At 38.5% G+C, this 144,179-nt stretch overlaps 4 protein-coding genes, 1 long non-coding RNA gene and 3 other non-coding genes across 10 annotated transcripts in view; 3 read left to right on the forward strand and 5 right to left on the reverse strand.

Annotated features, from left to right (window-relative positions):
* Window positions 1-6,208: 6,208 nt before the first annotated feature.
* Window positions 6,209-76,414, reverse strand: limk1a (LIM domain kinase 1a). 2 transcript variants are annotated; one of them, XM_059331009.1, is made up of 16 exons: window positions 76,057-76,414; window positions 71,021-71,120; window positions 39,307-39,445; window positions 20,351-20,460; window positions 18,881-19,096; window positions 18,454-18,559; window positions 18,122-18,333; window positions 17,311-17,497; window positions 16,569-16,655; window positions 13,807-13,938; window positions 12,880-12,939; window positions 12,428-12,493; window positions 11,611-11,779; window positions 11,422-11,477; window positions 10,368-10,525; window positions 6,209-10,233 (listed from the first exon to the last, which is right to left on the reverse strand). In XM_059331009.1, exons 1-16 carry the CDS (start codon window positions 76,112-76,114, stop codon window positions 10,065-10,067), a joined length of 2,025 nt encoding a protein of 674 aa, XP_059186992.1. In that variant the 5' UTR covers window positions 76,115-76,414; the 3' UTR covers window positions 6,209-10,064. The 2 variants fall into 2 exon arrangements, with proteins under 2 accessions (XP_059186992.1, XP_059186993.1); XM_059331010.1 differs by lacking the exons at window positions 39,307-39,445; window positions 71,021-71,120; window positions 76,057-76,414 and adding an exon at window positions 27,070-27,257.
* On the forward strand, window positions 35,425-35,495 carry trnag-ccc (transfer RNA glycine (anticodon CCC)). The gene has a single exon. It is a non-coding gene; the product is annotated as a tRNA-Gly (tRNA).
* Window positions 40,818-40,888, forward strand: trnag-ccc (transfer RNA glycine (anticodon CCC)). Its single transcript has one exon. It is a non-coding gene; the product is annotated as a tRNA-Gly (tRNA).
* trnag-ccc (transfer RNA glycine (anticodon CCC)) lies at window positions 41,482-41,552 on the forward strand. The gene has a single exon. It is a non-coding gene; the product is annotated as a tRNA-Gly (tRNA).
* Window positions 76,415-79,013: 2,599 nt separating the features above from the next.
* On the reverse strand, window positions 79,014-93,601 carry LOC131970562 (elastin-like). Of its 2 annotated transcripts, XM_059331990.1 has the most exons (11): window positions 93,114-93,601; window positions 92,882-92,929; window positions 91,544-91,612; window positions 91,373-91,459; window positions 90,337-90,390; window positions 89,593-89,676; window positions 87,062-87,100; window positions 86,473-86,529; window positions 82,221-82,256; window positions 80,656-80,745; window positions 79,014-80,569 (listed from the first exon to the last, which is right to left on the reverse strand). In XM_059331990.1, the coding sequence occupies exons 1-11, from the start codon at window positions 93,178-93,180 to the stop codon at window positions 80,523-80,525; spliced, it is 678 nt and encodes a 225-aa protein (XP_059187973.1). In that variant the 5' UTR covers window positions 93,181-93,601; the 3' UTR covers window positions 79,014-80,522. The 2 variants fall into 2 exon arrangements, with proteins under 2 accessions (XP_059187973.1, XP_059187972.1); XM_059331989.1 differs by having other exon boundaries at window positions 92,882-93,601.
* Window positions 93,602-93,700: 99 nt separating this feature from the next.
* Window positions 93,701-102,673, reverse strand: LOC131970738 (elastin-like). Its single transcript, XM_059332158.1, has 18 exons — window positions 102,667-102,673; window positions 102,118-102,273; window positions 100,245-100,373; window positions 100,035-100,121; window positions 99,682-99,714; window positions 99,325-99,405; window positions 99,160-99,198; window positions 98,909-99,034; window positions 98,644-98,769; window positions 98,405-98,512; window positions 98,269-98,301; window positions 97,723-97,815; window positions 97,595-97,630; window positions 96,397-96,447; window positions 94,573-94,599; window positions 94,469-94,483; window positions 94,309-94,338; window positions 93,701-94,118 (listed from the first exon to the last, which is right to left on the reverse strand). The coding sequence occupies exons 1-18, from the start codon at window positions 102,671-102,673 to the stop codon at window positions 94,078-94,080; spliced, it is 1,218 nt and encodes a 405-aa protein (XP_059188141.1). The 3' UTR covers window positions 93,701-94,077.
* A 127-nt stretch (window positions 102,674-102,800) lies between these two features.
* On the reverse strand, window positions 102,801-104,040 carry LOC131969612 (uncharacterized). The gene is made up of 4 exons (XR_009394138.1): window positions 103,907-104,040; window positions 103,727-103,762; window positions 103,435-103,584; window positions 102,801-102,931 (listed from the first exon to the last, which is right to left on the reverse strand). It is a non-coding gene; the product is annotated as an uncharacterized LOC131969612 (long non-coding RNA).
* Window positions 104,041-104,118: 78 nt separating this feature from the next.
* LOC131970739 (elastin-like) overlaps window positions 104,119-144,179 on the reverse strand; it is a 48,433-nt gene continuing 8,372 nt past the window's right edge. The window contains exons 2-18 of the mRNA XM_059332159.1: window positions 136,839-136,907; window positions 135,688-135,735; window positions 132,428-132,586; window positions 131,612-131,638; window positions 115,045-115,095; window positions 114,371-114,445; window positions 110,243-110,314; window positions 109,752-109,835; window positions 108,307-108,354; window positions 108,134-108,196; window positions 107,401-107,433; window positions 107,227-107,301; window positions 105,250-105,291; window positions 105,066-105,149; window positions 104,922-104,972; window positions 104,694-104,801; window positions 104,119-104,237 (exon numbers count right to left, since the gene is read on the reverse strand). Coding sequence (XP_059188142.1) covers window positions 104,119-104,237; window positions 104,694-104,801; window positions 104,922-104,972; window positions 105,066-105,149; window positions 105,250-105,291; window positions 107,227-107,301; window positions 107,401-107,433; window positions 108,134-108,196; window positions 108,307-108,354; window positions 109,752-109,835; window positions 110,243-110,314; window positions 114,371-114,445; window positions 115,045-115,095; window positions 131,612-131,638; window positions 132,428-132,586; window positions 135,688-135,735; window positions 136,839-136,907 — 1,208 coding nt within the window. The remainder of the gene's footprint in view (window positions 104,238-104,693; window positions 104,802-104,921; window positions 104,973-105,065; window positions 105,150-105,249; window positions 105,292-107,226; window positions 107,302-107,400; window positions 107,434-108,133; window positions 108,197-108,306; window positions 108,355-109,751; window positions 109,836-110,242; window positions 110,315-114,370; window positions 114,446-115,044; window positions 115,096-131,611; window positions 131,639-132,427; window positions 132,587-135,687; window positions 135,736-136,838; window positions 136,908-144,179) is intronic.

Here is a 144,179-nt window from a genome sequence, read left to right on the forward strand (position 1 = left end):
CTGACCACCATCGACTGTATAACAGACTGACTATGGATAAGTACCTCATGTAACCTGCTTTAAAAAATCTGAACTCATCCTTTTAATGGGTGATGGGCTTTCAATAGAGCACAACTAGATCCTAAATCCACTGACATCTCAAGGGTCAGTTCAGTTAAAAATTGGGTTTAATTGATAAATTAAATATTATAATGTCTTTCTTAAAATGTTTTCAGTTCTCTGACTGATTTGTGTGAACCTTTCTGTAAAGAAGTATCGCTAAAAACGTTCATAAGATTTCCAGAGGAGCTGAAACAGGCAGAAGTAGCACATGAAAGTCAGACATGGAAAAACTAACATTTGAACTTATCACCAAGATGTCAAATCTGAAGTGGACGCACAAAAACATGAATTGACAGAGATGCTAAAGGTGAAACTCGGGGCGTGAAATTTCATTTTCTGGTTAAGAAACGATAGGACAACCAGCCACATAGAAAAGAAACATGCGACATGGATTTAAAATAGGTCATGGTACTTTCATGGTTTCTGGTTTAACCAATGCAGTAATATATGCTGCTATATTTAGATCTATTCATATATGTATGAATGCAGGATTGGTGTGTAAGTAAAAGGGAGGAACTGGACACATAAATGGACAAATAAAGAAAAACACATGTAGGTTCATCACTATCTTAGTTCACTATCTGCACACTATCATCACCTCCCACTTTCTCCTCTGTGTCTTTGTCTCTAACACAGTAGCAGTTTGTTTTTTACAGAGCAACAGCCAGATGTTTCAGTGTGACTGCAGCCTCCAGTGCTCCATATCATGAGACTGATGTGCATGAAGATAAACTCAACTTTCTTTGAACCAACTGGGAGCTCATGACATGGGGACAGAATTGAGCTAACAAAGTTTTCAAACTTGATAAGATACAGGTGATCTGTGTTTGATACACCGTGAAACAGGAAACTAGATCTCTTTGATGCCACCCGACAGGAAGCATATTATTTTATGGTCATGATTCAATTACATCATTTCTCAGCTCTGGGGGCTATGCCATGGCAAGACTCAAGATGTTTTTATGCCCTGAAAACTGTTGTTGACATTTTTAAATTGTTCTCTAAAAAGCTATCAAGTGTGATATGACTGTCATATATTTTAAATATACCAAAGTAAGGACAAATGTTTAAATTTAAATATTGCTGATCCTGCTTTTGAATTAGATCACTGAAATTAAAAGCTCAATTTTCAATTTAAATTTCAAATTTTGACGTCCTTAGTAAATTAAGAATTATCCTGATAAATATGCTAGTCAAATATATCAGCTTATATTATCTTATTACAGGCATATTATAGTCTAGAGGTGTACTGTATAGCGGTTGATACGGAAGAAATATGCAACATTTTCCACCAGAAAGCAGCAGAATATTTTTCGCATATAAAATCCCCCCTTAAGTGCATATTGTGTTCACAAGAAAAAAGTGTCATTTGTGTCATTTTAAACTTAAACTGAAACAGTTTTTGAAGAGCGATCAGTCATGTCATCAGTGTAGTAGAAAGATTTGGTGCTTCTTGTTTTTTGGGCTTTTAGTGTCTTGTATTGTTGTGTCTGTATTTTCATTTTGAGTTCTGAGTTTTGTGTTTTCAATGCATGTAACTATTGCTGAGTATGTGTTTTGTGAGGTCTCTTGTGTATTTGTTGTTGAGTTTTATGTATTGTTAAGGGGCCTATAGGGACTGGCATTGCAACTTAGCTAAGGATATAAATGCTTTGCTGTGTGGCTTTGGTTTATGTCACATCCCTGTTAAATTACCAATAGCTGTTTTAACTCTTAAATATTGATATTGACATCTGCCAAACCCCAGCATTGGTTATATGTTATGGTTTAGCATAGTCTTTAACCCTTATGCCCTCCTCAAATTTACGACCCTCTGGTGACCCTCGTGGCCAAAAAAGGTCACACACACAGATTTTTTTTCATAAATCTCTTAAACAACTTCAGACTTGTTGAAAACTACATTAAATCATTTTCAACATTTTAACCCTTTATATGCCAGTTTAAATATTTGAATTTTTCCATAATTTCTTCCAAAAAACACAAAAGATGATTTTTTTCCCCCCATATAATAAATATTATGTCAAATATTGGCAACAAAAACTGCTTTGAATGCATTAGTATTTTTAGGTAGTGCCAGATTAACCCTCTGGTGACCCTTGTGGCCAAAAAAAGGCCATACACACTAAAACTGCTATTAAATCACCGTACATCAATATTTTTCTTTCAGTTTTTCCCCCCATAAGTCTCTTAAAAAAAGTCAGATGTGTTGAAAGATACCAAACATTAAATCATTTTCAAAATGTTAACCTTAAAATCCCAGCTCCCTACAATTTATTTTATGGGGGGAAAAAAATCCTCTTTTGTGTTTTTTTGGAAGAAATTTTGGAAAACTTGAAATACATAAACTGGCATATAAAGGGTTCAAATTCTGAACAAGTTATTTAAGAGATTTATGGAAAAAAATCTGAAAAAAAATATTGATGTATGGTTATTTTATAGCAGTTTTAGTGTGCGTGGCCTCTTTTGGCCAGAGGGTCACCAGAGGGTCGTAAATGCACTAATGGAGTATAAAAGACATGTGAGGGTTAATGATGATGGATTTCAAAACTAAAAAGAAAAGTTCCTACAAAAAAATCATGCCTCAAGCTGTAACACAGCCAAAATAATCAACAAATGAAAAAAAAAAAAAAGAAGAGAAAAATGTACAAAAATTCCCGAGGAGGGCACAAGGGTTAAACAGTATGGTAGTGAGGCAGTGAACATATCTGATGCAGGTTGAGGTGTAACGCTTCCTGACACAACTAACTGAGCCAGAACTGCTTGTTTTACTGCAGGGCAAATAAACAAACCGTGTGGTGATTGGGCGAGTCTTTCATGCAGCCCTTATAGTTTGTCAGTGTGCCATGCAGCTAACACTATATCTTCGCGGTCCAGAAATAGTTTATTGTGGCGAGTCTTGGTACCACTCTTGCATAACTGTAGAATTACAGTGTGCTGCTGCTGCTGCTGTGTCCCGAGTGGAGTCAAACTGCCAGGCTTTTCAGGGATTTTCTTTGAGCAGAACGAAGTGTACCCTCCAGTCCTGTGAGAGTGTAATTTATTTTTTTCACACATGTAAAAAATAAATAAATCTACTCTTGTCATCGGCTTACAAACAGGGATAAAATGTGACTTGTAGGCTCGGTAACAGGACTGTGACGAGTGTTTTTTTTTTAACGGCTGCAGCTCCGTGTGTGTTTAATTCATGAATAAAAAACACGATTTAAAGGGAAGGTGTCGACTTCATTTGGGGCCAGTCCAATGCACGACGCCAGACGAGCATCAACTGAGTCACAAAACATCCCACATGAAGTGTCAGACGGGAGGATATACTCACCATGGTTGAAGATTGCGGAGCGAAACCGGTTGTTGCTGGAAGAATGGTCCATCTTTAAAGTTTCAGTTAGCGCCAACGGCTGCCTGCGACCTTCTTCTTCTTCTTCTTCTTCTTTTTTCTTTTCCTTCTTCTTTGGTATTTCCTTAATTTCCTCTCTCAATCCCAACACAACTGCAGTGAAATGACAGCCCGTGTGTTTGACCGGACAAACCCGTCCCCCTGCGTGTGTGTGTGTGTGTGTGTGTGTGTGTGAGAGAGAGTGTTGGTAGCACACACAAAAAACACACTCGCAGCCGTTCAGGCCGGTGACGTCACGAGCCGTTGCAGCAGCAGCAGCAGCGTCAGAATGAAAACAATCACACGTGGATGAGATGGGAGAAGGGTCACGTGCACCTGCAAGGGAAAAAAATGCATCTTTTTTTTCCCTCGCGAATTTATTAACAATGATGATGAGATTTTGTATATATCCTTTATTTAACCAGGTAAACGTCTCGTTGAATTAAAAAAATCTGTTTTCCAAGAGAGACCTGGCCAAGAAAGCAGCATAAAAAGTGACACGTTACAACATTTAAACACAGTTAACATAAACAATTAAATGCAAATACAGCCATCACAACAACACTGAAGGAGCCTCAGTAGAGACTTATAAGGAGCAGTCACACTGACCAAGAGAAATTATTTCTTTGTCCTTTAGAATCGATTTAAATTCACCGATTGTGATCAACTCAGACAATTTCAATTCATTTTGCAGATTCTTCCATGATAAAGGGGCAGAGTAACTAAAAGCTGTGCAATATTTTGTGAGCGTTGACCATGTTTATTTTGGTTTCGACACATGTATGCACACAGGTAAGAAAAAGAAAAACTAACCAATGAGAGCCTGCGAACATACAAAGACGGAAACACAGTCCAGTTTCTTAAGGCTCTGATTAGTTGCATTCTTGAAAAGCAGATCACCGTAATCCAGTAGAGGCAAAAACGTTGCAGATATCAAATATTTCCTTGACCAATAGGAGAAACAAGATTTGTTTCTAAAAAAGAACCCTAATTTTAGTTTCAGTTTTGTTGCAAGGCTTTCAATATGGGGTTTAAAAGACAGCTTCTTATCAATAGTGATCCTTAAATATTTGTAAGGATTATTGTTAGCTATGGCAGCACAGTACACAAAAAGGTGCAAAATAAAAACACAGACCAAAACATGAATACTATCACTGCCATACAGTCTAAAATGGTTACTGCTGGAATATTGCTATGATTTATTATTAAGGCTATAAAAACACTGGTGAAAGAAGTACTCTTTATTACTTAAATGTAGAAACACCATAGTCTAAAAATGCCACATTACAAGTATAATTACAGTATACAGATATATCTTCTATTATATATTTTTATTTACAAACCAGCAGCCATGTAAGTATTTATGTCATGTAAGTATTTTATGTATATAATGAATTTATGTTTATGTTTGTATATAATGTCTTGTTTTTTATTTGTATATCTTTGTGGCATTTGTAACTGAAGCTGCTGTGATGATAAATCAAGTCTTATCTTATCAAAATGTCCTTTGAAAGTATATTATTATAGAATACTTTATATTAAATTGACTTATCCAGAGAGGAATAGAAGTATGTCATCTTCTTTTTCTTTGATATGGTTCTGTTTTTTATCACTAATGAATATTTGTAGGAGCATTATCATGTAGCTCATCAATGTGGAATCACTTATAAATACCGTGTATACTATCGGGTAGATGAATGAATGAATGAATGAATGAATGAGTGTAATTATTCAGTAGCATAAAATGGAAATCCTCAAATTAAGTATTAAGTATGTCAAAATTGTACTGGGGTAGAGTACTTAGTTACTTTCCACCTCATTATAATACCAGCATTATTTCTGGCATTATGAAAACTTGCTGACAATACATCTGTACTTTTCAAATGTAAAAACTTACATGTTGAGTGAAATACTTACAGAGATATCGAGCCTTTTAATAAAGTGAAATATCTGAATACTTTTTCCACCTCTGGTATTATGCAGCATTTGTAGCTGTAGAATGGCACTAGAATGTATACATACACTGTCCACAAAGTAGCGAGATGAGCATCTGTATTTTGTGTTTTTAGATTTCTACTCTTTAATTTCAGCATAGAAATCAACAGTAGAGGTAAACAGTGACACCTGGTGGTCAGTTTGTTAATAGAGTTCTAATTCATTCAGCTTTTCTATTCAAAACAAATGCAAGCAGCACTTGTATCACTTTAATGTAGCCCACACGTTTTCTTTGCCAATTATAAAGTGCTCTTCTAGTGGGATTTTTTTCTCAGATTTTACACAAATTATTGGAGCTATCATACTTTGTTCCCTGTATGTGTGTGCATGTGTGCTTCAGTAGTAAAATAGTAAATGGACTGCATTCATATTAGGGCTTTGTATTGGTAAGAATCAGGTGATACAATACATAACATGATACAGGGGTTATAACTCAATATATTGTGACATGTTGTGACACTATAAGCAAGTTGATGCTTTTTAAAATCTAATTTAAGGAAAACTGCCATCGTATATAAAGAACACCTTATCATATGCATTGAATATGAGTTAATGACTGACTTTATGCAGTAAGAACACTGTGATCTGCATATACAGCATACAAAAATTTTGAGTCGTTATTTTGTTTTAGAAGCAACAGTTTTATTTTTAGCTGTGACAAAAGGAAAAAAAACAGTCGCCTCCTCAGAGTCTAAATGTTCACGTTCAAGATTAAAGTGCAGGAATTTTTTTCACAGCTTGTGTAAAAAAATTAAATAAGACAAAAAAAAAGAAATATTAAAATATCAAAACTAACAATGGAAATCTGGAAAATATAAATATGATACAGAACAAGATGAAATCTCATACAACACAGTATCAGCAATGATATTCAATCCACTTGAATCAGACTTGCAGTTATGATACATTAAAAAAAAAAAGGAAATCAGTTCATGTTTTCGAGTCGTTGGCAAGGCTAGCTTACAACAAAGGCACAGCATTGTTCAGAGGTAACGATCCTTTGCAAAGAAGTGCTGCGGCGACATTCTCATTGATCCTCAACACGTCCTCACAGACACACCTGACATGGCTCAGACAGGAATGGAGACAGAAACATGGCAAAGCCGCTCATGTACACTACATGCCCTCGGACGAACACACCAACCAGGAGGGTCTAGTTTTTACAGTTAAGTGTATTTTGTGTTATCAGCCTACACATGGACAGCAGGTTACATGCTTGTTGAGTCTCACTGGCAACTGTTGAAAGCTGCTTTCATATCAAGTTGCTGAATTAACTGAATTGTGAAGAAAGCTCCAGAAAAAGTTACGGCCCTGAGCCAAAAGAGTGCGATGAGGAGGTGAGACAGGCTAGTTTAAGTGCTCTATTATCAGAAAGACTAGCAGTGGGTGCAGCCTCTGTGGGCATCACAAGCAGTCAGGAACAACACAGGACATCATTCACAAAGGACCAGTCTGTAGGCAGCAGGCAGAGCTGGGACACCTCATCCTCTTGGTAGCAAAGACCTCTGCCAAAGCTTAAAAAGTAAAATATAATCCTTTTTTCTATAAAAGGATCCATCAGGCTCTGGCCAAAACTGTATTTAAAAGTTGAACCATGCACAAAAATGCATCTAAATGATCAGAAACTGTTTGCTATCAAGAGGAAGAATTTCCCAGATCCCATTTTTACAGTTGAAAGGCTCTATCAGTGTCTTGCATTCATTTATCAACCTGAACCGACATAATTTATTTCCTTATCACAAGTAGCCCAAGAGAGGAAATTAACAAACATGGCTTCAAACAGCCGTTTGGTAATATAGTGCAACTTAAAGTACTCAAATCTATACAAAAAGATTTCAGTGGTTTTATATATATAAAAAGCAACAGATGCTATGTTTTTTTTTCTCATTTCCTTTTTCGCTTGACTTTCTCTGCTGACTTTTTTTGTCTTTCATTCTTTGTTTTCTTATTTAAAATTACATCATTTAGAGACAAAATATAGCACAGTTTAGAAGCTGAGCAGACCTAGCTAGTACATCATGCAGCTCGTGAAAACAACAGCAGGAAAATTGAAAAAACAAACAACAAACAAACAGAAAAAAAAATAGATTAGGGACAGAAAATTGATTGTTAGAAGGTGCAAGAGAGAAATCTGACAGTGGAAGAGATTATTTCTGAGGAGTGCGCATATTTATGCAATGCACGCAGACAGATGCAAGACAGACGTATATATACAGTGATATTTACAGATAGTATTTACATGTAAACAAACAGTGGGTCATCCACAGGAGGAGAGACACGTGTGGACAGATAGCTGACATGATGAGGCAGTACCTGGTGATATTATCCCCACACCTGAACTACAGTACAGTACAGTACAGTACAGTACAGTACAGGAGACCAGAGTGAATAATTAACAGCAGACTGATTGCCCTCAAAACTCTCAAATCACTTATAATTAGAGTTGATCATAATATGTAGATTAAGTTTGATGTATTTAGACAATCCAGTATTACAATTAAGTTTACTCCAGCACATGAAAACTCCAACAAGGCCAATAAAATGTTGAGAAACGTGTTTTTGGATGACGGGAAACGACAGAATGGAACATTTACTGAGCTTGAACTGACGGTAGGAGATATTTTGCCGTAATAAGACTCCTCTTATCTCAATGTCAGAAGCCCCCAAACCTGCCACAGTGGTGAAAATGTAAAAAACAAAAACAACAAAACTTTCAGCTGTGCCCTATTGACTGCCGTCAAACTTTAACTCTCCTTAATTTCAACTGGTCGGCCAATAAAAATATGGCAATGTAGCGTACGTATATAAAATATGTCTGTACATTTACAATATTTAAAACATTTACAATGTCGCCAGCTATGTACACTGGTGTGTGTTTGAATGTAGAAGATGCCACATCGATATGAATGAGATACGCTAACAGCTCTTAAAACCGGGAGACATCGTACCAGATTTATGCAAAAAATGTGTACCTCAATGTGCTACACCATAAATGCGGGAGAGGGGCCACACACACACACACACACACACAGAGCTCGTAGTTTAGTACTAATGAGGACACGATGAACCAGGATCTGACCTGACAGCATTATTTACACTCATGCGCTCTTCAGTGAACTATTTAAAGCTTGAAAGGGTTTGTTTGACTTGTACAAGTGGAAAGCAAGTTGATCTCAACCATTGTGTCTTAAAAGGGAACCTCAGCATTTTTTTCAGTCCAAGTGAATAATGGGGACAGCAGTTTTTGAGATTGGTTCCCTATTGAGAGAGAGAGCTGCGGAAAAAGGGTGCAGTGTAATTGCACATGGCAATATACAGCCTCTAAAAGTGTTTGTTTTTGCCACTGACAGGCTCAGATTGTTTTCTGACAACATTATTGAAAATCTTGTTCTACAATCTCACAAGAGCTGACCTGTTGCTGGATGACAACAGTGGAAATGTGAGCGAGAGGAGAAGAGAGAGGAAGAGAGAGAGGCCATGAAGAGTTTGTTGTGTTTGAGTACAGAAAGCAGCAACCTGTGCTAACAAACACACTTTCGGCAGCTTCATAGATGTTTTTTGGATAGAGACAGGCTAAAGTTGTGGCTATAAATGTATCTATAATGGTTGGTACACTGCACCACCATGCAGACAGTCGGGGCTGCAGTGACTATTTTGATTAGAATGACTACTGTCAGCCAAGAGAAGAAAGAAATCCTGCACCAAAGCACATTTTCCTAAAGAAAAATGCTGATCCAAGAGTTTAGAGACGTGCTGCAGACAGATCAGAGGAAGGATAATGTTATTAGCTAAAGTTGACCTGGCCTCAGTACAGACATAAGTATGGCAGGATGAAGATAACTTCTCCATCTTTCCATAACATTGTCAGACTGTCCCATTAAAGCGCTCTCGCTCAATACCAAAGCAATGTCAAAAGCTGTTGTCCCCATTAGTCACTTAAAAAGAAAAGCATGGAAAAATAGGATCAGGTTTGAAAAATACAGAAGTTCCCCTTTAAGCAACATGCGGGCCCCTCTCTCCTTTGCATTTTTCATAAGTTTAGTTTCAATAATCAAACCAAAAGCAAAATCAAACCAAACTCTCACAGAAACACCTGCAAACACAAACTGCACAATGTGCTCTGTAGAGGCCCAACGTGAGGAGGCTGAAGGGTTGCCTCAAGCTTTGTTTTTTGGACTACATTATCCACATGAATATACACACTACAGTAAGTACAGTAAGTATTCTTGAATGGCCTGACCACTAACGTTAAATCGACATGATTCAAGAGCTGAGTCATGATTTGAAAGTTGGGTCTGATTGCATATGATGTTCCACTTCAGCTCCGGGAGCAGCAGAATCACAATATCGTAGTTAATGTCTCTTGATTTGACTTTGAATGTGTTTTTGTGTGTGCGTCTCGCACATGTGGCTTTTCAGATCCATGTTTTCCCCCTGAGTCTACTCAATAAGCCTCAGCCAGCCTCCGCCCGCAGCTTCAAACACGGAGGAGAATTAACACGACTCCTCCAGCCACTGCAACGCCCACGAGGCAGGCGATCGCTGCCCGTGTCGGGTCATCTCTAACTTCACACTCCTCCAGTCGTGTTGAGCCTTACTCCGGCTGCTCGGGGTGGGTGTGCAGGCCGTTTTCAGGGCGCGTGACTCTGTGGTTCTCCCAGAAGGCCTTGTGCATTTGGTCCACTTCAGACACCAGTGGTAGACCAATGTCCAAGTGCATCTTCAGGTTCTCAAGCCACTCCTCCAGTTTGGAGAAAGCAGGCCTAAAGGTAAAGAAGGCAGAAAGGGATCTAAGTTTAACATATTATTTTATTTCTTTATTCATAGAGGATTTAACCAAGCCTAGGAAGGCTACTGATGTGTGGATTTCAATGTGAATCTATGGTAGATGTCTCACCGTTTGTCTGCATCAAGGTCACAGCACACAGCAGCCATGGGGAAGAAGGCAGGGGGACAATCAGGGGGACAGAAGTGCTCAAGGAAGCCGGACACATTCAGTCCGAAGTCCATCGCCCTGGGGAGGTAGTCTGGGTCTGCGTTCACCCTGCCAATGACCTTCAGAGGGCAAGAAAAACAAATAGAGAGAAAGAGTTAAAGAGTTAATCATGGATCCTCATGTGCTGATCTGCTGAAAAGCAGTAAACACTCCAAACTGAAGCTGATAGTTTCCAGCAGACCACAACTACCGTTTGTGTGTCTGTCAGAAGCCACATGAAGACAACTTTACTTTCCTGCTCTCTCTAATCCCTGAAATATTCTCTGGCTAATGGTGTCCATCTGGGGAAGTCATATTCTGGCGCTTCTAAGTGACTGAACTAAACTGTTGAGCCCAAAACTAACCACATTTGAGACAGATTTTCATTTGGAAAGCAAATGTCTGGAATTTTGGAAAAGCAGGACTTTTTCCACATAAAATAAAATGGATTTACAAATAAAGGAGGGACCTGACATTTTGACAGATCACTGAATTTTTCCATATTTTACAGAAAACTTGTCAAAATACAAAGCTCAGAGCGAACAAAATGGAGTGCAGAACAGTTGTGCAACAATGAAAATCAGTCTTGTAGCTGAACCATGCTGGGAAAAGACATTAAAAACAGTTTTAGGTGGTCAACTTTGGAAAAATTCAATTAATATTAAAACTGCTAAATTATCTAAGTCCAGAGGGTTTAAAGGGGTTTAAAGGATTACATTTTTAAAGGAAAGCAATTTTACAAATGACAGGTAAGCAGAATTTTAAGCTTTATGGAAAAATGTATGAAGCAATTTTAGTTTTCCGAATCAAACAACAAACTCTGAAGTCCTAGTTGAGTTTTTAGAATATTTTGATGTTCCAACAAAAACCACATGTCCTTCAACTATCACTTTATATATGTCATTCTGCTCCTTTACAAGACTTTTGCTGCTGCTTTTGAAACTTGAATTAGTAATAAAACTGGAAGATCACTCACCTCGCAGAGCATGATACCAAAGGAAAAGATGTCTACTCTCTCATCGTAGCTCTTGCCTGGGAAGGAAAGAGGCAAAATCAGGCTGTTGTTCATTTTTAGGAGGAATACAACATATAGCTCTGCAGTTTTCATCTTAGGAAGGTGTGAATGAGTTTAAATAAATATTAATTGTGTCCCTGTAGATCTTACCATGGATCATCTCAGGAGCCATCCAGTAGGGGTTTCCCACCACAGTGTACCTCTTCCTGCGGTCAGGCTTCTTCAGGCCGGGCAGTTTACCCTGTGACAACCTCTCCTCGTGCTTATCGTCCACCATGAGCCGAGCGAGCCCGAAGTCTGCCACCACCACCGTGTTATTCTACACAAAGAAAATCAACCATGGCATTAAATGTTATTGTTATGCTGCAAGCATACATGAATGAATGAAACTTTCGAAATGCACAATATGGGGGAATTTTCACCTATCGACATACCAAAATGAAAAAGCTTTTAACAAAAGAACTTTCAGAAATACAAATACATGTATGAGGCTTCATTTACAGATAACATGTGGCTAAAACAGAACATAAACTGCAAAACTTCAAACATGGCTTAAAAAAAGTGGTGGTGGTGGTGGGGGTCTTCTAAATAAGTGATATTTGTATAACAATAACTAGGATATGCTTTATGCAAGAACACCTTATTGGTATGGGGTTTTTAGTTTGTGGTGTTACTGGCTGGACACTATTATAACTATAATAATTTGTAAAAATAGATGTGGGGTAACTATATGTCTCTGTTTGAGTCAAATAAACTGGAAGTTTTGGCTTTAAGTTACTTGTGTGGAGCTTGTTTTAAGAACGCTCAGTCTGTTACAGCTACTGCTAACAAAGCTCTCCTTTCTTTTTGTTTCAGAAGTGCCCCATCCAGTGACAGGTGAGCTGTGGTAAATCCTCAAAGAAAACATACTATATATACATAGGTATGACAGACACAGGAACATGTACAGGAATACACAGGTTCTTACCTCCCGGACTAGACAGTTGTGTGAGTTCAGGTCACGGTGGATTATGTTCATGGAATGCAGATACGTCTGAATGACAGATAGATGGACAGATAGTAGAGGACAGGAAGGCAGGAAAAAATAAACAGAAAAAACAGAAGCTTTTAGTGGTAATCTTAAACCCGTGCCAAGAGGAACAATCCTGCCTTGTTTCCTCGCTGGTGATTGAATACAATAATCCAGTCATGCATAGCATTCATCATTGTACTCGAATCAAGGGAAAATAGCAAGAGCCAATGGTCTAATCCTGCAGGAATTCATGCTGTAATCTCCATAGAGTGGGATGGAAAAGATTGTGCACGTTTTGTGTTGTAGTTCACAAACATGACCACTAGATGGAGACAGCAGTGAAGATAACATATCCTGCCTGTAAACATTTCAGTAAAATACATGCACTTTTCAGTCATTGAACTCACCATCCCAGCAGCTATGTCCTTGGCAAAACTGACCCGCTGGTTCCAGGGATAGTTGCTGTCCTGTGAGCACAAATCACAAGTTAATGTCTTCAGTGGCAGAAACTGTTGATGAATCATGACCTATAACGAAAACTTTGCACCTGCAAAACACAAAGACTCCATCTGAGGCGATACAAGACCAAACACTTTCCTTAATTACTAATAGGTCTACTGAATACATTTTACACACATTCTTGTACTTCTATCTTTGTGAGTTAATTGGGTTGTGATTTTTTGTTTTCAAATTCAGTTAGTTTAAATTAGTTTTTAGTGTGTGTTTGCTAGTTTTAATTAGTTTTTACTATTTTGAAATGCTTTAGTTTTAGTTTAGTTTTTATTAGTTTTAGTTTATTGTAATGGGCTATTTGTTGGGTGGGAGATTAAAAGAGGTCAGTGTAAATTTTGCCTTTATTTCCTTTGTCTGATCCATTTTCATTATGTATGAAAAAAGTTGACAAAGATGAAAACGAAGGACATTTTCTTTATAATTTAAGTTAGTTTTAGTTAGTTTTGTAACCTCACAATACAGTTTCAGTTAATTATCTTTTTTTTAAACGTTTTTATTTTTATTCCTATTTCTGTTAACGAAAATGTTTTCTCCAATTCTAGTTTTCGTTATTTCGTTAGTTTTTCGTTAACTATAATACACTTGTTCCCATGCCCCTTACCCTAACCATAACATAAACCTAATTGTAACCTTAACCTTAAAACAAAGTCTGAACTTTCAAACAAGCCTTTAAAGAAGGACCGGCCGAAATGTCCTCACTTCTCCAAAAAGTCCTCACTCTGTTGGTTAAAAACATGTTCCGGTCCTCACTATGTACGAAGTACAAGAATACACACACACACACACACACACACACACACACCCACACACACCCCTCTCACCATTTTCTTGATGATTTCTCTCAAGGTGCCTCCCTTTATGTACTCTGCGATGAAGTTGAGTCTCTTGTCCTTGTAGAGGACTCCGATGAACTTCAGCACGTTGGGGTGATCCAGGCAACGCATCACCTTCACCTGATGAAACAACCACACAAATGTTTACACACTCACACTGAATGCTGCTTGAGGATCTTGCCACTGAGCTGACTATCAGCAAGTTGATATGACAAAATAGTTTGACATTTTGGGAAATACACGTTCATGCTTTTCACATCATTGGATGAGGACATTGATACCACTTTATCACACAAATAAATATGAAGCGAATGCCAGGACTTGGTTAGCTTAGCTTAGCATAAAGACTGAAAAACAGCCTGGTTCTGTCTTTAGGTAACACAGTGCACCTCTAAAGCTCACAAATCTACATATTGTATCCTGTTCGTTGAATCTGCACAACAACTGAAGTGCAAAAATAAAATAAACTAAGGTCAAAAGATGCATATTCAGTCAGTCTTTTAAATGTGCAGACTGAATTTAATCAGGCGGACTAAGGACACAGTCACTTTCATTCTACGCGAGCAAAGTGGCGAATAAAACATTCGCTTTTGGTGACAAAGAAAATTTTAATCTTGGAATAAGACGGAGTTCAACTTTGGTGACGAACAAAAGTGTCAGCCTCAACCCTTAGCTGACAAGTGTGTGTGGTTGACTTGGCTGTCATTGGCTGTAGTTTTCTTAGTGAGCCGAGATGAAGACATTAACTGTTGCTGTGTCTGACCAGCTGGTGATATATTGCATGATATTGGCCGTGAAAAGTAAACACTGCCATTCTCCTTCTCCTCACCAATAACAACACCAGAATATTTATTTTTTGCTCTTCAGTTTATGTATTTCTGTTGTGAAACCTGATTTTGGTGTGAGTCACATGCTGCATTGACCACAATCATCATGAATATCGAAATGAATCACCTACTTGACAAACTGATATCTTTAATATCAGCTTTAGTTGGTTATGATTTTTGCACCAAAACAAATTCTGTCCCAAATTCTGCTCTATTTGTTTTAATTTGAAAGGCAGAATAGAAACCTAGTTGAAAATTGCTAAATAAAGTGCCAAACAAAGGCAAAGCTACCCAGTATTAGTGGTGTAAGAGGTTACACCACGGTGTTCACAGCACTTCTTCAGTATGACAGTAAAACATTTCCCTCCCTGAGGGGTCGGGCTGTGAGGGAGGAGGAGTCAGGTCACTATTACACACACATAAACATGAAATATTACCCTTTAAGTGTCTTGGTCTGAAATTTGTGGTGCATTCCTTTCTCAAACAAGATCACAGGAGACTCGGTAATGTGAGACTTGGGCCACCTACCAACAAACAGCCAGCGGGAGTAATAATCAAGCTTCGTTGTGGTCGAGGTTTGTTTTATAGCCGCTCGTTCTACTCTGTCACTGTTTACACCAATTACAAAGCAAAGACTCAGTGTTATCATGACTTAAAAATAAATCTAATAACCCACACATATGGGAACAATTTTCCTAAAATTAGAAAGTTGTGAACTGGATGAGTGATTCTACGATACTGAACATCAAACAGGAACATCAGCAGCAATTCAGATCACTTCAAGGGTAAAAATAACTCACAAAGTCTTACAGAAGTTTAAACTTCTGCGAATGATTCACTCTCTGTTATCTCCTCGGATTAATGGAAGGACAGGAGGAGACGGAGCTTTTTGTGTGAGGTAAAATAAGTTCTGTCATCCATCATTTTTTTAGAGAAAGGACTGTGTTCATACTTTCTTTCGTCCTATTTCAGAGGTAATTTCATGAATTTTACTTTCATTTATCTAGGCGAGAGAACTCCTTTTTTATTCAGTCATGCCCTACATTCACACAGAGGAGCTGCTAATTTTAACTACAACGTTCAGCTTCTGGTCTTGTACAAAAAACATTTTCTTTTCCCTACTCAGCACAGATTTTCCCAACTGGACTAGAAACTCAAAAGAAACTTGCTTCACGAACTTCAGTGTACTGATTGCCCTCATTTTGAACTCAACTGACTAAAATTATGTTTGTGGTCAAGTAAATGATTTATGAACATAGTGGTAAAGTATTTTTTTAGGTCAACATTTACTGATTTAATTTTCTCTTTAGGATGAACCCTTGATTCAGCTTCTAAACAGGTCGCTGTGTACAGCCAATACTCTTTAAAAGTAAGTGTAACTTTCCTGCATTAAAATGTCTAATAATTATATATTTTTTGATGCATCATGTTTTGATTTTGTTATATATTATGTTTGTATTGCTTTGTTACATACATTATCCCAAATGTTTGCAAAATTTTTCAAACCTGGATATATCTATAATTTTAATCAAGGACATGCTTTCTGTCCATTGTCTGTCAATAGAGTCTGATCCCCTCCAAGATTGTAATTGTCGTGAATTGACTTCTCAACCAGTTTTAAGCCACATTTTTTCAATACACTTTTTAAATCTTGGTTGTTTTTAACAAAATATTTTAACCGGATAAAGGATTTTAGTCATAGAAATGCCTCAAGTTACCAGAGAAAAAACCTGAACAAACATTAGTGGCAGCTCATGAAACTCATTATTTGATATTTTTACCAGTTTCAACCACTGAGTCTGTTTGTTCTGGAGAGAGGAGACCACTGCAGATAATTCGGCTCCTGGTAAAAACCTCCCGAAGAATGAACAATGAAGGAACCCTAACTGGGAGAAACTGACTGTATGGTCTATTTCCACTTACCTCTTTCAGGAATGTTCTCTGTGTCTCGTCATCAAAGCGAATCAACTCCTTCATCACCATCACCTCCCCTGTCTCTTTGTGTGTCACCTATAACAATTATGCACAAAAGCAACAACAAGATGAGCTACAAGCTAGGAGCCTGAAACAGGGAGTTAGTTGTTCATTCCACTTTTTGTGTGTCAGAAAGGGAAACAGACATTTTTAAAACTGTGTGATGTGTTACTAACACCAACAAATACATACTCCTTCTTTAGAAACTTTATTTTTTATTGTATTTTTATATTTTATTGCTTGAAGTATGCCTAGGTTGTTCTTTTTATTTAATTGTGTTGTCATTGTCTATGTGTGTAATGCTGCTGCTACACTGTAATTTCCCAGCTTGGGATAAATAAAGTATATCTATCTATCTATCTATCTATCTATCTATCTATCTATCTATCTATCTATCTATCTATCTGTCTGTCTGTCTGTCTGTCTGTCTGTCTGTCTGTCTGTCTGTCTGTCTATCTATCTATCTATCTATCTATCTATCTATATATCTATCTTGCTCTCTCTCTCTCTCTCTCTCTCTCTCTCTCTCTATCTATCTATCTATCTATCTATCTATTTTAACCTTCTGCTTCCCCACAGTCGTCTTACTTATCTCAATGCTGCCCCCTTCTGGGCATTATGAGTATGACTTGCTGCACATATACATCCATACTTTACATACAGCTAGCAGTGTCTCTGCCCTCAAATCTACCTTGATGGCTTGGCCAAAGCAGCCCTTTCCTAGCACCTCTCCATGGATGAGGTCAGATGGGCGGAAGATGCGGTGCGTCCGGTTGGACACAACACGGAGCGACTCTGATCGATTGATGTCCTTCCTCTGGGAGATGGGGGACGCTGCGTTGCTGGAGCCTGGTGACTTATCAATACTGTAGCTCCTCCTGGAGGGTGAGAGGAGAGACAGGAAGAGTGGCAGGAAGAGATATAAGAGAAGGGAAGGGGTGAGGAAGAGGGGAGCAGAATATTTAATTACAGTTGCTGCTGCTAGGATCTGACTGGTAATTACAGAAGTTTTCATCTAAGTGTTATAATTATCAAGGAACAGTGCATTATATGTGGGCAGAAAGAAGCTCATACACTCAACTGTTCTATTATGTTGCCAGTGGTGGAAGAAGAACTACTCTAGTAAAAGTATTATCAGCAAATTTAGTTAAAGTACATAAAAGTAAAAGTAGTTATTGCACAGTAAAAACCTTTCCTGTCAGTGTTTGACTATTATATATTATTTTTTGGATATTACCAGTAATAGTATTTTATTGTTGCTATAGGTGTAAAAAGTTGTGCTTATTTTAACTTCTTTATATACTTTAGGGTAGTTTAACCTACGTTAGTGCATCATATTGTATAATATGTAGCCTACAAACATATGATGATTTTTTTTGGCAATTAAATATTTAATCTATACATTTAGCTGTAGGGGTGGCTTTGGCTGAGGAGGCAGAGCAAACGGTCAAAATTTCTCACTAACAAAATCTGCTACAAGCACCACTAAATCTGTTTCTTACGTGATGATGCGGGATCTTAGGCTGTTGATGTCAGGATTGGGGGGTTGCGTGATGGGCAGGATGGGGCTGGGGCCCTCTGACAGAGGGGTGGACAGGGGACCGTCCCTTTGCTCTTCAGCCTCTGAGGAGCCTCCCTCCTGGCCCAGACTGTGAGGGTCGTGTTCGATGGTGAGCTGCAGCAGCCGGCTGGTCTCCTGGATCAGCAGGTCGATCTGGAGAGGGAGAGTTCAGATGGGTTAGTCGGCAGCAGAGAGTGTTCCTATAGGCAGGAGTTAAAAGCTTTACAGTGCTGCAGTGAGTAAAGAATGAGATTTCCATTGTGTGCTCAATACCTCATCCAGTGGGACATTGTGAATGGGCGTCCCATTGATTTCGAGGATCCTATCTCCAACATGAATGGAGTTTTTCACATCTGGACTGATGCAGTCTGCGTCCACCCTGAATAAAGAAGAATTAGCAGAAAAAATTAAGAAATAACTCTTCGACTCTTTCTGCACACAGTGACACATTTTAATTTGGACACAGACCTGAGATCTGATAAAGTGTTAGCTCATTTGAATAACAGTGACTTAGATTTCTGCCCATTTCCTTTTTCCTTCCACTCAGTTATGGATTTTAATCTCACTGTCTACCCTTCTTCATCCTTTGTCCTTTGACCATATTGACGTCTTCTGGAGTCATAGTCTCTTCACACAATGACAAGGCAAACACACACACACACACACACACACACACAGAAACATGGGCCAACAGACTCACTGGGAGACTCTGACAGTGTGTCCGTGATCAGGGCTGTAGCCGTTGGTTGGGCTGAGCGGCTGGTCAATGGCCACAGAGAAGCCCCGCCCTCTGCGCCCGTTATTGCCCTCTGCGGAGGCTGGGATGGACACGAGTGTGACGGTGTGAGGGATCCGTGAGCATGGCGAGTCCGGCAGGGACACCGGGGTGACGATGGTCTGGTAGTAACAGTGACCGCTGGAGCCAGAGAGGAAGAGGAGGGAAGGAAGAGGAAGAGTGATGTTATCAGTGTTATTATTATTGAGAAATGGGAACCGGAGTGTCCGTCTCTAAAGCTGTCCATGTAATCATAAGGAGGACATCAGGTCATTACAGAGAGTTTTATAGCATCACATGTTGTTTACAAGATGTTGCTTTCACTGTGTTGGAAAACACTGACTGACTATTATTACCCCGAAACACGAAGAATGCTCAGAATGTACGGAGGACTCATGAAACAGTTATGAAATGATTCAAAACTAACACACCAGAGCTGAAATAATTTGATTTGAATGACCTTCTTTTTTCAGAACACTTTCACCCAATCTGGTAAACCTCTTAATAAATTTGATGATCTGAGACAATCACACTGTCATCATCCACTTCCACTCAGAGACGAGGACAAAGGCTGCTCTGTCTGTATGTTTCTCTGTGTAGTGCGGCTTGTTCCACATTGAATCTTCTGTTTTTGAAGCTTTAGGGTATGACAGTCACACAAACACAAAGTACACTAGTCAAGAAAAGCTTTAACCTCAAACAGACACGAAAAAAGTTCTGAGAGAGAAATTATTTTCTTAATGGACTTGATTTGAATTTGCAGGTTTGAGCCATTGGAGCCATCTGTTAGAGCTGTTAATATGTTAATACAAATAATCTTCTCTGACTGCATCTTGAGTGATTCACCACAGTGCATCTGTCACCAACTTAAAAATGCCTGTACTTTGAGCAGCTTCTTGTGCTCATCTTCATGTGTATTTGGTACAAAATAACAAAAAAGAAGCACCAGGTTTTAAAGCTCAGAAGTGTGGTAAAAAAAAAGTGTGGTTGCTGTTAAATTTCACCATGCATTGAATCAGTTGTCACCACAGTTGGTTTTAATGTCGACATAAAGTCCTTTGAAGCCCAAAATAAGCTGCATAAATTTAAGATTTTGTCAAGCAACTGCAGCTTTGGCTTTTGATTCGTGCCTTTTATTGAGCTTCAAAGGGATTTCAAGTTGGATTAGTTTATTGCAGAAGAGAGAATTTGGAAAACTAACTAAAAAAAGAAAATAATTGTTTGGTAAATTAGGGGGAGAATACAGTTACCATACCACAAACTGCACAAGCTTTGATGTGCCAGAGTGAAAACATGAGGCCCATTAAAGATGAATGTAACAAGGTTTATCTCACAGTATTATTTGATTTGGACAGACTTTGATATTTGGGTGCCTCTCTTATAATATTGGCTTACCAGTAGAGTTTGGATCTCTCCACCAGAGCGTATGTGTCTCCATCACCGATGAACGCCCTGCAGTTCAGACAGGTGAAGCATTCTGGGTGATATTTCTGTTCTCCTGCAACCTGTTAAAAGAGAAACCAAAGACAGTTAAGAGAGTTAAAAGGACATTCTGCCTTCTACGTTTTGTGATGATTCGATGAACAGGGATGTCAAATTGATTGTTTCCTGATTTTACTAGTGGAAACACTGCAGGGCAGGCATTCACAACAGTGGTTTTGCCGTGACCAGAGCAACGTGCAACATGAGGCTTTAATAACTGGTGGGAGAAGTAGGGCGAGGTCTGGACGCTGAGGGTAATACTGAGAGCCGGGAGATTGAATTTGCTGCTGCCAGATCCCCCTCTGAGAGCTTAGGGCAGTTTTGCAAACAAGAGAGGGAATTGAGTTATGGCCAAAAAGCAGAACAGGCAATGAGCAGATTAATCACAGTGGCAGATCCGAGGACGAAGCTGCTGCTGGATGTTTCAGCTCTGGGTCTTCTTCAGTTCAACAGGAAGAAACCAAATACTGTTAAAATGATCAGATAGAGCTTAAAAATAATGAAAAGATCTACTCCATCCTGTAAAAACCTTCCCACTTTTATGGCTGCTCATTAAATCTGTTTGTCCCTGCTTGTTGTGACTGATCGACTCAGAAATCGATTACTTGGCCTCCACATATATCAACATCGACCCCTTTTAACTCCTTCAGGTAATTTCTCGCCCATCAATGCAAATGATCCACCCACTCAGATACCTGACGACTTCTATGATTAAACATGAGCTACCGACGATGTTAAGCACGAAAGGTCAAGTCCACATGAGCTGTTTGCTCCCCGGAGACTGTGCTTGTGGTTTCATTTTGTGCTTTAAGTGGCAAAAAATTTTGGATGGGAGGGAGTGGGCCGTCTGACAGCACATCTCAACTGCAATGATCTGCAATGCTAATTCAGTATACTGAGAGTAAGGAGGGGCATTTAATGGAGGGGTGCTGAACAAAGACCAATCAATTAAACAAGAAGGAAAAACACAGACATTTTGTATTGTCTCATTAATTAAAAAGAAAACAGAGAATCGCTTAACATTTAGAATATACTAATAAATAACTCCGATCATAAACACTTTTTACGAATTTATATTTTTCAACACCAGATGACCAAATTCATTGCCACGATTCTGAGATCCGGCCTCAAAAACGGACTTAAAGACGACAGCAGAACTTTCAATGGCCCAAAGAAAGAAATGCTACCCTCTAAATGATCCATAAAGGTGGAAAAAAAACTGAAAACTGAGACAAAACGGAAGAAAATGTGAAGATCAAAGAATCAATAAAATCATTGAGAACAGCCATATGTCTGGTGCCCCACCCTCCTCAGGGAGCAGCAGTGAGGCCACGAGCACACACACCGACAGATAAACACATGCTGATGGCCCTCAGGCTGCAGGGAGGAAGACGCTGTACAAGCATATTAATTAACAGCTTTTTAACTAATTAATCTGAGCAGAACCTTCCAGCAAAATACCAGAAACAACATGTCAACACTTGGTTTACATACAAAGAGCCACATAACACCCTGACTTTACTCTGTTCTCGGAGGAAATGGTTTGTTATTATTAATTTTCTTTCTTTTGTAGTGAGAACGATAAAGACTGACCTTGCAACGAATAAATGACACAGAATAGGCAACATGCAGATTCAGAGGTTGTTTTATCCTTTCAATGTTGTTTCATGGTCAAGCTGATAACGCAACATTACAGCAGAGAGAGAGAGAGAGAGAGAGAGAGAGAGAGAGAGAGTGAGAGGAGAAAACAGATGTAATGACTTTGTAATGGACGAGGGAAGAAAGCAGCTGCAGGGCGTATTGACCAACTTAATTTCTTTATTTGTCCTTCAAGCAGCCTCATAAAGAGGAGCAATAAACAATTACTGTCTGCTATTGCCAGGGAGTGTAAACACAACGCATCAGAAGATCGAAGGTATCAAAGAGAGATGGGTAAAGAGCACCTAAAGACGTAACCACAGTGGAGTGATCATTTTGAAGCTGTAAGCTATTTTATCATGATTTTTAGCATTAGAGTAGTTTGTGGATAGCTGTGATTTTTCTCTCTTAGTCAATGTGTATAAATGCGTGTGTGTGTGTGTAGCTGGGTGTGTGTATGTGTGTGTCACTTAGGTGCAGCCCTACAAATGGGAAAGACAGGAAGAGAGGACAGCTGGACGGAGATGAAAAGGGTGTGTGGCTCTGCACAACCTGACACTGAGTGTGGCTGCCATTTGCTTGCCAGGCAAGCATGACACACACACCCAGCTACACACACACACACACACACACACACACACACACACACACACCCATTTGACAGGCGACAGCTGCTGTGTTCACATTTAGGACATGCTTCCTCCCCAAAGAGTGGATATAAAGACAGAGAGACAGAGAGAGAGAGAGAGAGAGAGAGAGAGAGAGAGAGAGAAGAGAGAGAGAGATTTCAAAATGAATTGTCAGTCTATGTGATAAAATCAAACAATGTGACTGCTTGATGGATTTCAAAAGACATCACATGCATTAACAGTCCACGGTTCCACCATCTTCGCTCCACACAGGCGCTGTGTGAACAAAGTGCCTTCAAGCCTCACAGAGAATATTTCAGTATTTTTGTATTAGCTCATCATGCTCACGAGTGTTTGGCCGCGTGTTATCCGGTCATGTAGGCTCGTGGCCTTTTCTAGTGACTATAAACCAAACCGTGTACACATGTTTCCCCAGGGGAAGGGTGCACGAGTCGATGGGATCCAGGAGTAACTGGTTCAAACTGCAGCACAGTGTTCAGTTGCTGGGATAACTGATAGAATCATGTTTTTGTAGTCATGCTCAAGTTATTATACTTGACTTGTTAGTCCAGTATTTCCCAAGCTTTTCTCCTTCTGACCCCCAAATACAAAGTGTACTACTTCATTATTTGATTTGGTAACACTCAAGAGAGTTTTTTCCTCCTCAGATGTTTAATTTGAACTTTTAGAGGCCTGTACTGGGTTGGAGCAGCCATTCATCAAATTAGAAATTTGCTTAATTGGGCTGTATTATTAAAACTCTTCTTAGTTAGTACTGATGGAAGACTAGCTATGTGCAAATCGGTTGCTGTAGCATTGTCAAAAAACTATGGGAACAGAAAGACAGTGTACCATCACGCAATAATAATATTATTCTCAAAAATCACAGTTTTAAGGACCAAACGACAAGGGGTGCAAGAAAATACTGATACATTATCTTATATTATGTTTTGTGATTCTGTATTTTTTTTCTCAAAAACAGCATTGATTTTAAATAAACACTTAAATGCAAAGATTTGTAACAGGCAGATGCACAAAAAGTTAGGATGTTTCAGGGACTGTGAAGTTTTTATTAGCTCAGAGTTAATGCATATGAAGGTGCATACCTAATACTACAGTTTTCCAAAAAATTAGACTAAAATAAAAAACTGCAATATATCGCTTGCTTACCATTTCTCGTTTCTTACCCCAGTAACGAACCCGTTTATGGGTTCCCCACTACTTAGTTAAGAAGCCCAATTTTTTTATTTGGAGTGTGACGATGCTAACTGCACTGCAAAAAAACTACAGACAATGGCCATCCATAGAGACTGCCAGCTTTGCATGTCAGGGTCTTTGAGCTTTATTTGTTTTTTTACTGATTTATTTGTGTGACCTCAAGGTAACTGTGGAATGTGAAAGAACCATTTCAAGTCATTTGGAGGAATTTATGGCGGTCTAATGCTCTCAGCGACACTAAACAGCTAAGAAACATGTTGGTAGTATTTCAGGGAAGCTTGACAACTCATTCAGGCCATCAGTCACCCATGTTTACATTTCCTGAGTGGAGTTCTGGGTAATCACTTCTCTGGAGATTATGACTAGTTTGCAGCTAATGTTAAATGTTTAGATTTGATTTGAAAAACTAAAAAGTCAAAATGACTCACAGGCTACCAAAATGACTCAAAGGTCACTGAAGATTTTAAATAATGATATAGAGGAAAATAATTTAAATAAACCTTTTTGTAACCCCAAACAGTTGATAAAACATCTCGCAATCTCTCACTTCTGCTTTTAAGTTGCTGTTTTTATTTGTCAAGTTTCAAACTGAATCGAATGGTTTCTATTTGGCCCTTATGACATTTTCATCACATTTCAGATTTTCCCTGTGACATTTTCAAATTTCCTCACATCATTTCACATTTCCCTTGTTTTTATATTTGGTAATGAAAGAGGCGTGATGTGTGTGTCATGAGTGTTTGACTGCCAAGTGTCTGTAGTAAAAACCACAGATGAAGTGAACAGTTCAATCACAAATCAAGGAAAATACTTGAAAATTCAGGGAAAGGTGGTTTTCAGAGTGATGGAGATGAGTATTAACTCATCACTTTCCAGGCATTTTAGGCTCATTATCATGACAGTAACTTTAAAAGGAGGAAATGTTGCATGGGGACTATAAAAAAAACGAAAGTTTTTTTAAAGTTCACTACACATTTAACATTTGACTCATCAGACAGCCTGTTGCATCTGATGCTGCAGAAAAGATTAGAAAAGATAACGTATGTCTGGTGTACACTACATGACTTGTAGTTAGATCACTCTACTGTTCACATTACACAAGTTTATGTCTTTTAATTTTGAGTCGTTGTGATCACACTACACAACTGACTGGTGACAGGGGGTCACACACTACAAGATCTTTCACCAGGAGGAATCACTGATGAGTATGTCTGGTCTCCAACAGACGCAAGAAGTGAGACGAGAAGTGAGACGATAAATGTACGACCATGCATCTCTGAAGAACTATCCTTTAGACATGTTTGTTGATGTTGTTGTTGTTCGTCCACGTTCTCAAAAAATGTTTCCACACATCTTTACTATTTATAGCATTTTAGGTGCTAAAACAACTTTTGCAAATACAACACATACTGTAGTATCCCCATCACTACAGGTGACCCCCTGCCAAGTTTCCTCATCCAACTGTGTCCTGTGCTCTCATTGGCTGTAGCTCCCAGATTGACTCCCAGACAAGTCCAGATAATCAAACTGTGTGTATCGGTGAGCCTTAAAAGCACTGATTTTGCCCCACTGATCTGGGGCTTTTGTTGGGGAGTTCAGAAAAGTGAATAGAACAGGGAGTGAAAATTCATGGTTAAACTCATATAGTGAGAACTTCAGTTACTTATGATATTTGATAAATCCTTAAAATAAACTGAAACTCACTGCTTCCAGCCTCTTCAATGTGAATGTTTACTGGATTTGATTTATTTGTGTGATACTTTACAGAGCAAACAATTAATTTAAAACTAGTACAGCATCAGGTTGTGCATATTCAAAGGTTGGAAGTGATAAGTCATGACTTAAGATCTTCAGTACATGTGTGTTAGTGCATGTGTTTACACACACAGCAGCAGGACCTCATCAGGAACCTCTGCATGCCTTCTGGTCTCTTTACCTCAGCAAGTCCCACATAAACACCAGTTGGACCCTCTGACTTCACTCCGCTCCAGCTAAATGTGGAACGATGAGGTCATAACAACAGTGCTGAAGGTGCTTCTGAATGGCCTTGCTAGATTATGGGAGATCTGGCTCTGCTTAACCTCACGTTTGATGTAATGAAGTTGGCTTAAAAAGCCTCGTTCATTGGCTAAACTCAGAAACACAGTCCATATGTGACTGGGCTCCCAGAATCAACACATAGCTTAAGAATTTTGTTTAAAAAAATTACCTCATGCGGATGTTTTGAAAAAGAAAAAAATAGCTAAAACAACACATGTATAAAGTACCTGATACTCTCCACAGAGAGAGATATAAGTGGGTCAGATTGCAAAAATGTGTCAAAGGGAATGCTAAAAGAGCAAGACAACATATTATCAAGATGTTTCTCCTTGCTACAATCAAGCCTGCTGGAGAAGGAATAAAGTCAAAGGGAGACATAATCCTGTTTCTCTTTTAGACTTTCTACATTAGACATCATTGAGGCAAATACAATTACACTGAGAGCCTGAGAGAGAAGACAGAAGGCCACATTGATGCTGTCTGAATGGAAACCCCCCTTCAGCTACAAACAGTACAGTATCACAGTATACACAGGCCTCAGCTTTAGAAATGCTGTTAATGTATTCAGCTTCTTCTTATTTCCCTGCAAGTCTCACAACCACTGTAGTTCACACAGTGTGGCGTGCATGTAGGTGGTAAATAAAAATAACATGATGCAGTGACACAGTTTTTAGACAAGACAACTGTTGTCCATCTTTGAATGTGCGCACTCACAGACTTTAAATCCTTCTTTTATCTGAGGGAGAATGCTCTCTATAAATAGCACGCATGCCGTGGCTCATCAGTTTTTCATGACATGAAAAAAAAAAGAAAAAAAGACTAGAGTGCCGCACAGAAAAAGAGGAACAGATCTGTAGTTACTAGGCAATACACTGACCCAGTTTAAAATGTCACACAAATACAGCAGCGTGCAGTATCATGCTTTAGCTTCAGTTTAAAAAGAAAAGAGATGAAGATGCAAAGAATCTCTGCAGGAGCAACCGGCAAACCATCTCAAGCAGACACTTGAGACAGTCAGCTTCCCTGCCTCCTCGCCGGCTCCCGTACGACTGTACATCACCCTTTGGAGACCCACTAACCCAGAGCAGCAGCAGTGAACAGGCTCACCTTCTTATCTCTTTTCCACAGTCTGAGACAGCAGAAGCTCCAGAAAAACAGGTCTCCCACCATGTCAGCGAGAGCTGGCGACTCTCCTTGCTGATCTAGTTCATTCTAGTGAGGCAGGCGATTCCCCCGCTGTCACAACAAAACACTGGCATCGGCTAAACCGGCCGGATAGACGGAGCTACAGGGGGAGGGAGTAGAGAGAGAGAGAGAGAGAGAGAGAGAGAGAGAGAGAGAGAGCAGCCCACGCCTTTGCAGCTGAGCTCATCTCTGAATCAGTGTCACTCCTCTCGGCTCCCCCCTCCCACCCTGCCTCTTCTCTTCTCTCTCGCTTTTGCTATGACCTCATCGTTTCCTGTTTGGCCACGCCCACTCTTGCACACGCGCCACCCGGCTGCTTCAACTACACACACACATACACACATACCCACCCCCACCTCCTGGTGTCTTCAGTAAATTCCTCACTCCTCCTCCTCTTCTCCCATGCTGCCCCCATTCCAGCAATCACATTTCCAAACCAGTGAAAACTAACAGAGTGACAGTTACAGGCTTTGACTGATGGGACATCATGTGGGGTAAAATGTTCCTCATTAGCTAATTTGCTTTTGTTATGGGTTGAACTTCATGCATTTTGCTGGTTTTTGTTACGTTATGAAAGTGAAACAAAGCCATAACAGCTTTGTTTAAAGCATATAGATGGTAAACAAATATAGTAATGTATGTGGTAGAAAACAGCTTAATTTAGAGTACAATGTACATGCTTGTCACTCTGTTCCTCTGATCACTATAATAATTAATTTATAATTATTAAATCTACAAAGTCAACAAAGTCCTTGTTTGACGTGTTGTAGCCTCCTTAAATAAATATTCAACAGTTCAACATTAATATTGTTAATATCAATCATATTAAACATTTAGAAAGGTAGATTACAGATAGATACAAACACACAGTTGCTCATAAAGTTGAAATAAAATATTTTTTAACCTCTTTCCATGAAATGGTTTGTATATGTTACTGATTCATTGAAATAGGAATAAACAGGAACATTGTGTCTGAAAACAAGATTATTCCAACTTTATGGGAAACACTGTAGATGAGTGTATTCTCTTGCCACACTCTAATCAGATGACTAATCAGGGACAAAAATGAAACTAAGAAACTCCCAAGAATCTCCACATTCAGCAGAGGTACATTCCTTAGTCAAAACTAAGTATAAGAGTTATTTTTAAATCTGTCACATCACAGTCACATAGCAATGAGTATTAGTTAAGACACCATATGCTCAAGTGATCTTTATTTATAGCATTCAGCTGACTTATTATCACTCATTCCTCTCTACATTTCTGTCCTCTCCTGGCTCATATAATCTCTCTCCCAAGGTTTATCTCTGCTGCTGCGTCACTCTTCCTCCCACCCTCCTCTTTTTAACTCTGTCACACTTGTCCTTGTTGTCTCACTTTGTCGATGTCCCCAACATGTTCTGCATGCCATGTGTCGATCCCTCACAGAGCCGTCTGAGTATGCAGATATTTATAGACTCTCTGCCAGTTGGTTCTTATGGTAAAGCAGTGGAGACAGACTGCCGAGAGAGAAGGCTGGTACAGAAAACCTGATTAAGTAACTGTGGGGGTTACTGTGTGAAAACTGCTCCAGAGAAATCCACACACATCCAGAGTGAAGGCCTGAACAGAAAATACAACAACAGTGGTGTTTACATTCAGTTTGAAGCATCAGATTGTTTACAGAACTTACTGTAATGTAACTGCAGCACTCAGCAGTTACAAATCAGTTGTGACTGTACTGATGCACAATTCAAACAAATAAATTGGACATCAGGTTTCAATGTCAGCCAATAAGGTGAGTTGCACTTATCACTGCATAATAAGCTCATTAAGCTTCTAAGCTTGCATTAAGTCATACACTTAATTGCTGTGGTTAGTAAGATATGCAATAAATACTTGGCACCTCTTCCCTCTGTCTGTAGGTCTTAATGTTAGAATGGAGTTCCTCTCTTCCTGCATTATTTAGTATGCTTTTTATGTGCTAAAAAATATAGTTAATGTGTAGGTTAAGAGTAGAGCAAGTTTTCTTGCATCACAAAATTGAGAAAAAGCTTAAGATGTGCCATAAAATGGGGTGAGTCCGACTGGTATCAATTTGAAATTCTAATTCAGAGTCTATCTCTAGGCAGCTGATAAATCGTCTCCCATCACCATGGTGCTGTAGATTCTATTATAAATATCTCACAATCATCTACATTTCTAAAAAAAACTATTTATTGAATCGAACAAAAATAATCCCTCTTAGTCATCATTTATGACCCACTAGAAGTGTGTTGCAGTGTCTTTTCTTGTTATTTTTCTGTGTTTTGGAGTCTCTGGGCGTCAACAACAAGCCCCCACATGGGTGTGTAACCCCCAGCAACAACATCAAATATAGGCCTGGGCCAATAATCAATAAATCAATTAATCGCACGATAAATTAAATGAACTCAATAATTTTGCCGGCCTCGATATATCGCCATGCGCATGCGTGTTTGTTTTCCTCGTCTGTTGCCTCCAAGCAGGCTGGATGACAAGAGGGTTCACTCTGTGCTCGATCTCAGCACCTGGGCGCTTTTGTTCCATAGCAGAATGAGCGGAGTGAACCCTCCTGTCAGTCATCCAGTCTCTTTGTCTCTGTGGGGAAGGCTGGGCCGCTAGCATTGGCTACACACAGAGTGCAGCAGGTGAGCCTCGTGCGGAGCAACGCCAGGAAAAAAGATGATTGCAAAGTCAAATGCCACAGCCCCGGTGTGGGAATATGTCGGCTTCAAACCGAATGAAAAAGGTGAGCCCATCAACACACGGACGAGCCTGTATGCCCAATTTGTTCAAAAGTGGTGGCAACAAAAAAAGCCACCACAACAAACTTGCATGCCCATCTAAAGCAGAACCACCCGACCAAGTTTTCCCAGCTGGGGAAAAAAACTGCACCTGGAGATGCAGAGCCTTCGTCCCGACAGTCAACACTGGTCGACAAAGTCAATATAAACGGTGTGCGCTCACAGAAAGTGCATTTGCTACATCGCAAAATAAATGCTGCCCTTTTAAAAAAAAAAAATGTTTGTTTTATTTATCTAGGATATTTAAACGTTCTTAAAATTACAATTACAATGGTAAAAAACACTGAGAAATAAAAGTGTATTGTATTTGAAAGGGTGTGCATTATTATGATATATTATCATGTTGACAATAATATCGTTTATCGGCAAGAATTTGTGGGACAATATATCGTCCAGCAAAATTTGTTATCGTCCCAGGCCTAATCAAATATCACCACTTTGTCACACTCCTCTGAGTCTGATACCAACACACTGCACACAAGGCGCCCTTTAATGTCTGAATGATACAAATCGTTGGTATTTGACAGCCTGGGATGAGAACGGGTTGTGACACGGCTGTGTTTTCATGTGCTTCGGGGTTTCCCCTGCAGAGTTTCTGTTTGACCAACATGGAGCAACAGGATGAAACTCGAATTCATACAAAATCCAACAACGCTGCACCTTTACCACTGGGTTGTTCGGAGGTATAGGTGTGTTTCTGCTTTAGAACGTAACTGCTGTGAAGCAATCAGATGACATTATATTCCTGTGAAATGATAAACAGCTTTGTTCCCGCTAACACCGCTCCCTGTCTTCATTCACTGTCTACTTCGCTCGGCCACAACTGCGCTTTCCCTCCTTCTGGTTAGTGGAGGCGGAGATGAGGAGCCAGCTTTGAATGCTGTGTATTCACAAACACCAACTGACAATGCTACTTATTATACTTACAAAGCAAGAATACGTAATGTCTGAAAGAAAAATATGACATCTTCCTTCATATATATTTACAAGCAATAAAATAAATTCATGCTGATATCATTACATTATGGGTTTTTACTGCTACAGCTTGATCTGTTCTAGTATGACTAGTATATTACGCTGGCTATGTCAGCTTATGGTAATGTAAAAAACAGATGGAGTCAGTATGTTGATTCAATGACTCTTTTCTACTTTAACTACTACGCTTGCACATTTAATCTGCAATAAATGAGTTTTGGCTACTTGGGGGCAGCTTTAAGCTGTGACCACACCAACAATGACATAATTACATTTGTTCCATGAAAGGCTGAAGCAGTGACTTCATGTTCAATAAGGTGCGGTGCAGTCTAATCTAGCTCAGAAGTGAAACCCAGCAGCCCACAGCCGTGGTGCCACTGGGGGGGTTTCAGCCCACAGAGGCTGATGCTTTCGTCAGAGTTTCCACTTTGGAAAGAGGAAATGCTAAACAACTTTCTAAAAACACTTTACTGAAGGACACTGGTCGGGTTATGATCTCTTTATAACAAAAAAAGAAGCTCCACATGTAGTCTGAAGGTCAGTCCTCCATCACAACAATGAGCCATCCAGCTGAAGTGTCCTTGAGCAAGGCACCGGCAGCTGCATGAGACACCTCTCTGTGTGGGAGCATGACCTCCCTGATCATTTAATAAAAAGACAACTCTCCATATTCCGAAATATTATGCAAAACAAGTTCCTACACTGTGTTCAGACACCATCACTGATGAGATCATCAACAGCTGTTGCTAGGTAAACAATGTCACAACGTGAACAAAACAACAGCTTAACAAACATCATTTCCCAACACTTATTACATGTGTCTGTCTTCACTTAAAGGAATAAACAACCATTAGTCGTTTATAGAAACAACATGCAGATTACCACTCAACCACACAGCTACCTCACACCAGTGGGGGTTGAAAAAGTACACTCAAAGTTTGGGACTTTCCATTTGTGTGGCAGCCAACCCCCCCCAAATATTCCCATTTCTCAATATTTAACCACATACGTTGTTTGTGTAATACTCATAAATTCAAGGCACTGAACCAAAATCTCTCACTGTTGGACTTCTCTGGTTTCATCTTTTAAACTGTAAAAACAGAACAACTACACGACAAAGTGTGAATGTAAACATTATGTAATGAGTAAAATCATAATTTACCACATTTTTAAATCAAACCACCATCACAAAAACACTCAAACTTAATCTCACTCATGAATTCATACCAGGTCAAGTCTGGTAATTGAGACAAGATGTTCATGTTTTACTTGTTTTTTTCCTTTGTTGCTTTGCTTTATGTTCTCCATTTATTATATGGAAATTTGTTAACCATGCATAAGAAAACTATCCAACTGTATCTATCAGATTAAAGGATGAGGGGAGAAGTACAGCGCATGACGTAACATTCAGAACACATGATCTGAATTTGAGTACAAACTGTATGATTCCAAAAAGCCCCAAAGACTCATAAGCACTTGTGATTTCAGGGAAACGTCTAAGATTTCAGTATTTCTTGACATCTCAGAAACAAAGAAAGAGAAACAAGAAACAAAGAAAGTCCCAATAATTTAACATAACACCAGAAAGGCCAAAATCACAGCCAACCGATGATGAAAATACACACAACCAAAAGAGACTGCTTTTAGCTCACCTTTGAGTGTGGTCGTCTAAAGCAGCTATTAGCATTTCAACCTTTCAAGGTGGTTGGACAACTAGTTCTTTTCTAATATAAACAGGCCTTTACATGGGTCAAACATGTCGTTTTTTAGTTTCTTGTGCTTCCACACGAGTCAATAATCTACTTTTCCATCTATTGTTACTCATGAATCATCTACAAAACCAATCATAACTTTATCTTAAATATATGCAGCAGAAGCTATATCTTTAGCATTCATATTAATCTTTCTGTAGGGCCTTGACTGTTTTGTCTCAGATCTTACCCCCCATGTGAAAGTGTGTCTCCACCATTAAATCGAAGAAGTTTTGACCCAAGGTGATGATTTTTAATGCTCAAAACACAGGAGTGTGGAGAGCAGGCTGATGACAGAAGGCTGTGGCAAAGATAAGGAAGTGAGGGGGAGAAATCATGAAACTGGAATCTTTTCTCAAACACTTGGACATCTTACAAGCCCAGGTCGATGTCTGGCTCTGCTCCCGTTAGCTGGCTCTGAGCCCTGAACTGTTTGCAGAAGGGCTGACTGACTCCAAACTGAATGTGGAGATCGCTGCACACTCATCTATCGGTAACAGGTGTGATGGACGTACTGAGTGAGAAGGGAGAGCAGGTAGAGTGGAAATTCAATTATATCAGTTAACTAGTATTCAGCACATAAATCAGTCTCAGCAAGGGCAGTAAATAACTGAGTCACATCCTCTGGTTGAATTACTACCAGTTTACTCAAGGCTGAAGGTGCTGACAGGAACAGAAGCGGCAGATAAAGTTGCACACACACACACACACACACAGACACACACACGTGCACACACACATATGAGGGGCATTTTATGCCAGCACACTATACTAAAACGCGTGTACAGCGCCTATGCGATGACATCAAACGTCTAACGTGCGCGTGTAAATTCCATTCACTTTCAATGGACAGACAGGCGTCACGTAGGCGTCACGCAGACGCTGTACACGCGTTGTTGCACATACGCCTACGTGACGGCTGCGTGACGGGTGAACTACGCCTCAAATACGTGACATGAAGACCCGCGTGACTGTTAAGTACAATTCTACATAGGCGTACAGACACGCGTATTGCGAGTACACCAGATAACATGGGTGACGGGTGAAAAGTGCCACTAGCGAACGTAGTGGACGCCTGTGTGTGTGTGTAACGCGTGTACGCCTATAACAGTTCAGCTGTTACACAGAGTCTCAGCTTCATATGGTATTGTTTATAAGAAAGCACAACTTATAGATGAAGAGAAAGACTATCTCGTACTTACCAGATAAACTTAACGTTTTTCCGGCCAAAACCGGAGGCTTAATTAGCCTGTTTTAGGAGTGAAAGTCAGCAAAATGCAGCTTAAACAAAATGTTTTACCTCATTAGTTAACTACGAATGTCTGTAAAACATAATGGGACTGTGCATAAGTGCCGAATTGGGTTAAACAGTGTAGATATAAGGTCCGATGGAATCATATTGTGAACGGACTGCTGTCCACATGGCTACTGAATATTCATTAGATAGGTCCGCATGGCTACTTAATATTCAGGGGTGACAGCGATTACGGCTTCTGCAGGCAGGTAAACCTACCTAATTACAGCTGGTGCGTAATGAACTGTGTGTCCGCGCGCGAAGCTGGGAACTGGCTGTGAGCGTTGCACTTTACTATTAGCCTACTATTTTTAAGTAGCTGAAATTATTTTAATTATCCCTTTCACCCTTGCTATCATTAAATATCAATTCGATATCATTCAAACCTAGAGAGAGAGAGAGAGAGAGAGAGAGAGAGAGAGAGAGAGAGAGAGAGAGAGAGAGAGAGAGAGAGAGAGAGAGAGAGAGAGACTTCGTTAACAAGAAAATAAAAACTGGCCTGAAAATAATAGAAATATCCTGACAGCTCTGTGGGGGCTTGGAGTTCATCTGTAAGTTGTGCTTTCTTATAAACAATACCATATGAAGCTGAGACTCTGTGTAACAGCTGAACTGTTACACAGAGTAACACACTGTTAACGTACACGCGTTACACACACACACAGGCGTCCACTACGTTCGCTCGTGGCACTTTTCACCCGTCACCCATGTCATCTGGTGTACTCGCAATGCGCGTGTCTGTAAGCACGCCTATTAATCAGACTTTATGCTGGCACAGGCGACGCATTCTAGGCGTTTAAGTATAGTGTGCTGGCATAAAATACCCCTCATAACCACACACACATGCATGCACACTAAAACACACACACATCACCAAGCTCCTAATGTAATATTGTAGTCTCAGATGTCATTATCAATAAGGAAAATGGCCCCATCCACAGGGCAGCAGTGGTTACTGACAAAACCATTTAAAAGCTAGTCAATCACTTTCAAAGAGACATTGACAAGGTATTCTTAGCTTGACAGCTCTTCATTAAACTTGTTCAGCTGCCAACAGAAGTATATACACTAAAAGTCCACTTACTCGCTTGTTCTGGAGCGGCTCCCATTTGAACAAATATGGGTAAAAAGTTCTAGAAGTTGGGATTGTTGGTTGCAGAAAATTTACAAAAGTTGTCAAAAACTTCCTGATGTCACTTCTTAAACGAGAGAATGTGATGGTTTTCTATTCACATATGATAACTAACTAATAGCTTTGGATTTTTGGACTGTTGATCAGATAAAACAAACCATTTGGAGAGCATGGGATATTAGAAAGAGACTGTTTAATGGGCAAACAGGAATTATCATTCAACTGTTGGCATTGGAAACTCACCCCAAAAATGGAGGCTTAGATGCTGTTTCTGTCCCCAATATGATTGAATAAAATGAAGAATTCCCTGGTATATGTGTAGCACCGCTGGTGTAGTGGTATCATGTAAGATTCCCATTCTTACGACCTGGGTTCGATTCCCGGGCGGTGCATGTGTCTTACCACATTTCATTGTATCTGCACAAATCTCCTGGGTGACATGAGCCTGATAGATTTGCTCAATTAATTTGATTCAATCAGATTAAAAAACAGTTAACCTGAATCTAATCTAATTTATGTAAGAAAATACTTTATTTATCCCAAAGTGGGACAATTCAGTTGTCACAGCATCTAACCTTAAGATACAGGTTGGATGCTGTTTCTGGCCCAAAACCAATTTGGTTCTCTTATAAAACTGTGAAAAATGTTGCCAAAAACCCAGCATTTGTTTTCCACATTCACATAGCACTGCTGGTGTAATGGTATCATGCAAAATTCCCATTCTTGCGACCTGGGTACGATTCCCGGGCGGTGCACATTTTTCCTTATTTCGATGTCTCTGTTGCTGTTAAAGTCTGCCTGATAGATTTGTTCAAGTGCTGTACTGCTGTACAATCCAAAGACAGTAAAGCTGAATCTAATCTAATCTGATTACCGTACACAAAGAGTGCTCCACACATATTCAAATCACAGTATAAATCAATCAGGCTGCTGTCACACATGCACCATGGGAAATTAGAAAGGGAATGTTTCACTATGACATTTTATTGACAAAGTTGATTCATTGACAAAATAATATGTAATTGGTAACCAAAATACTGTTAGTTGCAAGAGGTTAGCTTATATGGTGCACGTCACTGTGCTACAAGTGATGAAATGCCACACCTTACTCATATATTGTTTCTGTCTGTCTGACCATCAGTTCAATGTTGCTGCCTGCAGACTCTGACTCATCTTTGCATCATGAAGCTTCAAGTGTCACTGACTGTGACATCAGCCATTTTTTCATGTGCTGTGGCATCAGTGAATTTTAAAAATAGGACTGTGTTTGCGTGCTAATCTGCACAGATATCAGAGTGAGTGTGCAGGACTGGAGGAGACTTCTTCTTTCTGGGTGTGGCACAGACATAGGGAACTGACCTTCATGTCTACACGGTAATACAATTGGTCTGGAAATCTTGGCAACTTAAGGCTGACTGGCTGACTGATCTCAAATTTACTAAACTGCAGAGACAGTCAATCAGTGACTTTGCACTGTAAGAGGAGCAATAAACAAGAGAAGGGGAAGCAAGAAGAGAGGTGATGCTGCAATATCTCCACCTAATTCACTTTAGAGTCTCCAACATGTTTCATTACTGAGATTGCACTGCAAAGGGTAAGCTGTCTCGAGGCAGAGCAGATGATAAAATACACACACACACACACACACACACACACACACACACACACACACACACACACACAAGCAGAGCCATGAATGATTTCTGTTCATCGTGACCATGACACATGACCTGCCAGAAGCTGCTGGCTGCTGTACCTGACCGGGAGGCAAATGTGTCAAACAAGATGCTTTATGTGCAATGAATAAAATCAGTTTTTTATTTCAGCCAGCCTTCTCCTTATTGTTTCATAGCACCAACATTTTTATACTGTATATTCATATTTATTCTGCACTGGAATTCTACTCCTTCTTTAGACACTTTATATTTTAGTGTATTTTTATTGTATTTTTATATTTTATTGCTTGAAGTATGCCTAGGTTGTTCTTTTTATTTAATTGTGTTGTCATTGTCTCTGTGTGTAATGCTGCTGCTACACTGCAATTTCCCAGCTTGGGATGAATAAAGTCTGTCTGTCTGTCTGTCTGTCTGTCTGTCTATCTATCTATCTATCTATCTATCTATCTATCTATCTATCTATCTATCTATCTATCTATCTATCTATCTATCTATCAGAGACAACGGGTATTTAGAGGTAGCTTATCACCTCAACTAACCTTGAAACACATTGAAACAGACATATTTTTTTCATTAAAATGATCAAAAAGGGAAATTAAGATAACAGGTTACACGATTCAATATTTTTTTTTTTTTAAATAAACAGAAGTAAGACACTCTAAATGTTGTACAACTTAAACACAAATGCGAGGTTTAAGTTAAATACCAGTACAAAAAGCACTATTTACTGAGTGCTACTAATGAAACCTTCTAAAATGCAATGCAAGTGTTTTCTGTGGATAATTGCTCTGCCACATTAGTTTCATGCTAAGTCGACAGGCGGTAGTTTTACAAAATATGAGTCTCACATTTTTCAACACACAGCTGACATAGTTTTCATACTATCTGCTGCCATGGATGATACTTCTAATTTTACCTAACTGGGTGGTGTGAACACAACAGGGATTACAAAAACCAACTCTGCAAAGTTTCGCAGAATTGAATGAGCAGGGAGGAATATGTTTTTCATTAATCCTGCTGTTGCTGAACATTAATAAACTGTACACACTGAAACCTTCTCTAAATATACACACACCAATTTATCCAAAAAGCTTCCTTTCAGGCAGTGAAACTGTGCAGCTGCTCTGTCACTTTTCAAACAAACTTAAAAACTGGCAAAACACCTGAACACATGTGACTCAAGTTACATTAAGTGCCTGGGTTACGTGCATTACATTTAGAGATTCAGAGAAAGCACTGCAACTTATATTCATTATCAATTGATCTGTTGATTATTCTCTGAATTAATCAATCAATTGTTTCATCTTTAAAACAGAAAAATGGCCACCACAAATAACTAAAGCCCAAGTTGACATATTCAATCATCTTTTTTTGTGTAACACTACAAAACATTTACATTTAGTAATTTAGCAGACGCTAAAATATATTAGACATATATACAAACATATTCTGTTTATTATCACATAAGACAAAGAAAAGATGCAAATCCTCACATTTGAGAAGGTGAAACCCAACGAATCATTATCTTTACTCAAAATATAACTTTAACGATTCATTAATTAACAAGATAGTTGCAATTAAGATTTTGTTGATTGACTAATTAACTAACAAACTAATCCTTTCAGTTCAATTGCTAAGACCTGACTTAATTGCATTACAGTAGAACAATAAATGTGTAGCAAAAGCATGTAAAAGCATATATTATAGATGTTTGAAGTGTGTATGATTTTGGAGAGGTCTGTGTGGGTTTGCCTCTGTAAAATAAAGCCCTGAAAATGCCCTTGCATTTGTACTAAGAGGTGGTCTGTGTTTGAGGCTGAAAACAGCACCAAAATTGCAGTGTGTCACCTAATCAGCATTAACGCAGCCTCAGCTGCTCCTCTCCAACCACCTCAGCAGGGGTGAGCTCATTTGGAGCCAGGAGATTGCCAAACAGGCACAAAAAATACACTTCTGCCTGGGGAAAATTGCATTGCACCTGCATTCGTGCTGCTGCTGGCTTTGTGCAGGCAGGAAAAAATAGCCCTGTGACAAGATATTCTTTTACAGCCACATTCAGTATTGATAAGTTTCTTCAAGCTTTGAATGTGTGTGATTCCATCACTAATCAACAAATAGACACAACTCCCCTTTGATGCTGTTATCTTGTCTTTTCTATAATGCAGCAGCACTTATCAGCAGAGGCCCACTCTATTGTTTATCTGCTTTCCGGCGCTGTGACCACATCTATTCTGCACATGAACCTCTCTGCCCTCCTGTGTCAAAACAACAGCTCAGACTTTCACTGGTGGTCTGTAAGACAATCTGTAAGACAATCTGACAAAGCCGCCAAAGGCAGCAGGGTCAGTTACAGGTCTGGCACAGATCCTACGTCTGTGTATGTATGTTGGCACACACAGACTGTAAATGTATAGACTCAGGTGTGTGTGATGCGTGTCACAGCTGCAAGCTGTAACTCGAGGTTTATCAGCAAACAAAGAGACAGGGAGTTGATGAGAGATGAGAGTCAGTGGATGTATCCTCTTACCATGATGAGGCCGGTGGTGATCGGGTCGTTGCAGCCATGGCACAACTCCCCGAATTTGGCCCAGTAGTCCTTCTTGCAGAACAGCCGTCCATCTTTTTCATAATACCAGTGGGACAGTGAGGCGCTGCACTCACAACACCTGACAGAAGAGACAGAAAGACATACATGAGCAGCTTATCAAGTTAAGGTCTCAGAGCCTGGAGGGATGTATTGATATAGCACAACTAACAGTCCAAAAGTTACTGAATTAACAATAATTTAAAAAGTGAAAACAATCTCCATGTGCTTACTTTTGAAAAGCTGGAACCATAACATATTTTGTATTATTGCTTTATAAATGACTGACACATTTAATTTGATAGTAGTTGTCTATCAACTATTATATTCAGCACTAATTGTACCATACTTCTACATTTGATGAGCAGTAAAAGTGGAAAACACAGTGTACAACACCATCAGTAAATAGGAACTTCAAAAAGTGCACACCAAGTGAAGTTGTTATTGTGTCCACAGATCATTATGTGGCACTTAACTCTCTAAACCATACTTTAGCCCTGCTAATGGCAACTTACAGAGCCCCAAATTATAGTTTTCATGGTGATAATAAGTCCCTTTGAGGATCCATCACACACCACAACAACCGAGGTGGAACAGACAAATGAGATCACACCAAACACACAGCTGTGACTGGGCCTTAGAAAAACATTAATGGCAAAAAGGAAAAAGGGAAAAACACAAAAACTAAAGAAAGTCATTGCAGACAACAACATGCGCATCAGTGCAAACTGCGTCATAAACATTTAAACAACACCAGTCAGAATATCAGAAGTTAAACGTGATTTAAATTATTATTATTATTATTATTATTATTATTATTATCATCACGATATCAGTTTGTCCTTAGTGTTTGTTTTGACCATGATTAGACTTCACACTGAAACGTAAACAAGGCGGAGCTGACGGGACTTGCGTTTAATGCGTTAACGTTACCTGTTGCTGGACCGACGAAAGAGAGCGAGCTACAGTTTGGTAGCCATCCTCTTTAAAATACCGTGGGGCAGCAGCACTGTGTGTGCAAATGATGTAAATGGCTCAAAAAAAGCATAAAGCAAAGTCTGACGCTAACTAGTGCTACGTGCTAGTGGTATCCGTACACTATAACGTTAGCAAGCTACGCTAACTCGCTTAAGCTTTCCTAATATGGACCTTGACTTGCTAGCTTCCTTTTCACGGATGAAAACAAACTTTACAGCACGGTAAGTTTTACCAGATGTGAATGGGCTGGTTGTTGTAACTAAAAATGAATAACCAACGCGTCTTTTTTGTCAGATATAAGATACTAATATGGCTTTGAAGTTCGTCCCGTCAGTTTACGTTAGTACGTACGACGAACGTTGTTAGCCAGCGTTGCTAGGAGACGTGCTAAGAGATATCAGAAACATACCAGAAACATCAACTGCTAGCATGGGAAACGCACCACCTAGTTTGATTAGCTTTTATATGATAGAACAGCGCCGCTGGTGTAGTGGTATCATGCAAGATTCCCATTCTTGCGACCCGGGTTCGATTCCCGGGCGGCGCACGTGTTTTGCCGCATTTCGTTGTCTGCACGAAAGCTGCTGTAAAAGTCTAGTGAGGTCGAACTGATATAATTATTCAAGAACTGTAGTGCAGTACGATTTAATTCAAAGACAGTAAAGGTGAATCCGATCTAATTTCCAAACACAAAAAGTGCTCTTCACATATACAAATTTCTTAAAGAGGCAAACATAACATTTGCTTGCGATGCTGAAGCAAATTTAAATCTTTGCATAGTGTGGAGTTCAACCATGGTGAACTTTAGCTGACTTTTAACTGACTAACAGCTGCTGGTTGCCACTTAAAATGTGGAAATTAGTGACAGTATTATTGCAGTTCAAGTAGTGCCATTGGTGTAGTGGTATCATTCATGCCTACTATTCTTGCGATCTGGGTTCAATTCAGAGGTGGCGCACGTTAAATGCATATTTTAGTCTCCCTACCTCCACTCTGTGTAATTCCAGTTATAGTGGAATTAATTGAGTTTCCATAAGCATTAAGGAAGCTGAGATGCTGTCACTGTCTCAAATGCAATTTTATTCTCTTTTGAAACATGGAAAATTATGTGGACAATAGCTGCAGTGTAAGTATTACAATGGGCTGCTGGTGTAGTGGTATCATGCAAGATTCCCATTCTTGTGACCTGGGTTAGATTCCCGGGCAGTGCATTGCCTGCTGATGACAGTAGAAATGTTGAATCTAATTTCATTACACATTTAAAGTTATTCATGTATTCAACTTCCAGTGTATCTTGATAAAAAGAGGTAATGAAGTCTATAGTTTTTTAAGAGCAGACAGCCGCATGATGTATATTGCATTTCTGTTATGTTGAGACTGTGTGTTATTTCTACTTTTTTGTACAGACAGTCTGATACAGAGCAATCACACACATTCATCTGTAGAGCTCTGTCTGGTCCGACCGTCTGTCACCAGTTCAGTGGAAAGCTGCTGTAAAAGCCCATAGTGACGTCAGCCTGATAGACATCAGATGCTGACAGAGTGAGGGGTGGATGACAACCAGTCTGAGACAGACAGAGGGCAGTGCCATGGTGATAAACACACACACTTTTACTTCACTGACATGGCAAATAAGCAACAAAAAAAAAAGCTGGTTTGATAGTAAAAATAATGAAAACAAACAGGTGAGTAAAGGTTATTTCCCAGTGAGTGATGACAGAAAGAGGATGTTAACAATCTCATGTCAATCTTTGGGTGGAAAAAGCACTTTACTGATCTTCCTACTGATTAGAAAACATGTCTCCATCAGTTTATTTTCATCATTATATTTTGTTTGTAAACATGTCCTCATGTATTCATTGATGCGGCTAAGTATGCACATTTGCTCTGCATGTGGTCATAAATCACAACTTGTGCTAATCCCTCTGCTTACGGTAAAAGCATTTCTGTATGTGTGTGTTAGTGCACTTGCGTGTGCGTGCTTGCAGGCCCGTATGTGCATGTTTCTAATCTCTATAAATCTCTGTGTCTAACAGCCATGACTAAGTGAGTGTCTCTGCTCCTTCCCAGTGGAGCCTCCCTCCCATCAGCCAGTCGTCTGGCCTCGTCCCAGCTCAGGGCAGTTTAAAACCAGGTCTGTTTGCTCGGAAAATATTAAAGAGTGTGCAGAATAATTTACTTGTCTCTCGTCTCGTCCTAATATCCTGCTGTTAACATTTGCATATGAGCCACATTTCTCCTTTTTTAGTGACATTAATGTGTTCTTAGTGTCTTGCTCAGATGTGACTGTTATAATGGTGCTGGTTTCCTCATATTTCTTGCAAAAATACAACTGTACTGTCTTTTCCTTCTTTTATAATGTTCACTCCCCAAAACAGGCCAGCTTTAAACATCTTTCTTCTAAAGATCAAACCATCAATAATTGATGTGTTGTTTGTTTTTTGGTCTGATAGTCATAATTAGTTATCATTAAAAATTGATAACATACTGTCATTTGCTGACAGTGATATTCTATATCTTATGGACAGCTTGGATACATTTCAAATACTGTTAATCTTGTGATCGAAACAAAAATAAATTAATAAAAGGTGAAAACTTTGTGAAACATTAAACTTTCACAATGTATTCTTATGAATGTATTTGTATGATTTCTTTTGATATCCAAAAAATTTATTAAATATGACCCGTGTCCACTGATGTTGTAAAATATGTCAAGATTGCTGTTTTAAAAATGTTGCACCAAAACCACTTTCCTAAGGCTAAGAAAGAAAAAACAGGGTTTGGCTTTAAAAAAAAAACCTAGTGCTGTACACTACAATAAAACACAATTTATTTATATTATTTTAGTAATCAATTTATTGTTTACGTTTCAAGGAAAAGTATAAACATGCTTGTTCAGGCTTCTCGCTTTTGAGGATTTCCTGCTTTTCTTTGTCTTACTTGACTGTAAATTAAATATATTTTGGTTTGAGACCATTGAGTTGGTTGGAATATGTCACTTTTGGATTTTGGAAAGTGGCGATGTGCATTTTTTAACTACTTTCTGGCATTTAATGGACCAAACAATGATCCATTAATAGAAAATATAATCTCCAGATTAATCAGTGAAATAATCTTTAATTGCAGCCCTACACACACACCACTCTCTGCAGTAGCTTAAATATGACCTGAATCCTTGAATGTGCAATGTGTCTCCGTCTTTTCCTCTTTATCACACAGAGACAAGAAGACACTTTGCTGTCAAACACGTGTGGCTGGTTGGTGAAGTAACAACTAGTGAAGGTCTCATTAATGTATTCAGCAGAAGCAGCAACTCTCTGACTTTGCTCGAGGGGTTGCACGTATTGCACCTACTCACGCACACACACATAACCATGCAGCACATGCACACACACATACAATTTATTTATTAGACAGACAGACACACCCACCCACTCTACTCAGCATCTGCATGCAGAGCTTCACTGCAGCTCAGCAGATTGTTGCAGAGCAGCTTCAGTATGCAGCATGTCTGGGTGAACAGGGGGGGCTGGGGTGGCTGGAAGTGGGTCAAGGCTTTTAGAAGACGTCCGCAGCACCAGTCAGGAGCTACTCAGCTGTCTCTGCCGCTCAATAACTGCCTTTCATTGCATACATGCATCCTGCAAATCCCTCCTGGGGCAAAGTCACACCTGGGGAGGATACACACAGGTGCACAGATATGTGTTTGCACGCACACATGCACAGAGGGAGGAATGCTTTTAATGCTCTAAGGTTCAGTTCCTTCAGTGTAAAACCTCTTGGAGCAGAGCTGGGAGTGGCAGCAGAGTATTAAAGATATGAGTGAATACATTAGTGACTCCCAGATGGAGACACCAAATTTCTGCCTTCAGGACAAAAATCTTATCTCAGAGGCTGTGGAGACATGCAGCAGCAACGTTCAGTTACAACTCAAGACTTCTATGAATATAAAAAACCCTCCATCACAGTAAAAAAAAATCGAAAGCTTTTTCCAGTTAGTGTGTTTGTGCTCCCGTTTGTGTGTTTTTGTGTGACTGTGTTTGTGTGTGCATCGGCATGGACGTGTAAGAGGATTATCAGTGTGAAGACTCAGAGAGAGTCTTTGCACGCTGTGCTATGATGCCCCCAAAATCTAGCTGAATGAAAAGCTTAGCAGCCTCGATCACTGTCACACGCTCTGACACCTTACTGTGCAAAAATAAAAACCTAACTTAATATGACTCGCCTTTTAGCAAGGACAGAAAAATAAATGAGTTTGAGAAAATCTGTAAGAGAGAATGAGAAACGACTCATACTAGACAATAGAGACTGAATAACATGGACGTTTGGTTGTTTTAAGATGCAATGAGAGGACAAAAAAGTCAAACAAAAGGCAGGATGCTCTGACATAAATAACATTTAGCACAGCAGATTTCAGACACCAGGAAAACTGGCTGGATCCCCTGAGGGTCAACAAACAACCAATGACAGATAGGATGAGACCGGGGGAGTCAGTAAATCTGCAACTGTCCCCCCTTCTGCTCAAATCCCTGATGGAATTAGCTAAAAGTGTCTGGGAGAGTCATAAAATCCTTTTTTTCCAGGTCAAAGAGAGGCAGCATGTCCCCGGCCTCTCACCTTCCTGTCTGAGTTTGTTAACATCTGACTCCGGCTGTGTACAGTAGTAGAGTTAAGCACTGTCATTAATATCTAATCTGCAAAGGCAAATATTCATATACTTTTTTAGGTCAGTGGTCCCAAACCTGAGAGGCTGGGATCCCTCCAAGGGTTCACAAGATACTGTCTGTCACTGGAAAGCCCCTTTACACCTGCAGACCGTCTCTGAGGTTATTCAGGAACATTTCCTGCATGGAGTCGTGTGAATGGAAGCAGGAATTGATATTCTGGGAAATATGTATCACCAGTATTCCACCTCAAGACCTTTCAGGGAAATGAGTGTTGTGAATGATAGCAGTGACATTGCAGTGACAAGCATGTAAAGTGTCACGTCTGTCTGATGAATCACAAGACTCACTTACTCAGACTCACTCTAATGACGTATTTGAATGAGGAATTCTGTTTCCAGTTCAAGTAATGCTGGGTTTACACCAAACGATTTTCACAGACCCAGACTAAAAACTGAAAGTCTTTAGTAAATCTAGGAGTCTTACTGGAGTCACAGCGCGCTCCCGTCACCCCGATCGTTAAGTGTAAGGTAGTAATCGGCGCTGTTTCTTATCAGTCTTTTCCTAATCTTGGGTTTGCGATCATATCAAACGTGTTTGATATTATCGCAAGTCGCAGTGACGTAACACAATCAACAACCAATAGATGAGCGGGTCCAGACCGGCAGAAAAACCACTTCGACAGGAAAAAGTAACATCACAATAATGTCAGAAAACTCAATCCTAAATACAAATATAGAGATGTATTATATTTATGGCCACAAGCGGGATTTTGGGGGTGCTGTTTCTTAGTAAAAAGAACAGTAAGCAGACCCAGTTAAAATGTATAAATAAATGTATACATAAATAAGTAATAAATAATTGATGATGAATGTGTGATTAACTAAATGAAAGTTGATAGAGCTGATAAGTATAATTATTCAATTAAACAAATAATTAAATAGGACATAAATGTATATCATGAATTCTTTTCTACAGTTTCCTTTCCTTTATTCTTCCTTATATCTATTTTACTTTTTTAATTTTAACTTTTCATGTCAGAAAAACAGAAACCCCTTTTCAGCTTTGTGAGGGGCATTTTGTGGCGTCTTCTTTTCTTTTTCTTTTTTCAACACAAACCACTGCACACACAAATATTGCATGGTAAAAAAAAAAAAAGCTAAAGAAAATCTAGTTGTAGTCTTGTAAATAGTGATCCTGCAAGATTCACAGTCTTTGTAGAATCTCAGTCTGAGACTAGGCTGGGACTAAAAACTCTAAACACTTGTCTTTAGATGTGAGCAGGTGTGAGCTGATAGTCTTGCAGGAGTCTTTCCAAATCTTTTCAAAGTCTTCTGGTGTACAGGTAGCATTAATCAGTAAATATCATGACTTTTCTTGCAGACTTGCTGAATATTTTTTTTTAAAGATTATTTTTTTGGCATTTTGCTGCTTTATTGGATAGGGAAGACAAGGGAAGACATGCGGCAAAGGGGCCTCGGGCCGGATTTGAACCCAGGTCCGCCGCAGCAAGGACTTAGCCTTAATGGTTAGCGCTCGACCAGTGTGAGCCACCAGGACGCCCGACTTGCTGTATATTAAACACATTACAAGAACATAAACACATATATGCCATGCATATATGAAAAGACACAAGAGGGAAATGTTCCTGAATGTTGTGCATGTGTGAATAGTGAAAATCATTATCAGTGTTTTTAAAGGCTATGCCAGTCAAAGATATGTTCTGTTTGTGAATTAGAACTCAACATGTAAGCAAAAGACCAAATAATTCGAAAAATAAAAACTTTTCACCAGACGATGGCTAGGTGAAAAGTCAGCCAGAGTTCATACAAGTCGGTAAAAGATTTTTTTTGGCAATCCATCCAATAGTTGTTGAGATATTTTAGTCTGGACCATAGTGGTTGACTGATAAATACTGCACACTGCTAGTGTGGTTCAAACTTCCAAAACATATTTTTCAAAAAAGTTTGTTGTGAATCTCAATATGTTGACATGAAAATAATAATAAAAAATAGTCAAAGATCTGTATAAACAAAAAAAGTGAGGTGTATGTGTGTTTATGTGTGCCTGCAAGACTGAAATAAAATGTTGTAAATGACAGAATGCCAGATGAATTATCCATATGCTGCCTTTTATTAGTCTGCTATTACTCATATTTATTATTCCCACTGAGATGATCTGGTTGGACAGTTTCATTATGTAATATGTTTTTAAATGACTGTGCATCCTATTTATCATGCTGGCAGCCTGACCCAGGTCAATACCTAACATGATTAATTTGTCCCAGTTGATATGAACGAGCTGAAGTTGAATGAAAACAACATCAGGTCTGAGCGAATGAATGAAATTAATTTCCCTGAGGGACTGAACTGCTGACCTGCTGAAGGGGAAGGAAATGTAAATACAGTAAAGGAGAAGTGATGACTTACAGAGGCCTTAACAAATGAGAACGTCTCACGTGCATTAACATACTGTATGTCACCTTTCAGCAGATATACATATATACTATATATGTTTATGTTAATTAAAGCTAAAACAATAAAAGAAAATGAATCTGTAACTACTGATAGCAGGGTTACAGGGGTTGCAGTTAACTGCCCATCGACATTATTTAGATAAACAGAAACACACGCAGGCAGACATGCTGATAGACAATGAATTATTAATCACCGTTAAATGTTTCCATTATTTCAGCTGCCTGTTGGTGGAGCATGCAGACCTTTAACATGTCAGCTGCATCTAAAATATGAGTCTGCACTGCAGCTGCTCTGCTAAAACGGTCCGAAGATGATGCACTGTCTTTATTTTGCATCTACAGTAGAAAACATATCTGAACAAGGGCTGCAACCAACCATTACATTATTTAATTCATTGACGTGTTATTGGATAACCTTGAATTTATTTTTGTCCAATTCATTGAGTAAGTGTTATGGGGATGCTAACTTGGATTTCCTGACCAATAACCAACCTTCATTAATGATCATTAACTGTGGGGGGGCCCACTTGATAACCCCAATGACATGCTGCATAGAGCTGGTGGCTAGGAGAGCTAGCTGCTGATTGGTCCATCTGAGGAGTGACTCTGTAGACTTATGACGGTGTAGCCTTGTGTCTCCTATCGGGTTATATCTGATGATTGTAATATCACTTGGTTGGTTACTGGTTGTTAATCTGAATTGGACTACTAAATGTATTTCTACCTAGGATTATGGCACAAGCGATAGTAACATCTTGTCCTGTGTATTAGGCTGCGTTCAGACTGCAGGCGAATCTGATTCAAATCAGATTCCTACTCAAATCTGATTTTTAGGGCTGACTGTCCACACTATTTTTGGCAAGTGTCCAAATCGGATATGGCTCTGTTCAGACTGGGCCACATTATTGACTGATCTGACAGGTTGCCATAGTAACGGCGTCAGAGCGTCTGACGTCGTCACCGCGTCAGACGTCGTCACCGCGTCAGACGTCATATAATTGCGACAACAACAACAAACATGAGGGAGGCAGGTCACCTCAGTATATTGGCCTTATCACTGTCCAGTAGAGGTGCAGAACATCTCAGACGCACCAGGGGAGAAACCGGGCGGATGGACGCCCCCGTCGGGCCCGTATGAGTCGGGCGCGGCTGCCGGTGGACACCTCGTCTCTGCGCTGCCCGCGCTACGCGTGCGGCGTAGAGTGACGTCACGGACAGTCAAAACCGATCTGAGTGTTTGGAGGTTCAGACTGAGACGCATGTGTCCAAATGCGATCTGAAACTACCTCCCGAAGGTGGTTTCGATCCGGTTCGCAAAAATCGGATTTCATGTGATTTGTGACTGTTCAGACTTCAAAAAAGCCATCCAGTTCCAATCTGGATGGGCTAAAAATCGGATTTTGGCTGGCAGTCTGAACGCGGCCTTAATGTATGAAAACACAATATAAAAAGCATTCAGCTCTTGTATTTTATTTATTCTCTGATCTTAGTGTGACGCCTTTGAAGATAAGCTCTCAAATGTCTCGCAGTGAAATGAACCAAACCAAACCAGAGTTTAATCTGACTCCCACACAAACCTTGCCGACCATCCAGCTCCCGTCAGCATTTTAAGTTGTGTGTGTGTGTGTGTACATGTAGCCACAGGTCATTAAATGACGTGTGGGCTGATACTGCTACAGGAAGCAGGAGGGGTCAAAAGGAAACAGTGTGTGTGTTCTGGTGGAGGTGTGAGCAGGTTCATTACCAACTGACAGATGCAAAGCTGAAAGATTTACGAGGAGCCACACCTCTAAAAAACAAAAAAAGAAACCCACCCCAACACACACACACACACACACACACACACAGAGACAGACACGCACATGTGTGTATGTCCACATGAATTATTAAATCTTCATCTGTGCCAAGCCTAGAAGGACATCCATCTCCTCCTTTCTATCTGCAAAGACAGCAGAAACGCTTTTGAGTACTTGTGATCAATAAGCCAATACACCGGTCCGCTCGGCCTTCCAGTAAAAACAGGAAAATTAGACAATAAACGTCGAGCGGCAGAAACAAATGTGTCTGCTGCATGAAAAAGTGCTCTGCGGTTGTTTCTGTACTGTGCAGGCTAAGCTGAAATCCACACAGACAAAGAGAAAAATACAACCTCCGGGAAAAAGATGAGGGGGATGAGGGTTAGAGACACGGGAACACACACACACACACACACACAAAAACAAAAAAAAACACACACACACATACACACAAACACACACACACATACACACAGACGGGTGAAAGTCAAGCTGAGGAAATGGCAGACTGTCTGGGGGAGACCCCTCTTCCCCCTCAGAGGAGACATAAATAGATGGAGATTCCTGGTCCAGTGCCAAGATTTTCCCCACTCAAATTTTCTGGAAAAGAGAAGGATTCCCACATTGAGACGGGAATGAAGGTTTCAAAAAAGACAAATGGTTTCAAGAAAACCATGGAAAATGTCTAGATATCAGCTCTTAAATTAAACTCTTAGGAGCTATTTTTGTTGTTAGCATTATATTTGTCCAAACAAATGTACCTTTAGTTGTACCAGGCATTAAAATGAACAAGAAATTGAACAAAACAAGGGTGGTCTAATAATTTTTTCCATGACTGTACCGCTGTGTGTGTGTGTGTGTGTGTGTGTGTGTGTGTGTGTGTGTGTGTGCACTAACAAATAAATATACCTATAACATTGATTTGGTTGACTTTGTTTGGTTTGATTCTTTCAACGCTCACACATTAACACACATTCATGCCATTCCCACGCGCCCCCTTTTTTGTTCCCCTTATTTCATCCTCCCCCCTCCTTCTCCATGGCAACACAGAATGCCACAGCGATGATGTCACCCTCTCACATAAAAAAGAGGCATTACCTCATCACTTCATGCTAACCCCCTCACGTCTCTCTCTGTTGGGTGGTTTCACACTCTCCCAGGAAATCCCTCAGCCAATCAGGCTTCAGTCTGCTTCCTTGACCTTGTCAGACACAAGCTCAGCAGCATTTACACCGGCTTTAACCCCTCGAGAACTCGCTACAATTAAAAAAGCTAAAACACAGCAGAGGGGAGCAGGTTGTGCATTTTAAAGAGAAGCTATAAATGTAGCTCTGGCTCTGCTCTGACTGTGGGAGACAATCTCTTTATTTAGTCCATTCAGCTGGTAAACAGGAGCCCTGGCAGACTGTGAGTAAATGATGTGCAAGGCAGCAGTTTCCTTTGTGGCCGTTAAGCCGCCCTGACTGACTGACTGTCAGCACAGTCGGTCCGGGGTCGTCTCACTTGTTCCACTGGGAGGAAATGATAAAGGGTTCCGCGAGCTCTGGGAACCGTGATGAGTGTTGTTCAGCAGGAGAGACAGCACAGCTCCTGTTCATTATCAATAGTTTCTGTTTCTCCAACAGCTTAAACACAAACAGAGGAAAGTGATACGTGAAGGGAAGCTGGTGGGGGGTGAGATCAGCCCAGTGAGGCAGTTTAAGTGTCAAGTCCATGTAGGGCTAAAATAATTAAATAAAAATAATCATTAAAAGTAGGAATTTAGCTCCTTCCTGAAAGAAATATAAGACAGTTATGATTATGTCATGTCTGTCAGTTATTTAGACTGTTTTGGTAAGAACCATCACATCACACTTGCTAGGAAAAGTTTCATGTTAGTACTTCAAGAATTACAGGTGCATCTCAATAAATTAGAATATCATAGAAACGTTTATTTATGTCAGTAATTCAATTCAAAAAGTGGAAATAACACATTATATAGATCTAATACACACAGAATGAAACATTTCATGTCTTAATTTATTGGATTTCTTCTAATTATAATGATTACGATTTACATTTAATGAAGACCTACAATTCAGTGTATCAAAAAAAATATATATTACAAAAGACCAATTTTAAAAAGTATGTTTAATATGGAAATGTCGGCCTCTGAAAAGTTTGTCCATCTGTATGCACGCAATACTTGGTTGGGGTTATTTGACTTGAACTACTGGAAATTGACTTTTCTATGCAATATTAATGTATTGAGATGCACCTGAAACTGACAAATGTCACACTGTGCACTGGAACTATAATAGATTACAGGTCGTGTATAGCTCTGTTTCCATACTCTTATTTTTTTTGCACATTTCGAACAATAGCGAAGTTCAATAAAACTTCCTCAACTGCACAAAAACCTTTTATGCTCACTTGTGGTTTTTGCCTTTGTTTAAAGAGTTGATGCACTAAATGTAGGGAAGAGGATTAGGGCCAGGTAGGAGAAAAAAAAAGTTTGAGAAAATGTCGAAATACAATGTTGAGAATAAAGTTAAAATACAATGTTGAGAAAATGCGTTTATAATACATAATATAATACAATATAAAAAAATCTAAAAAAATCACATAAATTACATAAAAGCAGATTTTCCCCAAAACAATAGTTATGGTAGCCTACTACCAAGAATACCTCCTTTATGTGTAATACAGGGATTTTAGTCCTACCAGACCTTTAAATATTGTAGTTATTGCTCATGTTATGACATTGATGACTCTGATAACTTATTGACACAAATCTGTGAATATCTTTCCAACTTTACCGAAAACAAAACGTTTACTTTACTCTCGTCATTTCAACTTTTTTCTCAAACTGTATAATGAAAAAAAAATTATTGACATTTAGGGCAATAATGTAAGTTAGCACAACAAAGGAAGCCAGTTGTCTGCTCAAAAACAAGTTTGTGAGTTGTTGTTACTTATATCTTTAAGTTAACTCTTATTTCTTTGTTGTGAAATTCGCTCATTAGCGAAAGCTAGCGACTAACTGATGCTAGCGGCGCTGCTTGTTACAGCTACAAGAGTAGCCATTAGCGTATCAAAGCTAACTCAAAATTGTGGTCGCAACGTTAGCTGATATTTCATAGCGACGTTACAATCGTGCCAATTCAGCACATTGCAGAAGTTAGCAGAAGTAAGGATTAAAAGTTATTACAATGTAAAATTATAAGTTAGTACAACTTATAGTTGAGTTGACAAAAATCTGAATTCAAAGTTGAGCAAACTCAAAAACAAAACTTAAAATATTTAGTTTAATTGTCCAACTTAAAATTTTATCGAAGTTTGTTGCCTTGAAATTTTGAGTTCACCCATCTTTTCTTTTTTTGCAGTGTGGGACATGGAAACTGTACAACATTTAACATTTAACTCACATGTCTTCCCTTTTTATCATTCATCCTGACAATCGCAAAGTAAATGGTAGAAATACAGCATTCACTTATTCACGCAAAATAATCTACCAGGCTTGCATGTATTTGTTTGGCCAACACAGCACCTTGCCAGGAGACGACACTTGCACTGTCAGCAAAAGTTGAGTCAAGTGAAATTTATCCTCGTCTTAAAGGTGCCATCATTATTGATTTATCTTTATGACACATGAGAAACTCCACCTGCACCAGAAAAGCTCCTAAAGTGGACCTTGAGTTTGTGTAGCTTGAATCCACACCTGATCTTTGGTGACTAATTACAATTTGACCAGGCTTGCAAAATCAAGTTGAATCTGTTGTAAAATACCTTAATGAAAGAAGTGCATCCATATCTAATATTCAGTATTTCTTTAAAATCAGAGTGCATGTTTTGTTGTATGATAAAGTGTCTTAAAGTGTCTAAATGCTGACAAAGACTGTATGAAATGCTCAAGGTCAAATATAAAAGTGACAGGAGTAAAAAAAAAAAAAAAATAGAGCCAATGAGGGCATTAATCTCCCTTTCTTTAATCACATGCAGGGTTTAAGTCTGGAGTTTATCTTTGCCAAACGCGACAAAATTGAATTTTCAAAGAGTGATTAAAGTATTGAAGCGAGAGCCAAAGGTTAGCGTTTGGGAACAGGTGATTAATCAAAACGGTAACACATGGGATGACTCCTTTCTCCTCTCTGCAAATGTTATCAGCAGGTACTGTGAACCCCGGTGACGTAACGGCGAGGAGCACAAGGAGCTCCTGGTGCAGACACAAAGCAACGTGTCACTGGAAGAGCGTGAAAGGAGAATATTCATCCAGATGACAGCCGTCAATCACAACTCTGACAGCAATGGCAGGACACATGAGATAAGATATTATAGAATATATAACAAAGTCTAACTCTGTGTTCCAATACCCATACTTCCATGAGTACACTTAAACGCAGTACACTATCCGCACTTACTAAGTACGCAGATTTCAGCAGGTGAGTGTTGTTTCAAATCTAATACTCCGTGGTGCACTTACCGGAAATGATGCTCGCGACGGCCGCCACGGCTCGTCACCCGCGAAAAACTTCCCGCTTTAAACGGCGAAAAAAATGATCCTTTGTGTTGTTTAATCTTCACTTCTACAATCCGGCAATATGGCTCCATTAACGCAGCAAATGTGGAGAATGCGTCGGCGTTGTCGGCCGCCGTTACAAACATTTTTTTTGAGCTGAGCGGCTCCGCCTCTTCCGCTACGTAGACAAGATGGCGGCTGTTGAGTGCGTATAGTGTACATCGTTCCACACTCAGCGTTTTGACCGTTATGAGGGCAACATCCGGGTCCTTTAGGTACACTTCTTTTCGCCGCGATTGGAATCGGAACACCCTGCGTACTCAAACTAAGTATAGTAAGTACGGGAAGTATGGGGATTGGAACACAGCTTATGTGATGGGCTGGAGGTGACACAGCAGCACAGAACTCTCTCACTACGTTTACTATTTATGGATTCTCTTAACATACTTTTGATTTGGAAAAAAACAAAAAACAATTATATTAACGTAGCTCTAAAACCACATACTGTATGTAACGTCAAATTAAGTTTCATATTCTACTGAATTTTAGTACGTAGGAGCTCAAAGTTTGTAACAATGAGGCAACTTTTGGGAAAATATATTGATTCTAGTTCTTTACCTTAATGCAAGGTTAATGTTTTATGCTTCATTTAGACAAACACTCCATAAAATCAGACTATAAAACTGTTTAATATGATGTGCATCATCTCTGTCTGCAGTTAGATTATCAACTTGGTGATTGCACTAAAAATATAGAAACACTGCCTACGCCAACCAACCAAGTCACATGTAGCCATGACAGCAGACTTATCTTTAAATATATGTTGCTACAAAGAAGCCACAAATAAAAACTTGATGCTTCACACACATCTTCAACCCAGCAGCTCAGAAGAGCACTCTGTTGTTGAATAACGGCCAGAAAAGTGTTTTTATTGAACAGTTTGATGTCACAGTGAAGTTGACCTTTGACCTTTTGTATATAAAGCGTCATCACTTAACTGTTTTATCCTATAATCCCCATAATTTGCATATGAATTCTTAGGTGATGGCATTTTGAAGTCACAGTGACCTTTGACCTCCAAACTCTTCTCTCAAACTCATCCCAGAATTAAATATTTTCACCCTTTTATGAAATTAAATTATTGACAATGTGATTTATTCTTCACAGATAAAATAGAAAAATATTCTCAAAATGTTATTAATCAATCTATTCCAAACATACCACAATTAACAGAGGATTGTGTCTGAAAACAAAATGATTCCAACTTTATGGGCAACTGTGTATTTGTGCCAAATTAAAAGAGATTCCCTCAAGTTTTTTCTTAAATATGGCATTTGTGAGAATATGATGTGAAACTATATTGCCTCTGGACTCAGCTGTTGCCTGGGGGCATAAAAAGTCAGAATAACATGTAAAATATAATAAAATCTGACATGCAACAGTGCGATCTTAATAAATATGCATGAAGCTAAATATGTACGGCCACATTTCTATTAAACATACAAATTGGCACACTTATGAATACATTATAATCATATAAAATGTTTTTATTTCTAACTTTAGAGTAAAATTAAAACATCCATTGAGATGAACAAATTAGTTTCCCTCTTTGACAGCCTGGTTGTGCTGGATAACATGCTTATCTGCTCTGACACACACACACACACACACACACACACACACACACACACACACTCATTCTTTAGTATTTTGACTCACAGAAAAACACATGTGTACACACACACACACACACACACACACACACACTCTTCAGTATTTGGACTCAGAGAAAAACACACGCACACACACACACACACACACAAACACACACTCATTCTTCAGTATTTTGACTCACAGAAACACACACACACACGCACACATACTCATTCTTCAGTATTTTGACTCACAGAAACACACGCACACACACGCACACACACACACACACACACATATACAGAAACACTGCTGTATGATTGGTTAAAGCTGATTATACTGAATATTTCAAGGATGGAAATATTATGTGATAACAAATACTGACTAAATACTGTGATAATAAAGTTCACAACACACACACACACACACACACACACACACACACAATCCGTCACATGTAGGACAACAGGGTTTGATTCAATGTCCTGATGTGACAAAAGAGGGAAGTCATTAGAGGAATATGAGTCGTCGGATCCAGAACGAGAAGTGTGGCTGATGTGAGCTGCATCATCGGGGAAGTGAGAGACTTAAAGAGGAATGAGTTAATAATGTAAACCGACAGTTTCAGTATCTACATCCCTCTAACAGCCTGTACATTACCACATACTGTACATTTGAATAAACACACTGAATGCAATTAAACACTGGATGATGGGAGTTTTGGTGTTTTACACTTCAGTCAGTTTAAAAGCTTCAGTGTGGAAACAAGAGGGGAAGTGAAACAAACAGTCAGCTGATCCACCTGACTGATCACACAAACACACAGCACATCATCAGCGTTCATACCTAGGACTTTTTTAACAGTGTGTTAAAAGTAATCTCAAGTGATTGAATATTTAATATTTAGGTGTTATGGACATTACATAGACCAAATGATTCATTAATTAATTGGAAGATTAATCATAATGGTTTTTAGTTGCATTTTAATATTAGGAAATAAGAAAATAACTAAAACATTTAGTGTGTTTGAAAGAATTTTCTTGGTTTTCTTTATTTCGTTTTAGGGCTGGAACATATCCTTATATGTCTAAATAATCGCCAAATATTTTTAATTAATTGTTGTTTTTTTAAACAAGGCAGAAGGTCTGATGGCTCTCAAATTCTCACATGCTAATTTTGTATTTATCCTGGTCTCATATGTTAAAGTAAAGGCTGTACAGTAACACACATTAGTCATATAGTTGTTTTTGGACAAACAAGACATTAGATGTTGTCATCTCGTCCAACCAATACTTAACTATGAAAAAAAATCTAATCAGAATATTCCGTATCAAATAATAATAGATAACAGAATAAATAATAATACATTATAAAATGTATCTTTTTATTATTAAAAGTTTTGATTTTAAGCAAATATTATGCAAATGATTAACACAAAGTATGAATCCAGTTCCAAAATTGTTCCCTTTTTCTGCGTGTTCAGACAGCATTTATTAGGGTTTCTTTATTTTAACTCAGTTTAATGATACTGAGTTAATTGGATTGGGAAAGACTCACATAATTTGTGCGTGACCAACTGAGCTTATAATTTTAAATTAGTTCAGAATTTTCTTTTTTCAGTGACAGAAATAAACCACCACCCGTCTAATGCTCTCAGAAATATAAAAAGAAGAAATGCACATGCAAAAAAAAGGCAAAATAAAACTCACACACAAATTAAATAACCTGAAAATAAAATAAAATAAAATAAAATAGATAATAGGAAGGATACTGAAAGTGCTCACTTCAAAGAACGGATGCATTGAGAAACAGTTGTTGTCCAGAGTATTAACAAAAAAGAAAAGACTGCAAAACTGACAAAAAGTTAAGAAGAGACAAAAAAGTTCTTCAGAATGATGTAAAGTTTAAACATCAAGTTCAAACACTGAACTCCATCTAGTGAGAAAGACTTTTGGTCAACAAGCGAGCACAGTAAGTCGACCTTTAGTTCAGATTTTGTTTAAAGTTTCACTTTTTTAGGCCTGCGGAGCTTCATCCTCAAACTATAAACTCACTGAACATGCAGCCACACACTTCCACCGCTCCACTTACTTTGTGAGTGTCGTCCTGCTGCGTTGGTTCTTTGCTGACATGTTGCCCGTGGGAGCGCTGCTCTTGTTTTGACAGTCAGAAGACAGACTCATGTCAGCAGCTCCACCGGCCTCGCTGTCACAACCATCAGTGACTCTCTCTCTCTCTCTCTCCCTCTTTTTCTCTCTCTCTTCCTCCACTTCCTCTGTCAGAGCAGCTGCACAGCGGGGTCATGCTTCTTCCATCAACTATTTCCTGTCCTCCGCCCCGCCCACCTCACCGCTGTCTATTTATTCCGTTTAGCATCAGTAGAGCTGCCCCCTGTAACGTGAACTCCCCATTTCCTGCACCATTCAATACACTCAGAAGATTCTGGTGCCACAAATCAAATTTACCCATCGTGCATCATCTATTAAACCCTTCCACCGCCTCTCAACTCATTTCATTTACAGACCTCCTGGCAGGAGCCTCGAGCTGCTTTGTTTTCCGAAAACGAGAGGGCCTCACCCTCAATAGCACGAGCCAAGGTGAGATCTGTGAAGAGTAACCTCATTTTAAAGTATAATTTAACTCACAGAAACCCAAAGAAGAAGTCTCATTCTGTTCATGCAGCCTCGAACAAACCAGCTGAGTCAGATTTCACCTAAACTTCCATCAGCGCCATCGACCGAGCGCTCAGATTGATCCTCAGACGTCTTGGCTCGAGCCTGGCTGTTAAAACAAAGCTCATTGCTTATATATACGGTAGATATCAACATTAGTGTTTATATTGGCAAATAAATAAAAAGAGATGACAGTAGAGTAATGTCAAATACAAGTTTGAGGTAGTTTAGAAACAACTTTATTTTTGTCCTTAAATTGTTTTTGCAGCATAAAACAAACATCAGAGCTACAGTGTCACCGTCACACAGTTTGTCCATGAGAGAGTTTATTTTTCCACTATAAAATCTGCTCAGCAACAATTTGTTTATATCCAAATGAAAAGGGATCCCATTAAAAAACTTTGTTTATGTAACTTGTTTACCCCATGTGTGGCTGCAACTGGAATTTTTAATTTCCGGTTTAAAAAATTGGTCAAAGCATTTGGCTGAAAATTGAGTTTTATATTTAGTCTTTGGGCACATGGAATTATTGATGTTGCTAAAAAAAAAAACTAAATATAGCTTGAAAAGAAAACTGCTGTATCTCAGAAACTACAAGGAGGACGATGAAGTCTATGACAACACAATAATTTAATGGGAAGTGGTAAAAAACATTTTATTGCAACTTTATGAGCGACCGTGCATATGGTATGTGGTGCTCAATGAGTTAAAAAAATGCATTTTTAAAAAACTAGACAGCAATTTTTCCAGGAAATCACAACCTGGTTACTACAAGATAATCCACAGATTTTGATGTGAGCAGTAACATGTAACAAATATTTTCCTGTGAAACTGAGAAGGCAGACATCACTACAGCTCATATTATCTCCAACACTCTGCAACCAAAACAACCAAAACAAACTGGATCTATAAAGAACACTGCATGTAAGAGTAATAATGTTTTTTTTTTTATTATTTTGGGGTGAACTGTCCCTTTAAATAGATGGTAAGGCAGCTCCATAATGCATGAAACTAAACAAAAGTGCATGTTATAACTTCCAACAGTAGGTATAATCAACCAATAGTCCAAGATATTTCTGTTTAATATCATTTCTGATAATAAAAAAAAAGCATCATATCCCAAATTCTGAGAAGCTACAACAGCCAAAGTTTGGCATTACTGATGGGAAAATACTAAAAATAGCGTCTCGAATAACAGACCAGCTAAACATCACCCTATTATCAAAGCTCATTGTGATTATTTATAGTACTGCTCTGCTAATTAGCATCCACAATGTCTTCATAATTACTCCAGTTTCACCTCATTAACTGTCAGAGTTCAGGGTCGGGCTTCTGCTTTAGGATTTATTTTTATTGACTCAGCTCAGTAAACAATCCGACACTTTCTGTCGGAGCTGTGAATCATCCATCGTGTCCTGCAGCTTCTGTCGCCAGGCAGAGTTGATCTGCTGCAGAAACAGCTGAGTCACTGCAGCGCTTTATGTTCACTGTACCTCACTGTATCACACAGCTGAGAGCAAACACGATGCAAAATAAAAACCTGCATGCATGATTCTGAGCATTTAGTGATCTTTTAGATAGATAGATGGATGGATGGATGGATGGATGGATGGATGGATGGATGGATGGATGGATGGATGGATGGATGGATGGATGGATGGATGGATGGATGGATGGATGGATGGATAGATAGATAGATAGATAGATAGATAGATAGATAGATAGATAGATAGATAGATAGATAGATAGATAGATAGATAGATTACTTTATTCATCCCCGAAGGGAAATTCGGTTGTCACAGCAGTTCGGTATTCAAGTACAATAAAATACTTAGGTAGCATAAATAAAAACAACAATAGAAAAAAACACAGAATAGAACAAGGACACTTAAGAAGTTAAAAAAAAACCATCGGTTGGTAGGATGGTTGACAAGATGAAGGTAATTATACTGGTGATATGATGGCAACAATGCTATAGTGACTAGACGGTATATAATAATAATTATAATAATAATAATAGTACAGTATATATTATATATAATATAATATGTAATAATAGATAATAAACAATATAGAAATAAAATGAAAAATATAAATAAAGTAATATCTGCTTCTATTCTTTAGCACTTTATCAGAATCTTTCTGGAGACAGTGATGTTGCTGCTGCAGATGTAAGACAGCGTGTGGAGCGACAGATGGGGACAGAAAGGTGTTTTACAGCACACGGAGCAGCTGCAGGCTTTGTGTCTGCTCGTCCTTGAGAGAGGGCAGCCTGGCCTTCACACTTTTTTTTGTAGATGTGAGCATGAGTGTGACTCCATCGACAACGTTAGAAAACGCTGCGTATGATCCACAAATGCACTTTAAATGTGAAAAAGAGGTTGTTAGTTAAAATGCTAACGAAGCACAAGCCTCAGTGGTCCTCTGGGACGAGTTTTGGGCAGTGACTGTGGAGCAGAAATAGTTTTATTCAGAGCAGGACGGTGCTGCACCGTACTGCAGAGACACTGCAGCATGGGTTGATTTTTCCAAGCTGGAGTCAAAAACAGGAACATTTTGATAAGATGATGATTCTCAATGATGCTATACTTGCTTATTGTACATTTTAAACCGGTTTTATTATGAATTTAGCACCCTATAAGTGCACATGAACATTAATTTGCAATAATTAAATAGCATAAGTTAAATATTATACGAAGACAATAGGACAAGATTATAAAATGCAAATTCCACACAGTGAATAAAACATGAAACTAAAAGGATCATTGTGCTAATAAGTCTAAGTCGATAAATCCTCTTATTACCACGAGGCATCGAGAGGTTGTGAGTGTCTCTAGAGTGCGATCATGAAGAGTCTACACACCTGGTGGCTTTTCTCAAATGTGCTACTTTAGCTTAATCCCCTCAAATCCAAGATGAAGGCAATAAAACTCACCCAGGAGCATCTTGATGAGAGCTCGCAGAAGCATTAAGAGAATCCTTGAGGCCATTTCAGGGATAATTAATTAATTAATAATTTAAAATAACTAAAAACAACGTGCTGTGTAATTTATAAAAGTAGAAAAGAAGTGGACATAACTGGAGAAGTAAAGCCAATGCAGAAGTGCCTTAAACCTGCATTCTCTCTGATGGCCAGCAGGGGGCGACTCCACTTGCTGCAAAAAGAAGTCTTATTGTATAGAGTTTTATAAGAAAATGACCCTACTTCTCACTTGATTTATTACCTCAGAAACATTTCCCTAATGAGTTTATGATCTCAAACTCTACTTTCAAGTCTTCTTCAATAAGCATGATGTTCGTTTTTGTAAATATGCTCCCATTCAAAGTAAAATATTTGTATGTTTTAGAGGTAACTTTTGATTGACAACTTGCTTCCATAGCCATTTCTGGCCCAAAAAAAATTTTTCTACAGTTTTTTTTTTAATAAAGTCTATGAATTTAACAGAGCAGCAAGTTTTAGTCCCAAACGTAATGTTACTATCTGAGCTTTTCTTACTATAACAAGTCAAATGCCGGCTGTGAAAGAGGATATGATAAAACTGCTCTTAGAAGTTAAAATAAACTCAACCACAATGTTGGTAAATGTTGTTAAGTAGGAAGTCGGTTATAATTTACTGTTCATCTTTATTTTCTTTCCAACACGTTTGTTTTCAGTAAAAACTGCCCGATTGTCTGCCTGTTTGTGTCCCATCTGTGTCCCCGTTTCCTTTTTTGTGACAAAATATATATTTCCTCTGAGCAAAGAATCTGGAGCTTGTTCTTGTTGATATTTACATTATGCCACCATCTGTGGTGTTGCTCCTTTCTGCGTGAGGTTTTTTTTCACTACACTTCACAGAGATTAGTTCAAAACCACTGCGGAATATTTTCAGGTCATGTTTACTGCTCCATTCTTCTTCTGTTTATCATAAACAAACACCTTTTGCAGTTTTGTTTTGCCACGTTTACTCCCAAGCCAGCCATTCCTTCACCTCACAAACTTGTAAATCAACAAATGTGACACGTTGTCAAAACTGTTTTAAAGTAATATTTGCAAAAACTCAGTAATACTGAGATATATTTATAGAAAAATGTCACAGAAATAGTCATGTGGGAGAAATAAATATACTAAATGTAGTGTGTGATGACCTCATGTTTCAGGAGATGCATGCTCTAACTGCTCCAATTGAGTTTGGGCTGTTTATGGTTGCTGCTGTTTTAATAACTTACATGCACTGGGGAAGGTTATTTATAATATTACTACTGGAGGCCTTTCCTTTATCTGCAGCTTCGACCTGAAGAGATATTGCACAATTCTGCACGTCAGATCCACTGCTTCATTTTGTTTAACCACTATTAGTTGTAAAATAACTTCAGAACTCCCCCGAGCTTATGTGCACATCAAATGTGTCATTTTGATTCATTATTTTACAGTTTCTTCTGTATATCAACAGGCACGTTGCAGACTGACACATTAAAATATAGTTTACAGCGCCACGGAAAAAATCATCACATAAAACTTTTCAATCCACTTACAACTCTCTCTCTCTACAACTCTCATTTCTTTCCTGCCAGTATTTCACCATCCTAGTCTCCATCCTAAGCATTGGGTCATCTTTCTTTAAAAGAGGCTGGACAAAAATGCCACCTAGAGCTCCACATTGTTAATTATAACAGCCTACAGGTAGATTTGTGGCTGTGATGAGATTAGGGCTGGATGATATATATCGAAATAAAAAATATATCGATATATTTTTAAATGTGATATGGAATTAGACCATATCGCATATTTATTGATATAGTTCAAATTTGTGCTGTGATTCTTGCTCCAGGCAAGCTGCTTTATATAGTATAAATGCAGCCCTTACTTGGGTTTGTCATATTTAGTTATTTTGTAATATTTATTATTCCTTTCTCATATAAATATATTTATTTCATAGGCTATTTTTATTTAAGATATCTTTTTTGTTTAAATGTGCACTTTATGGAGCTTTGATTTGAAAAAAAGGGTACTCCTGTTGTTATACAGTATTTATGTTCACTTAAATAAACGGTTTCAATAAAACTACTTGTGACATGTTATATTTGGCTTTGACTTTGACTCAACATTTGCTCTCACTTTGCGATAAAAATATCGGGATATAAGTTGTATATCAATATTGAGCCTAAATATATCGGAATATGACTTTTAGTCCATATCGCCCAGCCGTAGATGAGATATGATGCTAGAGAGATAGTTCAGGTTCAAAACTAAAGTTTAAAAACAATTTCTGCCTCAACTCCTTAAAAAAAAGACTACGTCTGAGGAAAGCTTGTGACAGGATACCCAAACTGTCCATTTGAGAGGATAAAGACTAAAATGTAAATAAAGTAGTGATAATAATGCGATCGTCCATCCAACAGGTGCTCCAAGAGAGAGCCAGACCACGACAGAGGCGTGAGAACACAGAGCTGGCAACAATATTACTCACCATGTCTCATCATGCAAATTTGACATTAAGAATAACAGAACCTGCTTTTACCTGCTTTGCATCAGGACTGGTGGCAGGACAGCCAACTCCCACTCATAGATGGCAGCAGTGGCCACACATTACTAAAAACAACGTGCTGTGTTATTTATAAAAGTAGAAAAGAAGTGGACATAACTGGATAAGTAAAGCTGATGCAGAAGTGCCTTAAACCTGCATTCTCTCTGATGGCCACCAGGGGGCGACTCCACTTGCTGCAAAAAGAAGTCTTATTGTATAGCGGTTTATAAGAAAATGACCCTACTTCTCACTTGATTTATTACCTCAGAAACATTTCCCTAATGAGTTTATGATCTCAAACTCTACTTTCAAGTCTTCTTCGATCAGCATGATGTTCGTTTTTGTAAATATGCTCCTATTCAAAGTAAAATATTTCTATGTTTTAGAGGTAACTTTTGATTGACAACTTGCTTCCATAGCCATTTCTGGCCCAAAAATATTTTTATAGTGTTTTTTATAAAGTCTGTGAATTTAACAGAGCAGCAAGTTTTAGTCCCAAACTTAATGTTACTAGTTACATCTGAGCTTTTCTTACTATGACAAGTACTACAAAACTCAAAAGCGAGAGAAAACTGTACGACACACATCAAAGGTTAAATAAAACCAAATCTTCTCACCCGCCATCATGTTAAACTACAAAACAAGAAGTCAGTATTAGACCGCCCTTGTTTTCTCTAATATCTTGTTGAGTTTAATGCCTGGTACAACTAAAGGTACATTTGTTTAGACAAATATAATGACACCAACAAAAATAGTTCATATGAGTTTAATTTAAGAGCTGATATCTAGTTTTCTTGATAATGATTTTGGCTATTATCAAGAAAACCATGGAAAACGATAACAGCCCTTAAACTAAACTCTTATGAGCTATTTTTGTTTTTATCATTATATTTGTCCAACCAAATGTATTTCAGCGTTCCTAATAAAGAGCACACAGTGTCTGTGGTGTTTCACTGTGTGTACAGCTGAACTTGGGACAAACAAGTCAGAAAAAAAGCAGGCAATGTGAAAACAGATCTCAGTGAGAACAAGGCTGCATTTCCCATGAAGGCTACTGTATGTACAGCGAGCTGCTATTTTCTGACAAGTGTTTTTCTTTTCCCTCTACCCACGGGACCCTACAGTCTTCAAACGACACTCTGGGCACTCTAATTCTGCATTCCCCTCTGCTATTATCATCTCCACTTCCTTTTCACTGGAGTAGCGCTCCATGGCAGCACCGGGCCCTGCAGTTGGACATTTTTGTTTGGGTTTAAGCTCCATTCCCCAGTCCCACTAGTCAATTTTCCACGGAAGTCTTGTCTGACTAGCGAAGCTGTCTTAAATCCTCCTTTTTTTTTTATGACAATCCTGCTCCTCCCTGAGGATTTGGATCTGGGTCAGAAAAAGATTCCCTCTCATTTCTAGACATGGTGCAGTACAGTACGCAAGGAGAGGATCAGGGTGGTTTCTAGGAGGATGCAACAGTTTCTAGGAGACGACAAGTCTATTTTCACTGGTATTAATTTAACGGTTCAGCTGTGTGTTGTGCCACTACATGGTGGGCAGAAGGGCTTAAAGCTGCAGGCTGAGATCTAACACCTCTAAGGGAGCGTGAGGAAGCTGGCACAAGGCTCAAGTTTTCCTAATGATGGTACATTTACAAAGAAGGAGTGCTTTAATTTTCAAAGTACAAAGTGCATAAATATGCAAACAAACAAATGAGTTGGTGTGAAATGAGTTCAACCACAAAAACACACGCAAAAATGCAAACACGCCACTGAGACAAACAGCAATTCTTCATCAGTGCTGAGGCAGCCAGATGTAACTCCCTATCTCTCCTCTCTTATCACACACACACACACACACACACACACCATTGTGGACTCTGCTCTGTGTCCAGATACCCTCCTCACATTTCCCATTCAGACATCCGGCCGAGGGAAATCATTAATGACACACTGAGCGGCGAGTTTTCCACACAGAGACGGTGGATCTGCCGAGCGGCTCACATTGACAGAGTGAGAGGAGGAGAGACGTTGATGCTGCTGCATGTTTATCACTTCAAAACAGTGAAGCGAGAGGAAACAAAACTTGAGCTTGTCAAAATAAAATAGAAGATAGAAAATAGAGACCATTGTTTAACTGCAGCATTTAAAAGATAAAACATGTTATCAGTGAAATGTGGCTCTTTTGTAATATCTAATGGCAGCTGACAGCAACAACAGCAAATTTAAAGCTTACTACCTGATAAAGTTATTGACGTAGTACTTACAGAGATAAAATACCCAAAGTTAACCAGCTCTATGAGCATCAAGCAAGTACAGACTTGTTCAGGGGAGATCATAGTCTGCAAGTCTCAAGTTCAACTTTTAACACAAATAATAACTGTGTGTGTTGTGAAGACGTTACATTGCTGCCTGAGACGTCTATCAAGGACCGTGGATGTCTTATAAGGATGTGACACCGTCTGTTCAGTCCAATGAGAATTGCTCTTCTGGCGCATATTTACAAAAGTTTAACCCTTTATAGGGCACTCCTGGAAATTGAAAATGTCAACCCTGAAGTGTTATTGGAGGATATTACAAGACTTTTTGCAAAATGTTTCATTTTTATATTGCAAATCGAGGTCAATTGAGTCATTATTATTATTATATTTATTATAGTCTCTTTCCCACAGCAACCCTAAATAGACAATAACACATCATTTGCATCCATCACCACTTTACCACATTATCTTTTTAGATTATTTATTACATATGTGAATGTCTTTTTTAAAGCACCTTATATATGAGAAGCACACATAGATTTAGTTGTATACTTTTTTAACACAATGACAATAAAGGCAGGCTTGAATCTTGTATGACCTAACAGAGAGCAAGGAGACTGTTATAGGTGTCCGCTCAAGTTACTAAATATGGTTCTCTGCCTGATAAAGGGTTAAACGTGTTACGTGGCCTGAATGTGTGCAGTAGTGTTGTGTCACTTGGGTCAAGTTTGAAAAAGAAAATAAATGTGTTGGTGTGGAGTACAGATGGGAGTAATTATTGGATGATCGATTAATGGTCGTTAAGAATTTGGTCGATCACGTGGAATTCTTAATCAATCTGTGTATTTATTAATTTTTATTTTATCTATGACTACGTAACAGTACTCACTGAACTGAAACACGGCTGAGCGTTCAGTTCTGCGGCTGTACCTGAATAAGCCAATGAGCTGAAAATTAAGTTGGATAAAGCTACAGTTTGCAAACTGAAAGTTGCAATAACATTATAAAACACACAGAAATACAAGAGTATTTAACCCATTTAGGTCTAAAACCCCTGGAAAAATTGCCTGGAAAACCTATCGGCGATTTCAAAATAAGCCCCTAAAACCTGAAGTTTTTCTGGACATTCAACAGAAGTGTCAACGCTTCCTACTAAATAATAGATTTTTCAGCCTCTGTAGCAGATAAAAATGAAATTATTTGCAAAAAGTATTTGAGAGCTTATAGCTGTTATATCTGAGCTCCCTCTGCTATAGTCGTCTTCCGCCGTGATTTCAAAGTTCTGGAAAAGTCCCATGATGCATTGCGACACTCCCACGTGTATTCTGATGCATTTCATTGGCCAAGAGACCAAAAATAGGAAAAAACTACAAATGCTACAAAACGACGTATCCGTTTTCCCGGCTTTAATGGTAGAATAACACAACAGCGCCCCCGGTTTTAATGGTAGAAATGCAGTAATGCTTTCCCAGCTTAAATGGGTTAACTGAGCAAAACTAGTTTACTGAATCAAACCTTGCTAACACGAATTACTAGGTTTACTTTTATCCAAAATGTATACACACAAATATAAACACAAAACACACTTAAATATGCAAGATACTGTGAAAACTAACTTGCTGTGAGAGTCAGAGAGAGGAGGGAGGAGGGAGGAGAGAGGAGAGATGAGGGAGGTGGAGATGTTACATAAGATCATCAGTAACAAAAGCTGCAGCAACATCAACAACTGTGTCCTATTAATAATGAATACAACAGCCTGGTTAAAAAAAACTGCTCCACTTTCAAAGTGAATAAATCCTCCTGACTCAGCTTAATGAGACAATCACTGACGGGAATCATTATCAGCCACAGAGCTGAGTAATGTTTTAACTGCAGCGTCATGGCATCGCTGAAAACAACAAAAACAACAAGAACAACACACAAACACTGAACGGCATTAGCATGATGCTAAAAGGGAGCGTTGAGCTTGAGAAAATGCATCAAAAACAAAAGCATGGTGGCAAATTATGTTTGTTTTCCCTATTTTATTATTTCTTGTTGTATTGAAAGCTACATACATGTAATAATAAATGCATTCAATAACGCCAAATTCCACCTTAACCCTTTATCAGGCAAAGAACTATATTTGGTAACTTCAGGTAATATTTCGAGAAAAAAGTTGCAAATTTACTAGATTAAAGTGGCAAATCTGCGCGAAAAAAGTCGCAGATTTACGAGACAAAAGTGGGGGAAAAAGCAACTTTTTTCTCCCAGATTCACCACTTTAAATCTCATAAATCTACGCATTTTTTTCTAGTAGATTTGCCACTTTAATCTAGTAAACTTTTTTCTCAAAATATTATTTTCGTATGTTTTTTTTACACATTCTGGCTGCATGTAATATCCTCCAATATTCTCTAGGGTTGAAATTTGGAATTTGCAAGTATTTCAATGAGTGAATGAAAAACAAGAATGGAAAATCTCAACAAAAAAAAAAGTAGAAGTCTCAAGTTGCAGTTTAGTGTGTAGAAAGAATCGATGGCCATTAGTGTGTCTCCTCCATCTGTGAATCTCTTTACATTCATGCTCTCAGATGCATCGTGTCATATGAGCTGAGGTGACTGTATTGATCTGAAGATTTAGTGACCTCAACACTTTCCTTAAAAGTGCAGTCGGGACGACAAACATGCAGCACAAACAGTGAAAGACTGGTGTGTGTTTCTAGTGTGTAGTGTGTGAATGCAGGTGACATTATTAGGGTGTAAAAGCTTTTATGTGGACAAACTTTGGACTCAATGTCCAGATAAAACAAGGTGGTGGAGGGGAAAACAACTAAAAGTAGTGTGACAAGTGGATATGCTACCGAGATGCACACAACTTAAAAGAAACCCAAAATGACTGAAAACAGACACAAAAACAACCAAACAAATACAGACTGAGAATGCAACATGAGCATAAGAAGACACAAAACAACCACAAACAGATGCAAAACAAAACAAGATTAGGTAAAATGACAAAAAATATATTCTAGTGTCCTTGGGACTAGGGCTGGGCGATATATTGATATAAAGGATTTATTGATGTATTTTTAAATGTGATATGAAATTAGACCATATCACATATACATCGATATAGTTCAAATCTGCACTGTGATCCTTGCTCCAGGCAAGCTGCGACTTTTATTTAAGATATTTTTTTATTTAAATGTGTACTTTATGGAGCTTTGATTTTTTTTAAAAAGGTACTCCTGCTGTTATACAGTATTTATATTCACTTAAATAAACAGTTTCAACAAACCTACTTGTAACATGTCATATTTGGCTTTGACTTTGACTCAACATTTGCTCTCACTTTGCGATAAAATATCGGGATATATCGTATTTCGATAGCCTAAATATATCGTGATATGACTTTTTGTCAATATCGCCCAGCCCTACTGGGGACTACCATTTCATAATATGTGAAACACTATTTATGTATAAAAGATGTTGACAGAGAATGTGAGGCAACTGGAGAATCTTGATTGTAATCTGTCGGCTTAAATTTGTGGAAAAACGTTTAAATCTAATCATAAGAAGTCTTTGAAGTTAATGGACATTAAAAATAATCATCTGGGCAAACTTCTAGACCTTGTTTTGAGATTGTTTTGTCAACAAATATAATTTCTTAAAGAGCAGGGGCTCTATAGTAGGAATGTATAATTATGATATAATGATAAATCTCATCTATGGTTTAAGAGGCTCCTAATATTGATTTGAAATCACCGGAAAGTTTTTGTCATCCAAGATCAGATCAGCTCAACAGATGAGATCAGTGCTCGATAATAAAAAACAAAAACGCTGGTGAAAATCAGAACAATGAGAACAGATTTCTTTCACACAGAGACACATGAAGTCTCACTGCCCACACACTGGACGTGCTGCAGAACAACGGATCAGAAATCCAACTGAGAAGAAACATTTCATACACAGACTCCATATTCGCACTCTCTGGATAAGCTTTTTTGTTGCTATAGTAATTTCAAAAAGTGAAAGAAACCTGCCTGAGACTGAAACACAAACCGGCCTGTTCTTCTCCCCAAAACAAAACCTGTGGAGAGTAAAACCATCCACACAGACTGCTGGAAGTGTTTATCGTGCTACATGTTGACATTTCTTTAATAAACAATATTGAAACTTATATAACTGGTTTCTGAAAGGACCTCATTAGTGATGTCCTAATGAGCTTCTGTTTCTGTGGCTCAGTTTAATGAGAACCGGTCAAGACTGCTTGAAACCCCACTGTGATGACTCTGGCCATTAAGCAGCTATTATCTATTTCTTATAGCCTGGCTAACGCCAGACTAATCACAAATTAGTCTGGAAACCAGCCGCTCATTTCTCCGTAGAGGAGGCGTGGTTTACGATCCTCCATAGCCGTTTATTGGGCGCTTAGAATGTCTATCAAAAGCGTCTGTAGGTAGCTCTTAGCCAATCAGATCAGTTATACCAGATGACATAGTAGACCGACAGAAATTGAAGTTTGTTGTGTGTGTGTCTGTGAGAGAGTGTTGCTTGCTGCTTTGCTTCTCCAGTTATCGCTTTCTGCAAGATTATTTATGGGCTAACAGCGGCGCTAGTAGCGGGGCTAGCAGCAGCGCTAGTAGCGGGGCTAGTAGTGGAGCTAGTAGCAGGGCTAGTAGCGGGGCTAGTAGCGGCGATAGTTGGTAGATTAGTAGATTAGACTTTTCCCAAATCCTGTCGGAAGCAAGGCTAAAACATCCTTTTTCGTGGTGAAACAGGAGAGTAAAGTCAAACGTTGTTCTTCTTTTAAAATCAACTTTCGCTCTTAACTATTTAAAACACCATCTACAGCTAAAGAGAGTTTTGCGTCTAAGAAAACTACAAAACTACAAGCTTCCGTCTGCCGAGTAGTACGAGTCATCGTCTTGCCGTCCCTCCCCGCTCTGTGATTGGATCCCTAAAACAGGGCTAAGAAACGGCCCTGGTTGCCAGACTGCCTGGAGGTTGGAAATGAAATTCGATCGCGCAAGGCAGTCTGGGTATACCCAGGCTATATTTCTTATACTCTGTATTTTATTTTGATGGAAGTTTCCTGCCTTTATTAGGCAGCTGACTGAGACTCATCCTTTCGTTGTGACCTTGTGCTGTTTGTGTTGACACGTGGTGAGTTTGTGTTGAACCGACCTGAAGCAGACGGTGTGCCAGTCAGTGTTGAGGGCCTGGAGGTACTGCTCATCGTAGATCCTCTGTTTGCATCCCGCACAGACGGGCAAACTTCCTCCAGCTGCAACACGTGAGACAGACAGAGGTCACAGGACGCACAGAGACACCAGCAGACATTTATACTTCACTATGCATAAAATCAATAACAGCTCTTTGATGGGACATCATAATTGCTGTGTGTATTTGCATGTGACAGTTATCTGTTCTTATCTCGCCTTCAATGCAAATCACCACCGAGGTGCAGAACATCAGACACACACACACACACACACACACACACACACACACATTATGTCTCTGAAAACGATTCAACATGAATATCAGTAACAGACAATTTTATCAAGACAGCATCACTGAGCAGGCGATTTAATTTATGTAATAACATTTAGTGAAATAGTGGAAACCTGCCTCCAGTTTTACAACAATATTTTTAAGTTTTCTTGTCATCTCATGAGGCATTTTATTATATTTTCTATGATTAAGTATCTATTAAGATAGTAAAGTGTATAGGCAAGTAACTATTAACTAAAACTATTATCTATTATTTTAAGTTTTGGCTAATTGCTACTGAATTGAAATGTTTCTAAAAATCAAGTTAAATTGAAATCAAGAAAGAAATATTGTTATTCATTACTATTAAAGTCTGATAGCTTTTAAGCCAGTGTTCCAAATTCCTATTAATCATTCCAGAAAAATATATTTTTGGTAGTTTTATTACATTTTATACTATATTAAGGTCTCTGCGGGTTTTAACAAGTCAAATTTATGACTTTTTATGTGTTTTTAAGCCCATAATGAATACAATTTAAGACCAATTTCACATCCATACTGGCAGAAAAGTACAAAAAACATGAAGGAAAATCGGAGGCCAGGAATTACTTGCAGAGTATATTAATTTATTCACAGCTTAACCTAACTAAAAACACCAGAAGCATCTCTATTGTGAACTAATATTTGTTTAGAACTCAGAATAAAATCATATTGGCTAACATCATTATAAAAAATGAATTAAAGATAAATTGTGACCCGGCTGCACAGGTGCTTAGTTCCGTTTTGTAATTATGTTGTAGCGTTCTCAAGAATCGGAAGATTTAAAAGCGAGACTCAAGTTTTCTGCATTTGTTTTAAATGAAAGTAACGTGAATACATTTTTAAGACCTTTCAAAGTCGTTTTATGACATTTTAAGAGAAGGCCTTAAATTCAAATTATTGAATTTTAGACATTTTAAGCCTTTTTAAGACCCAGCAGATACCATGTTTATTGCTGAGCATTTCATTTCATTTTTACAGTTTGTAGATACCACAGAGTATCGATGTAGCCTCTGTGATGTTGTAGGTTTTTTTTTAAAAAACTTTAGTGACGGACCTTTCTCAAAAGATGCTGAAACAACTGCAGTAAAATAGAAATATTTGTACTTTTTGAGCAAAAACGGACACTTTTGTTTTCAGTATTTAGGTTTGTCCTCTGACTTGATCACAGTTTGACCCCTTCTCATATAATGAGGAGAAAAGTTAATTAAAGTTTCAGAAAAAGCAATTTTGCAGATTTGGAATAATTAATCCTGTAACAGCAGCAGCGTGTGTGTGTGTGTGTGTGTGTGTGTGTGTGTGTTCTGCTGATGCTCAGTGGAGAGGACGAGGTGACAGCAGCAGCAGATCGCACACATTATGGATTCATACAGCAGATATTATGTTTATTGCTGCTGCACTTCATTTGCCTGAGAACACATCGAACGCCCTTCACATCCTGAGCAGGAGGCGGAGAGGCGACTGAAATACAAAGTATAAACAAATGCAAAGATGGCCACCAGTTTCATCTGTTAAGATCCTTTCATTAGCAGGGCTTTGATCTAAAGACAAACACTGTAACTTCCTCAGTAAATCCTGCAATATATCACTGCAGAGTTCTTCTACTTTGTGTTTGTGTTTATGTTCACCTGAGATCCAAAACTTTAAAAATAACATCATGCAAAAGCCACTTTGTCACATCAGAGAACAGTAAGTGCATATTGTCACCCTTTCAAAATAAAAGCAGATATCATTCTCATCATTTATCATCATAAATTGTAAATCATCATTAAATTTGTAAATCATATTGTGGACTGAAATGTTTAACATGAGACTTGATTGGAACCAGTGTGGAAATCACAAGTTAGGTGCTTTAATGTTACACAGTGAATTATTTCAATGCTATCTGCATATTAATGTAGATTCTGTCTGCAACCAGATAAGATTTTGCTATCAGAAGCATTTTGGTTTCAGTTTGTAGTCTGAGTAGTATTGACCAATTATGTCTGAGCAGGTTGTGGTTGCATGCAGGTAAACAGTGCACATGGAGAGACAGAGGAAGCGGAAAGCATCGGCCAAAATGCAACATCTGAACCTACTGGCAAGCATCTCAATAAGGATTTATCCTTATAATAGCCGCTGTTTTTCTGCATTCACATGCAGAGAAACAATCCATAAAACAATCCTCACATTTCAAGTTGATAATCAGACTGTGAACAATGAACCGTGGACGAAAGAGGAAGTCTTGGAAGTCCGTTATCCAGATATCTGCAGTCTACGCCACAAATATTGGCCACTGCTCCCAAATCGTTATCAGACCAACAGCTGACGGGTTCTCAGACTGCACAGTGCACCGCATGCTCCACTATTGTTTGAGAAATATTACAAAAATGAGCGCAGTCTGTAGTGTAAAGTGCTTTGAGTGATCGCAAAGTGACTAGAAAAGCTCTATTTTAGTGCAGGTTCATTTACCATTTACAAAAGTAGTTTTTTGACATGATATAATTGATATAAATATTTTTTCTGCAGCTCAAAAGTAGCTCAAACATCATGTACTGTATTCATTGCAATTACAGCATTATTTGCTGCTATTTTGCATACTATCAGTGTCCGGCTGAGACCTTGTATCTCCATATTTCACACTTTATTTTCCCTGAATCATTGTGCCTGTTCTCACTCCACCGGATCCTCAAACTGTCAGCAAAACTTCCTCGTTCCACTCAACCTTCAAGTGGACTGAAGTGCCGCAAAAAGCAAAGCTGAAGGTAAACAGTGACAAGGTGAATGAAATGTTTTTAGATTTTCATTATCAGTAAAATCTTTTGTACAAACATAACAATGCTCCTTACTGAGCCCTCAGGCCTGCTGTCGTGGTTTTATTGATCATGTTGGCTCGTAGGCAGGTCTGGTTTGTGCTAATGCCTCCATGCTCTCCACTCACTCCACCTCACCTCTTTACTAATTAATATTTTTCACCTCCTCTCTTTATTATGGAGCTTTTCTCTAACCTGATAATTTTGTCCTCTTGACCTTTGCCTCAGAAAGGACATAAATACCTCAGTAAAGGCACACAAACACACCTGCATTTCTACACATGCACACACACACACACACACACTGTGTGCTGTACTGTATAACCTGTGCCCCTCCCAACTCATTACTATCAGCAGTTCCTCCTGCAAAGTGAGTCATCACATAAAAGCTCTATTGTTTGGATCAGAGGGCCTGACTGACAGCTACAGTATCTGTAAATGCATAATAACACCACATCTTATTGCAGAAATGTATCAAATATTCAGTTATTATTCACAGAATTACGCCAAAGCTCATTCGAGGGCAACTGCTCCAAACATTCATTAAAACAAAATAATACTGGCGTCATTTCTTCAGCTAAAAACGACTTATTTGAAAGTCCTGAAGAAGTAAAATAATAAAGTTATTTGCAATAAAATAATCCGATATGCTACTAGAGAGAAACCTAAAAGTATTGTATTGTAAGAATTTGCATTATTTTGTGAAGGATGTATTTGTTTGTTTTCATCTGATAATCACCTCCAGGGATCGTACAGCATCTTAAGCGTAAAATTCAGGCACTTTTCAAGCACTTTCAAGGTTTCTAAAGCAAAAAAATCTTAAAGCCTTAATCACATCTAAATTGTTCCTCTAAATACAATTGTAAAAAAGATTAATTTACACAAGATACATACAAGATTAATTTAAACTCAGAGCATTCAATGTATTGACACTTATATTTTACCAGCTGCTAATGTTAACATAAAGAGTGGGTTTAGACTCATTGTTATATAATGAATAATTACAAGGAAACACCAGATTATGATGAAAATCAAGCATTTAAAATATTTGAATTCAATCATATTCACAACCTTGAAAACACAACACTTGAAATTAAGCATTTTCCAAACTTTCAAGACTTTGCATGAACCCTGCATCCTCACATTGGAGCCCCATGTTTAGTATAGTTTATTTGAGACAAAGCCCAGTGCAAATTAATAAATACATGTGATAAAAAGCTATTTTTTCAGGATGTAAAACACTGCACTAGAATTATCTTACAGTTAATTCCTTTAAACAAATTAAAATAAGGTAAAATGTATTATCACCTGCTGATAGCATTACATTATCTACACTCATTATCACACATAAGGAGACGGATGAGGAAATTTGTGGGTGATTTTAGTCTTTTAACTGTTTGAAAATACCCCTAATATGTTGTTAGTTTAAGTTCAACTAAGTATAACCTTTAAATGATGCTGGGCAACAACAAAACTTCAAGCAGCACATTATAAAAAATTATAATTTTGCACTAATCACCCCGTAGAGTCTTCATTCCCATGTATTAACGCTACAACCTGTTTATAAGCACAGTGTTTCTAGATGAGAGGAGTGCTATGAATGGCCCGAGGGCTCAACACTGCATCCAAACATGACGGGTGCAGAAAACATGGCTTCATCTGCTGCACAGTGTGAACATGCAGCCTGACGCTCCCTGCAGATGCATCACTGCTCCGCTATTATCTGTGTGCCACTGACATTAAACGACACGTAAAGTGCAAGAAAGAATAGTGCAAAAGCCTGGTGTTTCCTGCCAGTTTCGGTGGAGCATCCTGTGTGTTTTCCCTGCCTCTCCCGCCCCTCCGCCGCATGCCTGCAGCCCCGCGGCTCCTCACGAACCCCCAGCAGCTCCTCACCTTCCTCCTCTCCCATGCGTTCGTCCTTCCAGGTGCAGCAGAGCAGCATCAACCTCATTCACTCTCCGACACCGAGCTCCGGGAGAGAGCCAGCCGCCTATGGTCGACAGATAACCGGTGTCCGACCACCACCACCGCAGCCAGCCCGGCGGTCGTGTTGCTGAGCTTGTGTCCCTCCCTGCCTGCGGCGCTCCGGCAGCTTCCTCCTGCCTGCTGCACGTTTCTGCGGCGCTTCATTCAAGAGAGCGGCGGACCAATGGAGCCGCTGAGCCGGGGAGAGGGAGACAGGAGCCGGCCAACCAGGAGCGCTCCCTGCTTAATTAATGCGTTTCTGGAGGGGAGGGGGAGGAACACAGTGCGGTGCAGTAAACACCACGGTGCACTGAAAAAAAAAAGATTTTTTTGGCCCTGCAATTATTATTTCAATCATCTATATAAATTCTACAAAGAAATACGAATTCAGTGCTTTTACTTTAAAATAGCAGTTTTTCATGTAGTGCATTACTGACTGACTGATTGTTTGTTATTATGTGTCCTCAGTTTTGTATGTAAATTCAATCATTAATTAATTAGTAATATTCACTAAACCAGTTCATTGGCTTAATTAGTTGATATTTCCAAGTAAAATGTAATTAAGTGACATCAGTGAATCTGTAATTTACTTGTGTATTTTCATTTTTTTTTTTAAGTGGTTCTATTAAATACATATTACTTAGAAACAGCCTGAGTAAAGATTACAAACACTTTCTGTGTGGAAAAACTTGCCTAGCTTTTTTTAAAGTAAATGTCACTCCAATTTTTTTCAGTGTGGGCTCGACAAATACAAGATAAGTACATGATAATTTAGCCCCCATAATTTACAGATGTTTAAACATTCAAGCTACAAAAGGCAACATCCCTTTTGAGATAAATATAAATGTGCTCACAGCTATAAAACCACAAAAAAAAAAAACATTTTTACCCATTGAGTCTGTGAAGCTTTTAAGAGAATGAAAAATATATATTTTTAAAAAAAATTGTATGGAAGCCAATTTCTGCCAATGTGGTTAAAACAAAAATATCCCACTAAGTCATTGTAATGAGACATTCAATTTTTATTTTTTTTAACAGATACTCAAGTCATTATTTTTTTGTGTGTTTTGTGATACTAAACTAATTATTTTTTAAGATACTCAGTCATCATTTTGAGAAGGTTTTTCATTTTTTGATGCATAACTCATCATTATTTTTGAAATACTAAGTCATTTTTTTTATTTAAGTAATAATATTGACATACAAACTTAATATTTTTCTTTCTTTTTTTCATCACAAGGCTAAGATACAAGGCTAAGATATAATCTTTTCTCCAACTGGTTAAAATATGTTTCCATACAATAAATGTCAAAGAGAAGGAAATAAAAGCAGTTAATATGTACTTTAAGTGGTAAAATATGTTGAAATTTTAGCTGAGGTGCTTTATTTGAGACACAGCAAAGTGCAAATTAATAAATACATGTTGTAAAAAGCTATTTTATCAGGTGGGAAACTATTGCACTAGAGTGATCTTTCAGTTAATGAGGAAATAATGGTAAAAATGTGTGTGATAGCTGATAGCATAATATAATCTACATGAATCACACATAAGGAGAGGTTGTTAGAGATTTTAGTCTTTTAACTGTTTGAAAATGCCCCTAATATATTGTAGGTGTAAAAAGTTAAATCTTTCAGAGCGAGGCAGGTGAGCTGAACATGTAAAACTGTGAGACTGTCAACAGACAAGTGCACAATTCAACAAATATGGAGTAATAAGTACAACATTTAGAGATGAATGCATCTTTACTTAGATTTAAATTTCGCTTTTCTTTCAAGAAAATGACTTTTGATGCAGCACAGTAACAGGACAGTCCCAAAACTTTGTCTCTATTGTTATTGTTGCTTTCCTGCTGAAATACAAGACACATATTTCAGCGTTAAGCTGCAGTTTCATAGTGACACTGTAGTGTTTCTGAAGTGGACAGCATGCTAGAACAACAGTGTAAGCTTCTTCTACAGGATCACGGGTCAGTGGTTCTCCCAGGAGAACTTCGGCTACATGAGTTCATTATTTCCAGCTGGCACAACAAGCGCAGAGCGAAGCAAACTGTCTCCCGTTAATCTGTTTGTTGGCGTTACAGTGAAGAGCTCTGCCATCTCGTTTACATATCAGAATTTTAACCCATAAGAACCCAGACCCAGTTATCCTTAAAGGATGTGTTCTATAAGTGGACCACATAGAACACATTTCTGATGTTTAAAAAAAAAATTCTACCCCTTAAATGTCAAAGATCTGTGATGTGACATAAACGTTACAATGGTATTTATGTTTCTGATATTTCTTGTTTTAAAATAGAAAGAAACTAGACCCATTTTTTGCTTACAGAGACACAAATTTACCTTTTTCTTTTGCATCTTCATAACATATATCAAAATTGTGACTTTAATTTGTGCAAGAAATATGGTCAGAACAAGTTAAATGCAATACAGGACATCCATTTGACGGATTAGAATTGTTAAATGGGTTTAAAGTTAGCCTAATAACAAAAAATAAGCTTTTAAGCTTTTTTTTACTATTTCACATTTCTGTTTCCAGTCACAGCCACATTTTGGAGAAGTCACTTCTTGCCACAGTCACATGACCACCACACCAGGGTGTTGAATATACGTCACTTAGGGATTTAATGAGTTAATGTGAAGCATAAAGCTGAATATGGGAGATTCTAGAACGTTTGTTACACGGGTGTCACCATGGGTTCTTACGGGTTAAAATACACTTCTGCCCCCTCTTTGAGAGGGGGAAGAGATGTAATAAGACTTGAACCTGAGATTTTATCGCCGTGTGGTATGTGGCTGATCTACAGGGACACCCTGGCCCAGGTGGTTCCCATCAGCTCACAGCACGCTGGAATGCTCTCACACAGGAAAGAAAAACAGAAGACAAGATCTTTTAACACATTTTATTTTGTTATTTAATGAAGCAAATGAAATGCTGGATTCTGGAGAACAAGTCACATGTGTGTCGTGGAAATATAAAAAGTGCAAAACCACACTGTTCCTCCTTATAAAAACAGCTTTAAATAAAGATGAAGAGTATCCCACGGCACATAAGACAAGGTCTGACCCAGCGAGGCTCAAAGACAGTTCTCTCACAGCACCGAATGAAGGAACCGAAGCCTGCGGATGTCAAATTAGTACAGTACACACTTACAGAAAGAGATGGAGTCACTTGGCAACAGCGCTCATGGACCTTTGGTCAGTAAGCCTTTTTTTTTTTTTGGTTAAAAAGCAGCTCAAGTAAATGAAGAACAACGGGAGCTTCTGTCTCACATCAACACTTCGACTCTTCCATTAAACAAAGTCTTATTCTGTAGTACAATTCTAAACAGTGAATAAATGCGTTTTATGTTCACACAGTCCTGATAACAATAAAGCTATGAGTCAAAGCATGGTGCAAAAAAAAGAAACTTGAATAATCATGTAATGACAAGTTACATAAATGTAAATAACTGCTGCGATGAGACTAAACATTAGAAGCAGACTAAAGCGATCTAATCCAGACACGTAATCAAACATTCACACATACATAATGTACATGTTTCTGATTTTTATCTGCTTGGAACTAAAAGGCAACGCTGCTCTCCCCATGGTTTTTTAAAAGCATCCTGTAATGGATCAGACACTTTTTGATTGTCTTTGCTCAGAGCACAAACTGCTCTTCATATATCACAAGTTTGGCAACATTAAAAATGCTGAGAAAACTGAACTGCATAGCAACTAGAATCAGCAAAGTTACAGAGAGCAGATGGGTTGGCCGGAGCCCCAATTCCCGCTGCTTTATACCCAGCAGGCCTAAAAATAGCAGCAGAGAAGACAGGGAGCCAGAGACGACGCAGAGATTGGCCAGATTTCATCAGTTTTTGGACGAGCCTCGGCCAACCCAACCCCTCTGACCTGACGTGTCAGAGAGATGACAAGCTCTGCACAGCGAGGTGAGGCCGTAACACTCACTTCACCTTTCTTTAGGATTAAAACCAAAAGAGAAATCATTCATAGGTCACATTGGCAGCCTGTGGTTCAGTCAGTCTTTCACACAACAGTACACTAAACACACACACACACACACACACACACACAATTATGCACGAAAACAACACACGGTTACACAATCACACTCTTTGTATTCTAAGTAGGCTAGTGCGGTTACGGGGAGTTAAAGCTGATTAACTTGACCACGTTAGTGATTAAAAGCACGATCAATAACATTCATCACACCAGAGTGTGGATAAAATTCTGGGTCGGTGGGTTTGTATAAAACAGACGTTTAAGTCAAGTAAAAACAAAACAAAAAAAACATCACAAATCTTTTTCTCTAATGGGGTTTGTTTGGATATAAAATGTACATTCTCGATCATGCAGTAGCACCATGGTTGATGAGGTCACAATGGTGAGCTCTACTTCCTCCTCCCACAGTATTTGCCCTGGCATCCTGCAACTCCACCTGCAGCACACACCATCAGAAACACAGCTCAGTCTCAGTTCAGATCATACACATATCTGTGCTGCATATGTTGTCTGGTGTTTTACCTCTGTAGACTCCTCCTGCTCCTCCTGCTCCTCCTGTTCCTCCTGCACCACCAAGGAAGCCCTGCAGTGGACCGTACTTTGCTGCTTTGGCTGCAAAACAACAGAAAAGAACAAATAAGTTGACATTTTATTTAAAGAGGACTTATTTTGCTCATTTTCAAATTCATACTTGTGTTTTGGGTTTCCACTTGAATGTGTTTAAATGCTTTACATGCTATTTCTCATACTGTTGCTGTTTTAGTGCCTGTCTCTTTAACCCCTCCTCCCAAAGAGGCCCAGTCTGCTCTGATTGGTCAGTGTATCTTGGTCTTCTTGGCGTCTCTGCATCGTCAGCCAGGGAATAACTGTAACTGCTCTGTTGCAGCACTTTCAGCGTATATATAGAGTTGTGACATCACAACCTTACAGAAGTCCTGACTAGACCCGACTGGATTTTCAAGGGCCGATATCGATGTTAGGGAGTGAGAAATTCTGATATATATATATATCAGGAGATATAGTTTGTATACATGTAACATTACCCTCATACTACCCTTATTTATGTTATACATTTTTATAATTGTAAAATTATACATTTTTAACCTTTTTAAGTATTTTATTTTATATATTACAGTTTGTAAAGTGTCTGTTTATTTAGAAAAGCACTTATAAGTATGATAGTATCTTATTATTATTATTATTATTATTATTAAAACATATAGGTAGAATAGATTCATTAGTTTGTTCATTTTGCTGTTTTATGTTTCAAAATGCAAATGTTACTTTACCACCAGATTGTAAATTGTGCTGCTGTATATGATGACACCATTTCTATTTACCCCAGCATCTTTTTCTGCAAAATACTAAAAGTTTGCATATTTGGCAACATTTATTCTGATAGCAATGTATCAGGTTTTAGTCCTGACAGCTCTCGAATCAAGAGAGAAATAGCATCATGTTCTCACAGACTTCATTACAATCTGACTTCTAATGCAACCAGTGGAGCTGCCCCCTGCTGGCCATTAGAAAGAATGCAGGTTCAAGGCAGTTCTTCAGTGGCTTCACTTCTCAGGGGCCTTCTGTAGGTTATGTCCCCTTCTTTAAAACATCTATTGTTATTATTTGTAATGAAATCCTGTGTAGGATCCATCCACCCATGTCTTTGAACTGTAAGAGAAAGCTGGTGCAACCTTAAAAAAGAAAATTGAATTCATCCACACAGCTGAACTCACAAGCTGCCGATAACTGTAATCAAACCTCAAACTGCAGTAATCTAAGAAACCAGACGTGCTTTCCTTGAAATAATCCCACCAGCCGTAATCTCAGATGTTCAGGAAAATCCAGATAATCATCAGTTAAACATCCGGGTTGTGCCGTACCATCTGCACCGACGAGCACACACAGTACCGCTCTACCTTTTTCCAATCTCATCCGAATAATCTGACATGAGGCCAACGAGCAGAGAGAGAGAAACTGGAATATACAGCAGGTTGAGTTGCAGGGGACGCTTGTAGGACTTATTATCATTTCATAATGTTGTGTTCTTTGGGTGCATGGCGCGATGTGAGGAGGTGGGTGTGTGGTACCTTGTTGAGGAGTCAGTGGGGCTGGGACATATCCACCTAGACAACAATGGAGACAAGATGGTGACATTAGGTTGTTGCTAAGATGAAACCACGCTGGATCTGTCACAGTGGTTGGTATATTTGTCGTGAGAGGGTGTGCCGAGGAAAAACGGTTGACAATAGTAGATCACATGGGAGGCACTTAGATCTGCTGAGCTGTCTGATCCAGATCTCAGCGTATTAAAGAAGCCAGACTTTGTTTTCCTGTTTGTGTTTCTACACAGAAAAGTTAAAAGCTCTGCACAGGCTTGTGGTTTTGCCCATTTAAGCTGCTGAAATTTGAATAACCTGACCTCTGACACAGTCTAATTTTTCATGTATTTTGCAATTGGGAGGAAGATTGCAGTGAACATCAATATAATTTCTATTAGCTCCGCTGTCTTTATTCATCCAATTAATCTCCCTGTAATGAGGCGCTCAGAGGAAGAAAACGCAGGTCGTTATTATTCAAACACAATTTAATTCCCTTATGCAAAGTCAGCCTCCCATGTGTGATAACAAGTGGAGTGTTATTTATTAGAAATAAAATCATATTAAAAATGAAAAGCCTGTTTTGCTTGCATGATCTTAAAACATCAAGTGAATATGAATCATTTCAACAATACTTCTATGTAATCAGAAGATCAAAGTTAATCATTTCATCACAGGACTTTTCAAATTTAATCAGAGATTAATTAGGGTTGCAATTCCTCCACTGTTCATCAGCTAGTACAATGCTAATGATTCTTTTTTTTGGGAGATTATATGAAACCCATATAATAGAAAGGTGCAGAAGCTGGATTTGCATTGCTATAAGTGAGAGTGTCTGGCATAAAGAGAAGGGAGACGAGATAACTTGTTAAACGTGCAGGACTAAAGAGCCATAAACTAATATTTTTAACGTGATTTTCTCAATTGGTTGAAAATAATGTTGTTAAATTGTGAAGGTGAAATGTCCTGTCATTCTGCAGTAGCCCCCCTCTCCCTCTCTTTATGCTCTCAGCTCTAAAGGGAAGCGAGGGGGCAGTTTTTCTGTCCTTTCATCCATCCAGATGAGTTACCTGACTGTCGGCAGTTGGACATTAATCCGCCTCCTGATCAAGAAACGAGGATGAAAAGTTAAAGAATCGTCTATTCAAACTAGTGGTGTTGCGATAAATTAAATATTGATATCATGTTAACCCTTTATCAGGCAAAGAACTATATTTGGTAACTTCAGGTAATATTTTGAGAAAAAAGTTGCAAATTTACTAGATTAAAGTGGCAAATCTACAAGAAAAAAAGTCGCACATTTAAGAGATTTAAAGTGGCAAATCTGCGTGAAAAAAGTCTCAGATTTACGAGAAAAATGTGGGAAAAAAGCAACTTTTTTCTCCCAGATTCACCGCTTTAAATCTCATAAATCTACGCATTTTTTTCTCGTAGATTTGCCAATTTAATCTCGTAAACTTTTTTCTCAAAATATTATTTTCGTATGTTTTTTTCACACATTCTGGCAGTATGTAATATCCTCTAATATTCTTTAGGGTTGAAGTTTGGAATTTGCGAGTATTGCAATGAGTGCCCTATTAAGGGTTAAGAATACATATATAATAATGATGGGTGTCATCCTTCGATTAGACGTTAGATTTTGAGGTACAGATTCCGTTCAATTTTCGATCTAAACTTACACTGAAGGTGTTGCCATTGTTCAACGATCATGTCTTGATTCATAAAGGTCAGCAGATTGTTGGTTTTGTGCCCAATAACTAAATGTCATTCCCATTTTAAAAGTCTTCTTTAGAAAGATAAGCTACATGGTATCAAGTCTGCCATTATTTTCTGTAATATACCACACTGAGATCGTAAGTTGTTGAAATTTAAAGCCAACTTTGACCACTTTTTGATTCAGAATTGAAATCGTGACACCCCTAATAATAATAACACCTAGTAAATAATCCAGGATTTTCACTAAAAGTGTTATTGTTCTTTTTCTAGCGTTTTGTACAAAATTATTAGACCACCCTTTTTCTTCAATTTCTTGTTCATTTTAATGCCTGGTACGACTAAAGGTACAAATATAATGATAACAACAAAAATAGCTCATAAGAGTTTTATTTAAGAGCTGATATCTAGACATTTTCCATGTTTTTCTTAATAATGATTTTGGTTATTATCAAGAAAACCATGGAAAATGGCTAGATATCAGCTCTTAAATTTAAACATATTGCATCTACAGCTGTACTGTAAGCCAGTAAATACAGCCTGGAAATGCAGCCTCCACTTAAACATCAATTTATTTCCTTCATCAAATTATCCAGCAGGCTTCTCCTTCCTGACACTGCGTCCCACACAGAAACTTATCAGCATGTCAGTCAGTTTCCTGTACAGGAAGTGCAGTGGTGGTTCTACACAGGGGCCTCCAGGGGCCCCTGCCCCTGTGAAGAAGCCCTTGGCCCCTGCTGTGGCCCCTGTGTCAAATTAATAATAAAATGATCAATTTATAACAATGAACGACGGAACAATTCTTACCTATTTTTTGTTCAAACAATATGTCATTGTACACAAAAGGAACCCAGAATGTGTACATTGTATAATAGTTTAATTGTGCAATAAAAGCTAAATATAAAGATCATTCTCACTGTACTGCACTTTCAAAATAAAAAAAGTATTTGTGCACAAAAATGAGAAATGTCATTGTCGTACAAAAATAACTGTTAATGTTGATAAGTCTCATTGCTTCAATCAATGTAGTTATACCAAATATGAGAATTTTAGCTAAAATAAAGGTTTTGAATGCTTAAATATCATTTTTGACGATTTTTAATGTGCCCCTGTGACTAAACACTGGCCCCTCCTTGGCCCCCACAGTAAAATTGGTCTAGGACCGCCACTGAGGAAGTGCGATGCCATGGCATCTCCTGACCAACTGTTAATTTAAGCACTAGGCAGAACTTTTCTTTTTAAGTTGGGGGAACATTGTGTATTAGTGCCTCCTCTCCTTTCATACATACCCTGGCCATAACCATAACCATAGCCAGGAAGATTTGGCCTGTATCCCCCTGAATCGTGATGACAGAGAAAAGTAGCATTATTGTCCGGTTGGTCAACACAACTAATACAGTTTGTGTGGGGGGCTGCCTCCTCCAAGGAATGGCAATGAGTTAAAAATACTGACGAATCATGACAAAAATACAATTTTAGGAAGAAAACATTATCTTGAAAGGAGATTTAAGCAGTATTTATGCTTTATTGTTCCCCGATAACCAACAGCTGTGTCTAGTGTTGGTAGAGTTCACAAAAAAGATACATGTTAAATAAAATGTAGAAGCATTCTGACCTTGATAAGTTCCTGCTGTTGCTGTTGTTTTTGAGTTTGCTCAACTCTGAATTCAGATTTTTGTCAACTCAATTGTAAGTTGTCCTAACATATAATTTTACATTGTAATAACTTTTAATCCTTACTTCTGCTAACTTCTGCAATGTGCTGAATTGGCACGATTGTAACGCCGCTATGAAATGTCTGCTAATGTTGCGACCACAATTTTGAGGTAGCATTGATACGCTAATGGCTACTCTTGTCACTGTAACAAGCAGCGCCGCTAGCATCAGTTAGCCACTAGCATCAGTTAGCCGTTAGCATCAGTTAGCCGCTAGCATCAGTTAGCCGCTGGCTTTCGCTAATGACCGAATTTCACCGCTTTCCTGCATTTCACATCAAAGAAATAAGAGTTAGCTGAACTATTGTCTCTTGTTTTGAACCCCAACTTAAAGATATAAGTAACAACAACTCACAAACTTGTTTTTGAGCAGACAACTGGCTTCCTTTGTTGTGCTAACTTACATTATTGCCCTAAATATCAATAATTTATATTTCCAAGTTAAACCAACTTAAATCACTGTTTTAGGCCAAAAAATACAAGTTGGCTTTTTTGCAATGCACACACACACACACACACACACACACACACACACACACACTTCTTTCTTCTTCTTTCGCCTCCACCTCTGTAAGATAAATGACTCTATTCTGTCGTCTGTTGGGTCCTTTACACTGATTTATGACATGACCGATGGTCCTCAAAGGTCACTGCACACAACGATGTAACCACCAACACAAATAACGCTTGCTGTATAGTGTTTCTATCTGTCGCAGACTCATCAGCAGAGAAAATTCATCAACATCCTCATCAGTAAGTGAAAGTTTGAAACATTTACTTTGTGCACAGACACAGAAATGAAACAGCTGTAGTACCTGGGTAGTACTGTTGGGGGTAACCTCCTCCATAACCAGGAGCCACAGGAGCCGCACCTGTAAAATTAAAAAACAGTTACCATTAAGAGTCTTTAGTGAATGCAAACTGACAATATGAATGAAATCATATTAAACATCATCTGGTAAATTCTGAATAAAACGATGGAGTAACAAGTGAATATGACCCATTTCTCAAAAAGCCAATAATTATTCATCATTTGGCAAAGCCCTCTGTTGAAACTCTTCTGGCAGATGAGGAACGTTATTAAACCATCTGTGGAAGCATTTCACACAGACAAATATCTCTCAGGCCACAGGGAGAAGGATTAGGGCCGTGAGCCAGTACAGTATTTGTGGGGCGGAGAGAGGAGTCCGCACTGTCGGCTGCTGCTGCGTGATTACACTCATCCCTCACTGATGGCCAGAGGAGGAGGAGGAGGAGCAGAAGTTATACTATCAAGTGTTTTGGGAACAGCTGAAGTGAACTGTGGCCATATTAACATACTATTGTGTTTTTTTTCTTCCTCTTTAAAAGAAAAAAAGACAATACAAGAGGAAATGGAGAAGAAAAACATGCGTTGCTCCTCACCTGGCTGATATACACCGCCACCTCCGAGATTGCCATAGCCTGTTAAAATTAAAAGCACATCAACAAATCATAAAAATAATCGGTAACGCTTTATAATAAGGTCCTTAATAACCATTAGTTAACAAGTAATAAGGCATTGTTCTCGCTTTAGATCCGGTAGTTGCACAAAGCATAGTTAACTTATAGTTAACTTATAATAGATGAGCAATAAAGTATATTTTAATATCAATAAGCAAACAAAATAAGATTAATAAAGGCATGGCAAAGACATAATGGGTGGATCATGGGTGTTTCTAATGCTATTATGAACAATTATAAGATACTCATGAGGCTTTTATTAATGTTCTTAAGCATTTGCAAACTGTTAACAAGTTTCTTATTAGTGCTTATAAATCTCTTATAGCCTGCTATTAGCTGTATTATAATGCCATTATTAACACTTATATAAGCTTATAAACACACAATAATGTTAATAAGCATATTGTAAGGACTTACAAGGGCCTTATTACTTGTTAATTAATGGTTATTACAAGGACCTTAATATAAAGCGATACCAAATAATCATTAGTAGTCACACAAACACTTTTTGATGCACTGGATGCACTGCAAAGTACTCCAATAGACCCGTAAAATCACACAATGGCACTGAAGCCAAATGTTCTCTGGTGCGTTTAAATTTGACACTTGTGTTCAGGCAACAAAGTAGTACTTTATGTAGGCTGTGTGATGTAAATTACAACAATTACTTCTTTCAATACAGGACACAAACATGGGTCTCCTAGCTAAAAGTCCTGAGTTTGTTTATCAATCCACCACCCGGCCTCCTGCCTACGCAAAAAAATGTTTTCTTATTTTTATTCTACATTGGCTGACTTCTGCATTTACCCTGTCATAATTACTGCAGCCACTAGAGGTGCCATATAGATGCCAACAGTCTCCTATGTGACACTAGGGAACCTGACCAACTGCCTGTATGTGACAAGTTGGGCATGAGAATAGGTTGAATATAAAACATTTTTTGTCCTCATTATACTGTTAGCTAAGTTTTATATTCATAAATGCAAGGTTCTAAAAACCCAACTTGTTTTCTGTGCCTTCAAAAGAGAATTAGAACTGTAATTCTGTGCTCCAAATGTATCATAATTACTGAATCTGTTTGAGTATATATTTGTGAATGCATATCTATATACTTTTATTAATTTTTTACTGAATATTTTACATTCTTTATCAATCTTGGCTAAAACAACATGCACTGCAAACAAGCCAACTTTTTTGGCCTAAAACAGTGATTTAAGTTGGTAAAACTTGGAAATATAAATGATTGACATTTAGGGCAATAATGTAAGTTAGCACAACAAAGGAAGCCAGTTGTCTGCTCAAAAACAAGTTTGTGAGTTGTTGTTACTTATATCTTTAAGTTGGGGTTCAAAACAAGGGACAATAGTTCTGCTAACTCTTATTTCTTTGTTGTGAAATTCGGTCATTAGCGAAAGCTAGCGGCTAACTGATGCTAGCGGCTAACTGATGCTAGCGGCTAACAGATGCTAGCGGTGCTGCTTGTTACAGCTACAAGAGTAGCCATTAGCGTATCAATGCTAACTCAAAATTGTGGTCGCAACATTAGCTGACATTTCATAGCGACGTTACAATCATGCCACTTCAGCACATTGCAGAAGTTAGCAGAAGTAAGGATTAAAAGTTATTACAATGTAAAATTATAAGTTAGTACAAATTACAGTTGAGTTGACAAAAATCTAAATTCAGAGTTGAGCAAGCTCAAAAACAAAACTTAAAATATTTAGTTTAATTGTCCAACTTAAAATTTTATCGAAGTTTGTTGCCTTGAAATTTTGAGTTCACCCAACTTTTCTTTTTATTTTTGTAACTGTTTAAAACGTATGCCTTGTTCCATGTTTTGTGTTGTTTGTATAATATGAACTTCACGAAGAAAGATGACAGAATTTTTTTTTTTGTGCAGAGACAACGACATATTCTTTTGAATTAGTTTTTTGGTTTCTATAGCTGTTGTGGTTTCTCCCCCTTCAGTGACACAGTGACTGAAGTCACAGTTACAGCCTCATTCAAACCTCCTCTGGTAGAGTTTTGCTATTTCAGGGCAGGACTCTCTCTGGGGGTTTGTGTTATCTTCAAACACTGCACACAGTTTTACCAGCAGTAATCAGTGTTCATCAGGAAATGTTGTGTTGTTGATTCGCTCCATTTACAAATTCCTAACGGTAAAGTAACACCGCAGGGATTAGGACTGAATTCTGTAGAACTAGATTTTATACTGCCATCATTAAAACCAAACCCTTCAGTGAGCCCTGGAGTACAGAAGCATGTTTTCAAGCATGGAATTATTCTGTGGTTTCTCCACTTTTTAATTGAGGTTTTTCCTGTCTGTTCATATGCATCTTCATATTCAATGATTGCCAACATTTGCCCCACTCAAGAGCTTCTCCAGGGTGTAAGACTAAAGTACCTGACACATATTGTTTTGTGCTTGAACAGTAACAGGCCTGTTGCACTACCTGGTTTAGGTGGTTTAGCTCCAGTACCAGCTCCAGCTCCAGTTCCAGTAGCTCCCAGTCCAACTCCAGAGGGATACAACCCACCTGTTAAAGAGACAGAAGACTGGCTTAGACGTGATGATTAAGACTCTTACATGGTGCATCTACAGCTGTATTGTAAGCCAGTAAATACAGCCTGGAAATGCAGCCTCCACTTAAACATCAGTTGATTTCCTTCATCAAATTATCCAGCTGGCTTCTCCTTCCTGACACCGCGTCCCACACAGAAACTTATCAGCATGTCAGTCAGTTTCCTGTACAGGAAGTGCGATGCCATGGCATCTCCTGACCAACTGTCACTTTAAGCACTAGACAGAACTTTTCTTTTTAAGTTGGGGGAACATTGTGTATTAGTGCCTCCTCTCCTTTCATACATACCCTGGCCATTACCATAACCATAGCCAGGAAGAAATGGCCTGTATCCCCCTGAATCGTGATGACAGAGAAAAGTAGCATTATTGTCCGGTTGGTCAACACAACTCATACAGTTTGTGTGGGGGGCTGCCTCCTCCAAGGAATGGCAATGAGTTAAAAAATATTGACGAATCATGACAAAAATACAATTTTAGGAAGAAAACATTATCTTGAAAGGAGATTTAAGCAGTATTTATGCTTTATTGTTCCCCGATAACCAACAGCTGTGTCTAGTGTTGGTAGAGTTCACAAAAAAGATACATGTTAAATAAAATGTAGAAGCATTCTGACCTTGATAAGTTCCTGCTGACAGTGGGATTCCTCCTCCTCCTGCTCCACCAACACCTACAAAAAAGAACACAACTACATATAAGCCTTCACACACTAAAAGGTAAAAACATCTTCCCGAAATATGAACCCAGGTTTTTAGGCTGCAGGTTTTTTACTCTTGGCGGCAAAGAGATTTATTTCCCATTTCTTTTCATTTAGCTGGAGAAGGTTTTGGAAAACCCAGCCATTTGTTTCTGAAGGACAAAATAGTTTGATAACTGATGAATGTTGCCTTTACTTCACTGGTTTTAATGGGACATATGTACATGTGTGTTGTCTGCATTACAGTGGTATTGAATTTTGTCTTTATGTTTGATATATCCCAGTGGTAACATATAAATTCAGAACAACAAGGGTCCAAAGATGGAGCCTTGTGGAACACAGCAGGAGGAGACATCACCAACCATTACTGAGAAAGTTCTGTTTAATAAATATGACTTAAGCTAGTCCAAAGCAGCATCCTTCATGCCAACCTGCCCAATGAGTGGTTTGTTTAACCCTTTATCGGGCGAAGAACTATATTTGGTAACTTCAGTGGATATCAAAATGAGGTCCCCATGTCTCTCTGTTTGGTCCTAGAACCACATGGATTTCTTCCAGCTAATCAGCAAAAATCAGATTCTCAATATTTTTGAGAAAAAAGTTGCAGATTTAAGAGATTTAAAGTGGCAAATCTGCTTGGAAAAAAGTCACTGATTTATGAGGAAAAAGTGAAAAAAGCTACTTTTTTCTCGCAGATTCACCACTTTAAATCTAATAAATCTGTGCATTTTTTCTCTCGTAAATTTGCCACTTTAATCTCGTTAACTTTTTCCTCAAAATGTTACCCCCCTCCCCCGGGTCCGTAAGTTTTTTTTTTTTTACACATTCCACAGTCCACATTCTGGCAGTATCTAATATCCCACAATATTCTCTAGGGTTGAAATGTGGAATTTGCAAGTATTTCAATGACCCTATTAAGGGTTAAAGCACTAATACACTACGTCTACAAACAAACCTGGAGGTTTCAAGGGCTTCGATCCAGGCAGAGTGCCGGCTCCAGTTCCAACTCCAGTACCCACACCAGCACCAGCACCATAAGGAACTGAAGCACACATAGGATAGGAGTTGTAATTACTGCAATTTAAACTGAATTTGTAAAGGTTTATAAAGAATGAAGGGAACTTACTTCCATATCCACCATAGGGATATCCACCTGCGCCTGTTCCAACACCTGTTCCTGGGACAAGACCTCCTCCTGCACATATAGAGTAAAAGTGTGAAGATTTAACAGAAGATTCCACATTACAACTATATGTACCATTTCTTTACCATTTCTGTGCATTTTCTTGAAAGACAACACAAAAACAGTATATTCTTTCATTCAAGTATGAAATATTTAATGTCACTTTATCTTGATAGTGTCTAATGTTTTAATATTTGATGAACTCCATCCTGTCTGTTATTACAATTAGAATTCAGCATTTTTGTAGTTTACTTTATTGTCTAATGTAGAAACTCCAGCAGCCAACATAATGCCACTCTAATAGACAATAACGGAATTAACTAAATGATGAAATAAAGATGTGTAATTCTTTGTTAGTTTTCAAGAAGACTTTAAAGTCTAAAATGATCAAGGGTTACAATGAAATTTGATTTTTCAGTTTAAGGTATCATGTTTTTTTCTAACAATGTGAATTATTCAGTTAATGTAATGTATATAATGTATACATGTAGATGGTACAGGAGAGGCAAAAAAAAAACCTTGGGGCTTCAGCCTATTCCTTTTTCAGTTGCTGTCTGATGGATTCTTTAGTAAAAACATGATTTTATTTTGTTGTCTTTGTTCTTTTTTGTAACCGAAATAAAGCATTCATTCATTTATCTTGATATTTGACTGATTGAGTTGGACTAAATTAAATACAGGAAAAACAAATTGGGTTTGGTCTCAAGTCCATCACAGGTAAAATAGTGCAGAATAGTGAAAATACTTTGAAACTGCAAACGTGCAGCTGTATAAAACTGATGACTGGTCAGTCTATTGGAGGTATAATTGGGTAGACAAAGGCCTGATGCAGCTTTTTCTTTATTTACTGCTGGTTTTATCGATTCAAGGTGAGGCATGAACTGTCCAGACAGAATGTGCACAGGAATATAAATGCAGTGTGTCAAAAAGTGATCTAATGTAATGTAACATCATTATGCTGTTTTGTTTCTGAGGCATGAATATGAACTCATTTAACTTTAAATCTAGATGTATGAATCTGTGTAGATAAGTTGCATTTATGTCCTGATCAGGACCTTTAGAGAAAAATTAGGTTAACATTATGCATTATTAAACAGATCATCTTCAATCACACAGTGGTGCCCATATGAACAGGACAAGATGTAATGTCAATTTTGAGCAAGATTAACTTAATGTATTGCAGGGCTGCAAGCAGTAGAATCTGAAAAAATAGGCTATGTTGCAATATATAAGCTATGGTACAAAACAATTCAGATTAATTCTTTTTTTAGCCGTCTTTACCTGGAAAGAATGGTTTAGGCGGTTTTCCACCTGTGCCAACACCAACACCTGAAAAACAGCAGTGTTTGGTATCATTATAGTCATTGACTGCAGCAGACAAACAAGCACAGCTGTTGTTTCTGTCTTTGTCTCCACCATGTGGCCACATGGATGTATTGTATCCCATTAAAACAGCTTCAGGGCCAAAAAACACGAGGTTCTTAAAACAATAAAAGTAGAAATATTGGTCTACCTCCAGGTTGTTGGACTCCGGTCCCAACTAAAGGAGAGAAGAGACTAATACATGAACTATGTAACATTACATATTACAATATCTGTAAACTAATTAAAGGGATACTTTGGATTTTTCAAAGTGGGATTGTATGAGGTACTTATCCATAGTCAGTGTATTATCTACAGTAGATGGAGGTCAACACGCCACCAGTTTGGAAAAGCAGGCAGGAGGACTGGTATGGATGCTAAGCTATTTTATTATTATTATTATTATTATTATTATTATTATTTTGCTGTGAATAGAGGCTGGAGGCAGCAGAAAAACTGTCTTTTAGCCACCCATAAAATGAGAACCTGCTTTCAGGGAGTCTTGTTAAAGTTTACATGGGGGGAACTGAAGCAATTATAACCTTCTGGTCAACGATATTCAGTTCAGTGTTGGAAAGAGGCTGTCTGAAAGCAAGGTAAAGTGGTAAAAGTAGGGATTTTTCTTAGGTGGGCCTTTTTAAGCTATTTGCTGCTGTGGACTGGGGCAGCAGCTAGTAGCCTGGTATGCCGTTTACTGCCAACAATACAGTGACTATGGATAACTACCCGATACAACCCCACTTCCCGTAAGAAAAATACATAAGACAAAAATAAAAATCCCAATTAAACTATTGGGTGTCAAAAAAGCATAGCCAGAAAGAAAAAATAACAACTACAAAATAGACCCAAATACAAAGGAAAATACATACAGTATTAAAACTAAAGGACAGTTAACCTAGTGACTCTATGATATTTCCAAGACTCAACTGCAACAAAATAAATGTAATAATTAATGACTTGTTCAATAATTTGTTTAGATTTGTTTATCCAGGCTTTCTTTGAACAAAAAAGTCAAATATCAGCATGTCAGGTAAAAAAAAGAAGTAGGTGTGATATCAAAGTGCGACCTGACTTTTATACGTGTTACACATCAGTAAATCTCGGAAACAAACAGATTATTTGCACGTACCTGGATGACCTTGGCCTGTTGGACCAACTAAAACACAGGCAGAGATTACATCAGTTAACATCCTGCATAAAATATGTTACCAAACAAAGAGAGAGCGATCTCACTGAGAATCACTAAAGCTTGACAGAACAAAACACTGCATTTGGTACAAAGCATTGTATATTTATTAATGGCTCCCAATCAATACACATGCAAAAGAAAAAGAAGCTGCTCTTACCACCAGAAGGTACTTGAACTCCGGCTCCACCTGTGACACAATAAAAATGAGGCATTGATCACATGTTTAATGTCTGAATACAAACTGTGCAATATGATAAATTGTTGAGTATTTTTTGGTATATTTCAATATGAGGGATTTAAAAAATATATGCATTTACCAATACTTGTGCCAGCTGTGAAATAGAATAAGTATAATTAAGTAATTTAAGTATATATTCAGTACAATGAATAATTAAAAAACAATTTGAGATGTACAACTTACCACTGGGATGAATAATTCCACCAGAAACTGTTAAAACAGTCAGAAATAAAACCACATTAAAACGGGTTAAGAATTGTTAAAATAATTAAATAAGAAACTGCATTAAATAAGTACTTATTTTTAACCCACCGCCTGTTTTCACACATCCACCACGGAAGAAAGAAGAGCAAAAAATAATTTAAAAGAAGAAGAAGCAAGATCAGTCAAATTGTCTTTTAGGATGTAAATTGTCTATAATTTCATCCGTTTGATTTAATTACTGTCAAACAATAAAACAGAACCATTTACATGTTTAAAAGGAAGGTATAGGAAAAACAAACAAGAACAATAGAAACAGACTTTCACAACTTTTCAAAATACTATAAAACAAATGTTAACCACGAAGAGGAAATCTTGTCAAGACAGCAGACATGAAAAACAAAAATCTACTGAAAGGGGGTTTCTATAGCAGGGGATCACAGTTCATTCATATACTTACTTAACTATATAAAACTATAGATCGGATGTCACATAGTTATCATGGCAATGGTTTTGTGAAATTGCTAACTTGGAAATATCATAAAAATCCCCCGCTGTAGAACTTGAACTGTAACACTATTCAGGAAAAAGTGAAAGCATTCAAGCTATCAACAAACAAACTAGATTAATTTAGGGGCAATTCAGTGTAGAAAAATGACATTCCAGTATTATTCTATCACTTCCTCCTGAATTTCTACTGAATGATTAAATTAGATTTGCCATTATCCAGAAATGATAGCTATGATATGCATGAAAGGAATCGATCAAGCACAATGTTAGTAGAAAGGAAAGGTGAAAAAAATAGACAATCTGTGGCCTGAAATAGTAATGTGGGAGTGGCAAGGACCACAAACAGTAAATCAACCTCATTTCAGCACTACAATGCTGGTGGCAAAAAAGAGAAGCCAAATAACTTGATTGTAGATGAAGAAGATTGTAGATTATGTGTAATGCTGAAAGACGTGACTTCATAGTGTCTGCCTTTACAGTCCAAACAGTATTTGAGAAGATGAACAACTCTAATTAACCCTCCTGTTATGTTCGTTTCTCAGGAACAGCAATAAGATTCATGGGTCAGTTTGGGGCATGTTTAATTATCCAAAAGTGTCAGAAAATTAAAAAACAACAACAAACACTGTTTATATTCAATTAATAACTCCACAACTAACCATTTCAATCAATATTTAGTGCAATGGTGTTCTTTACCTCTCACAGATCATGGTTCAATGAGGATAATTCACTCGTTTTTTTGTTTTTTTTTAAATGCATGTTAAAACTTTGTTTTAAATGTATATTAGAAAGACCTACATATAAAATAGAATAGATTTCCATGACTTTGATTTTTTTAAATTTTATTTTAAATGTTATTTTATTTTTTCATGAAAAAATACTTTTTGTTTAGATTTTTAAACTTTGAAATGGGTCAATTTTACCCGCAACATAACAGGAGGGTTAAAGTAAAAATTTGAAAATGTATGTTCCATGCTATAATCTCCCAAATAGAGTTCCCATATACAGTATTATCCCATATATTCATCACATACATAAATAAATGCATGATTTTGACAAATAGATGAAAATATAGCAGTGGGAGGTTCCAAAGATGGTGGGGCTATGCTTTTATTTACATTTAAATAACAGATCGCACTTTAAAGATTTAAATCTGGCCAGTAAAACACAAAACAATCACAAATACTGAGTGGACTATCCCATACTACATCCTAAACTACAATTTTGATATACAATAGATATTAAATACCACAGATTTCAGTTTATGGTCAAAGGTTTCATGCAAACAGGTCTTACTGGGCCGTTGGACCTCTGTGGTATTGCCTATTGCGGAAATAGGCGTAGGCTCTGCCAAAAGACAACAGGATCCAGTTTCATCCATTGTACTTTTCACAGGCACAGAGTGAGAGAGACTAGAACAGGCAGAAGCTTTGAGGTGGACTATGATACTGCCACAGCTGGAAGGCTGTAAGCTAGAGGTGGTCAATAGCTGGTAGCACTAGCAATACGCACAACATGAGGACAATTGCCAAATGTAAGTAAATGGCGCTTCTTCCTTCTCCTCTCTTTTGCGTTACAAGTAAAGCTATTGTAAAGACATACACTACTGGTCAAAAGTTTTTAGAACACACCAACTTTTCCAGAATTTAATTGAAAATGATGCAGTTTAATGTCCCAGTGTACTCTGAAATTATTGCACATTTGCAACATTTAAAATTCTTTATTGAGCATGATAGTGTTTTGAAAGTTAAAAAAAGATTCAAAATCACATTTTATATTGGACTAAAGGACTAAAAAAAGACACAAAATGACCAAAAAAAGACACAAAATGACAAAAAAGACACTTAAAGACACAAAATGACTAAAAAAAGACACAAAATGACAAAAAAAAGACACAAAAATACACAAAATGACTTACAAAGACATGAAAATAATTAAAAAATTGACAAAATAGCCCAAGACTCCATAGAGTTAAGTTGTTAACCCATTTCTTGTTCCCTGAAAAAAAGGCCTAATTCTGAAATGTACATTATTTTTTAGTTTTGGTTAAGCTTACCTTTTTTTATTTAACTCTGGCAGTTCACCACTTACCTTCGTACCCTTTCAAGCTGTTCATTTGACTTGAACTGCTTGAAATTCAATAAAAAACTGGAAAAATTGGGGTGTTCATAAACTTTTGACCGGTAGTGTACATGTGTAAATATGTTTGTTGAGTAAATGTAACTGGAAACAGAGAGTTGTGATACAGTGTCAGACTCTACAACACCTGCAACACCTGATCATGTTGTAGTTTCTGTTCAGATCACTCTTATCATTACACTACTCACCATAGTTTTTATATAACCTTGATCTGAATGTAGATTTTTCATTCAAACTACTACTTTTTCTCCCTGAAATTTGTATTCACACCTTTTGCTTCTGTTTTTGCTGCTGTGACAAGTGAATTGCCCCGTTGTGGGATCAATTTAATCTAATTTAATCTAATTCACTGTACCTGGTTGAGGAGTTCCAGAAGGACCTGTATCCTTTCCTGTAAAAGCATCATAAACATCATTCACAATAAAAAAAAAACATCTGAAAAGCTTTATCTAACAAAATAAGAAACTGTAATCTAGGCTTTACCTGGCAGTCCAACAACAGAGCCATCAGGGCCACCACTGATAACGGTGCCTGGAGTCGCACCTGGCCCACCGAGTCCTACTCCAGTGATACCTCCTGTGAGACGCACACATGATGTCAGCAGACTGATGCCACTGTTATCTGCTACATTACATTACCATCTGCTATATGAATGTGTCTCCTCCAACTAAAACAATAATGACTCTAATGTATCTGACTTGCCCTCATGCCGTGATGAAGAGAAACCAACAATCGAATTGCCATTTAAATTGGCATTTGCTTCCTCTACAGTTTATTTCTCTCTGTGTGATGTCTGAATATCACTGCAAAATGGCAAGTCGAGATAGTTCATCAGGGACTGACCCTATAATATGACTGATATTCAACATGATTTGTATGTTAATGGTACAGTAATTTCTCTTTGTGAATGGCAAAAGTGAAAAAAGGCATAACTTATCATCAGATGACAATCACTAACTTAACTTGGTTGGATATAATGCTCATGCTATATAATGCTAAGTGACTGCAGTGTTTCCAGGATCTTCTCACCATGTTTTGGTGGTTTCACACCGCCCGGATATCCTGCATAAAAACATTCCCTCATCAGTATTTTTTATTGTGACACTTCACCACTTTGTATGATGACAGCGGTGAAACAAAAGCACTTTTTATGCACACGCAGTACCTCCAGCTCCAGGTACAAGTCCTCCAGGTACAAGTCCTCCAGGTCCAAGTCCTCCAGGTACAAGTCCTCCAACTCCTCCTGTCCCTGTTCCAACGCCTCCTGTAATGCCTAAATTAAGGACATTAGATAAATTGAACAATTCCCATAAACTTGTGCCCTTCCTATTAAAATAAATGTATACACAAGTAAATCAAGAATGTGTTATGCATACTGATTGAGGGATATTTGTGCTTATTTACCGTATTTAGCAGCTTTTGCTGCAGCAGAATATTGCCCACCTCCCAGGCCAGGTACTGCACCAGGAACTCCTCCTGCTCCTCCTGTCCCTCCCAGTACCCCTGTTCCTAACCCTGCTCCAGCACCTCCTGTAACACCATCAAACGGAAATGAGATCAATTGAACAATTCCCATAAAACTGTGCCCTGCCTATGATAGTAAATGTATACACAAGAAAATGCATAAAGTGTTGTGCATACTGATTGTGGGATATTTGTGCTTGTGTACCGTATTTAGCAGCTTTTGCAGCAGCAGAATATTGTCCACCACCCAGGCCAGGTACTGCACCAGGAACTCCTCCTGCTCCTCCATACACTCCTGTTCCTAACCCTGTTCCAGCTCCTCCTTGAACTCCTATTCAATTGAAATTAAGTTTGTTCCCTTATCATTAGTGAGCAGTTAATTATATCTAATTCCAAGTAGGAAAAGAGTAATCATTTAAAACTACTTCTTGAAAACTTGAAATCTTGAAATCTTACCATATTTGGGGGGTTTGACTCCAGCACCAGCTCCATAACCTGTCGGGAGGCAACATAATGTTTGTGACTAAGAATTCATCAGATCATGAATTATCAAAAAGGAAACAGTAGAAACACTTTTGTTGCGCAAATTCTCTAGACAGATACATCAATTAAACAACGTACCACCATAGCCTGCACCGCCGGGAAGTACCTGTCCTGCTCCCCCTGGAACTCCGCCTAATCCAAGGCCTGCTCCTGGGACTCCTGTTGGGGATTGAATAAAGAATCTCTCTTACATGGTTATGAATGAAAGATCACAACTGACAGAATCTATTTGTCAGCAACTGCCATTATCATTTCCGCAACCCAATTAAAATGTATGAAAGCATTTAAGGTGAAATTTATTAAAACTTGTCGTAATAACATTGGAAACATGTAATCAAATGTTATACAAATCAGTGAGTAAATCAGCATTGATCATGAGTTCTTATAACATGGTTATCATTACATTATGTTAAATGGGAAAGATCACAGACTCACCATATTTAGGAGGTTTAGCACCAGCGGCCAAAGCTGCAACACAACATGCCCAGAAGAGGTCAGATCAAAATGTGATCTCAGAATTTTTCAAAGTAATAAAATCTCTCTTTCACTGCTCATGTACCTACAACCTTGAGCCCAAAAAGTTGGGACAGTGTATAAAATGCTATTAAAACAGAATGCAATATCCTATTTGACAAATATTTAATTGAAAACTGTAAAAAGAAGTGTTATTTAATGTTCAAACTGCGAAACTTTTGTTTTTTGTAAAAATACACTCTTTGATTTGATGTATTCTGTATTTATTTACGTTTATACGAGTTATAGCTTAAAAGCCTGTGGGGCATGCTTACACCCATATCCTGGTAAATATGGGTTTCTTCCAGGAATTACTCCTCCACCTGTACCACCTCCTGGAACAAGCCCTGTACCACCTGGACCTTTAATGAGAAAAATAAATTGTACAATCATACACACTCTTTTTAAATACTACTTAGAAATGCAATGGCTTTGGTCTGCAATATTTTTGCCATTATTTCTTCCAAAGGTTGAATTCCAGTTACCATATTTTGCAGCTTTAGCAGCAGCAGCAGCTGAAGGGTATCCTCCACCTCCCAGTCCTCCTAGTCCCCCTGTTCCTCCCAGTACTCCTGTGCCTCCCAGTCCTCCTGCTCCTCCTCGTCCCCCTGCTCCTGTTTTTGTAAATATGTTAAAGTTGAAGTGGATTTGCTGATGAATCTGTTCAGAATATTTAAAACAATCACCTGAGCGCAGCTTAAAGTCCACACATTTTGTTTTATGAATGACCCCCTGCATCCGAATTGAGCCTTGCTCTTTTCCTGTGTGTACTACATAAACAGATGAATGCAACATCTGGTTGCAGGGGCATTAGGCTTAGCAAAATTTGTGGATATGCCCTTCTCCTCAGCAACATTTTCCAGTTCTTCATGGGAAACTCAGGTTTTCTCAGTCAAGAAAAGATACATAATCCATGTCAGGTGTTCTCAGTCTACCAGTCTTATCAATCTATTGGAAAATGCCCAGGGAGCATCCTGATCAGCCGCCCAAATAATAATTGAACTGGGCCCACAAGGTTGGCCAAGTCCTATGAGTCAAGGCTCACAAGGACACTCACACGTAAGCTCCCTCCCAGGTCTGGCTCCTGAAGGAAGGCCAGGCCAGGTGTTACATCTCCTTTTGGGCAATTCTTATGGGGTCAGTAAATCCCTCTTGGTCTGGCCTCTCCCCTGGGACAACTTTGCCTTAGGAGACCCTACCAGGAGCCATTGCCACCAACAACACAGCTCCTAGGATCCACAAACCTCTCCACCAATTGGACAAGTGGCAATTGACCATTCAAAAACTCCTCCCCCGAACGCTCCTTGTCCAATCATATTCTTAGCAACCGTTACTAAGAGAAGAAGGTCTGTCAAGCTTTGAGCTCTGAGCAACAAGGTCAAACGTCTGACATCAGGTACCCTCGCAGATCAAAGACACACAAATGTCTGCTCCAAGGTAAACTGCTAGCTAGCATACATGACATGTCTAGCTATGTTAGATGAGATAACCCAAACCTGATTTAACCGTTATCGTTTCTGTCAAATAGTATTCTTACCACTACTAGTGCAGAACTAGTCCAACAAACTAATGTTAATGACACCCGTGTGTAAAATTAGCACGCTAAGCTAGTTAGCAATGTCACATTAACTACTAATATAAATCATGTTGTGTTTCAAATTTATTAAATGGTGTGAAACTGGAGTCTAACTTCTTATCTTTCAAATTGTATGGCGTTTTGACCAAGTATATTCGCCTTGGGGTTTACCAGTCGGCAAAAAAACAATAGCGCTGTTGAATTAGCCTAGCGGTATCGTTTTCATGGATTGGTTAAATTTCACCGTTATCAACCATCGTTATCAACACATCCGGTCCGGTTCCGTATATACTCAGTCCTTCACAATAAGTCACAGTACAGTAAAAATACAGATGTAGCCTATAGCACATACTACATCAGTCTGTGCTATGGATGCTTTACCATCTGGGCACCAGTGATATCTTATTTACATGTATTGTAGAGTGTAGACTACAGATGAGGTGTTTGTCACTATCGTATACCAATGATAGAGATTTTGTGGATTGTGCTACAAAACTATCAACCTCTGTAGCATCAGTGCTATAAGCAAAAAAGTTAATGTACAGCCCTGTAATGTCCCAACAGGCCATTATGAACCTATTTTATTTAAATCTTTGTAGCATATTGTGAATTAGCAGCCTACCTCTCGGAGGTATTACTCCAAAAACACTCAGTACTCAATCTCAGCGCCTCTCAGGTTTAAGTCATGGCCTTTGGTATAGTCTGACCCACACATAACTGGGTCCTTCTGCCAAGAATCCATATAAGTTCTGAGATTTCAAAACAGTAATCTATATAATCACCATATTTAGCAGCTTTGGCAGCAGCATATCCTCCTGCTCCCCCCGTGCCTCCCAGTCCTCCAGTGCCGCCCAGTCCTGCTGTTCCTCCGAATCCTCCTGTGCCGCCCAGTCCTGCTGTTCCTCCAAATCCTCCTGTGCCTCCTTGTCCCGCTACTCCTGTGGAAAACAAGTTTATCTAATGAGCCTTTTCATGTAAAGCTAGCTGCATAATTACAATTAGTCAATTTAATTAAGTTTGCTGGCAATGCATATAGAAACAAGAGGCTTTTGTGAGTTCAGTGACAGAACCCAGTGTTGTGTTGCTGTAGGCTGTAGGTGCAGAATAGTTCAGAATAATTACCACCGCCACAAATAATTGGTTTTCATATTAGCAGAGTGGTTAGAATAAACATTTGATGAGTGCACAAAGTCATCTATTCTACCTGAGAGCTGACTGTGTTTACAGTCACAGACTAATTGAAATTACAATGTTCCTGGTACAAGCAAATAATTGGGTGTTGTGATTGGTACAGTTTTCCATGTACATAGTATACATAGTACAAGTATAACCTTTCATTAGTCATGCCACTGAGATCAGGATCTATTTTGTAAGAGAGACTTAAGTGAAGCAAAACCAATGATGCATGTGATCTTAATTTAAATTTAAATTTAGTTGACAAAAAAGGCCCCTTACCGTATTTAGCAGCTTTGGAAGCAGCAGAATATCCTCCCCCTCCTCCCAGTCCTCCCCCTCCACCGAGTCCTCCTTGTCCTCCAAATCCTCCTGTCCCTAACTGTGCCCCTGTTCCTCCTAGACCTCCTGCGCCTCCCAGTCCTTTGGTGCGCATGGCCGAGGGAAGGCAAAACAAATCATAATTAAAGCCAAAACTTACTTCGTAGTAAGCGTTCATTTAAATGGTAAATGGACCTGCACCTATATAGTGCTTTTCTAGTCGCATTCCAACCACTCAAAACGCCTTACACTACAGACTGCGCTCATTCGCCCGTTCACACACACATTCATACTGGTGGCAGAGGCTACCCTAAACGGTGCCACCTGCCACCATTGGGAATTCATTATCACACCGATGAACACAGCATCAGGAGCAATTTGGGGTTCAGTATCTTGCTCAAGGATACTTCGACATGTAGGCTGCCATGGTCAGGGATCGAATCACCAACCCTCCGATCTTTGGGCAAGCCAATCTACCAACTGAGCCACAGCCACTCAGGTAGGTTAGGTATATATTAAGTATTTTGTACTTGTGTAAACATAAGTACAGGCTTTAGAGCTCAAAAGTCAAAAGTATGTATGATAATGCCATTTATACATCATACCGTATTTAGCGGCTTTGGCTGCTGGTGAATATCCACCAACAACTGGTGCACCTCCCGGTAGTCCTCCAGGTACACCCCCTGGTACTCCTCCAGGTACTCCTCCCGGTACTCCTCCAGGTACTCCTCCCGGTACACCCCCTGGTACCAATCCTGGTCATTATAAATGGAGAGGTTCTTGCTAAACTCAACTTAATACTAAGTACTTAAGATATTAAGCTACTTACAGGATGAGTGAATAGGCAAGAAAAAAGATGTGTAACTATTTTAAATATCCTTCTATTAAAGTTCTCACCATATTTAGCTGCCTTGGCAGCAGCTCCATATCCCGCTGTAAAACATTCAAAAGTAGCGGAGCATATAATCAAATTTTAACAAAACAAAAAATAATGCAATGAACTCTTCAGTCAGGAGGCTGCTAACACGCCTTTAGATTTGAAGTTTTGATTTTTATGTCTTTTGCTAGGTATCATACCTCCTGGCACCTGTCCTGGATACAGTCCACCAGTGCCAATGCTGCCAACGCCGCCAACGCCACCAACGCCGCCAATGCCACCAACGCCGCCAATGCCACCAACGCCGCCAACACCGCCAACACCGCCAACACCGCCAACACCACCAACACCGCCAACACCTGCAGCAGAGATTAGAGACTTTAGTTAGATACAAATATATTCTGTACTGATGTTACACAACTTGCATCATGCTTTTCTTGATAGAAACATATGGTACAGGTAATAAATGTGGGAGGCTACCATATTTGGCAGCTTTAGCCTGAGCAGGTGAGATACCCCCAGGTCCCAGTCCTGCAGAAAGAAAAAAATACATTTAAGCTTTGAAAAAGTTAATGAGTCAAGTACTACTATGGATTTAAGCAAAATATTTGATTGCTAAAGCAGAATTGTGCTTTTCAGTGTGTTTGGTATTAACATTTTTGTATTATGTATCTAGAAAGTTTCTAATGTAATCATTCATGTGTTTACTTGATCATGGTTGGCCTGCACCATAGCAAAGTCTACAGAAAATAGTAAAGCAGTATCATTCGTTCATACACTATCTGTTGTGAACAAAACCTCTAGTTTTAGAATGGCTGCAGACTGTGGTCAAATGTGTGACCACTCTCGTCCCATTTTTACCATCATTATCTCCTTAAAACTACATAAGCAAAAAGATTGACAACTTAAACTAACCAAACTCATTTTCAGCTGCTATCATGGCTATAGACTTTGTTTTGTTTTTCTGTCTTTTGCTAGATACTATACCTCCTGGCACCTGCCCTGGATACAGTCCTCCAACGCCGCCAACACCGCCAATGCCGCCAACGCCGCCAACGCCGCCAACACCACCAACGCCGCCAACGCCACCAACACCTGAAGCAGACAACAGACACTTTAGTAAGGTACAAAAATAGTCTGTACTGATATTTCACAACTTGTATCATGTTTATCAATAGAAAAAACACTGTCTAGGTAATGAATGAAGCAAACTACCATATTTGGCAGCTTTAGCCTGTGCAGGTGAGATGCCCCCCGGCCCCACTCCTGCAGAAAGAAAAAAAATACATTAAGTATTCTCTGGGCTTTTCTACCTTTCTACTCCATATAAATTAAGTGTACAGTTAGAAAAGTACACACCTGTACCAACAGGATATCCAGGCTTTGACCCAGCGCCACCTAGTCCTCCTGGAAGTCCAGCTCCACCATTACCATAGCCATATCCTGACACATTGTAATGGGACACACCACAATCATTGAACTGATGCCACAGTTAAACTAAATATTTGCCTTTTAAAAAAAAGGGGGGGAAAAGTGTTTTTACCAAAAGGTAGTTTGCCACCTCCAGGTTTTGCTCCATAGCCACCTGAAGAGAAATACACACATGGTCATATGCAACATAGTGCTGAAATAGAATTTCTCAAATAAAAAAACAATCTGGATTTTGCTCAAACATTTAAATGCAGTGTGATGTTTAGAATCCCTCTCAAAGAGAGCCCATATTATTTTATGACATCATATACTTATACCATAATGCTCTTATCTAAACCCGTATACACTTAAATCACTTAGTTAGTTAACTGATGTGTTAGTTGATTTGATGATTTATGACTAGACCAAGCACACAGTGCTGAATTGCATCTCAAATACATTTTCAGCTTCCATGCTTTCAGATGATGTATACCATCTAAAAGCTGGTATCTACTATTGACCTGCTATGTCCCCCTAAAGACCCCCTGTTGCCCACCCCTACCCCACTAAAATGGAAACTGTTAAGGGGTTAGAATTTATGAAACCTCTGGTTTGAGTATGGCTGTAGACTATGGTCAAAAAGTTTGCCCCACTCTCTTTCCATTTTTACCATCATTTTCTCCTCTTAACCATCTAATTAACCCTTTATAAGGCAAATAACTATATTTGGTAACTTCAGGTAATATTTCGAGAAAAAAGTTGCAAATTAACTAGATTAAAGTGGCAAATCTACAAGAAAAAAAGCCACAGATTTAAGAGATTTAAAGTGGCAAATCTGCGCGAAAAAAGTCGCAGATTTACAAGAAAAAAGTGGGAAAAAAGCAACTTTTTTCTACCAGATTCACCACTTTAACCCTTAATAGGGCACTCTTTTAGGGCACACTTTTCTCATAAATCCGCGACTTTTTTTCTTGTAGATTTGCCACTTTAATCTAGCAAATTTGCAACTTTTTTCTCTAAATATTACCTGAAGTTGCCAAATATAGTTCTTTGCCTGATAAAGGGTTAACATTAAAAAACATATATAACCTTAAAAAACCTAAAGGCAGAACCACCATTTCAGTGATCACACAGCTGTGATCATGTGAAGACATTGATGAAGTGAGATAGAGTAAGAAAATAAAATCACAATTCACTACATTTTAATTCTCCAAGGCAATACAAGACACTTTCCTGCAAAGAACCCTTGACTAGATATTTTAAAAGTAAATTCAGTTTTTTAAATCTGCCATCTTTTCATTAATGGGATTTTACAGCAGCTTGGGGGACATTGGCAGGTTGGTAAGCTTAATTTATTGCAGCAAAGTTTAGCAGCAGCATTTGGGATTGTCTCATCAACTGCAGGAGTATGATGTCCCCACAGCAATGAGTCTCCACAAAGCAGGCAATGAAAGCAATGCTCTGCTTTTGGGGCAATCAGAAAAAACCTTTCTGGGGCCCCATAGACAGATTTCTCTCCTAGAATCAACCAGGGATAAACCCACCATAGAGAACCTTAGGGCGGTACCCATAGAAGTGCCCGTTGGCTATCAGGCCATAAGCCGAGTAAGACTGTCTGTATACTGGAGAAAAAAGAGCCGTAACAAAGTTTATACATAAATATATCATCAACATCATATTTGAGATGCAAAAAAAGTTCAGAATGATATTCCAGCTGCCCCTTGGAATTTTGTCACCTTGCACCCTAAAAGACAGAAAGCCATTTTTAAGGATTCAGTGACTAAGAACTCCAGTCCCCAAAGTATATACCAATGGACGTTTCAAAATGTCCTGCTTAAAACACAGTTTGATTGATGTTATATCACATTTTGAGGGTTTTACCACAACCAGATATATGTTTTTGAGATCACAAAATGGCGATGTGGACTCATTTCTTGGACTATGATATTTTGGTGCAAAGGATTTTGTGTGTAAAGTTACAAGTTCCAAGTTGATATGAGGCTTACTATGCACAACCGATCCATGAATAAACCTGTATTGAGCAATAAAGACAGCAAATCTGTGGTGCAAACAAAAACCTCCAAACAACCTGTACTGATTTGGGGCACACCTTGCAGTTTGGGTGATTTGAGGGGGTATCCGTGAAACACTCCTGGCTGCATCGGCCCACCATACCCACGGGCACCTGTGACAGAAGAAATCTATTATAATCAAGTCATAACAGTAATACTACAAATATAAATATAGATGTTAGTCATACAGCAATAATTATAAATAAAGTTACCTGGTCCTTGACCTCCTTGTCCTCCTCCTCCAACTGCATAAGAGAAATCACATAATGCATTCAGATCCACAGATAAAAGAGGATCATTTGAGTATTGAGTATGAGTTTCAGCAATGAAATAAACAGTGGCCTTGAAACAAAATAGACCGAGCTGCATGCCAATTTCATTTGTGTATACAATGTTCGCTGAAAACTACAGCTACTTTTAACATACATTTATTTCCATGTGTTTAATAACAAATCTTTGTTCTTTTTCTAAAGCCAACTGCTAGAACTGCTAGGTTCCCCATGTTTTTTTTAATTATTTGGTAACGCTTTATATTAAGGTCCTTGTAATAACCATTAATTAACAAGTAATAAGGCCCTTGATGCTTATTAACATTATTGTGTGTTTATAAGCCTATATAAGTGTTAATAATGGCATTACAAACACCCATGACCCACCCATTATGCCTTTGCCATGCCTTGTCTTAATTTGTTTGCTTATTGATATTAAAATATACTTTATTGCTCATCTATTATAAGTTAACTATAAGTTAATTATGCTTTTTGCAACTACCGGATCTAAAGCGAGAACAATGCCTTATTACTTGTTAATTAATGGTTATTAAGGACCTTATTATAAAGCGTTACCAATTATTTTTTCAAAAATGTATATAAAAGTGACATACAATGACGATGAAAGGAATTCCCAATCACCCAACTCTCATGACTCTGAAAAACTGAACCTTACTTGATTTGGGATTCAGGTCGGTGCCTGTGGCCACTCCAGGCAGCACTCCACGCCCGCCAAACCCTGAAGGAGAATAAATAATCCATGTTAAACCTCTGTACAGTGCTTTGACCATTTACATGATGAATCACTTGGCAAATAGTGCCTAAGATTAATCTGTGAAAGAGACAAACCTTGCCCTGGCACTAGTCCACCTTGGTAAAGTCCAGGCACACCCACACCTGCCACAACCAATGAGAGAATAGTACTGAACTTCTACATCCACATTCAGAAATCATCACCCTGTTAAAATAATCGCCTAACTCATTTTTTCAAGTTTTGCAGGAAACACAAAAAACTTCACCAAAAGTGTAACATATGACATTTATTGATCATTTCCCTCAAAAAGGATGTAACAAAGGATGACTATTGGCATAGTAATAACACTGTGTGTAAATTATGTAACTTAAGAGAAATAAATGAATTTTTGAACATGCCTTTGTGACTTAAGCAAGATATGGTAACACTTTATTTTGAAGGTGTCTACATAAGAGTCACACAAGCCTGTCAGAAACATGACATGACAAGTATCATGAGCATTAATGTTACTTCAAAGTGTCATTAATGTTCATGACACGTCCCATGTCATGTTTATAACACGCTCATGCCACTCTTATGTAGACACCTTCAAAATAAAGTGTTACCATATCTTGCTTAAGTCACAAAGGCATGTTCAAAAAATTGCCTAAGTCACATTTTATTTTGATTTAGGCATAATAAATCTGCTTAAGTCACACATTTGACATAGGCCATTATCTTAAAGGGGTAAAATCACATGATCTGATCAACTGAGGATGTAGGCGATTTTATCATAGGTGGCCGGCGTCATGAGGAGATGATTTAGGCAAAAAGACAATTTTGATAAAAAATGACTTAGGCGATGATTTTAACAGTGTGACGAAATGTGAGCGGGAGCTGGCATGCATGAGCAGCATAAGCATTTATAACAACGTTAAACAGGAAAATTATATATCTGTTTATGACAAAATACTACCACATTAAAAGAAACAGACAGGATGCAGCAAAGCCAAGTGGGTGCTGCTGGCATTTTGCTTCACTTGTTTGTTTGTTTTTATCATGTAGCAGCTGTTTATTACATATGTTTTTGAGTCTAAAAAAATATATTTTAAAACAAAAATGATTATAATTGTACATTTTTGCACCTATGTTAACAGTTGGTATTGTTAGTTTTAGACTTTTAACACATTGTGTGGGACAAGGGTGTTTTCACTGCAGGTTTGGAAGTTTGAAAAAGAAAAATTAAATATACACCAAAAATAGTTTAAAAATATTTTTTGTTGCCTAGAAAAATGAATGTTCACCACCGAAAAATTGAATTAATGTAATCCTTAAGAATATATTATGTCATTTATTTATTCATTCATTTTCTTGCAGAGAGCCAATATAAAAAACTGGCAATCAAAATAAAATTGGAACGTATAAAAAAGAAAAAAAATCCTAGTAGTCTTAACATCTGTTGCATGCAATGGAAAAAATTGATTTGATGCGGCTCTCCATCTTAGTGAGCTGCATCCTGTCTGCCTTCAGCTTTTTGAGTTAATTGTTGAGTCTACAAAACCTGGCACTTTAGCAGCTTTCTTTGCAGCTGCAGCAGCTGCAGCAGCACCCCCTCCTGGAAGGCCCGTCTGAGGAATAACAGGGACTGAAAAAAAGACAGATTGAATGGTACTTGGCACATCAAACAACTAAACAGTATGAAAAATATAGACACAGCTTTCTTGTCAGGTGCTAAGTCCAAACAACTGTAACTATGATTCCTGCCTCCTGGGGACTTTCAACACTGTTCTCTTTTAAAAATATAAATTTATTCTTTATTGGGAAAAGTACTGTTCGGAGCCCAAAGTGACTCTTGGTCAGATAAATCAGTTCCACTGTACCTGACGAAGAGCCATTTGGGAGTATGAAATGTTGTACAATTCCTAAAACATTAAAGAATTTAAAAAAAAAGAAAAAGGAATTGGAACAGTGTTGCAAGTCCTTAGGAGGCAAAAACCACAGACATAAATATTGCAAAAGTAAATAAAAAGTGAGAAAATCTGTGTGTCTTGCCTCCAGCGGGCACTGCAGCTCCAGTTCCTGCCCCACCAGGAACTCCTCCTGCTCCAAGCACAGTTCCAGTCCCTGTTGAAGTACAAAGTACACAGACATAAATCTAGAGTATAAATATAGAATTTCAGCTTTTAGGTTATAGTCATTAACACATTTGTGGACATTGAATCCTTCCAACATGAGTATTAAACCCTTCCAACATGAATATTAAACATGAGTAGAAAACTTCTGCTGCTAATATTGACTTTCTTGCACGACAACAACTTCTAACTTATACATAACTTTGCTGCTACTTCTTACATTTACACTGTGAACTCTTATTCTCTTATTGTTCATTTTTAAATGTTTTCATCTACTGTGCACTTTATTTGTTGTCTACTTTAGTGTTAGGATAGGTTCGTCTCTATTTTTGTGCACTTATTGTTAGAAATGTCTTGTTTTGTCTTCACTGTGGGTTAGTTAGAAACGTAATTTTGATTCCTTTGTAGTCTGATACATGTGAAGAATTGACAATAAAGCTTACTTTGACTTTATTTTACAATTGTACATCCCAATGACCACTAGAGGGGCCCGTGACGCTGAAAAGGAGCAATGAGCGTGTGTGGCTGATGCCAGACTTGACCTCCTCAGCAGGGAACTCTGGGAGTCTGTCATCACCCTCTGATCAAATACAACATGGCTGAGTTTTAATCTAATCAGGAGAAGCAGTGAGCATGCATGGCATTTGCCTTGCCTCATCAAATGCCTCATTTCTTTGGCTATTCCCTCGTGCAGGAAATGAGCTGTCAGCTTCACTTGTAAGGGAGCTTGGCAGCAGGATAAAACACACTGGTTTGTTTGTTTTAACTATTTCTTACATTTTTTTAAATCTTAAATTCCCCATGGTTTGCTGGACAGACATTGCGCACTGCCTGTAAATATGTGGCCTCGGAGACCCGGTGAGGAAAAGTTTGGCACAGATATGTTTTGTTTTATCTGTGTGCTTTCTGGGGAATTAATTGTTATTTTGAGTGTCATGAAAGGAATACAGACTGATTCCTAGTGACTACAGTTTTATCATTGCCAACCAATACTTAAGAGTAGGCTCTTTGCCATAGTACAGGCCTGACCATGATTGGGCCCTCCAGAGTCCATGCTTAATCAGGCTGCCTAATTTCCAGCAAATCATGTGCACACACACGGCAAAGACTTGAAGGTCACGCTGGGCTCTGCTCGAGTTCAAACAGACCAAGGTTTGCAGGTACACTGTAAAAATGTACACGTGTTTGCCAAACACTGTTTTTCATGCTGAGTTACCATTAATGCGAAACATTCATTTTGGCTTTCTCGTAACATGCCAGCATGCAGATCTATCAGAGTTCACACAGCACAGTTCAAGTTTGTACAGTAGTCTGTCAACAGGCCAAGAATCAGCTTACCTCCATGTGGTAGCAGAGAGCCTCCTGTACCTGTGATTATAACAACCAGAGGTTCAGCGGTATTCGTCAATATAAGAGATTCAGGGAATAACCCTCAAGGTATCTTTTGTGCAGATTTGCAACTGATTTTAATGTGAAACAATGCTTGAACAAAGCATGAACAGAGCTAAAACTACCTCTTAAACCAGCCGGGCGGCCAGATGACCACCATAGCATGATTGCCAAGACTGATGCATATTTTAGTGTTGTGTTCTCATTGAAAAAGAGCTTCATCTCTTAATCGAGCATCACCTCTATTGACAAGCTACACTGTAAAAACAATCTGTTTAATTTACGGTAAAATACCGGCAGCTGTGGTTAGCAGAACTTCAGCATAAGAAATACAGTGAGCCTATGTAAATGTAAACATCAGCAAAAAAACTGTAATTTATACTGAATAATCCCATTACTTTCCGGATAATCGTGTCATCATGGTATTTCTCCATTCATTTTACATGAAAATTGTTTATTTTTACATTACAACTGTGTGTTTTCTACAGTTTATGACAGTAGAATTTAAAGTTTTATGCTATTCTTTGATTTACAGTAATTAAAAGTATCTACTACAGTGATGTACAATGTTCAATTTTACGACCTATCTCTGATGCAATTTGACAGCGTTTTACTGTAATTTCTACAAACATTTTTGATAGTGTTAAGTACCCTTGAATTATAGATTGCTATAATATCAGGCCAATTCAAACAGGCTTACTGAGATGTCCTTTTAGGAGTGGAACAACAGTGAAAGCAATAGTTTAACAGCTACTGCAGATGATACCTACAGATTGATAACTTCTGCCTCAACTGGAAGCCTCAAGCACTAGGGTTTTCAATAAACCACACCAAAGGATGCTTCACATAAGGAAGAGATAATGCTGCTGTCTGGTTCTAAAAAATAAATGGTCCACAGGGATATTCAACCACAAGCCAAAACAATGGAAAAAAGAAATATGAGAACCAAAGTCTGGCACCTAGAATTTGAGGCATTTTTACTAAAAGGTTAAGACAGATTGGAGAGCCACATAATATCACAGCTGCCATCAAAACAAACAACTCAAAACAAGCAAGTGGAAAAGGATCTGTGTCTTGTTCCAACAAACAATATTACATCATCATGTTTGATGACCCCCAGTTTCCATCACAGTCACTGAGCCTCCCGCACTGACATCAACAGCTTTTGAAAAAATGCTTGATTCAAGGAAAAAGTGATGTCTTTGCTTGTTGTTTCCAAAGGAAGCATCCATAGTCAAAAGACTAAAGATTATGAGAAATAAATCGTCTTTAAGTGTCTCATACATGTAACCGATATCTTCAAAATTTTAGTTTTTGACACGTTACAAATGATATGATCAGTTCAAGCTACACCTTACCATTTTTTAAAAAGTGAAGCAGCAAGCCCAGTCCTCATATTTAAGGGTCCCGTCAAAGAAGGCTGTTCAGTATTCTCACATTTACTGCTCGAAAGAATATAATGTTCAGATAGATTGATAATGCACCACCAACAATTTGGGGTTGTCACAAAGTGATATTTGACTTACTACCAGTTGAATACCTAACACACAGACTTAAAATATAAGATGGGTGGTTTTTTTTTTTTTTTAAAGATCTGGGCACCCTTATTTAAATATGCTGGTAAAAGACTCACAACTACTGTATTAAAAGGGATGATAGATGGCAATGAGGAAAACTTGCTAACTGTTTTTTTAGTTATAAGGAAGGACTTTCATTTACTTATAATTAGTATTTTTAGTAACGCTTTATATTAAGGTCCTTGTAATAACCATTAATTAACAAGTAATAAGGCCCTTGTAAGTCCTTACAAGATGCTTATTAACATTACTGTGTTTTTATAAGCTTATATAAGTGTTAATAATGGCATTATAATACAGCTAATAGCAGGCTATAAGAGATTTATAATAAGACATTAATAAAACATTAATAAAAGCCTCATGAGTATTTTTATAATTCTTCATAATAGCATTACAAACACCCATAACCCACCCATTATGTCTTTGCCATGCCTTTATTGATCTTTTGTTTGCTTATTGATATTAAAATATACTTTATTGCTCATCTATTATAAGTTAACGATGCACTTGTTAACAGTTAACTATGCCTTCTGCAGCTAAAGGGATCTAAAGTGAGAACAATGCCTTATTACTTGTTAATTAATGGTTATTACAAGGACCTTAATATAAAGCGTTACCGTATTTTTTTCCTTCCAAAATAACATAGCATTTTCTCTCGAAATGGAAATTGAGATTATTGTAATTTTCTTTTTTATTACTCTTCTTTCTTTCCAGATATGTATTTGCTACATCGCTGTTAATTGTAATGGGACTGAGCTTTCTTATTGTATTGTCTATATTACATAATGAGTAGTTGGATGTTTTTTGTGTGGCCACAGTGTGTTGTTGTATTATTCCCCCAAAAATGAAGCAGCTGGTGTCCACTCCAGCAGTCATAAAGTGGCTGATGCTTTCAGGGACATTGGTCCCGGTTCAGATGAACAGGACACTGAACTTAATTTGTTCTGGGGGTCTTTGGGAGATAAAAGCCATTATAGGTTTAAATCTCAAATGTCAACCAATAAATCTAAAGCAATCATTACATTCATGATGCAATCCCTTCCTTTAAAAGAAAATTATGTTACAATTCAGTTCAGCTGTACCTCTTTTGGCTGCCTTCTGTCCAATTCCTCCTGGGAAAAAGCCCCCGGTGCCTCCACCATATCCACCATAACCACCTAAATGAAACAAAGGGGCAAATGTATATGTGGTTTAACTATTGTTATAGAGAGAATATAACAGTTGTGCTCAACAACCAACATGGTCTCACAGAAATCCGTGAAATAGCCACGGATTTCGCTTAACTCAAAATCCGTGGAATAGCCACGGAATTGCTCAAATTTCCGTGAAACTGACACGTCATATTTTTCTGGCGAGATCTTCACCACGAAGTGATTATGTACATTCACTGAGTGAATATTTAGAAAATAAAACATATATTTCTCACTAAAAATGTGATCAAAATCCATTTTTATGCAGAAACTAAGTCAAAATATTGATTTTTCACTAAAAATGAGAGAACTGTCCGCCATGTTTTTTGTTCTGACCGCTGGGACCTTGAAAGTCACGTGACTTGGAACAAACCAATAGCCACGGGATATGACTGTCATCAACTTGCATTGTAGCGAAATCCGTGTCAGTTTCACGGAAATTTGAGCAATTCCGTGGCTATTCCACGGATTTTGAGTTAAGCGAAATCCGTGGCTATTTCACGGATTTCTGTGAGACCAGGTTGTCAACAACACAGTAATTCCAGTTTCAGACTACAAGTACTCACCACCTCCATAGCCTCCGGCTCCCAAGCCACCACCTCCTAGATTGCCATAACCTAGAAAGAAAATGATAAACAGGCAGTTGAGTAGAGAGAGAGAAATAGTAGATGAGGGCAAGGGGAGGGAAGGAAAAGAAGCAGATCTTTCATCACTGTGGCTGTGATGAGTTGCTAGTGATTAATTCAGCCATAATTATCCTTCTATAAAAGTAACCCATCAATCAGTCTTTCATCAAGACATTTTCCAGGACCTGCAAGTACTACATGCTACATTTAGAAAAATAAAACACGGAATATGACACAATATCATGTGTGCTTAATTAAGTTTGATTGAAAACATTTATGCTTCTAGAGCCAAGGACTTCACCTTGGGCACTGGGGAAAGAGTTGACCCCCACTGACTAAGAAACATGATAGACAAAACATCAAAACTGGTTGACCATCTGGTTATGCTGTATTCTAAACACTGGAGGGAGCAGTCTGATCTTTCCAGGACCAAAAGCCACAAACTAATCTATGGGCGGCAAAAGCTTTTGGCATAACATGACGCATGAGTAAAGTCAATCCCAGGTGGCGTTTCTGCTTGTGGACAAAAACAAAATATGTAAGAAGAAGATAGAGAAATGGAAAAATAGGGAAAGGACAAAGGCTCATCACCTGCTCAGTGACTGAAAGAGACTCTTAAAAAGTACAAGGTCCTTAAAAGTACAAGGTGACCCAAATTGAAAAGTGGAAACCACTGTAAAACCAATAACATTTAAAGAATATTACAGTTAATTATGTTTGATCTCCCCCTAAAATAGCCTAACTAAAGTTGTCTGACTTTGCCAGACATTCAAAAACATTAAAAAAACCAACTAGATATCAAGTTTAATGGAAAAAGTCAGTGAAGGATGGATATTATTATTCAAAATCTAGATCAATTATGTTGAACGTCAAGTTACAATCTGCAGATCTGTTTCATCTCTTCAGCCGCAACTATGCCAGTAACTGCAGGTGTATTTTGGATCTCACTTTCACTTGTTTTTAAAGTTTCATTGTCTGCAGTCATCACTCTTCGTGTGTTCGGCATTAGTAATCGATTACATGCAGGACTAAAGAGTAAGCCACTTCACCCACAAGTGAGTTGAAGGGCGAGTCTGTTGGTTAGCTTCCCTTACCTGCTCTGATGAACCAACCAAGGAAAAACATTGACTAACTTTGCGCTGCTTTGATTTTTTCCCAGACACCCAATTTGTAAACACTGCAAAGCATCATGTTACCTCATTCAGCAAAAGATGAAAAGTGACTTAACAGACGTTTATCTAGATGAAAATATTCAAGATTATTACTTTGACTTCCTCCAGATATCTGTCAAAGCGATATATTCCAACTTTCTGAGGCTAACATATGGGCCTCCATGTTTTAGAATAATGCAGGGCACAGGATTCTCAGAATTGCATTTCTCTGAGTTGTATGAGATGAACAAGTTCCCCAATCAGAGATAAACATGTTGGAGTAATGACTGTTTTTGAAACAAGAAGAAAACTGAACGCTGCCAGCAAGCCGGTCCTCCAGGGAACTTGTTTTCATCAATACTTGTTAGCCAAGAACTCTGGGGTGAGAGCAGTTACGCATGGGAAACTAGCTGAACACGGGGCGAGGGGGGGTGGGCGCAGATCAGACGGGAGGGTGAGTCCAGCAATCTGCAGGGTGCAGGTAATGATACTGACGAGGGGGAGGAATGTGCTGGGGGAGACGGAGAGAAAGTTGGAAGTGTGGAGTTTCATGACCTAGTCAAAACAAATGTGGGCACTAGCCTTGCCAAGGGCTTGGAAAACAGACTGAGCATGCAATGCGAGCCCAGACGCTAAGCTAAGCGTCCTCGCAATAATCAATCTTCTTCAAAGCTCTCGGCTCAATGCTCCTCGATTGCTCAACCTTCCCCAGACACACCTCAAAGTAATAACAACAGTAATCAATTTTTATATAAATCAGACTGCTTTTCCCTTTTCCAGTGTCTCTTGTGTTGACACAAGAAATCTCTCTCATTTGTATCAGTGAGCCCCGTATACAATAGAAATGTTAAGGAAATGACAAGAAATTGACAAAAAACGAGATAGTTAAAAGATAGATGGAACACTGCGGAAGCCTAAAAGTCTTGAGATAACTCCGTCTGGCTTGAAATGTTTCTTTAAAACTGGACAGTCTGCTCTAGCCTCTAGATTACAAACTGTCTCATTGGCCCGAGGTGTATGTTTGTCATTGTGAGTGTTGGAAATACACAGCACAGTCTGTGCAACAGAGATTTTGCGTGTCAGTGGAGAAGAAACACCAAGAAAAAGGAGCTGATTAGCTATTTCATCCATCATCTGGCCCACCTGTACTCGCATGTGCATGACCCAACCTGGCTCTGGCAGCCATGCTCAGGGTCGACCAGCACCTGCCACGTTGAGCTCAACTCTCTGATTTGAGATCAAGAGACAAGATGCAGACACGCAGCAGTCAGAGGAGGTGTGTGTGTGTGTGTGTGTGTGTGTGTGACCATGAGTGCAGGCCTTGGGCAGACGCAAGGTTTAGACAAGAAAGAAAAAGAAAAAAAAACTTTACAGTATGTAGTTCTGACATCACTGGACACTGGGAAAATCAAACGCTCTCAAGTAAGAAACACTACCCTGGAGGTTGTATATTTTCAGGGTCAAAGTCGCGCTAACAAAACTGGATCATTGTTGGCTTGGCATCCGTCCACTGATTATATATTTGGGGGAAGGAGGGTAGAGTTTTTGTACAAAAGGTCTCTGTTTAGCCATATTTACGCTATCCTGTCAGCTCGAACAAGCATGCTTTTGTTGGACTACTATTATTACAGCGCGTCAGCTCATACAAATAGGCCTGTCTTAGCTCACACATTATTGGAAGTCTACACCAATGTTGTTTGTTGTCATGCACCACACACATGCAAAGTCTGCACCATGACCCCGATTTCAAATCATCACTTTTCCTTGGTGCTACTCCCAGTACACAGTTGATTGCTGACAAGCTGAAGGATTTCGGTACACTAATGTAGTGGCTTATTTTCACTGTGACCCTCAAGGCATAATAAGAAGCCAGAGAGAACACTTTAAATCCCAACCTTGGACAAAGGAACCCTACAAAAGGTCGAGACTCAGAATGCAAGATGGAGGGGACAGAAACCCAATACTACACAGGAGGGAGGACTGGGGGCCAAGGAAATTGGAAGGTAAGTGATGCAGTACTGTAATGCATCATAGTTTCCTCCATTTAGATTTCTACAAAAAAAGTGTAACAGACACATGGTTTACTAGCCAGTTTCCATTCAGAAAAGACCACATCCTTTCACAGCTGTGCAGGGACAAGTGCACCTGCAGGTTGTTGAGGTGAAATTTGGGATGTTGTGGCAGTGAATAATTGAGCAACAGTTGTGATTCATTTGTGGTTTAAGAATGATCTCAGCGAGAACACACAAGTAAATGCATGTCTAGACCTCCTCCAACAAAGAAGGAGTCTTGTTTTCAGAGGAATGAAAATGTGACGAGGGACAGGCTGCCATGTTCACTACCTCCTGCTGAACCATGTCAAGCGTGTTGGTATTTCAACTGAAGACTGACACTGGAGTAAAACTGGCCAGACAGCATGGCCAGTTCTTTCAGTCACCAATCATGTTCTCAAACTCAGGTCCAGTACAAGTGATGGATGTGAGCCAGTGTGAACAGAAATATCTGGTTTCAATCTCAAAACTGAAACGTCTTGCTCATGCTCCGTTGGGGTTAGGTAAGGTAATCCTCTGCTTCTAAAACCAGAGGAATACAAAAGACATTAATCAAAACATTGTCTTCGGCTCTCTTTCTCTTACTCTTGTTCTCTTCGTTTCACCATCCTTTCCACTTTTCCCTCACTCTTTCCTCTCCAAACCGTGTCTGAAGGGTTGCGCCGACCAGACGTGAGGTGTTAATAGCAGCGACCAGAGGAAGCCAAACGTGAGAAGTGAAAGATGGATTTCTCTCTCCTTTCCATCGCCTCCTCTATTCCTCCCCCCTCTCCCCTTCCCTCTACTTTGTGAACCAGCTGGGCCTGGTGAAGGGTTTAATTTAAGAGAGCAAAGAATTCCATGGCAGGGATCCACTGTAACTGACGGCAGACCTGCGGAAAGCAGACTTCGGAGCTGGAGCTCTGGAATGTCCAGGAAATTTTTGGGTCTTGTTTCTCACCCGTATTCTCTGTTTTAGCTCATATTTAATCAGGCGAATGGTTTAAAGAACAAATGTTTGCTCACTGAACAGCCAGGGGACATGATTAAAACTCACATGTCTCTTTAATACTTTGTCTGTGTTGAAAACCAGTGTCTGGGTGAAAAATGACGGGAGGGTCACAGAAGAATTATACATTTTGAGCCTTCAGCTAAACACTGGATTTGCTGCACAAACCATCAAACCACAAATAGCCAAAGAGTAAAGGGTGGCTGCAAGAAGTTGTATTATGAATTATGCTAGTGCAAATGATGCAATTTTCCAAAACGTGATGGAAAATCTTCATGAAAACCTCCATCTTCAAAGGCTTTCTGGAGGTCCCCAGAGAATCAGGGTTTTACTGTGACTGACAAGAAGATTCTCTTCTTCGGCTGTGGTCCCATATAAATTTTCACTTTGAAAGCAAAGCCCATCATTATGTCCTTCACCGTCATGACACCAGATTTTTATCAGTATCAAATTATCACACTGTTTCACTTCCAAGTTGGTGGATAGATTGCATTCTTATGGGGTGACGCAGGACAAGCTGGATCAGGCAGAATGATGCGAGGTGCCGTAGTGATTCCAGATCGCGTGAGACAAGTGGACACACTCAAGCTCCCCTAGCTTCCTCTCCCCCTCCTTCTCCTGTGACCTCCCCTGCTCCTTGTCACTTCCAGGTTCTCTGTGCTGTCAGTCACGGGCACCGAGCTGTGAGAAACTAGACTGGTCGCATGTTGGACTAATTAAGCATTCACACAGTCACACCACTACACACAAACTCTCCCCCTCTGGCTGGTGTGAGCCAGCCGACTTTGGCGGCAAGCCTTTTATTGTTTTCGCTTTCCTTTTCCATGGAGTCATTGACACTATCAATGAGAGGTCCCAAAGCCTCAGCCTCCCTCCCTCCCTGCCAAATGACCCCAAGTGCACGACTGTCAGAGCTCCTACAGACAAACAGCTAAAGGGTTTTAGGTTGCCTCATTCTCTGACATCTTTGCTTTTGGAGGAGTGACCAGGGCAGAATCACTGTAGTCATTGTTGATATGGGTGGTCATTTTTTCATTTTTATAGAGGACAATTAAATCATACTAAAGAAGAGAATGTGCTCTGTTCTGTTATGTTGTAAGCACTTACAGTGATGAAGCAACTTCATCAACCCACACAATTTGGCCTCAGAACACACACATCATCTCTGAGACGTCTTACAAATGGCCGGTAATTAACGTAAACTGTAAATGTCACCATGACACGTATGTGGATTACAAGCACTGCCACTGCGCCAAACCAGGCTGCGTTGCCCAGTGACGTCTGTGGCTGTCTGACTTCACCATCCTGAGTCCTTGTGAGTCTTTCACCTCCACAAACACATGCCTTATTTCAAACACATCTGTGCAAAGACCATTACTGCTGTCCTTTAATTCAAACTGTGTTAATTTGTACACCGTGCGTTTCACCATATCCACTGAGTTTGTGATGTCATTGTTTACACTACAAGTCATACAGAGCAGAACAAGCTATGCTATAAGCTTTCAAGTCAACCAAACACTTCTCTCTTTTCCCAGTTTCTGTGAGAGCTGAGAGCCTCTGCTGTTCTACGTTTTATCCACTTCTAAAGGAATGTCACAGTTGCTCTGCCAACACTGAGCCCATGACTATGTCTGAAGAGTATCTCTAACCCAGGGCTCATACCATCGCCCATTTTAGCTTGGCACACGCACTCACAGCATGTACTGTAAAGCCGTGTGGACAAGGCAGAAACACACTGCAAGTATTAGCAGTTTACATGTGCACTATATAATTCTGAGAAACGGCTTATTTCTAATAAGTATGTTCCATGTCTACAGAAGATCAATTGTGCAACTAATGCAAAGGGCAAGAAAACCAGTCAACAAACAGAGCCATGGCCATGGTATGTGAAGTTGGCCAAGTGTGTTTCCTCTTCCAGATGGTCCACATATGCATCTAACTGCTATTCCACTGAATACTTCTCTGACAACTCAGGGCTGAAACTAGTGTTCGACAGGTCGGCTCGACTCAAAACATGCACATTGAAACACTGACGTTATATTCATTGAGTCAGCCTCAAAAGCATTTCCCAAGTTCCTCTGTCATTATAAAGGCTGTGATCATTGTGCAGCAATCTGAAGCATTTTACTGTGACAAACATATGGGATGCTCTACAAAGGGGAACATGTAAGACATAAATTGTCATTGACAATGAAAAAGCTGTTTGCCAAGTTGTACATTGCGTATATATCGAGGTATTGCAACATAGGCGAACACATCAGGATAAATCCTGTATAAGGCCAAAGCTGAAGTCATTAGAAACTCATCTTTACAAGTCATTTAGTCCAGTGCTGGGTCTAGATAGGTATTGAGAAATCCAGATATGGAAAACATTTTACTGAGGTGAGATAATGTCAGTGACTCTCATTATTTCAATATACAAGGCTTTTAAGAATGAGTAAAGCTTTACACAAAAACAACCAAATCAAGAAGAACATTACTCACTAGGGACTCAGCAGAATTTACACCCGTTTTCACACCCATGGAAATTTATAGCTGAATGGTTACAATGGCGGACGTATTTATGAGTACTGTTGCTGTTCCAAAGAATTTTTTGGTTATAGTGGTTAACTTTTGTAGCTACAGGTTTTGCAGTCAGGACAAAACGAGCAGCGGTAATACGAAATGTGGAGAGTCATCTGTGAAATTAGTAAAATTTAAGTTAACCTTTGTGTTGTCTTCACATTCTGCATACACTGCTTTTCCTAAAGATCACGAATGACCCGACTTCTCTAAACCCCTAAATTAAAGCAGCTTGATTGCATTTTAAACCCCAAATCTAATTTGCATGAAGAAACTACCGGTCATTTATCACTAACTTTGTGAATATCTAGGTTTTTCCTCTTTACAGTGCAGAAAGACTGCCATCGTCATAATTTTGTTCTTTACTAAAGTATTGGTTTGTTATTTATATTATTGTAATTGCTAAAGGTAATGCATATGTGCAAAAACAGAAGTTTTAGCATGACATATCAACTGAGTAAGAATTGTGCAAAAAGTAGTTCTGAATGGATTTTATTATAGGGAAACAATAACAGTCTTTAGCAACATTGTATATTATACTCTACAAGAAAATAGTATTACTTGAACCATTACCCGCATCTAACAACAAAAATAAAAAAAACAATGATTAAAAATAGATAATGTTCTAAATCACCATCCTCTTGTTCCTCTTTGATATCTCAAAAAGTCAGATCTAGAAACTGCTGAGCAGTAAAACGTGCACCCATGGCTATAGTGAAGAGAGTACTGGGGCTACTGTCATCTGCAGCATCTTTATAGCCTCTGAATGCATTCTCCAAACAATGCTTTCAAGAAATGTTTATCCTCTGATCTCCCCCTTTTTTCCCCTGAATTTAATCGGTAGCACACATAATGTCAGCAAAATGATTTGTTAACTGCCGGGTCAAAAATGCCCCTCCTAGGACACGATTTGTACCCTTTTGGTGTACAGCTGATATGGAAATATGAACAAATGCAATGTTTGACTTGTTGGGTTCACTCTAGGAAAACTCATTGACTTTCAAGTTGAAAATATATCATTAGGGGGTTTCCTATGCTGTTAAACACAGTGACGGGTCATTTTTGACCCCTAAAGAAAGCACAGTGCTATACCAGATGAGTGAGAACTTTGTTCTATATCTATAATTGTTCTTTGTTCTATCTTTGTTATACTGAAACCAGTATAACATGAAAGCATAACAACCAGCCTAACTAACCAGCCAACTCCAGTTAGCTAGCTTGATTGTTAATTCCACCAAGCTCCCTGCTGCTAGGAGATTATTTCTCCAGGAGGAGAGCGGACTATAACTCCGGAGACAAACAAGTTGGCTATCTAACTAGCCAGCGGTCGCTATCTTAACTTGTGACTTTGTCCTAGGGCTGGGCGATATGGACAAAAATTAATATCCCGATATATTTAGGCTGAATATCGATACATACAATATACATTCCGATATTATTTTTTGCAAAGTGAGAGCAAATTTTCAGTCAAAGTCAAAGCCAAATATAACATGTCACAAGTAGTTTTATTAAAACCGTTTATTTAAGTGAACATAAATACTGTTTAACAACAGGAATGACTTTTAAAAAAAATCAAAGCTCCATAAAGTGCACATTTAAATAAAAATAAAAATAACCTATGAAATAAAATAGGCCAATCTTTTTCTGAAATAAATATATTTATATGCGAAAAGACTAATGAACATTACAAAATAACTTAATATGACAAACCCTAGTAAGGGCAACATTTATAAAGAAAGAAAAGAAAATTGATATATGCGATATGGTCTAATTCCATATTACATTAAAAAATATATCGATATATCGTCCAGCCCTACTTTGGCCCACTTGGTCAATGTAACAAATACCGACATCTGCCATTATGTCATTAATTTGTCAAACAACCTTTCAATGTCCGTTCTATTCTCACTTTCTTTCTATGATCACAACTTAAAGCAATACTCTACATTGTTATGCATTACACTACAACTCTGATATAATGTATGAATGCAATCACCGTAAGAAAAGTTTCTAGCATTTCCATGCCATATACAGTACAGGCCAAAAGTTTGGACACGCCTTCTCATTCAATGTGTTTCCTTTATTTTCATGACTATTTACATTGTAGATTCATCAAAACTATTAATGAACACATGTGGAATTATGTACTTAACATAAAAGTGTGAAATAACTGAAAACATGTCTTATATTCTAGTAAGCAAAGGGTGGTTACTTTGAGGAATCTAAAATACAAGACATGTTTTCAGTTATTTCACACTTTTTTGTTAAGTACATAATTCCATATGTGTTCATTCATAGTTTTGATGCCTTCAGTGAGAATCTACAATGTAAATAGTCATGAAAATAAAGAAAAACGCATTGAATGAGATGGGTGTGTCCAAACTTTTGGCCTGTACTGTATGTAAATATGTCATCTTTACCCCTTGTGTTGCACATTTTGATCACCCTCAGCTGTACGCACCCAGTGTGGAAAACTACTGTTTATGAAACTCCTCTACTAACTCAGAAAACACTGTAATTAAATACTCAGCCACAAATCCACTAAACAGGCCCTCAGACTTAACAGACTTCAGTCCACTTCTACCAATATCTACAACAAAGTCATGCAACCAGTGATTTGTCTTCATGGACTCTTTCTCCATCACTACATAAACACCAGTTAGACCGAGGTGCCAGATGGACAACGATAGTGGTCCATGCTCCAGACCTGCTGGCAAACAGAGCAGGGGAGAGGTCGCAAGAGCATGCCAAGGGACGGATCATCAACTCACACATTGCATTTAAAAAAGAAATTACATTGGTGGTAACACGCTCACTAGAGATCCAACATGCAAAACATGAAACAGAACAGGCTGGTGAAAGGCTGGGAAGCTGTGATTGAGTCATAGTGAAAGTATTACTTCGACGTGGGAGAAAATACCACATTACAAACTGTAATGTGTGGCATGCGTGACTGATTACACTACAATAACAACTAATAAAACCCTTATCTTTATCTTCTTGTTTTTTATTCCAAAAACATTTTCATTCTTGAGATGAATTAGTGAGATTACTGAAGACGCTAACAACAACATCAAGTGACTTCATCCAAGAAAAATTGCTTGGGAAGCAACAGGCATTTCCAGGGTGAACAAACAAGCTGCGATGGCTGTGTGTATATTGGGTGGGCTGAGTCCAGTGTGGGGGTGGTATTGCTCAGATATTTTTCAGGAAAAAAAAGTCTCTGCTGCAGACAGTTCAGGTTCCAAGTTACTGAAACCTTGACACTGAGACTCAAACAGATTGAGGAGCGGGGAGGAAAAGTGTCTTCTTTCACATTGTGTCTGAATAAGCAGCTGATTTATCTTTTTGTGTATGTATGTCTGTGCTCCAAACTACGACGGCATATTAGGGCCAAGTATGAAAAAAATAAAATTAAAATATGGACAGGGGAGGGGGGTAATATGTTGCAAATTTACAAGATTAAAGTGGCAAATCTGTGAGAAAAAAAGTTGCAGATTTACAAGATTAAAAGTGGCAAATTTGTGAGAAAAAAAGTTGCAGATTTACAAGATTAAAAGTGGCAAATTTGTGAGAAAAAAGTAGCAGATTTTTAAGAAAAAAAAGTCAGAAAAATAGTATTTGCTATGGAAAATCGAGAGACATACCGCTGGTAGAAACGTATGAAATGTGGTGATGTAGTACCTTGAAAAACAAAACACTAGCCTATTTTTCCGTCTTTCTTCTCTTAAATCTGCTACTTTTTTCTCGTAGATTTACCACTTTTTATCTCATAAATCTGCCACTTTTTTCTCACATTTGACACTTTTAATCATGTAAATCTGCAACTTTTTTCTCGAAATATTAGCTCCTTTCCCCATGTCTGTTTTTTTTTCTTCTTTTTTTAAATATTTGACCCTAATACACCGTCGTACCAAACCAATGTTAGGATACATATTCAGTATTTATGTGTCTATACAAGCACATATGCTCACATTTGTGATTACACACATATGAAGAGCATATACACATTTACATACACTCATGGTCATACACATTCACATGCTTCCAGTCTCTGACAGCTCAGACACAGGTCTGAGCTCCAGTAATGAAAAGCACATGTGCTTCAGGAGACTAAACCTCTTCCAAGCTCATCTTCTTTTGGCTAAACACTTTCATCCTCACCTCCATCGATCAGTCTCCTTTCTTTCAGCAAGCTCGCTAAGCATGCATGCCGTGTGAATGAATGTGCATAATGCTGCACATGTGTGCGTGTGTGTTTGAAATATACAGTGTACGGTATGTTTGCAAGAGTTATCGGTCCTTTCCGTCCTCCTTGCTGCACTTTGTTTCTTCTCTGTCCTCCCAATATATTCATTCTACCTTTAAATTGTCTGCCTTTCTTTACTCTGTTGTGAAGCAGACAGACTCTTCAAACAATGACCCTGATATGAACCAAAGGGTTTTTTTAGGTGTATTGATAGGCCATGTATAAAATATGAACATTATGTTACAAAATGATGCAAAAAGTGTACTTTAAAATGATTAGGGTGGGTGCGAAACAATTATTTTCTTGGTAATGTAATCCATCATCTTTAATTATATGAGTATTGCCGTTATTCTAAGCAAGATATTATCTTGCACCTAATTGTTGGAACTATTTTTCCATTACTTCATGTTGTTTTTTTTTATTATTCAGTGGCAGTGAAGAGCCAAAATAAAGGTGAAATAAGAAGTCAAGACTACATAGCTTCGGTTTATTTGACACACTTATCTAAAACTAACATAGTCTTTGGGTTTCACAGAATAGTTTATTATCAAACCACTGATCGACTCAGTTTATCGTTGATCGTTTATTTGTGGTTCTAACACGGTACAATAATAAAGCAATGGCAATGCATCTGCAGCAGATTTGCAGCTGGGGGCGCTGTGGGTAGTTGTTGAGAATTCATAGTTGTCATGTGTCACTTTAACACTGTGCAGTGTGGGGTGCAGCAGAAATGCAGAAACAGGAAGAGGCAGGAAGAGGCAGGAAGAGGCGGCGCCGTACGTCCCCGCAATCAACAGTGTGGAAATGTTTTACCAGAGCAGATAAAATCAAAACCGCCAGCTGCAAAATACAGTATGTAAAGCTACAACAGCAGTACCAGTGCTGTACATGACCATTAGCTACACCTGCTTATGGCTGATGCAAACAGTGACAATAGTAGCGAGGACAAGTGCCAACTAAGTAAATGAACTAGGCAGACACAATCTAAGAATTCTCCAAACACAGACCAAAGAAAAATAAAAATAATAGGTCTGTTCCGCCATTTTGGTTAAATGTAATAATCTCAATAGTGTTATTTCAAGAGCTCATTCTGCTTTGTCAGTGTGTCACTATTAATGTTTATTTCAATAAACCAATATATTCAAAGCGACATGACTGTTTATTGGTAATATTACTCCTGCCAGTAAGGAGTAATTTTTATCAGTAATTTTACAAATTAGCTAAAGTTGATGTTATACTAGGCTATTAAGAACCTTTGAGATGGCCCTTCTAAAGACCAAAGGTGGACAGAACTTGTTGTCGTTGTTTTTTCCTGCTATCCCTGCAAGGAAGCAGTTGTGTTGTTATTGAAATCAGACAATCCTGCTAGGGGTTCAGTCCACTCAGATCTCAGCTCATTTCTAAACAGCATCTCTGATCCAATCACAGACTCGCTTACCCTCAGCTGGGTCCTGCATACATTAGTTAACCCTTCACTGCTTTTATTTCAGACATTGTTATTGGGTGAAAAAATATGATATACCGCATCTCCACGATCAGACGGCGAAAACTCTAACAACTTTTTGGGAGTCTTTGACAACTACTTTCGTAAGCACCCTGATAATCTAACACAGCAGCCCTGCCTTCATGAAGCAGGCTGTAGTTTGTGGTGCTGTTGAGTCGGATTTGCATTATAATATTATGTTATGTGGTAGGCTTGTGTTGTCAGGCTGATATAATCAATTTCCGGGTCGTGCAAACCGTGAAACAACAAAACTAGTTTGAGAATGTCTACAACTTGGGCTGGCCGCTTTTGGGGCTTTGCTGGAACTAGCTGCTGAAGCCACAGCCGGCCAGCCTTCAATTTCTTTCTTTTAGCCATTATTGACTTTTTTTAGACACACCTCCCAGACACTAATAAATAGCATAACAGTAATGCAGGATGTTTATTTTATGTAGACATGTAGACCAGTGGTGGAAGAAGTATTCAGGTCCCTTACTAAAGTAAAAAGTACTAATACCACACTGCAAAATTACTTCACAACAAGTAAAAATCCTGCATTCAAAACTTACTGAAGTAAAAGTACAAAAGTATCAGCATCAAATGTACTTAAAGTATCAAAAGTAAAAGTATTCACTATGCAGAATGGACCCACCCAGATTGCTGTATATGTTCTAAATATGTTATTATATTATTATTATTATTGATGCATTTATGTAAGCAGTGTTTTACTGCTCATTTTAACCACCTAATCACTTTAAATTGATCATGTTTTATGTTAAATCTCGACCTGAAAAGTAACTAAAGCTGTCAGCTAAATGTAGTGGAGTAAAAAGTACAATATTTGCCCTTAAAATGTAGTGAAGTAGAAGTATAAAGTTACAAATGTTGAAATACTCAAGTACAATTTTGAGGTACTTTTACTTTACTTAAGTACAGTACTTGAGTAAATGTACTTAGTTACATTCCACCACTGATGTAGACTTACATTGATAATGATGATGATAAAATATTAAAAACACGATGGTGGTTATAGTTTTCATGCATTTACAATGCAATATATGTAATTTGGGTAGAGAAAAATGAAATTGCTTACAGATTGTGACTGCTCATATATTTTTCATTGCTCCAAGATTGATGTAGTGTTGTGTGAGACTGTCCGTTTTCAGACACTGAAAGAATAATGGGACACAGCATGTTGTCTTTCTATCATTTTCATTGCGCATTGCTCTCAGAGAGTCAACAGGCCACTGTGCATGGACACACATCCCACCCAGACATATCCTCTCTTAAACAGACAATTATGGTGGTACAATAAAACTACGCCAACAGCAAAAACAGTAACCCTTGTGTTGTTTGTTAACTGCCTTAACAGTGTCTCAAAGTGACAAGAGGCAAGCCTATGAAAGCTGAGTTTTGGCAATAACATCACGAGGACTGAATCCACCTCTGCTTGAGGGAACACAGGAAAGGAGTCGGTGTCCAACAGCTGTTCATGAAGAGAAAGTACCTCTTTCCAGCTTTCAGTGTATTGTCAAAACTGGATGCTGACAGGCTTTACAATTAGTGTAACATTTACAAGGTCTTGCATGAGCTGCGCTGCAATTCACTGCAGTCACGCTACTCACAAAACAGCTGCTGTTCTCCATTACTGGCCAGGCAAGGTGCGTATCAGTGGAATGTAACATCACTGCTTGGCTTCCACATAGGAATGAATGGCAGCTCTCTTGATGTGTGTGTGACTGCGCATCAAAGAGTAGTTTACTGTTGTTTGCATTTGTGTCTCTTTAGCAACAGAATCATGCTTTGTATATCAATGATCTTTCATATGCTAGTAGCAAATATTTATTTTCTGGCATGTTTTCTGTATCACAAGCCAAAGACTAACTTATGCAGATAGTTTCAGCCTGCCACTGTGAGAGGTTCACCTGCTGTTGAACTGCAGGAATACACTTGTATAGTAATGGAAACTTAACACTTGTAAGGTATGTAAAAGGCTGTCGCATCCATATCTGGATAGCTTCATAGCTGAGGGAATGGAAATTGCAAATATGAAATGCCGCCACTAAAGGAAACCGACATTCAGTGATTACTGAACCCAATTACAATGACACTTACCATCTAGTGGAATTCATTCATTGGGAGGGAGCACCCAATCTCTGAAACCATTGGCTATTGGTCTGACAATGATTTAGGCTCTGAGGGCAAGCGCCAATATTTCTGGGGATCCATATCAAGTGAACGGATAATGGATATTCGGGCCAAGACTTCCTCTTCCATGCGCCATTGTTTACAGTCCAATTAGCAACTTGAGACGTGAGAATGGAGTTGGAGCTGAGAGACGATATCTACGACCTTTGCTTCTCTGAACGAGCTAATAAAAAGCTAAATCATTGTCAAACGATACCTGATGGATTAAGAGATTGCATTTTGGCCAATACATTCAGCTTCTTTTGTTCTCCAAACAGACTCTTTACCTGCATGCAACCAAAACCTGCTCCAACATGATTGGTTTATACCAATCGGACAGCAAATGGAACACCATAATATTTTCCTTTTGTGTACAGATTCTGCATTCATATGCAGATAACTGTTTATACAGTCATCGAAAAAAATAAAAATATTATATAGCTTTTCCCTTGCTTTCTTGTTCATTTAATGCCTGGTACAACTAAAGGTACATTTGTTTGGACAAATATAATGTACCATGGTTTTCTTGATAATGATTTTGGTTATTGTCAAGAAAGCCATGGAAAATGTCTAGATATCAGCTCTTAAATTAAACTCTTTTGAGCTACTTTTGTTGTTATCATTATTTTTGCCCAAACAAATGTATCTTTAGTTGTACCATGCATTAAAATAAACAAGGAATTGAAGAAAACAATGGTCTCTCTCTCTCTCTCTCTCTCTCTCTATATATATATATATATATACATATATATAATATTTGACTGAATTGACATTCTGACTGTAGATCATCTAAACTAAATTTGCACTGATTTCAAAACACAGGGGCCTCAGTTAACCTTGTCTGCCATGCATAAGAGGGAGATCTCAAATGCATACAAAACCCAGGGCCAAGCAAGGCTCTGCTGATCCCAGCCAAAATAAACTTCCACCAAATACTGGATATTAGGTCATTTTAACAAAATGGCTCCCCTGCATCTCTTGTTTGAGGGTAGGGGTGTGGCAGTCCAGAGAGACCCTTCTGTAACCCGCTCCATGTGTTATCAGGACTATAAGATGATTGCTTGGTTCCTTATCTTTCTAAGCACATAGAGGTAGGCTGAGATCGTATCAGCAATGCTTACGGAAATTAACCGATGGCTAAACATTGCTAAAGCACCAATGCAGTGCAGACTGTGCTACAGCAAAGAAAAATATTTACTGTATGGTATCGGAGAGAAGGGCCGTGGTAGACTTCAACACGGAGGTTTCCAGATATTGTAAGGGTCTAACATTACAATAACATTAATCAGTGCTCTGGCACCATTGTTTGGCAGGCGTTGATGGCAGTTCGCACTCTGCCAATCATCACTCCTAATACAGCAGAGGTGTAGCAGTCGTGGGATCTCTGTTTGGTCCCACCCAGTCAGGACGCCCCAAACAGCTGCCAAGCCAGTGTAAACCAACTCAGACGAAAACACACGGGTGATAAGAAAAACTCTCTTTCTTTCTTTTTCTCTAGCCTGTGCCCTGCATCTGTGTGAACATGATGTAGTCTATTAACCTACTTTATCCAGCCCATAACAATACATTCTACTTCCTTCCTGTCAAGGCACTTCAACAGTATATAAAATGCAGAGGACTTTTCCATGTTATTAACAAAAGAAATCTGGTAATCTCTATTATAGTACTACTTTACAGCTATAGTTACTGTACTGTAAGAACTCAGGATTATGACTACATTGTCAACTATTTTATATATTGTGTACAGTATATACAACACAAGAAAAGGCTTTCCTTTCTTTTACTTTTACACAACTTCCCGTAAACACAATACCATGCATAAATGTTCCAACTTACCTGGTTTAGGGGGTTTTCCACCTTGTCCTGTTGGGTGAAAACAAGTAAAGTGAATGTGAGGTTGTGCTTCTGCCATGTTATATCAAAACATTTTCCATGAATGATGTACTGAACAATAATTTCCATTTTGTCTTAACCCTACTGTAATGTTCGTTTTTTCAGGAACAGCAATAACCCGGGGCATGTTTAATTATCCAAAAGTGTCAGAAACTAAAAATCCCAATAAACATTGTTTATATTTCATTAATAACTCAATTATGAACGATCTCTATTATTATTTAGTGCAAAGGTGTTCTTTACCTCTCACAGATCATGGTTCAATGAGGATAATTCACTCGTTTTTCATTTAAAAAAATGCATGTTAAAACTTTTTTTATGTACATTGGAAAGACCTACATATAAAATACAATGGTTTCACATGACAATGATTTAAAAAAAATACATTTTACATTTTTAAAATGTTTCTTTTTATAAAAAAAATACTTTTAACTATTTATCTTTAGATTTTTAAACTTTGAAATGGGTCAATTTGAGCCGCAACATAACAGGAGGGTTAATATGGTCTTATAGAGTGAAGATTCAAAAGACCTACAGGTTACAAAATTGTAAAGTAGAGAACTACATTTATTTTGTCTCTCTGACAATATATTTAATATATATTTATATATTATATTTATATATTTAAATATTTAATAATATTGACATGTTGGAGAAAAAAAAGGGTCTCAATATGGGGAATGGCTGCAATTCCTCAAGACAGCTGTATGCTGATTGACACTGCTAAAAAAAAAAGAAAAAGGATTTTTATCTTCATACCTCCTCCAAGACCTCCAGTGCCCAAACCACCATGACCGACACCTCCAGGCACATAACCTCCTGGTCCCACACCTCCTGGCACATAACCACCTTGGCCTACACCTCCTGGCACCAGACCTCCAGGTCCCACACCACGGCCTCCACCTCCATAGCCTCCTACTGTCGGGGTTAAATACAGAAAGGTGTGGTTGCAATCAATACTGTTATTGTCATTATTGTTGTCAACATTTATCATTATCAATCTGCTAACCATGTTGTCATGTCATTATCATAATCATTTTTTGCACCCAGGACGTTATTTTTGGTTTGGTTTGTTTATTTGTCAGCAGGATTATGGAAAATCAACTGGCCAGATTTTATTGAAACTTGGTGAAATGGTCAAATCAGTGGACAGATACACATATTATTTGATTTTTTAACTTTCAGTGTGGCCTTGGCGGGTCTGCGCTCTCTGAGGGCCATTCTAGTTAAGAGCTGCCAATGCTAAGATCCCGATTATCATTACTAAACTTGTGTAAAGGAAATGTGAAACAGGCCTCAAATTTGCAAGCCTAACACCCCATAAAATCTTCAAATAAACTGACTAAACAACAGTGGTTGGCCCGACACATGTAGTTTATTGCCACAGCAATAGCCTAAGGATTTAATTACTCTTATTTTGTGGTGGTGTGACAAGGAAGTCTCACAATGTGTTTCCTCCAGATCTGACGAAATCAAAACAACCAAGTGTCGATGGGGAATTTGTCTGCTGTTTCTTTTCTTATTCCCAGCTCATATTATATGTGCGCATGTTCAGGACCACTTGGCGTCGCTTTTTAAAGCACTGGGTATCTCTGTGCATCGAACTCATTCATAATCCTTAATCGCTTATCTGGGTCCAGGGTGCTAGAGCCGATCCAAGCTGACTTTAGGCGAGAGGCGGGGTACACCCCGGACACGTCACCAACCTATCACATGGCTGACACATAGAGACAGACAATCACGCTCTCATTCACACTTAAGGGCAATTTAGTGTCACCAATTAAACCTAAGTGCATGTTTTTGGACTGTGGGAGGAAGCCAGAGTACTGGAGAGAACATGCAAACTCTACACAGAAGAAGGCCAGAGTCGAACCGGCAACAATGTGGCTAAGTTTAGGATTTTGGTTTGGTTAACCCTTTATCGGGCGAAGAACTATATTTGATAACTTCAGTGGATATCAAAATGGGGTCCCCATGTCTCTCTGTTTGGTCGTAGAACCACATGGACTTGTACTATGACGGCATATTAAGGCCAAGTATGAATGAAAATACAAATACAAATCGAGGGGGAGTTGCAAATTTACTAGATTAAAATGCCATATCTACAAGAAATTTTTTTACAGATTTAAGAAATTTAAAGTGGCAAATCTGCTCGAAAAAAGTCGCAGGTTTACGAGACAAAAGTGGGGGGAAAAAACTACTTTTTTCTCACCACTTTACATCTCATAAATCTGCAAATTTTTTCATATATTAACTCCCTCCCCCGGGACCGTATGTTTTTTTTACACATTCTGGCTGTATGTAATATCCTCCAATATTCTCTAGGGTTGAAATTTGGAATTTGCAAGTATTTCAATGAGTGCCCTATTAAGGGTTAAAAATAGCCTACAAAAGTTAACTAGTCGACATAAAAAAGTTGAATTTCAGTTTCACATGGAATATGAACAGCGTCCTCCTGGGTGAGAATCACTTCCTGAGTACTTGCTCTGAGCTTCTACAGTAACACTGTGGTGGGATTTACATTGGAGTTGCTTCTCATAAAGATGCTCAGTGGTCCCTTGTGTGTCGGTATCAGATGCAACGGGCTGCAGATAAGCCTCTGCATTTGACAACCTCAGAATTAGACCAGTCTGAAATGTTGCACTGTTAGATGTTGTGTTCCAACAGCAAGAATATCACCATTCAAACGTCTCATCACCTTCTTCCTGCATTCATGGCTGTAGTACCCATTGCTATAAAAAGGTGCACAGACAGGGTCAAACTTGTTCAGCAAATGGGAGCTGAGGTCTCGCCAGGACACTGCCTACGGTTGGTCAACTCTTGCTACAGTGGACTGTGCATGCAGAGCTGAGTGTATCTGCTATGGGTGTGTGAAATGACAAACACCAGACAGAATATCTGTGGTTATGCATTAAATATGAAGGAGGGAATAGCCATTTGGACAAGTCATTCAGGACCCTGGGAAATAACACTGCTTTCATGACAGAGATTACTATTAGGGATGGGGGTTTGGAAGAAACCTGCCAACTCGAGCATCTATAACGTAAACGATGAATTAATCGATTAATCGCTATGTTTTTATACATACTCCAGTATGTATAAAAACATGCACATATGGGCAAAATAAAATATATATATACAGTACTATGCAACAGCCTGTTTTGATAACAGATAATTTTATTTTGAAAGGACGAAAAGAGGCTTTCGGTCGAACGTTAAGTTCAATGTTTTATGTTTTAGCCCCCAAAGAGGCATGGGGTTAGTTTTCACAGTAATATTGCATATTTAAATGTGTTTTGTGTTGAAATAAGTTTTGGATAAAATTGAACGTAGTAATTCATGCTAGCCAGATTTGATTCAGTAAGCTAGTTTTGCTCCAATTAATACTCTTGTATTTCTCTGTTTTATAATTGTTATTGCAACTTTGAGTTTACAAACTGTAACTTTATCCAACTTATTTCTCAGCTCAAAGGCTTATTCACATACGGCCGCAGAACTGAACGCTCTGCTGTGTTTCAGTTCAGTGAGTACTGATACGCAGCCATCGACCAAATTCTTAACAATCATTAATTAATCATCGATTTATTATTCCCATCCCTAATTTCCATATTGACAATATTTAATTTAGATTGAGCTGAAGCAAATATTTCACATCTGAACCTCTACATGAGGCTTTATATCAACCTGGAGTACAGTGTGATTATAAATAAAATTTGATTTATGAAAAGACTTGTGAGAGAGTTTTTTTATAACCATAAAGCATCAAGTTAAACATCTGATTCATTCTAAAATTGCACCAGCTATCAGTTGATCACAAGGCTAACAACATTTTTCTTAAAAGTAAATATTTTACAATATAGTCATTTCCCACATAGAAACAAACAGTTTTAGCTTCTTATATCCCCCATCACTGAACAGTAGTGCACCAGTTCATGATACACCAGATGCGATTCCAATAAATTTATTTTATACAGTAGATGGGGGAAAAAAATCATAAATTTCATGTCTCTTCTACTCACCTGCAGCTTTAGCTGGTTTATAGCCCGCAGGGACTCCTCCAGCAGCCCCTTGTAAAACAACAATCACAGAGTATAGAGTTATGGTATGCCTACATGCAGTGATGTAATAGACAGTTTTTTGGCCCAACAATTTATCATTACATCAGCTGACTTTCATCTTACTTTCTCTCAGGACACCAGGAGAGCGTGTTGTATTTGTATTTTAATATATTTTAGCGGAGCAGAGGTCCATAAAGATGTTTGTGATACAAATACAGTCATGGAAAAAAATATTGGACCCTTGTTTTCTTCAATTTCTTGTTCATTTTAATGCCTGGTACAACTAAAGGTACATTTATTTGGACAAATATAACGATAACAACAAAAATAGATCCTAAGAGTTTAATTTAAGAGCTGTTATCTAGCCATTTTCCATGTTTTTCTTGATAATGATTGTGATTATTATCTATTTTTATATGGCCTTAGAAAACCATGGAAATGTCTAGATATCAGCACTTAAATTAAACTCTTTTGAACTATTTTTGTTGTTATCATTATTTGTCAAACAAATGTACCTTAAGTTGTACCAGGCATTAAAATGAACAAGAAATTTAAGAAAACAAAGGTGGTCTAGTATTTTTTTTCCATGACTGTATCTTTTATTATTATAATCTATACCCTAACAGCTTATGATGACTAAATATAGTTTGAAAATGTAACATTAACTTCTGTTGAAGATCTGAATTCACTAAAACATGAATTTCACTTCTGAATACATCTTCTCTGTTGCAGCTCCTAGTGCTCTTTGGATTTTTGTTATGTATCCAAACAATTGTGTGGTGTTGCCACGCCACGTGTTCCTGCTGTGCATACGTGACACATATGTTGTTTGAGTGCACATGACAACAGCAGTGGAGAAGCAATAAGTACATGAACTAAAATGATCGGGACAACAGAATCATATTCGCAGAGATGCTCTTTGATAAAATACAGTGAAACAAGTTGAAATAATAAAAAATGATATTTTGTTTATATCATGTTTCTTTAGTAAAACCTCTGGTCTGCCGTATTGTAATTTAACCGTTCTGCTAAAGACAAACAGATTTTGTTGTGGCTGTTTCCTGGATTATTTTTGTTTAAACTGTCTAGACAGTCATTGGAAGCTCTGTTACCTGGAAAGAATCCAGTTCCTGGCCCCGTGCCTCCTGGTCCGATCCCAGCGCCAGGTGGTACATACACACCTACAGCACACAGCAAAGAAAGCAAAGATCATTCTCTACCACCAACAAGCGTGAGACTAGTTAAAACTGTTGCCAAACAGTTCTAAGACATTGTCTTCTTTTACATTCTTTGTATTATTAATCTTTTACTGCAATGCTTGTAACAGCATTTCTGAACAATGAGGCAATTTATACGACAAAAAATTCTCAAACACTTTCATCATCTGTGACACAGACATCAAGACTGAAATCTGTCCTTGGCATACACATCTGCCCCGGGTCACAGCAGTGATGGGGTGCACAATGAAACGTGAGCACAGCAAAGCCAAATTGAAAAAAAAAACCTTTATAGCCTTGATTAGGAGAAAATTCCAATTGTTTTCCTTCTGATGAGGTATTGCAGTTGGAGACCTTCTCTCAGAAAGCTGCAGCAGCAATGTGGACACTCTCAGCCCCCACCTACATCCCCTAGCTTCATTTCTCGTCTGATTTCTGGCCACAACCCAGAGTTACTCTTGGGATGCTCGTTCTGGATCCCAGACACGGTGGCCTCATGTGAGCAAGGACCAGAAACAGAAATAAAAGAAAGGATAAATGAAAAAATGCCTCCAGTTGCTCTGGGACGACTAACAGCTAAATCCAGCGAGACCAATGAGCTAAGGCCAAAAATACAGTTATATTTTTGAGGGAGAAACCTGGTTTATATCAATAAAAACACAACGCAAAGGAGAGAATGGAGCTGCAGGACCACAATGATTATATTTAATGGCTCTTACATGTGTTGGGAGGCCAATTAATTTAAACCACATGTCAAAGGCGTTCATGTGTTTATTAGCGAATACTGTGTGAACACTGTGCTTTGAGTTCTGTCCACTCAGTGTGGCCATTAGGGGAAGGACATTACAAGGTATTACTGTCCGATTTAGTTGAATGAAAATCATGACATATACCGCTGAAGGATTCCAAAAAATTAAAGATCCATGCAGTTCATAAAGTATGCCTGGATATTGCTCCACTGCACTGAACAAGGCTTGACCTTTTCACTAACAAGCTGTGACATATTTAATGGGTTTGTGCCCAATAACATCAGTATTCTTTCTATTTTAATGCTGAGGTTATAGAAAAATGGCCAGTGCCAATCAATGGAAGAAACCAATGTAGTGAATTATCCAGAAACATACTCTTAGAATCAACTGTTGGACGGGTTGTGAAGATATTGTAGTACATAAAGGAAACTGAGAACAAACAAGTGTGGGATGATTGGCTTGCAAAGAAAATGAGCAAGGGAGTATAACTTCATTATGGGCAGAAAGTTAAGAAAATGTGAAAGTCTACACTGCATAATCTAAGAGCTGTTGATATAACTAAGGGGGTTGTTTATGTTGAAGTGAGCAAGCACGACATTGTCATATTTATTTGGATATTCCAGAATTGCACTGCAAATCTGATAAGAAAAGGCAAAAAACATTTGTCTGTTTTTGTTTAAGAGAACATTTATTTTCTCAAGCAAGTGGTTCGCCAACAAGTGTAATAAGTGGTGCGCCAACTGGCATGGTTGGATTATGAGACAATGGGCCCCCCGGCACAGACACGCAAAAGGCCCCAGCACTTCTCCAACCACGACGCACAGACTTTATAGTTGTTTAGCCTTGTTTTGTTGTTCACTTCTTTGCTGGTACACTGCAAAAAAAGAAAAGTTGGGTGAACTCAAAATTTCAAGGCAACTAACTTCGATAAAATTTCAAGTTGGACAATTAAACTAAATATTTTAAGTGTTAATATTTTAATGTCAGCTAATATTGCGACCACAATTTTGAGTTAGCATTGATACGCTAATGGCTACTCTTGTAGCTGTAACAAGCAGCGCCGCTAGCATCTGTTAGCCGCTAGCATCAGTTAGCCGCTAGCTTTCGCTAATGACCGAATTTCACCGCTTTCCCGCATTTCACAACAAAGAAATAAGAGTTAGCAGAACTATTGTTCCTTGTTGTGAACCCCAACTTAAAGATATAAGTAACAACAACTCACAAATTTGTTTTTGAGCAGACAACTGGCTTCCTTTATTCTGCTAACTTACATTATTGCCCTAAATGTCAATAATTTATATTTCCAAGTTTTACCAACTTAAATCACTGTTTTAGGCCAAAAAATACAAGTTGGCTTTTTTTTGCAGTGTACACGTCTATTTGAGCAACATTTTGCAAACATTGGTGGTGTAGTGGTTAGCACTCTTGCCTCACAGAAAGAGGCTCGCCGGTTCAACTCTGGCTCGTCTGTGCGGAGTTTGCATGTTCTCCCCATGTCAGTGTGGGTTCTCACCAGGTTCTCCGGGTTCTTCTCACAGTCCAAAAATATACACTTTGGTTTAATTGGTGACTCTAAATTGCCCATAGGTGTGAATGAGAGTGTGATTGTCTGTCTCTATGCGATAGTGTTAGCTTGGATTGGCTCCAGCGCCCCGCAAACCGATAAGGGGCTAAGGATAATGAATGAAAACAATCTGAGTGAAGTCATTCTGCATGATGAGCACTTATACTTTTGATAATTTAAGTACATTTTGATGCCGATACTTTTGTACTTTTACTTCAGTAAGTTTTGGATGCAGGACTTTAACTTGTAGTGGAGTAATTATGCAGTGTGGTATTAGTACTTTTACTTAAGTAAGGGATCTGAATACTTTTCTTAAGTGAACAGTCAAAGAAGCAGCTGTGGCTTTAGACACAAAAATGAGTCCATGAATGAACAGATGTACAGATGAGAGCTGAGAGGTTGACTTTTAACTCATTCTGACTCATCCAGATCTGGGAGCTGGACGATGGTAGAACTAATCAGTTTTCTTGGGGTTTGGCCCTCTAATACTGAGGACTGACTGAAGAGAACTGGAAATCCTGCAGGCTCAAATAAAAATGAGGAATAAATAATATTGTCCAGGGTTCTGTATTTGATTATAAAACAGCTAAGCCAATACAAGTAATGTGTGTGCATGCGTTTGTGTATCAGTCTGCCCTTGCCATTGGCTCCTTGGCAGCATCCTCAGGTGCAGGCACCACACGGCAGTAGTGGAGTGATTGTTCCCAATTCTGCTCCTTCATTTCACAATCAAAAGGAGGATTTCCTGTCTCGGCACTGCAAGCGAGGCAAGAGGGAGTATGTGTCTGCTTGAGTTTTCCTTTTGCTCAAAATCCCTTCGTGCTACTGTACAATGTTACAGAGTGCAATAGGTTCACTGAGACCTTGCATCCAAATAAGGCACACACTGACCTCTGCCAAGTGGCCTGACCTACCTCGATAAATTTGAAGATTTCTTCATGATTGTCCTAATTATCGTCATCATCATCATCATGCGCTTAAATTCCTTATGAACTCAGCCAGGTCATGGGAATTTGCTGGAATGTGTGTAAAGGACAAGATTGACTTGTGGAGCACAAGGGATTAGATGAGGCAGAATTTATTTCACTGTCAACTCCAGTCAAGAGTTTGCCCTGAGTATTTGTAATATGATTAATGTTGGTGACTAAAAAACCATGGGAAAGAAGATTAAAAAAAGTATTACCATGTAATGACTTTAATCTTGCTGAAACAATGGATTAACGATAGCACTTAGTCCAATAAGGGTACATTAATTAACATTAGCTGATGCAGTAATAACATAACTAGCAGAAATTTCACTGTGGACAATAATTTCCTTGAAATAAAATTTTATGAAAATAAAGAATTATTTTTAATAAAATGACTAAGCTGTGAATTTCATAACACATAGTCATGAAAAAAATAATTAGACCACCCTTTTTTTAAATGTATTGTTCATTTTAGTGCCTGGTACAACCAAAGGTACATTTGTTTGATAATTATTTTAGTTATCATCAAGAAAACCATGGAAGATGGCCAGATATCGAGTCTTAAATTAAACTCTTATGAGCTATTTTTGTTGTTATTATTATATGTGTCCAAACAAATGTACCTTTAGTTGTACCAGGCATTAAAATGAACAAGAAACTGAAGAAAACAAGGGTGGTTGAATAATTCTTTCCATGACCGTAGTCTTCTTTTCTTCTTTTCTTTTTTTTTTTTTTACATGTTTTCAGCTCTTATTTTTTTTTTATTTACCTGATTTTACTTTACCCATACTTTCATGCTTTTTACTGCACTAACTTATGTTAATGCATATCTATTCAAAGATTTCTTTAAAAAGTAAGAATTCCAAATCCTGTCCTACATGTGCAAGCCAAGCAAACTAGAAGATGACAACTATATTATTGAGCTTGAGGGCATTAAATGTGAAATAATTTTAGTAACTTATTGAGATAGACAGGGAAGCATCGATGAATTACAGCAGCAAGCAAATCAGTTACATACAACTACAGTTACTGTTGTGAACCGATTAGCCATTTCCTACTGTTGAGCCCAGAGATGCTCTGAGTGCACTAGGGTGTGATGATGATGATGTACTTGCACTCACAGGGATCCTGACATTGATTTGAATTTATCATGGCTCCACTTTGGACTTGATTGTAGTCCAAGTCTAAGACTCACAGTGGACAGGGTGTCTGTAGCTAGGAATGCAGCCAGTCATTAGCCACAGGGAAATAAGTCAAATGGATATGACAGGTGCGTGGTCCGGGAGCGAGATACTTGCACTTCCTGCCTTGTTTCTATGTCAATCACATTCCCAATAGTCCCAAGACTAGAACAAGTCTTGGGACTATTGTTTCAGTTATTTTCCTTGTCGGAATGTCCATAACGTGTCTCACATGTGTAAGTGATAGGCTGGGATTTGTTCCCTTGTTGGCATGTTGTCATGTTGGCTATGAAACACGGCCGAAATGGGCAACCCTCAGTCCTATTGGTCTATATGGTGAAATGGACCAGTGACATGAGAGAAGGTGACCTGTGCCAGATTTATTTAACATGCCTAACTGTCTTGAAGGGTTAACCCGTGTTCAAACCCAGTCTTCATTTTGATCTCAGCCACACATTGTTGTGTCTGGTAAAAACGTACAAATAAAACTAAAATGAATATGAATAAAGTAAGTAGAGATGAAATAGGAAAAACATATACTTTCTGCTGACATGCTATATGTACTATATGTATGCATATCTAAATGGTCTTCATATATAAAGTTGTTTTTAATTTAACTTGTGAATTTTAATATAGGTAGAGGCCCTGTATAAGCCCTTTTGGGTTTCTTGTGGCTACCTTGCACCTTTCTATTGTTGTTATCTCTTTATTTTTTCTTTTTCTCGTATTGTTGTGCAAAATAAAAAACTTCAAACTTCAATATAAAGCTGGTGGAAAAATTATATTCTTCCCTCTTATGTTGCACAACTTTCAGTTTTGTCCTACAGTGACATTGTGTTTGCAACTGTTTGTTATTGTTTTTGTCTGGAATTGTTATAATTTACAATTTATGCTCGTTTACCTCAGCCAGTATTGTGTGTTTTCAAACAATCTAACAATTTTTGTAATTATATTTTTAACAGGGGGAGAGGGAACATTTGGTCATATCACACTTTCACATAGTTACTGAATCCCAAATCTAACAAGGCAATACACATGCCAAGAAGTTTCCAGGGGATTCAATTGTATACAACACCAAAAGGACAATGTGTGAAAATCTGAAAGGCTTAGATCATTTTCATACACAGCACATGTGTATGTGAGTGTTTTGGTCTCTCCAATTCCCTTGTTTTAAATTTTGAGAACATGACATAGTCCAGCAGACACAAGCTAACAGGTGGAAAGGGCCGTATCTAGAGCTTTATGTTTAGTTTTGTCTCGACATGTTCTGAGTGTCATTCAAGAAAGTGATGAAATTGTTTTGCTGCAGTGATATTTGGCCTGAGTATCACTAGAAAAAAATCTGTCTATGTACAAATTAGAGTGTATGTGGAAAATGTATACTGCTTTAAAACACTTGGACCTGCAAATAATGAGTACAGGAGGAGTTAGGTAATTAAGTTAGAACTTGTTTTGTTATTGAATAAAACCAAAGCCAATGACGTGTTTTTCCATAGCACCTCCCATGTTAATGACAGTTTTTACAATTGCTGAGTTTAGTTTTACTTCATTTATACCAAGCCAGTGAGTAATGTGACTTTTCCATGACCCTGTGCTGTAGTTCTTAACCTCACAAAAGTTAATTAGGGCATTCCCCGTCCTTTACAAATGACTTGGGTACATTACCATTCATGTTGATAGTGCTGTGCCTAACAAAACTTAGGAAGTCCTGAGGAAAAAAACATCTCTGTAATGTGTTTACACCACTTCGGCCACCTGCCATTTATACAATTCCATACCACAATCGGCATCACTTTTGATAAAATAAAAAAATGTCCTGGCAGACTAACGACTGTTTGCTGTATTCATCCAAAACCACTGTCCCAGTAGAGGGGGTTTGGTTAATGGAAAGCTATCATACTGCAACCCAGAGCAACAGTGCAGTGAAGCAAACACTGTGGTTGCTGGCACCCTCGCATCTCCCGTTATCAGACATGTGACAGCTGGCCCACTATCAGTCACCCCTTGCACTGTCTATTTTCCACAGTATGTAGGAGGGCGTGAGGAGCATCAAAGAAGGTACAAATTAAAAATTGGGAGAGTCCATCCCTTTCTTCCACCCAGCTTAACCTGACTCCACTTTGGCTTTTTACACTTCCCCAACCTCAGCCCAGACGCCAGACAAAAAAAATGTTGGCTTTGTATGTTTCTGCAGACCACAGATATGTTGACATGAATTGTTTTCAGCACCCTTTAGTGTCTGTATTAGGGAGTGGTGGAAGAAGTATTCAGATCCCTTGCTTAAGTAAAAGTACTAAGACCACACTGTGAAATTACTTCACTATAAGTAAAAGGCATGCATTCAAAACTTACTGAAGTAAAAGTAAAAAACTATTAGCATCAAAATGTATGACATCATGTCCATACAAGTCAGTTGGAAAAGGACATTGGAAGCCATACTCTATACAATTTACATTGTGTAAATTGTAACTTCAACCATGACTGTACACACAGTCATGGTTGAAGTTGCATGATATAAACATGTTGGAAATTGAAATCACCTTCTCTGTGCAAGGAACAAAGGTAATAATTTGCCCATTATTTGATCATGTAAATTCACTTTTTTGTCAGTTTTTCCATTGTGTCAATTGGTGGAAAAATGAAAAACTGAATAGTAATAAGCCACATGCCTAGTACCAGTGTTGGAAGAAGTATTCAGATCCCTTGAGTAAAAGTACCCAATCCACACTGTGAAATTACTTCACTACATGTAAAAGTCCTGCATTAAAAACTTA

The sequence above is a fragment of the Centropristis striata genome, chromosome 4 (genome assembly GCF_030273125.1).
Source record: "Centropristis striata isolate RG_2023a ecotype Rhode Island chromosome 4, C.striata_1.0, whole genome shotgun sequence".
Lineage (NCBI taxonomy): Eukaryota > Metazoa > Chordata > Actinopteri > Perciformes > Serranidae > Centropristis > Centropristis striata.

What these genes read in the sequence shown, in the direction of transcription:
- limk1a (XM_059331009.1), bottom strand. Translation starts at nt 76,114, where the DNA reads ATGAGGTTGATGCTGCTCTGCTGCACCTGGAAGGACGAACGCATGGGA. An exon ending in AGAGAACATTCCTGAAAGAG is followed by an intron (nt 13,939 to 16,568) that starts GTAAGTGGAAAT and finishes TTGTTTCATCAG; the next exon opens with GTGAAGGTGATGCGTTGCCT. An exon ending in AGGACATAGCTGCTGGGATG is followed by an intron (nt 12,494 to 12,879) that starts GTGAGTTCAATG and finishes TCTGTCATTCAG; the next exon opens with ACGTATCTGCATTCCATGAA.
- LOC131970562 (XM_059331989.1), bottom strand. Translation starts at nt 93,047, where the DNA reads ATGGGATACAATACATCCATGTGGCCACATGGTGGAGACAAAGACAGA. An exon ending in TCCCTATGGTGGATATGGAA is followed by an intron (nt 91,460 to 91,543) that starts GTAAGTTCCCTT and finishes TGTGTGCTTCAG; the next exon opens with TTCCTTATGGTGCTGGTGCT. An exon ending in CCCCCAACAGTACTACCCAG is followed by an intron (nt 82,257 to 86,472) that starts GTACTACAGCTG and finishes ATTGTTGTCTAG; the next exon opens with GTGGATATGTCCCAGCCCCA.
- LOC131970738 (XM_059332158.1), bottom strand. An exon ending in TGCTAAACCTCCTAAATATG is followed by an intron (nt 99,406 to 99,681) that starts GTGAGTCTGTGA and finishes AATCCCCAACAG; the next exon opens with GAGTCCCAGGAGCAGGCCTT. An exon ending in CGGCGGTGCAGGCTATGGTG is followed by an intron (nt 99,199 to 99,324) that starts GTACGTTGTTTA and finishes GCCTCCCGACAG; the next exon opens with GTTATGGAGCTGGTGCTGGA.